At 45.4% G+C, this 113,392-nt stretch overlaps 1 protein-coding gene across 3 annotated transcripts; it reads right to left on the bottom strand.

Moving 5' to 3' along the window:
* Positions 1 to 2,320: 2,320 nt before the first annotated feature.
* Positions 2,321 to 68,197, bottom strand: CA12 (carbonic anhydrase 12). 3 transcript variants are annotated; one of them, XM_070378048.1, is made up of 11 exons: positions 67,460 to 68,196; positions 59,133 to 59,153; positions 23,874 to 24,053; positions 22,836 to 22,978; positions 18,275 to 18,370; positions 17,370 to 17,433; positions 16,979 to 17,136; positions 15,353 to 15,479; positions 6,908 to 6,940; positions 5,963 to 6,050; positions 2,321 to 5,235 (listed from the first exon to the last, which is right to left on the bottom strand). In XM_070378048.1, exons 1-11 carry the CDS (start codon positions 67,542 to 67,544, stop codon positions 5,163 to 5,165), a joined length of 1,068 nt encoding a protein of 355 aa, XP_070234149.1. In that variant the 5' UTR covers positions 67,545 to 68,196; the 3' UTR covers positions 2,321 to 5,162. The 3 variants fall into 3 exon arrangements, with proteins under 3 accessions (XP_070234149.1, XP_070234150.1, XP_070234151.1); XM_070378049.1 differs by lacking the exon at positions 6,908 to 6,940 and having other exon boundaries at positions 67,460 to 68,195; XM_070378050.1 differs by lacking the exons at positions 2,321 to 5,235; positions 5,963 to 6,050; positions 6,908 to 6,940 and adding an exon at positions 13,973 to 14,086 and having other exon boundaries at positions 67,460 to 68,197.
* Between the last annotated feature and the right edge of the window lie 45,195 nt (positions 68,198 to 113,392).

Below are 113,392 nucleotides of genomic sequence, written 5' to 3' on the forward strand. Positions count from 1 at the left end.
ACACCCTAGGCCATGTCACTGTTGAGCACCTGGACCCCAGGGTGTGGCTGAGGGGTGTGCCAGGGCAGGGAGGACTGGGGACCCCCAGAAGCGGAAGAGGTGCAAAAAGGAGGAGAGCCATGCCTAATGTCTGCTGGCCTGCTTGCCCCAGCCTGATTTCCTGCCTGTCCTCTTTTCTCCTGTCCTCCCAGTCCACTTCCCTGGATTTCCCCATCCTCTGTCTCCTGTCCCCCATCTTCACCTTCCAGGGCTTTCTTCCAGGTTTATTTTATGTGACAGTCATCTAGGTCTAACCCTTCCAAAGCGTCTGTCAGAGGCACCAGGGTTCCATATCTGCACAGTGGCTGAACCGGCCACTGGCCGGGTGTAGCTGCTGAGTGCTTGGAACACGGCCATTGAAACTGAGAAACTCCATTTATTTTAATAAATTTAAATTTAAGAGCTGATAATTGATTCAGTTATTTGGAAAATTTTATGCTGGAGCAACTTGAGTATGTGTATATGCTTTTTTTTTGAGTTTTTAATGTGGACCATTTTTAAGATCTTTGTTGAATTTTGTTTCCATATTGTTTCTGTTTCATGTTTTTGGTATTTTGGCCACGAGGCGTGTGGGATCTTAGTTCCTAGACCAGGGATTGAACCCACACTCCCTGCGTTGAAAGGCAAAGTCTCAACCAGTGAACCACCAGGGAAGTCCCTAAACACACTTTTTCAACTGTAAACTTTTATGAAATCTAAATATAGATCAGAAATTTTCAGTGGCAATTTAGCATTTGAATGGAGATGAGCTGTAAGTATAAAATACCAAATTTCAAATACTTTAGGGAAAAATGAATGAAAATCACTCACATCAAAATACATGTTGAAATGATAGTGTTTTGAATCCACTGGTTTACATAAAATATATTATGAAAGTGTCACTGGTTTTTGTGGGAGGTTTGTTTTTTTTTGGCATGGCTACTAGAACTTTAAAATCTCACATATCACACTATGTTTTATTGTATTTCTGTTGGACCCTGGGCCCTGGATTGTCCATTTAGCTGAATTTAGATGAGGAGGTAATGGGCAGGCCAAAGGAGGACTGAATCTCCTCGCCATCCATGGCTCTCATCAACACACCTCTTTGAGCATCAGCCCAGATGCACCTTGCATTCAGGGAACGGAGAGAAAGGCAGTGGAGAGACGGGAGATAATTTCTGTTGCTCGTTTCTTGCTCCAGGAAGTGCTTCCTCCAACCTCCCCCATCCCTACCCCCATCCCAGTGGGATGGGAGCAAGTCTAAGGAATGGGTGTGCCTGGCTCCCCTCTGACCTCATCCCTGCAAATGGCTGTGACACCAGGAAGGATACCAAAGGGGAGGAACCAAAGAATCCTTGTATTCCAACTGAAGAGACCATCAGGGCCTGAAGAGGTTAGTAATGTTTCTGTTCCAAAGCTGGACTCACTGCTTTATCTCCTGCTGGAGCAGAGTTATCTTTGAACAGTTTACCTGTCTCGGTCCTAGGGCAACTGAAGTGAAAATCCAAAGTTTTTTTAATAACTCAACAGGGATGGTGCCCACTTGTAACCTTTATAGAACTGCTTCCTTTAGCAAACCAGAATGTGAAATCTGGATTTAGATAAAAGATTATATGGAGGGGGACAGCAAAAAGAGTCCAAAATAAGGTAACAGTCAGGCAACCAAGAGATGCTACCAACCTGCTCCCTGTATTCAGGTCACTTTGGTTAGAAATGACTCCTTCTCTCTTTTTTATTTTTTCAGAACTTTTAAAAATGCATCTGTTTGGCTGTGCCGGGTCTTAGTTGTGGCACGCAGGATCTTCAATCTTCATTGCGGCACATGGGATCTTTAGTGGTGGCATGTGAACTCTTAATTGCAGCATGTGGGATCTAGATCCCTGACTAGGCATCGAACCCAGGCCCCCTGCATCAGGAGTGTGGAATCTTAGCCACTGGACCAGCAGGGAAGTCCCATGGCTCCTTCTTTTATATTCATCTGTTCAAATATGACTTATTTTTCAAGGCTTGGCTCAGATACCGCCTTCTCCCTGAGCCAGTCAGTCCCTGATTACTCTAGACATACAAGATCCTCTAAGTGTGACTGTGTGACCAGGGCTGCACACATCGGAGGCTTGCATCCTTGGTAAAATGCTTTAGGGCATCCGTGTGTTTTCCTTTGGAGCTGGGTTCTATGACCTGGCTGCAAATGACATCATTATTCATTCTGACTTGTTCCCTATCACCATAGACAGGGAACCCCAAAGTACTATTGTTTTGCCAATAGTAATACTTTTAGCTTCACTTCCAAAAACTAGTCTGATCTGAAAAAAACATTTTATTTACAATTTCTCATATTTGTATGTCTTCATTACAGTCATTCTTACAATAAATACAGAAGTCCTAAACAGACCATCATCACAGCCAGTGGTCCACAGGGACAGAAGGTGGTGCCCATCCCTGGGGTTTTCCAAGGGCCAGTAGGAGGCCTTCAGGGAGCTGAGTGAAGGGGAGGAGACTTTAAGGTGGAACCAATAATGGGATCAATAGTCAATGCAGCAGAACCCTAGGATGTCTGTTAAGGAAACAGGCACAGGTTTTTACTGTTATCATCATCATTTGACACTAACGAAACAGAGCAAAGGAGCTGAAGATCTCCCACTGCAGAGAGGCAGAGAAGCCAGAGCCTTGCCTGCGTCTCTGCCCCAGCCGGGGCCTGGCTTTTTCACCTCCACCCGTGCTGGGCACAGCGCCAGGCCCTCCCAGGGTGAGTGGGAGGCAGAGTATCATCAGCACCGCCACACCACTCTCCTGTAGAGGCAGGTGGCGTCAGGGAGGGAGTGAGAACCTGAGGAAAGGTTTCCCCGTTGCAGGGCTGGGTCCTCCGGAGTCCCATGCGGATTAGCAAGGAGGGCGGTGGTGTTGATTCTTGGCGCCCTCTCCCTGGCTTTGTTTTATCTGAGCCAAGAGGTCCCAGAACCTGGGCTGTGCCAAGCAGGGAGAAGCAGGAGACGTGGCTGTTTTCACCACCCCCGTAACTTTCCATTTTTATCAACAGCCACTGTGCTAGGTACAATGACTTCTCTGTTCTCTCACAGAATGTGTCAAAAAAAAAGCTGTAGAAAGCTCTTTGAAATACAGCCCCACAGCTCTGGAGTGGTTTATGTCGGCTTCTGATTGGCGGTTATGGGCTGAGGCCAAGAAAGCATCATCTAATTCCCATTGCTCAGTCCTGAGGGTTGTCCCTGCTGTCATTTGATCAGCATCAGGCCGGCATGCTAATGGCAAGGCAGGATGCCGTGCCAGCCTCCAGGGTAGTCAGGCGTCTCATGTAGACAAGAACTGTCTGAGTCTCCGAGTCCCCTGTAACTCTGCCTAGCATCACTACAAGTTACGACAGCAGACAAGAGAGATTTCTCAGAGTCAGAGGGAGGAGGGGGAAAAAGACATGCTAAAGAAACCTGTCACCTAGACAGGGAACTGCAAACTACCATTGCTTTGCTAATAGTAATGCTTTTAACCTCACTTCCAAAACCTCACTTTAGATGTGCTAAAGAGAACACCCCATGCTGTCACAATGAGAGTGAGAACCATAAGGTTGTCTGTGAACTGCAAGGTTCCAGCCAGGAGAGTTTGGTGGGGGTCTCCTTCTCAGTCATGGAACAGACTGATATCCACAGGGCTCTTAGGTCAATGGGAGGAGAATGAAGGAGTTGTCTCAGAAACTGTCTTCGTCACTTGGCAGGGAAGACCATGAAGGATCTTTGTTAACATTCCATTATTTCTGGTCCATGAATACCATGATGCCAGCCCCTGCACAAGTAACTTCCCGTTTTCATAGTTTGAAAATATATTGTAATTCAGCCACGACTTGACATCCTTCAAGTCAGAGAAGTAGGTAGGTCCCAATTCAAGGTTGACAGTAGGCTCACCACAAAGGCAGCAGAAATGAAATTTGGGCAAAAGAGACAAAGGTCTTCAACCATTTTGCTTCTGTCTGTTTCCTCTACATACAAAAGCAGCTGAGGTCATCTCAGAAGTCACGTCTCCTCTAGGAGAGAGAAGGCAGTAACACATTTTCAAGGAACAGCCTAATTATTTATAAAATCTGTAGAGTACAAAACAGAATGATGCCCCTGACAGGAGGTTGCGTTGGGCTTAATATTCTGTCCTCCTCACACTTCACAGCTTGACGTGCAACTTCTGATTCCAATATGATTTCTTTTCTTCTTTTTAAAATATTTATTTTTTAATTTATTTGGCTGTGTCAGGTCCTAGTTGTAGCACGTGGGATCTTCATCGCATCATGCAGGATCTTTCCTTGTGTGGCAAGAAGACTCAGTAGTTGCAGCATGAAGGCTTCGCTGGCCTGAGGCATGTGGGATCCTAGTTCCCTGAGCAGGGCTCGAACCCGTGTCTCCTGCATTTCATGGAGGACCCTAACCACTGAACCACCAAGGAAAGCCCTCCAGTCTGATTTCAAAGTGAGACTTTTCCAGATCTTATGTGTCTTCTCTCTCGCTAAGGTCTGTTTAGTTAGTGCATCTCATCTGAAGGACAGGACTTGGAAAGTGGCTTACTGTACTGCAAAGAATATTTCTTGTTTTCTTTTTGTCTCTGACACCTTGACCCTTCCTGTTCCCCGGCCACCACCGCCCCCCTACCCCCAACCCTCAATTGTAAGGTCAGACTAAAGGTTTTGTCATAGCAGAAGGAAATTGAACAAGCCCTTCTCCGAGGAAGGAAATGGAGCCTCAAAAACAAAGCTTCAGCAGAGACCGCACGTTCTCACCTGTACGCGTGGACAAGAAGCAGATTCCCAGACGCTTGAAACCACACTCACGTGAACCCCTGGATGAAAGTGTTTTCCAGCCAGTAACAGCCCCAGCAGGCAATACAGTTTGTGCCCCGAGAATCCAAACCACTGAAAGGCCACACACATGAAGCAGACAACTTAGAGTTCCGCCTCCTTGGCGAGTTCTTTCCATCCACACTCCCACTGCGGGTGGTGGCATGACAGCAGAATGGTAGGGTCCCCCCAAGCGTCTAAGGTGTTTGTGGGCTGAACTCAGAAAACCCTCAGGTATGTCACGTGTCCAGGGAGCCACAGCGGTTTGCGTCCAAAGCCAAGTCCTCCCTTGGACGTGCCTGGGCCTTCCAGGGCCTCAGGCATGGGCCTCAGTCTCCTGCTTGATGGCTGGTTTGTAGATGACTCCTTTGTTGGCACCTTTTTTGCTACTGGAGCAACAAGAACATACGAATTTTGTTAGTCAAAGAGGAAAGACAGGCAAGAACAGCCTGACTCAGCTATGGAATGAGGCAAGTCAAACCCTTCTCTTGGAAACCTCTCTCAAGTTCCATTGGTCTTGGGAGGAAATGCCCCCCAATAACCACTAACCAAAATGGAAACTGTTCATTTTTCAACTGTTCTCTTTCAACACCTGATGATACTAGACCTGCATTTTGATGAAGGTCTCATTACCATGCTGCTCAGATCTTTGATTCCCATAGGGTTTCTGGCAACCTTTTATGTTTTTTCATACCAGGAAAAATAAGTTAGGTTATTTTAGGCAATAAGAACATGAGCAAAGGGCATTAGTGTGAATGAGAAATCAAAATTTTCCTCAATTTTCTTTTTGGGTTTAGAGAAGAAAAACCAGATGAAAAGATCTTAGAAAGAAGCAGCCTTGGTGCTTGTGTTTAGGCACGTGGGATCGCCCCTCCAAAATCAAGAAGCTTGTCCAAGGTCCAAGCTGGCAGACACACCTCCAGCCCTGAGCACCGCGATCTGCCAGCATCAGCCTCTCACGCCAAGGCCTCGATCAGTGGTGTTTTGGAGATGGCACTCCAAGGATAAGCTGGTACAGGTGGCACAGCTCCTCATTATGCACCCTGCCTTCCCAGACAGATCAATTCTCATGGACACAGAGCCACCCACTCCCATTTCAAACCCAAACCAGCTCACCTCTTTCTCCTTCTTAAAAGCCAAATGGATACCGCCAGGACAATACAGATGCCGAGACCACAGGCCAGGGCCACGGAAAGGACGATGCCTGGAGAGGGGTAATGCACACACGTTACAAGCCTCCCTTCCCTTCATCTCATCCCCATGTGTGCCGTCAGGTGACAGCTGCAGGGTCATCCACAGAAAGGTGTAACTTCCCCGCCTCTGTTTTCAAGTTCTGGTCTCTGGCTGAGCAGGACTGGCTGGAGTACTCACAGGGGCCATTTGCAAATTGTAGCGATTATCCAGCAGGGGTTCTCAAACTTGCACCAGCATCATCTGAAGAGCTTGTTTCAAATGTATACTCTTTTTGAGCCCAAGCTTCAGAGTCTGATTCAGTCTGGAATTTGGCCCAGGAATCTGCATTTTTACCAAACTCCTCTAGCTTATGCTGATGTATTGATATGTGGTCCATGAACCACACTTTGAGAAACCCTGGGTTACATAATAAAAAGTTACTCTATTTTGCTGGATTCAAGGCCCATTGAGATGCCTCTTCATCAGCTTTGACCTCAAGTTCTATTGCACAGTCCTAAGCAGTCCCAAACAGCCAGGGCCCATTGCCAAGGTCAACTGGCTGGTCACCCGACCTCCATATCTTGGCTTTGGCCTAGTCTTTAGGCACTGCTTTCCCACCCTGGCCAACAGAAGGTCTTGGATAGGCTCTTTGAATGTACACATGCTATAAAGTGATTAGGTCTTTCATTAGAGGAGCATTTGATTGGGAGCTCATCTTTGAATCAGAGAGTGACTTGAGGGTAAGACACATAGTGAGGAGGGGGCCAGGAGTCAGAGTGACAGCACAGAGAAGCAGAGAGGATGAGCTGGAGGTCTCAGAGGCCCAGATCACACCGAGAATCACAGCGATCACCCAGCTGCAGCATGCACGGCCGGCCGGCCACATACCCGGACTCAGTCCTGTGCAGGGAGGGTCTGGCACTTCGGAGGGGAGAGGAAAAGATTGGAAGTTAACCGAGGCAAACCATGGCAGATTTGACCCGTGTGTTGACTGACACACTCCCTTTGGTTGGTTGGAGGTACGGGGCTAATGCAGCCCTTCTGGGGATGCTCCCTCTTGGCTCAGGTGAAGGGAATTGCCCACCCAGGGAACTCACACCATGAACCCTCCCCCCATGCTCCTTTATCATCGCAGTCTCTGTACTTTGGTAAGACTTCAGCTTTTCATCCAATGTGGCCAGCTTGAAAGGTGAGGAAGGGTAAGAATCAGAGTCTATCTGGGTAGGCTCTTATCTGCTTCCCTGGCACCCGCCTCTCATCCTCAGCAAAGAACTTTCTAGGTGCTGGCTGGCTCGGCCTGGCAGAGCTTGGTTAGAACCTGTTACCAGACTTCCACATCTATCCCCATCCAGTGTTATTGTGGTTTTGTTCTGTTTTCACTTTGGTTCCACTGGACAAACTGGAGAAATCCATCCACCATACCAGTCTCCCTTCCCTGGTATGTGGAACCAGAGGACTGTGTCCACTTCCATGAGTTATTGTTGGGGATGAATGGGGTGAGTTAGAGGTCTTCAGTGGGGCTGAAATAGTGCCTAGCAATCTAAGGAGAAAGCTTATAGTCAGCCTGCTAAGGACCTCTCAGGGAGGGCCATGGGTGAATCCATTCTCGCAGGTAATACAGAGGAGCCTGGTCACGAAGCCTCCGGGTTACCCCAGCTGCTTGCAGGCTCTCAGAACTGCTCCTCCTCCCAGTCATACCCTCCATCTACAGAAAGTCTGCTTACACAGACCTGCTTATCCACTGGTTTTCTGATCTCAGTAGAAACTTCTAGCTTATGTGTGTGTTTGGTGTCGGGGGTGGGTATTCCAAGCTGGAGTTGTGCAGATGGTAGCCACCCAGCCAGACACTCCAGAGAGCCTGTGCCCACAGAGCCTACTGAGGTGACAGAGACTCAACCAAGTATGAGATGCCAGCAGAGGGCCAGGGTCCACCTCCCCCTGGGGCACTTGATACCCCGAGGAACCAGACCTAAGACTGGAGAGCGAGGTTTTACTCACCCCTTCTCCTGCCATCTGGCCCCTTCAAGTCTGGCTGATTCTCCTGGAGCTATCAGCCCCATCTTCTTTCCCTACTCTCTTCTTTGCCTACTATCTTCTTCCACAATCTCATACTGAGTCTGTAACCTCATTGGTCCAAGCCTGGGCTCTAGAAGCCCTTGGTCTGGCTTCCTGGGTGGCCCCAGGCTGTTGTAAGGATGACTGGAACAGGTATGGTTAGGAGCCATCCACAAAGAACAGGGTGGCCTGTTCTCTTGGCTCTTGCCAGCCACCACTGGCAGCCCACAGCCTCTTGGGTGGCAAAGAACGTGGCTCCCCTGGCCTGATTCCCTGCCCTGAACACGAGGACCAGTCTGTGGCTTGGGGAGACCCTCAGGACATGAGTCTCCCCCTGGGGAGGGCGTCAAGTGTTTGTACAGCATATGCTCTGTTCTCTGCATGGCCTGTGGCCTCTGCACACTGTAATTTGGTGTTTTGTTTTGTTTAAGGTACCTAAAGGTAACCAAGGCCTCCAGGATCTTAAAAACAACCACCACCGAAAAGAACCCCAACTGGTCGTGGGTTTTTTTTTTTCCCCCCTCCAGATGCTTGTGGTACCAAACTAGTTCTTGCCATGTAAGATGGTCACTAGTAAGCCTGACCACTTGGTTAAGCTGTCCAAGAAACTGGATGTTTCTAAAATTGTCGCTTTCACAGCCACCTTGAAGATCCTGAGAGCCAGGCAGCTCCCCAGACAGCTGACAGCCCATCTCCGGGGCTGGAGGAGTTGCCCCCCAGGCCATGGTCTTAGGGAGCAGAGCAAAGGCTCCAGAAGCAAGGCTCCAGGCTTGAGGCTTTTCTCAAGAGCACATGACCCAGCTGGGTGGCTGTTCTGGAAGGAGAGTCTGATTTTCCTGCGTCACTGAGCAGTGTCCTTGGCTGTTTTAGGCCTATAAACAATAGCTTAGTTTAATTCAGGGCTCTAACGTGGGTTCCTTGCTTCTGGATGACAACTGGTTAGGGCCTAATTTGCCGCTCCTCGGAAACAGTGAAACAAGACCAAGCAGGTGGAAGATAAGGAAATCCCCAGATTATGGGATAGAGACTTCACAGCTAAGTGTTTGATGCAGCAAAAACAGAGCAGTTTGACTGAGCAGGTGAAGCATTTGAGGCACTTGGGAAGAGAAACGGTGGCGAGGGCAGCACCCGGTGAGAATTCTGCCTGCCAGGAAGTCCAGGACAGGACGGTGATGTTGGATGCTCTCCCCTGCAGGTGAGACGGCACCAAGCCTCAGGGAGCCGGGCTCCTCTGTGGAACTGGGTACAGCATAAGGCTTAGGTCTCAGTGGAGGCAGAAGTCAGAGCATCTGATAACTGCAGGGCAAGCATGCATGCATGCCAAGTCGCTTCAGTCGTGTCTGATTCTTTGCCACCCTATAGACTGTAGCCCGCCACAAGGGGAAGTCACAAAAGGCACCAGGAGAACTGATCGGGGGACTGAAGAACTAGCACCCAGTGACAGAAGCCAAAACCTGCATCCCTGCAGAGCCCCTGGAATGGTGCCAAGAATGGGCATCAAAGATGCTGCAGGGAGGGGCAGAAATTCATTTGCAGATTGATTAAACAAAGAAATGGTTTCTGAAGTCGAATGAGACAGGGAGTTCCCACAGAAGGTCGGACAGGAAGAACAAGACAGGCTGGTTGATGGCAGTGGGCCACGAGAGCCACAGGATGAGAATGCAGTAAGGGCTCCTGAGCTGGTAGGAGGGTTGCACGCGGTACAGACATGGCAGAGCCGCCTGCTCTCCAGGCAGGGCTCTGGTGTGAGTCAGGGCAAGCAGAGGTGGGGCAGTACTGCACACAGAAGGGATCACACAGATATGGAAGAACCCCAGTGCCACATGCCTCACTGGGGAAGGTTCAGAACCCCGAGATCCAACATGCTGCTCGCCACAGGGTACAACTACCTGTTCTGGCTGGCTCAGGAGCTGCGCCTTCCACTGGTATCTTGCTGGACCGAGAGAGGCTGGTTAACTGCATGTGAGGTCTTCTGGAGCCTCAAGCGCACACACAGAAAAGTCCAGCAGGAGGAACAAACACCTCCTGTATACAGCTCAAAGTTCCTAGAACAAGTCTAGCAATTTCTAGGTGTATTTGCAATTCTGCTTATTCAAACAGAGTTTTGAATAAAAAGGATACAATCCTTTTCAAAGTATTAAAGTATGGGCTGTTGTGGTAGGTGACATGTTCTATAGTAATTACATATGTACACATTACATATGTCTTTAGCAGGCTCCAGTCTTATAAAAGAGGCAGGGAGCATTTGGGTTTAGCAGGGATTTGAGAGTTTATAAAATCCAGTTTCAGCTAGTAAAATCCTTATTATCATGCTTAATATAAGTCATAGACTCAAGCAACTGAAATGCTGGTCCTCTCTTTGGAGGATGTTTTGTTAAGAAAAATAAAAGAAGATGCCCTCTATAACCACAGAGCATAACATCTTAAAAGGCTATATTTTACTGGAGTTTTTTCTTAACACAATGGAACCTATTAAATAACTTCTACAAATAAATCTGCCCAAAAGAGACCACCAGATTACACAAGGGAACTGGCTTTCTATGACCCACGTTAGGGTCTGAAGGCTTTGCCTTCCAGATTGCAGGAATGCTGGCCCAGAAGAGAGAGCCATGTTGCTCTGAGGGGCCTAAACCCTGGCACAATGGGCATGGGTTGTGACGCAGCACCAGGCGCTTCGTGCTCTCTGCCTCCTGTGGTGGGTCAGGCTGTCTGGGCCGCAGGTTTGACTAGTGCTGGGACCTCTCATGCCCATCAGGTCAGAGGAGGACAGAAGGCCAGACAGCATCTGTCAGCAACTCCCCCCAGGCCTCTGACACTTGACAACTACATTCTGATCTTTACGTGTTCCTCAACAAGCAGATTGATTTCAATGCTGTTGACAAATTGACAGCAAAGCAAAATAAGACTTCCTAAAACTAAAACTTGACAGCCAATCAGGCTTCTGTTCAGATGGTTCTTCGGAGAAGATACTGGTGGGGGAGGGGAAGGGAGGTGAGTCAGCTCTATCCTTTCAAACTTGCCATGAGCACCAGGCACAGAAAGCATGCAAGACACCCATCGTCCCTGCTCTAGGGGCTTGTAGTCTATGGATAATACAGATTTTTTTTTTTTTGTACATGATAATCATTACTCTGTGTTATGCTAAGAACTGTAACAGAGGTATAGAGAGCTATAACTGTGTTCTGGCCACGCAGGAGCAGGAGACTGTAGGTCACCCTCAGGGGAGTGGGGAAGGATGGCAGGATATGATTGGAGTTGGGTCCTGACAGAATTTTCCAGGTGGGAGAGGTGCAGGGCATCCCAGACTGAGGGCCCCGTGTGTGACAGTCTGTAGCATGCACACGCGAAGCACCAGCCGTGTTGCAGAAAACCCCCCAGGGCAGTATCGGGGAGGCAGGGGAGACACCCTGGAAGGCTCAGCTGGTGCTGGACCATGAATGGTGGTCCCAGGCTTCTGCCTGACCCCTTTTCCTCCTGTCTGGTCCAGAGGCTTGTTGGAAGTGAAGAGAACATCGCTGGCAAGGTGTTCTCTTCTCCACCGTGGAAGAGAAACATGGGGCTAATGTGGGGCGTACTCAGTAACACGTGGCGTGATGAACTGCATTAGGTGTGACTAGGACTCCATTTCTCAGCACATTTGATGATTATTCCTGACTATTCAGATGCTGTATGTGTGGAGGGGGATTCGTAGGTAGGAACTCTTCTGGTCTTTCATTTGGTTACTGGGAAGAATTGATAGTTTTTCATCTAATAGAGTTTATTTATAAAGAAGAACTTTTAGAGACACAAGGTCAATAACCACAAAGCATACATTCTGGTCTCAAAAAATTAGATAATTAGCCATCTTAGCTTTGTAAGATTTTTTTTTTCACTCTCTCTCTTTAAAACATTTTGTGAAACTACCCAGGTCCCTGAGGATAAAGCAGATTCTAACCAGGCTACTCCACAGCTTGGCTGAGCCCTATCCCTCGACCGCCCGGCTGTGCTGGCTAAGGGTCACCTCAGCTGGCTCCGGGCTGCGAGGTATGGGACATGCACTAGCTCAGCTCAAACCCACTAAAGACATGATTATAGAAACTTTTTGGCTCCCTCTTGTCCTTCGAGTTTCCCTTGCCCTGACATGTTGAGAACAGAGCCTGATGACATCAGTATTTGGGTTTAGTCGGTCTGGCTTTACTACCTTATGGGCCCAGTGTTGATGTCTTCAGCTGGGAAGTTTCTCAGAACTGAGACTTGGGCCCCTGGGCTGTATAACTCTGCCTCTGCCATCTTTCTCCTCCCTCACATCGGGCATCTGACTCCTGCGAGATCTGGATGCTCTCAGGATGGGTTTTCTCCAAGACCCCACGTTGAGGACTTGAGTCTTGTCGCCCCGCCTCAGCTCAAGACTTCACTTGTGCCACTTGAAAGAGGCAATTTTTTTTAAGAGCTGAAAAAAAATGCCCTGGCACAACTTTCACTTCTCTCCAAAAAAGTGGGCATTTTAACCAAAGACAGGAAGAAACAACATACGTGAGAGAAAAAAATACAAAAAGAAGGGATGGAGCAGAATGATGAGGGGATTCAGGCTGCTGCCTCAGAGGCATCTGGACCCCTGCTTGAGAGATTTGTTTGCTTCCTTGAAGGTGAATAGTTCTATCTTATCTACATCTCTTAGCCTTGGACCTACCCAATTACACTCAAATTTTAAAGGAAGATGGGAAACAGGGTTAGAATAGAATGAAGACCAGGGCATGTCATATAAAACCCTAGAATTCTGTGATCCGAGTGGGGGAAAGTCTTGGGCCTGGGAAAGTCATTGTACAAATGCCTGGGGCAGTGGTTCTCAATCAGGGGCAACTTTGCCCCTCCTCCCCAGAGACACTTGACAATGTCTAGAGACCTTTTGGCTGTCACAGGTGGATATGCTGCTGGTATCTAATGGGTAGAGGTCAAGGATGCTGCGCAACATCATACAGTGCATAGGACAGCCGCCACAACAAGATTATCCAGCTCCGAAAGTCAGTATTGACATACCAAGACCAAGAAACCCTACCTGAGGGCTGTCAGAGACTCTGTACCTCTTAAGGACAGAAACCAAGTTCTGTGTTCCTTTTCCAGCATGGTTAAGGAAAAAGCAGGGCCCAGTTACGTGATTCAGTCCCAGTCGTTCCAGTTTGGTTAAACCCTAGATCCCCCCTCTCAAAGTTCATGTACTTTGTTTATTAAAGGATTTTCTTCACATTACTTTTCTCCTGGCAGAAAACTCCAGAGTTTTCATTGTCCAACTGCATAGTTTCTGTTAACTTTCAGAGAAGACCCTGAATTAAACCAGCCCCTAATTATAGACATGTCCCAGTGAAAGAGCGTGCAGACAATTTGAGTCCAAATTACTCAAGGTTCCTGCTGACAGACAAGCTCACCCCATCAACCCAAAGGGCACGTTACAGTCTTTGACCTGCTCCACATTGGTGTGAGGAGGCTCTTGTGAATGGCAGGTGCCCCTGGGAGGATGAGGTTTGGTTCTTCATTCTTTGGGGCTGACTCAGCCTTGCTTCTTGGGAAAACAGCCCCATTAGCTGCCCGAGTCTTTGGGACTTGAGAGGGAGGGGAGAATTCTAGCCAAGTTTCTATAATCAGCCTCCAAATGAACAGGTTTGCCTTGGACAGCCATGGATTCTCACTCCAAGGAATGAGCCCAGCCCCACTCCTGGGAGCAATAGCTCCAGGTGAGCTCTGCAGGACAGGTGGTGGCAAAGCTGCATTTGGGCTGTGATCTCCAATGTCCTAAGCTGGAGCCCGTCTGCTTCAAGGCCCCTCAAGCTCCCCCAGCCTGCCTGGGAAGGTCTACTGAAGCGCTCTGCCACCAGCCTGATTGCACTTCCTGCTCTACAGGCGCCAGCTTAGACCTGAGCCGGTCTAAGAAGATGGCTAATTATCCCCATGTTCATTGTACACGTGGGGGTTACTTCTGGATGTCAAGTTCCTGCACGGTTTCTTCTGATCCTCTGTAACTGCCCTCACACACTGTCCCTGAAACGTAAAGTCAGGATGGGCAGTTGTTAGTATCCACTTAGAACATGTTAGCACGGAAAGGATGTTAGCTCACCTAGTCCAGCCTGTCACTTTATAGCTGAGGGAACCAAGGCCAAAGAAGGGACATTATTTTCCCACATCATACAGCCAGGAGGAAACAAGGTATGACCTTGAACCTGAGTCTCCTAACTGGGAGGTGGGGGTGGGGAGAATGTTCCTGTCACCCTGTCCTCTGTGACTTGTAGAGACTTAGTGCAAAAGAACAGAACTGACTGTTATCCTTGAATCACAAGCAAAATTCTACCTGATCTATGTTGGCAGAGTCCCTTATCTCTAGGAAGAGTTTTATTTTATTTAAGAATTGAAGCATTTCCGTGTAACCCTTGACTACTACCCACTTTATTTAGAATAGGAAAAGAGGATGTTATAAAGTGGAACTTCTATGGAGCGACCCCTCTCCTGACCACTCAAGAGTCCCAGGTTGGGGGTAGCTCAAGAGTCTACAGTGAGAAAGTGAAGTTGGAGATTTGAAGAGTGTGGGCCTCTTGCCCCCTTCCCGGGGCCCCCAGCCATCTTCATGTAGATACAGAACAAGTCAAGATGTTAAATGTCCATATGGGGAGTTATGGTTACAGATTTAGAGGGAATAACTGAGCTTCTGCAGCTCAGGAAGAAACCAAACTATTATGTCTCGTTCAGTATAGATTCTCGGTGCCTGTGCAAGCTTCAGGGAGATGAGACAAAAGGCAGTTCTGAAGATGCTTTCTTGTCTAACGGGCCCTGCGACGTTAGACCATGAGCTGCTTGTGCTCAGACATGGGTTATGTCCATTTTCTAAAAGGAGAAACTCTGGACCTTGGTGGTGCTAGTGCCACGAATCACCTGGCAAGGCTAAAGATGGGCCTTGATGCCAAGAATGCCTGTAAGAAGTTCAGTGTTTGATCTCAGAAAAGGGTCCTACTCGCGTATCTCTCTCTCCTCCATGTGTGGGAGACACCTAGTCTTAATGAGGATTCTGCTCCATGTGCCTGGAGTCCCTGGCTTGTGCTTCTCTTCAAAGGCTCAAGGGAGTCAAGGTCAGTGAAGGGAGATCTCAGTAAACCCACACTCAGTAGCTCCTCACATACCTGGCTCCTTTGGCAGCCAGAGTGCTCTTAACCCACCTCCTAAGGGCATGAGTGACAGTGCCCAAGGCCAGGGCACCTGACTTCATACGGAACAGACATCGTGGCACCACACTGCCCACATGCCACACCTCCTTACCTTGTTGGAAGGAGACATACACCAGCCTCTCGTCAAACTTCTGGACCCGCCGAAAGTTGTTGACCATCTCTCTGGGGGACGGGTCATCCATGTGCGTGCAGTACAGGTCTGTCTCCAACTTCATCAGCTGTAGGCAAAGAGCAGAAACACCCCCTGAAGGCAGAGTGATGCCCCCTTGCCTGACCTCAAGGCAAGGACTGCCAGATCTCACCTCTGAGGCCTGGCGGGAGACCCCTGAGAAGGTGGTGGGAGAAAGCTGCCCCTCCCCTGCAGGTGTCTGAGTGCTGGCCCATGTGTCTTCCCACTTCCCGGGGCCAGTGGGAGGGTATGTACTGTTAGCTCCTGATTGCACGTGCAATCTGCCCTGCAGGGAGCGAAACCTGGGATGTCAAGGGGCTCCCCCACCTCCCAAAGAGACTGCATTCCTCTCCTTAGCCTCATTCAGAGCCCAGTCTAATTAGAGGGGCCTGGGGCTTAGTCTGATGGTCCCATCAAAAGGAACAGAAACAGGCAGGCAAGAACCTCACAGGTCATCCACTAGTTTCATGGTATTTTCATGCACACACATAGATTACATAACTGTTTCCAAGGCAGTTTCTGGGTTAGAACATTACTACCTCCCCAATCATTTCATCTCTTGATTCATCATGTCTTTATTCCTGTTTGCCTATTTGCTGTCATTTATCGAGGTTACTCAGGTACTCCATAGTAAAAAGGGAGGAGCAGCAATGAGAGCTGTGCTGGGCTCATGGGTGGGGCTGTGAGCCAGCAGGCAGATCCGCCTCCTGGGCAACGATGCTTCTTCCTGATGAATTTGAGCTGTGGAGCAGAGACACAAGCAGTGACTTGGAACTCAGCTCCACCTTGGGCCTTTGCTGGTGACCCCAAAGTCTCCTTGACTCTCTAACCCTCACTTTCATCACCTAAGAAATGAGAGAGTTAGAGATGATTGCTATGGATTCCATTCCCCAGTTTTGCACTACCTAAGCTTCTTGAGGGTTTCCCAGGTGGTGCCGGTGGTAAAGAACCCGCCTGCCAGTGAAGGAGACATAAGCGACGTGGGTTTGAGCCCTGTGTCAGGGAGATCCCCTGGAGGAGGAAATGGCAGCCCACTCCAGTATTCTTGTCTGGCGAATTCCGTGGACAGAGGAGCCTGGTTGGGCTACAGTCCACGAGGTCACAAAGAGTCAGAGTGACTCACCAGGCACACACTCCCATGAGCTTCTTGAAGGCAGAGACCCTCACTTCCTTATCGCTGCACTCCCCACCCCCTGGGTTTGTTAAATCATCTAACCTGATCCTGTCTATTCCACCCCAGGTAAGGAGCCATGCGCTTTCCTGCCTGGGAGGTGAAACTCTCCACTGGGGTTAGGAAACACAGCCTAACAACTCATATTTAAAAAACTGCGGAGATAGACTCATTCTCCCCTCTTGACTTGACAGCTCCACTTTTGAAGCCCAGCTTGTGATTTCCAAAGTACTTCCAGGCCCCTGTGGTATCTGGAGAGGTTTTGAATAGCTGCCAATGAAACTCTGAGTGAGGTAGTCAGGTCGTCGATTATGATACAGGCGGTGCAGGGTCCGAGGTACCACGTGGTCTACGACAAGGAAGAGCACGACAGTTACCTGCTCCTGGGAAATTTGCACAGGGTTCCGGAACACCGTCCAGAGCACAGTGGGGTAGCAGGGAGGTGTAGTTAGGGACCCCCTATAGCGGTAGTACTCTTCAGGCCTCTCTGGCAGCAGCTCTTCTATGCTGAAACCCGGAATGAACACTTCTTGGCCTGGAGAGACATGTTGGGGTATGAGGTCACCTTCCTCCCCAAGGCAGAGGTACAGCTGAGCCTATAACAGCCTAGGAACATGAACTAGCCCCATTCTGAGCTACCTGGTTCCAGGACCTGGTCACAGACAGTACCTGTCCCCTGCCTGCATTCTTTTTCAGGTCACCCAAGAGCAAATACGCTGTTCTCCAGCAGAGGGTGAGTAAGCAATAAGGTGAGTAAACAATCCTCACCTTTGTACTTTACATCTTTAAGGTGATCGAAGATCTTGTCATATGCTGGATTGGAGGAGCCCACCTGCAACAGAGATGGGGCAAGTTGAACAGAGACAGAATTCAGTAGGCTGAGCCTGGCTTGACAGTTGTGAATGGAAGAGCTCTGCTAGGGGTGTATGATCACCACTGCTGAGATCCTCCCTGAAGGATACACTTTACCAGGACGGCCATGATGCTTCACTAGGCCATTAGGGGGTTGGTGTGATGGTCCTGCCCTCTTACATCTCAGGACATCCTGTTTCCAGCTCAAGATACTAAGGGTCGATTATCCCAGGGCAAGAGTTATAGCTTGTGCTCCTGATTCTCTGTCTGTGACCTTGAAGGCCACAAATCACATTTTCTCTAATCAGGACTTAAGGGAGCTTGAGTGAATACCAACCAAAGTTAGGCAAGTAAGCACGTGGAGAAACGACCTATGTGCTGTCACATTGGGGGAAATGATGCAAGTGAATCAGGAGGTAGTCCCATTTTCTGGGATTCAGAAAAGAACTTATTCCAGGGCCCAGATAAAAGATGGAGCTTGGATACTGGGAACTGTGTCAGGGGTTCAGGCATCTGGATGCGGCAGCAGTAAATGAGTCCCCTACCCCGACAGGTCTGTGTAGCCAGGCAATTCTATGTTGTACAGGAGGGCTGGGGATTAGGACTGAGTTTTCCAGCATCACCTACGACATGCCCCCTTCCGCTGTCCAGCCACAGAAAGTGCTGCCTCTAGGCCAAGAGAGAAAACCCTATGGGAGAATACCCCCTGCTCTAGAGTCAAGACACAGCCGAAATGGGGCAGGTGTGCGTGGAACCAAATGCTGAGTCTGACATCCTCCTGACTTCACATCTCACATAAAGTCCTTCTCAACATCTCTTACCTCTATGAGAACAGCTACAACCGCGAGGCCTTCTGGCTTGTCCTTGGCGAAGCTGTCATTGGGGTACCGGTCTGAGTTGTAATAGACAATATGCAGCTGCAGTGGGAGAGATGAGATGAGCTGCTGTCCATCAGGGAGAGCGACTCGTGGGAACCTTTCACTTTTACAGGAGACTGGGATCCAATAGGAGGGACCTCCACCTCCAGCTAGATCAGGCCTCTCAGACCCTCACCTCATGGCCACTCCAGCTTTCTCTTTTCTCTCAGTTCTCTAGACTACACACTCCACCAGGGCACTCTGTCCATCCTGTTCACTCACTGTATGCCAGTGTCTAATTTAGTGCCTGAAACATACTAGGTGCACAACAGCTACTGAATGAATGAACAAATGGGCTTTTATACCAGCTGCCTGGTATACTTGAAAACACCTGGATACTTTGGAGCACTTCTCCCTTGTCATTTTTCCTACTTTTTCTGGAACCTGGGGCAAAATGGTCCCACGTGATTTGCCCGACCTCAGCCTGGCCACTCTGTACTTGGAACTGAAGGCTGAGACAGTAAACCTCCAACTGTAAGTTCATCGTATCTAGCTAGAGCAGGACATGCGTTGACCTCTCAGGTGGAGACAGTCACAACATGGCTTTTATAAAGGTTTTATCAGTCATATTTGAAGAGACCAAGCAACAGAAATGTTACTCCATGAATGTAGACTCCGAAATACCACTTTAAACTCATTTTTTCCCCCCAAAGTAGAGATTACTTGTCATGATGAAAGTGAAGAAAAGAGATGTTTTTGAGAAATTTGGGGGTTAAAAAATCTAGGTAAACTGTGATGAGTGATGCTGATAATGGGGGAGGTTATGCATGTTGCTGGGAGCAAAGAGTATATGGGAAATCTCTGTACTTCCTCTCCATTTTTCTAAATGCTCTAGAACCTAAAATGCTCTAAAAAAAAGTTTAAAAAAAAAAACAGTCTAGGAATCATCAAGACATTATTATGACAAGCTCTGAAAAGGTTTGGTTTTTGTTTTTCTTTGATGTGGACCGTTTTTTAAGTCTTGAATTTCTTCCAGTTTTGCTTCTGTTGTTTTATGTTCTCATTTTCTGGTCATGAGGCATGTGGGATTTTAGCTTCCCATCCAGGATGGAACCAACACTCCCAGCCCTGGAAAGTGAAATCTTAACCCCTGGACTGCCAGGGAAGTCTCTCTGACAACGCTTTAACCTGATTTTAATCCTCAAGGTGGCCTCACCTGTCCTCCAAAAAAACTATATTAGTCCATGATCTCTCTATATATGATCACATGTATTTTTGTTGATTCTTTGCCTCTTGAGACTATAACACATGGAGGTTTTATCTCTTTTCTTTTTCTTCATTAATCTCTTTTTCCATCTTCAGTTCAGTTCAGTCGCTCAGTCGTGTCCGACTCTGTGACCCCATGAACCGCAGCACACCAGGCCTCTCTGTCCATCACCAACTCCTGGAGTCTACCCAAACCCATGTCCATCGAGTTGATGATGCCATCCAACCATCTCATTCTCTGTTGTTCCCTTCTCCTCGCGCCCTCAGTCTTTCCCAGCATCAGGGCCCTTTCCAATGAGTCAGCTCTTCGCATCAGGTGGCCAAAGTATTGGAGCTTCAGCTTCAACATCAGTCCTTCCAATGAACACCCAGGACTGATCTCCTTTAGGATGGACTGGTTGGATCTCCTTGCAGTCCAAGGGACTCTCTCAAGAGTCTTCTCCAACACCACAGTTCAAAAGCATTAATTCTTCTGTGCTCAGCTTTCTTTATAGTCCAACTGTCACATCCATACATGACTACTGGAAAAACCATAGCCTTGACTAGACTGACCTTTGTTGACAAAGTAATGTCTCTGCTTTTTAGTATGCTGTCTAGGTTGGTCATAACTTTCCTTCCAAGGAGTAAGCGTCTTTTCATTTCATGGCTGCAGTCACCATCTGCAGTGATTTTGGAGCCCAGAAAAATAAAGTCTGACACTGTTTCCCCTGTTTCCCCATCTATTTTCCATGAAGTGATGGGACCAGATGCCATGATCTTCGTTTTCTGAATGTTGAGCTTTAAGCCAGCTTTTTCACTCTCCTCTTTCACTTTCATCAAGAGCCTCTTTAGTTCTTCTTCACTTTATGCCATAAGGGTGGTGTCATCTGCATATCTGAAGTTACTGATATTTCTCCCGGCAATCTTGATTCCAGCTTGTGCTTCCTCCAGCCCAGCGTTTCTCATGATGTACTCTGCATATAAGTTAAATAATCAGGGTGACAATATACAGCCTTGACGTACTCCTTTTCCTATTTGGAACCAGTCTGTAGATCATGTCCAGTTCTAACTGCTGCTTCCTGACCTGCATACAGATTTCTCAAGAGGCAGGTCAGGTGGGCCCATCTCTTTCAGAATTTTCCACAGTTTATTGTGATCCACAAAAAGGCTTTGGCATAGTCAATAAAGCAGAAATAGATGTTTTTCTGGAACTTTCTTGCTTTTTCAGTGATATGTGATTATAAATAGAATTCAAGCATATTTTAATAAATACAGCTCAATGTTCCCCACTTTTCAAGTGGCCTTTTAATCCCATTAGTTCTTCTTTTCATTGGTCCCCTATGAAGGATTTCTTAGGGACTCCTGGTTCCTCATGTTTATCCCCAAAAGATGTAGCCTCTGCACTGCCCCACACCATCCTGTCCTGGCTCTGCTTTACGAAATGGTGCAGAACTCTATGTGGCTAAAACCCCAAAGGTCCTATATCCGTATTTCTTTTTACTGCTGACTGCTGAGCTTGTGTTCAGTTTTAGCACTTTTCTCACTTGTTCAGATGAAATCAAGAGGAGGTGAAGACTAATACAAACAGAAAGCAGTTCCCTGAGGAGAGGATAAGAGAGGCTTATCTTTTATAGTGGTATTTTTATTTTATGTATTTATTTAGCCACACTGCACAGCATGAGGGATCATATTTCCCCGACCAGGGATTGAACCCACAACCCCTGCATTAGAAGCTCAGAGTCTTAAATCACCAGGGAAGTTCCCACGAGAGTCTTCATATAAAAACTCAATCCAGAAAAACTGTTACACTTTCAAGGGCTCTCCATAAAGAATCTGCTGTTTTAGGGTCACCTTCCCTGGTGGCTCGGGTGGTGAAGAATCTGCCTGCAGTGTAGCAGACCTGGCTTCAATCCCTGGGTCAGAAAGATCCCCTAGAGAAGGGAATAGCAATCCACTCCAGTATTCATGCTTGGAGAATCTCATGGATAGAGGAAGGAGCCTGGTGAGTCGCAAAGAGTGGGACACGACTGAGTGACTAACACTTTCACTTATTTTTTTTTTTCTGTATTATTGACATTAATGGTCCATCTTCACCAAGCTCTTGGTCTCATGATGTGGCTTAATAGCAGAAAATACAGTGACTATTTTTAAATGGGTAAATCTTCTCACCCTACACCCTAACTCCTTTACTCCCCTTGGGAAAATAGAGGCTTCCTCATTGCAGTTAGGCTGAAAGAAACGAAGTCCTGGAGGTTCAGAGAGGGACCTGGTCTGAAATACATGCAGCTCCAGCAGGGCCATCCTATTGGGCCAGAGTTACAGCCCCCCCACTTCCTATAACTCTAATTAGACTAAAATCTTAAGCAGTTGAACATTTAAGAACAGAGGAGAATGCTGGTGTCATTATTTATCATGGGCTCCATTGGCTGATCAGTAGCATTTATCTCCTTGTACTTCTTGCCCTGTAAACATTCAGAACCACACCCCCACGTGCAATCCTAGTTGAGCTCTGAAATGGAGCCACTCAACCACCCCCACCCCCACCCCCACCCCCACTGCACACTTGCAGTGCAGGAGCAAAGCTCTCGCTCCTCTTCCTGTTTTCTTTGGTATTTGGGGTTATCACCTCCAGGCAACATAGCACAGCACTGTGGTGATGGCCCAAGCTATCCTCAGTGAGTCTCTGCTTGCCACGATGCCCTGTGTGTTATAATGCCAGTCATCGCTTGATTTGTGGCTAGGTAGAAAAGAGTGACCCTGAACCCAGGTCCCCAAGCTCCAAGCACAACCCACGCCAAGGGAAAGGAAAGATAGGGTGGGAAAGACTCATGTAAACAGCATGATGTGTGAAGAAAGCTGAGAAGTTGGGGGAGCGTTTAGCCCAGTATGACTCGGCAGTGGGATGGGTCAGCCAGACAAGCTGGTGGGATCTTAATCTGTGTGCACAGAAGGGTGATGTCTAGAAAAGGGGCATGTGTGTCCGCCTGTGGCACCCTGGGAGCCCTGCCCCTGGAGTAGCATCACCCAGTAAAAGACTTGGAGACAAAGTCAGCAAGTTCAGGAAAGGAAGGGAAGCGGGCCACCACAGATGAGCTGCAGCGTGGCTGGAGTGGCTCTGCCTCCCTGTGCTGTCAGCAGAGCTGCGGTGGGTGTGCAGAGCATGAAGGCCACCCCCCACCCCACCCGCCATGCTCTGGTCTTGTCTGCACACCAGCCAAGTGGAAGAATGCCAGACCACCCACCGCCAGGAGTCCTCTGCCAGGTGGGCCACCCCACTCACCTCGGCGGCGAAGTGCTCCCCGCCGACAGTGTGCTCCGAGCCGTGGGGGTCGTTCTTGTCCCCCCAGTGCAGGTGCAGCTGCGAGGCATTGTAGCGGGCCCCAAGGCCCCGGACCTGCATGTCCTTGGGCAGTTTCACCTTCACTGCAGGGAGAGGAGGGGCAGTCTTCAGAGCCCTGGCCAGCTGGGTACTGCCTGAGAGCAGGTTGGCAGCAACTGCTAAGGGCCCAGACAGGGGCAGGGGGATGCAGCGATGGGGGAACCAGAGAGGTGCGTCTCGGAAACCTGGGCTCTTTCTCTGAGAACGTCCCCTCTTCCACTAAAGCAATTCCAGTGGCGGCAGCACCTTCTTGGTTCCCCTTGGAAAATGATGGCAGGAACTAATCTAGCCAACAGATGGATGTTTGTTTACATATCCATGTATTACACACTTGGCCATGAAGATGGAACCTACAGTAAAATATCTGCCAAGCTGAGAATTATATAACAACAACAACAATAATAATTGCTATTTATGAAGCTTCTCTCTATTCTGGATCTTAACATACAGAATCTCTAGTCTTTACAGTAGCTATCAGTATGCCCATTTTCCAGATGAAACCTCAAGAGTTTAAAATTCTTATCCAGAGTCTTGTGACTTATACGTAGTCAAGCCAGGATTCAAACTCAGATTGGTCTGACTCCTGAGTGAGCCCCCCAGTGAACTATGTGGCCCTTTGAGTCATTCATGATGACCCATAATTCACTCTCATACCATATCAACAGGTCAAGGGGCTCAAGCCCTTCCCTACCCCCCCATCCCACCCCCAAGAGATGTGCTGCTTCTAAGAGGTATTTTCCCAGCAGAACCACCTGAGCCCAGGGCCTGCAGCATCTCTTTTAGAAAGTGGCCCAAGGATCCCTCAAGAGCTCCCCTCTGCTCTCCTTCCTGGGTGCCTCATCCGAACGCCCCCTCCAACCCCCACCCAGCAGACTCAAGAGGCCAGGGAGCCAAGGTAAGCTCAGCCACCACTGCAGGTCTCCGGCGTCGCTCCCTCACCTGAGTGGCCGTTGTTGGTGAGGACAAATTGCGGACTGGCAGACTGGTTGTAGCCTTGGAAGGCCAGGGGCCTGAGGCTGGCATTGTACCGCAGGATGTCATCATGCAGGTCTATTGGGGACTGCAGCAGGCCGCCACAGGAAGGGTAGGTCTTGGACCAGCTCTTCTCCCCATCGGGACCTGGAAGGGGAGGTTCAAGCCCATGACTTAATCAGTTTTCCACTAGAGCTTTTTCCTCACCTTCTAATTCTATGTGCAGTACAGTTATTCCTTTTCTATTCTTAATCCCCAGAGATATGCTCTTCAGGGTCCAGGGACCCCAGCCTACAGAATCATGGCATGCAAACGTCTCCAGACGGTTTGCCTTTTTTTTTTTTTTTTTAAACTTTACAATATTGTATTAGTTTTGCCAAATATCGAAATGAATCCGCCACTGGTATACATGTATTCCCCATCCTGAACCCTCCTCCCTCCTCCCTCCCCATACGATCCCTCTGGGTCATCCCAGTGCACCAGCCCCAGGCATCCAGTATCGTGCATTGAACCTGGACTGGCAACTCGTTTCATACATGATATTATACATGTTTCAATGCCAATCTCTTTAACAAGTGGTGCTGGGAAAACTGGTCAACCACTTGTAAAAGAATGAAACTAGAACACTTTCTAACACCATACACAAAAATAAACTCAAAATGGATTAAAGATGGTTTGCTTTTGAAGTAATGTGGGGAGAGGGGGGCCAGAGCAGTCCCATGGCAGGGACTCCACTTTATTCAGTACATTGTTCGTATCTCAACCCGGTGCACATCCATTCTGCAAGAAGACTTCGTGACTCTCCACAATTTAGCATCTTTATATTGAACACCTACTGTGAGCAGGAGATACTCTGGGTCTTGGGGCCACCCATGCTTGCATTCTAGTAGGGAATTTTTTTGTGTGTGTGTGTTTTAGAAGCAAAGGAAATTAGTTTTTTTTTTCTTATTTTTTTTAAAGTTCAGTTTAAAATCTCGGGCTCTCTTCCCTTTGGTACTTTTAAAAATTGATGTGTTTGTTATTGTTTAGTCACAGTCGTGTCCAACTCTTTGTGACCCCATGGACTGTAGCCCTGCTTCCCTGTCCTTCACTATCTCCCAGAGTTTGCTAAAACTCATGTCCACTGAGTTGATGATGCCATCCAACTATCTTATCCTCTGTCACCCCCTTCTCCTCCTGCCTTCAGTCTTTCCCAGAATCAGGGTCTTTTCCATTGAGTTGTCTCTTTGTCAACTCAGGTGGCCAAAGTATTGGAGCTTCAGCCTCAGTCCTTCCAGTGAATATTCAGGGTTGATTTCCTTTAGGATTGACTGGTTTGATGTATAGTTATTGTACAATATTATATGTTACAGGTATACAATATAGTGATTCACAATTTTTAAAGGTTATACTCCATTTAAAATTATTATAAAATATAGGCTATAGTCCCCTTGTTGTACAATATCTTTGTAACTTGTCTTATACCTAATAATTTGTACCCCTTACTCCCCTACCCCTCTTGCCCTGGTCCCCTCCCCTCTTCTAGCAGGGAAGAATTTATTTAATCCACTGGAATGTCCCACGTTGGAAAAATTGGTGTCTGACTATAACTCCAGGTAGGTCTTTGAGGCTGGTAATCTAGACTATGATCTTCCTGATAGGAAACCCTTGAGGACATTGACTCTGAATACCCACGTCTAGAGTAAGTAAAAACCCTGCAACCTGATAGGGAAACTTGAAAGATAGCAAGTAATTATCGCCCGAATTACAGAACTAAATGCAGTGTTTACACTGGGGAAAAGAATGACACTATTAAAAACTAATTATTACAATCTAATTGACAAACTAGCAGTGAGGAGGAACAGACTTAACAAAGAAACCCTCCAGGGCTCAGGCTTCTGGTAGTTAGCAACCAGGTAATAGTCCTTCCCCTGGAAATGAAAATAAACAATCCAGTCCCACTGCAGATAAAATTTCTGACTCCCACAGGGAAAAGTCTTTCAAGAATGTCAGGCTGTGTTTAAAAGATTATCTCCCATGGTAATTAAATGGATTTTCAAGCTGAGGTTTCTCCAGAAAAGCGAATAACTGGCAGGTCATGGCTCGTTGGCGTGGAACAGTTGTGCCCTGTGGGCTCTCTAGAAGTTGGGAATCAAGGTTTGCCACCTGGAGTTCATTCATCAGTATTTCAGCACAAGGAAAGATGTACTGAGGTGGAGTGGGCGGAAGGCACACCACATCTTCTGGGCACTCTTCCATAGACCACAGCGTTGTTTCAAGAGAGAGAGAGAGAGAGAGTGAGAGAGAGAGAGAGAGAGAGAGAGAGAGTGTGTGTGTGTGTGTGTGTGCGCGCGCATGCGTGCCCACTTCACAGAATCCCCATCCCCGACTACCTTGTTCTCTGAGAGTAGGGAGGGTCAGAAGCAAAACTTGATGCCCTCATTCATTTAAAATGCTATGAGGAGGGACTTCCCTTGTGGTCCAGTGGCTAAGACTCCGCACTTCCAAGGCGGGAGCCCCAGGTTCAGTCCCTGGTCAGGGCACTAGATCCCACATGCTGCAACTAAGAGTTGTCCACATGCCCCAACTAAAACAATCCTCCATGCTGCAGCTGAGAATTCCAGTGCTGCAAGTGAAGACCCTGCATTCCACAAGCAAGACCAGGTGCAGCCAAATAAATAAACAAACAAATTTTAAAATGTTGAAAGAAAACTGTCAACCCCAGAACTCTATAACCAGTGAAAATAAGTATTATCAGATAAAACTAGAGAATTTGTGACCAGCAGAAATACTCTGTAAGAAATGTGAATGAAAGTTCTTCAGGCTTTAAGGGAAATTATCCCAGAAGAAACTTGGAGCTTCAGGAGGCACAAGAGAGCACTGGAAATAGTAAATAAATAGAGAAAAAAAATTTTTTTAGATGCTATGAGGAGTTGGCCCTATGTCTGGACACACACAGGAGAATCCTCTAATTTTTCAGGCTGTCAGCCTTCAGGTATACTGTTTCAGAAATGTTGGAACTTGAAGAGATTTCAGAAATGGTGGAACTTGAAAGGATTCCAGACTCTCTAGTTCAGCCTCTCACTGGACACCAGTTTTCTCAGTTCTCACATATCATAGTTTCTCCTGGACTGTGTTGTTTTTATTTCCACAGCCTCAAAGCCCTGGACTCAAGGCAACTAAACTACACCAAGATGGCGACTAGGGGAGAGGGAGGCTGGAGGCAGTCACTCCAGGGAGCAGACCGGAGCAGGGCAGTTACTCAGCTGAGGGCAAAACCAAATTCCTTAGAGACCGCAGGGAACAGAGGGGAAGCTGTCAAGAGGTATCATGCAAACCCTGAGGGTCAGGAGGAGGTGCAGCTACCAGGTGGCAAGCCTTCCAGAACACGGCCGCCAGCCTTTGCTCTGCTCACAGCAGCATCTGGGCCCGCGGCCAGGGTGGCAGAAGCTGCCAGCCAGGCCCGAAGGGAAGAAACTCAGGAAGTGAAGATGTGGCAAAGCTGTGCATCCTGTAGCTAAAGGGAACTGAGTAAGAACTCTCTTCCCAGAGCAGGGATTCACCTGAAGCCTTCCTGAAAGACAAGCCCAGACCCTCCCATTTCATGTCTGTGAACCCACATCGTGACTGGGGGCACGTGTGTGACAGACACTGAGGAAACATAATCCCCAAAGAATGAAAGCCCCCAGGGACCACAGAGCTCAGGAAGTGTTATCAGGAGGAATTTTTCTTTTGTCCTAAGTCATTTTCCTTGCAAGTTGGCTAAATTAGGTGTTTGGGAGCAGAAAAGAGTAAGGATATAAAAGGAAACAGAAGAGACTTCCCTGGTTGGTCCCTCGTGGTCCAGTGGTTAAGACTCTGCCCTCCCAATGCAGGGGATCCGGGTTCGATCCTTAGTCAGAGAATTAGATCCCACATGTCACAACTAAGACCCAGCACAGCCAAAGGAATACATATTAAAAAAAGAAAAAGCAACAGAGTTCATGGTTGAGAAAGAGAAATTCCTAGGAAAGAGAAGCAACTGTACTGGACCCAGAGAGTTCAAAGAACCAGATCCAGCTGCTCCCCCCACTCGCCCCCCAACCGCCGCCCCTCCATGAGTGATCCCAAGCAGGTCACATTCCCTGCCTGAGCCTCCTTCGCCCTTTGTACCAATGGGAGGGGTGGACACTACGTTCTGGAAGTTCCCTTCTGGCTCCCAAGCTCTGAGATTTACTAAGATTACTGGGGCTAAGCACCTTCACCTCTGTATCAGGCCAGTTGGAACGGGTTGGAAAAAACTGCTCACGCCAAGGCAGCTCCTGGGCATGTGATGGGGTGCCTAGTGGGAACCAGCTGTGGAAATGAGGGCACAGGGCACTGCCATTCCCCAGGCTGGTCCAGTGCTGCTGGTCTCAGCTGCCAACCATGGGGTGGGGTTGGGGTCGCTCATCCTGAGCGCCCATCACAGGCCCTTAGGGCAGCAGAGTCTAGAAAGCCTTTCCTTCTCCTTCTCCTCATTATGGTTGATGGTGATAGTGATGATGATATTAGTAGTTTGGGTCCTTACACCTCTACAACTCTGTGGGGTCCACAAGGCAAGAACTGCCCCATTTTGTAGATGAAAAATTGAGAGTAAGTGATTTGCCCAAAGTCAGACTTTGGCTTAGTAACAGAGTTACCTTGCCTGGATCACAGAACTGTGAACTTCTGTTTCAGGGTTTATCTGGGAGATTTTGTCCAGGCCCGTTTCTTCCCCGTCCCGTGATCTCCTTGAAGGCAAGGACCGTGTCTCATTCATCCCTGCCTTGGCTGCAGTGCCTGGCACAAAGCAGGCCCTCACATGTTTACTGAGCTGGATTCTCCTGCTAATTTTATGCTTGTTCCTCTAAGGGAAGTAAGTGCCTATATTAATCCCCCTAGCTTCTCTCTATTCCCCCACATAATTTTTTTTTTTTTCTATCAAAAAAGAAATGCAAAATGATGTCACTTGCTCAGGTTCAGAATTTACGTTCCTAGCTTTCTCGTGTACGTGCATGAGGTTTTGCTCTGTTTGGAGCCACTCACTGAAAAATAAATCCGATTGCTGGCCCCTGGCTTGGGAGGTGATCTGCCAAGTATGGGATTTTATTGGAGTTCATAGGACCCTCTGCCAGCATATGATGGCTCTGTCCCCTTCTTACATGGCTAGGGACATTGTCAGAGCGGCCTCCCATCTCTTTGGCTTGTAGGTGAGAGAGGTGCCAGGGTGGGGTGCACCAAGGCACCCAGTGTCGGGCATGTCAGCAGCGGCTCCTTTCTGCCCCCAGCTGCTGTGTGGGCAACGTGTGACTTGTTGCTGCTCTAACACTGCCTTTTCATCGGCAGCTACAGCCCTGGCTGTCATCTTTCAGCCTGTTCTCAGCTGTCACACTCATGCCAATGGCTGTAACCTCTCCCAGGACTGGCTCTTCCAAAAGAAGCATTTCTAGCTACCATCAAAATGTGACTTTTCTCTTGAGATGTGACTTTCCCTCTTGCATGGATTAGATTCCTCCCAAGATCATGATAAAAAGGAGATCATACGGATCTCCCTGTTTGTTTTCGCAACTGAAATCAAGGCATTATTTCTTTGCAGTTCATGAATTTTTCTGTTTGAGGCAAAACAGAAGCGGCCCAAATTTCTGTTTTGAATTGTAACAGGAGATTAACGTGGCACAGCTCAAAGCGCCTCTCATGCTTCTCAGCAAGGTGTTATTGAGGCCCAGAGTAAAGACGTGCATTACCCCAAGGACCAGCGTGGTTTCAGGGAAAACACCGAATACGTGGAACCAGAGAGAGAGGAGCAAAGTGAGCCCCCCATGCCCTGGCTTTGACAGTCCTTGGCGAATCTGCCTCCATCTCTACCGCACCCATGCTCCCCAACCCTGGATGATTTTTGAAACAAATCCGAATATACTTCATCTGTGCATATTTCAGTATGTCTTTAAAATACAAGGGCTCTTAGAACACAAGCATAATACCATTACCACACTCAAAAAGTTAACCGTTCCTTAATCTTACTAAAACCAGTCAGAATTTTAAAAATTTCCAAGTATCTTGTATCTTTTAATTTGAAATCAATGATCTTTATTTTTAATAACTGTAATTAAAACTCCTCATTCCTCTTCTCCTAAATTAAAAAAATTTTATTTTATGGAAGTGTAGTTGATTGACACGGTTGTGTTAACAGCAAAGTGATTCATTATACATACACCCATTCTTGTTTATGTCCTTTTCCATGATGGTTTATCCCAGAATATTGACTGTAGTTCCCTGTGCTATGCAGCAGGACCTTGTTGTTTTCATATCTTTTTTAACAGTTGTTTGTAAAATTCAGGATTCAGATAACGTCCAGAGAGTACAGTTGGTTGATGTGTTACGGCCTAGATCTCAATTTGATGGTGCTAATAAGCTTTGTCAGAGGACAAATGACCCCACTCTTCCAAAGCTCAAATGCTCAAAATCTCAGAGCCAGACCAGTCTGGTCCATCCTTTGCCCTCAGGGTGGGTCATGGAGTCCCAAGTTTCCATCACCACCACCATCCCCACCATCCCAGGTTAGGCCCTCTCCCTCAACATATCACGCTGCAAAGGACCCCTGCAAGGTCCCCGCCCAAGCCTTTCCTGTTGGCTGCCAGGCTCCTTTCTTGTTGCAACTGGGTTTAACCAGGTGTAGCCCTGCGCCCATCCGTCCACTCTGTTTCTCCACAGCATGCCCTGCCTTGCTCCTGTCCCCCAAAAAACAAAGCAGAACCATAGCCATCTTTCACAGTTTTAGCCTGTCAAGGCCTTCATTAATTTTTTTCTTTTTCTGTTTTTTTTTTTTTGGCTGTGCCACAGGGCATGTGGGATCTTAGTTCTAGGACCAGGGATTGAACCCACATCCCCTACATTAGAAGGCAAAATCTTAACCATTGGATCACCAGGGAAGTCCCTGTCAAGGCCTTCAAAAGCCCTCATACCTTCCCAAGGTCGACTGCCATAGTCAGGCCAGCTGCCCCATCCTCAGAACAACCTTCACAAATGTTCTTATGCTAAAAATCTGCTTAAAATGCCTCCTTTCCTCTCCACCTTTGCAAATCTTGTCCATCTTCAAAAACAAACTCAAGTCCTGGACAAGCTACTCCAGCACTTTCTTGAATTGTCATTTAACCATCTCCTCTGTGACTGTTATCATAAACCTGTTCCAGACTAGAATTCTGCCTTCAAGTTCCAAAGACATTTGGAAGCCTAGAAGCCAATGTCATATCCCTCCCCTGTGTCTGAGCACACAGTGGCATTTAGTAGACACTTAATGAATAGTTTCTTAAGCTCATTTCAGAAATCTAGCCGTAAAGGAATGGGAGAGGGGCATGTGTGTGTGTGTGGTTATAGGAAGATGAGAGTGACGAGAAGCATTTTTGTTTTTTAATGGAGAGACTTCAGCACTTTCCTTCTATGCAGAAGGAAAAGTAAGCAGATAAGGAAGGATGGTTCCAGAAGAAAGTCATGGAGTGTGACCCTGAAAAGAGAGCAAGGGAGGGGAGGGCCTGGAGGCAGAGGTAGAAATTACCTCTGGGCTGGAGGAGGCATGCAGTAAGCATTTGCTAAATAGATTAGACCAGTGCACTGAAACCTTCCTGGAAAGGGAGCCCATAGACGGACAAACAGAGCCAGAAATCCTAGAACTCACAGATCTGCAGAGCTGATCAGAGAGAAGACTGACTGTGGGATGACAGGCAGTCTCAGGGTCTCACACTCTGAGATGCACGCAGCCCAAGTACATCCATGAGCCTAGAAGAGTCAGTGTGGTTTTTTAAAGTGAACTTGTCTTGTTTTAAAATTTAAACAACAACATTTTAAAGCAGGTACAAAAGTAAAGAGCACAGTAGAATGGCCCCATGTGCCCATCCGTTCGTGACGGATTTAGTGTTATCCATACCCCCCACCCCATCCATTTCCCTCAACCGGATTACTTTGAAGAAAATCTGTGGATGCTTATATACAACTAAAGGTAAGAACTCTCTAAAACTAACCTCATATCATCTTCACATCTAAGAACTGTTAACAGGGATTTCTTAATGTCATCAAATACCCAGTGCGTGTTCAGTTGCCCCAGTTATGTCATAATTTGTTTTCCTATTTTTAAGGATAGTTGATATACAGTGCTTCAGGTGTACAGCAAAGTGATTCAGTTATACATATATTTATATAAGAATAGATATATATTTATATAAGATTATATATATATTCTTTTTCAGATTATATTCCATGATAGGTTATTATAAGATACTGAATGTGCTCAAGTCGTATGTATTTATGAAAGAGTTTGTTTGAATCACAGTCCAGATAAGGTCTGTGTATTATGACTGGTTAATATGTCCCATAGGTTTCTTTTTATCTACAGGTCCTCCTTTTATTTCTCTCCAACATGGGTGTATTTACTCATACTTATGTGCATACAGACTCACTACTGCCTTGGGCAAATAACAATCTACACAAGTAAATGAAGGATAATTTTACTATTTTATAATGTTTGCAGACATGGTATCGGGGTAAGTAAAACACTTAATGGGGTTGAGTAATTTCTACATTTACTAAATATACTACATATGTGACAGCATATATTATAATAAAAAAGCATATATAGCTCCGTAGAAGACCAGAACCATGTAATTACGGGTACAGTTTGATTGCTGTTTCTTACTGATTATTCTTTCTCACTGACTGCATCCTGTGTGCTTAAGAATAACATAAAATTTAATGAAGATAAATATTGCCTGTAATTTGGACTATATCTGACAAGTCTGGACCAAAAATAAAATGCATTCACTATTATTTCATTTTGATGTTTGTCCTTTGGGGCCTTTCTAAGTCTGTCCCTCAGACCTACGTGGCGCCCCTGGCATTGGTATGGTAACAAGGGTGTGGTGGTAGCCACACCCTTGGGATAGACCCTTCAGTGTCTGTGTGAATGCCTGGGCAGCTGGTCCTGACCACTGTCTCCGGGGCCTGTCTCTTTGGACTGACCACCAAAACATAGCCAGATCAAAACTTGCCCCCACAGATTAAACTATAGTGACAAGGTCTTACACATTCTAGATGTTGACACACCTTTTTTGTTTTTTAAACCAACAGTCAAAATTTTAGTACAATAAAAGCTTTTGATCAGTCCACAAGGTTTGTTTTTTAAGATCTGACTGGTAAAAATGCCCCTAGTCTGGGCATGTATATTTATTGAAAATGGTCATAGATTATGTATCAAATTTGAATATATACTTAACTAGATACTTTCAGTTTAAGAATGAGTATTCCAATGTTGAATAAAGGAGAAAATCACTAAATACCCTCCTTGGAGTGCTATTTAATTCTGAAGTTAATTCATTCATTTCTTCAACAAACATTCCTACTATGGGCCAGGCATTGTATTTAGTATGGTAGATACAATGGAGAACACGGCAGATCTGGTCTCTGTCCTCATGGAACTTACATAATAGGGACTTCCCTGGTGGTCCAGTGGTTAAGCATCTGCCTTCCAATACAGGGTGTGCAGGTTCAATCCCTGGTCGGGCAACCAAGATCACATATGCCATTCAGCAACCATGCCCATGCGCCTCAACTACTGAGCCCATGCTCTGGAGACTGTGATCCACAACCGAGACCCAACCCATCCAAAAATAAATAAATGTTAAAGAAGAAAAGACTGATAATAAATTACAAATAAGCAAACCAATGTACATGAGTAAGATAATTCCAGTCTGCAATCAGTGCTATGAAGGAAATAAGCAAGGGCTGATGGAGAAAAATGGAGGGACTACAATGGACCAAGTGGTTCAGGCAGGCTTCTCAGAAGAGGTGCCATTAAAGCCGAGACTTAAAGGATGGGACTGAATCCACGGTGAGTGAGACCTGGGAAATGGCATTCCAGAGGGCAGGCAGAGAGCATTCAGAGGCCCTGCTCCAGCAGAGAGCCTGTATATTTTTTGTGTATGTGATATAAAGACTCAGAAAGAACCTAGGGTTCATCTGGCTTCCTCTTGGCTAGGCTGGGTGTTACCCTGTGACAAGGCTGAGTGGGTGTCATTTGGCACCTGCTCAGGTACACTCCTTTCAGGGAGCTGGGACCCACCTTTCTCCAGGGGTCACGCATCCTCTGTGGTCCTGTGGCTACAGCCACAGAGAACACAGCTAAGCCACAGGACCCCATTCAGAAGAGAAGGCAGCCTCTGTATCCTCTCTATACCCATCTTAATGTCACAAATTTTGGGATTTCCCTGGTGGTCCAGTGGCTAAGACTCCATGCTCCCAGTGCAGAGGACCCGGGTTCGATCCCTGGTCAGGGAACTAGATCCCGCATGCCACAACTAAAGAGTGTGCATGCCGCAAGTAAAGACCTGGTGCAAACAAACAAATATTTTTTAAAATACTACACATTCTCAGGATGTTAGGATGTAGAAATCACATTAAAAAAATTTTTTTTAATTTTTTATTATTTATTTTGGCTGCATTGGGTCTTTGTTGCTGTGTGCAGACTTTCTCTAGTTGCAGCGAGCGGGGCCTACTGTCTAGTTAGGGTGCTCAGGCTTCTCACTGCAGTGCCTTCTCTCGTGGAGCACAGGCTTCAGTAGCTGTGGCACACGGACTTAGTTGCTCCAAGGCATGTGGGATCTTCCTGGACCAGGGATCAAATCCATGTCCCCTGCATTGACACATGGATTCTTAACCACTGGACCATCAGGGAAATCCTAAAAATATGTTTAATATATATTTTATAGCTCCTGCAGTTCCCTTCTGGAGTTGATTAAAAGATATATGGCTTCTCATAAAAGTCCAGGGAGCTGAACTGTTCAGTATTACGGGGTTCCCACAGTATCTGCCCTGGCTGGATTCTTATCCCCGCTGAGCAGAAAGCCACACTGTGCTGGCTCTCTCTGTTTTCCTGCCAGTCAAGTGGAGAGGCATGGCCGTAAAGCCCCATAACCTGCCCCAAAGGAAAGAAGTCTACTAGAGGGGTGGGTTAACGATTAACCGGTGATGTCTTATGATTTTATTATAAACAGAGGTCAAGGAGCCAAACTGGTGTTGAAGCTTTTTCTTTGTTAATGTTAGAAATGAAGCAGAGCAAGGGCTGGAGGATCAGGGTTACTTATTATTTACAAAGCTTAAAGCTGGACAGCCATAGCAGGCCCATTCTGCTTCCTTGGTTTTTATTGTTGTAGATCAATATGAAAGATTATTCTTATTTTAATAGAAATAAAGTTTTCTAAGGATGCTCGAATCCGTACTTTATATCAAACTTTTCCTTTTATTATTTCAATTTTTTTGGGCGGGTCACTTTGAGAGGGAAGGGACTGGGACGGGGTAAAGTCCTCCCAAGCCACTCTTTGGCAGCCTCTCTGGTTTAGCCGTGGCAGTGGGGCCATTGCAGGCTGGAGGGTGAACAAAGGTGAGCTGCAAGACTGGGCCATCAACTCAGCTCTCTGCTAGCCGTGGGGAAGTCCTTCCCCCACACCTTGCCATATTAGAAGGCCCCTACCTCTCCAGTAATCCCTTTCCAGTATTGCTGGGGGAGAGGGGAGGTACGGGTATAGCTAGGAGGAGACTTTGCAGTCATTTACCCTTTGGCTTCCAGGCATTTGTCAGGTTCTCTCTGGAGGGAAGGCTTTTATAGGGAGGAGGGTGGGGTTTCCTAGGTGTCAAAGATAGATGGTGCCAGCTACTCGCTTTTGCTCCTGTCTCCGGCACCCTTTTAGGTTCTGTTGCCTTAGAGAGTGTTCAATGTGGTGGAGCTCTGCCCACTTCTCGGGACTCCTCTGAACCTACTCTCCACCCCCTCTTTATTGCAGCAATGCTGAGACACACCCAGCTGCATCTCATCTCCCTGAAACACCCTCTCCCTGCCCCTCTCACTCCCCAAAGGCAGGACCAAGTGTCTCCCTGTCCTGGTGCTCCCATGGAGCCTTTACATTTATCTTTCCTAGAGGTACCTACCAGAGAAGGCGATGGCACCCCACTCCAGTACTCTTGCCTGGAAAATCCCATGGATGGAGGAGCCTGGTAGGCTGCAGTCCATGGGGTCTCGAACAGTTGGACACGACTGAGCGACTTCACTTTCACTTTTCACTTTCATGCACTGGAGAAGGAAATGGCAACCCACTCCAGTGTTCTTGCCTGGAGAATCCCAGGGACAGAGGAGCCTGGTGGGCTGCCGTCTATGGGGTCACACAGAGTCGGACACGACTGAAGCGACTTAGAAGCAGCAGCAGCAGCAGAGGCACCTACACTTACCAACCCCAGTAGACCAGTGGTTCTCAAAGTGCAGTCCCTGGACAAGCATCACCACCATCATCACCTAGGAATCTGTTAGAAATCTTGGGCCCCACCCCAGATACCCTGACCCAGACACTCTGGGGGTGGCGCCCGGCATCTGTCACTGAATGAGCCCAGTGGGTGATTCTGGTTCTCAACTGACAGTTGGGAACCACCATACTGGGTTCTCAGCTCATCCTATTCATTACTGTATCTCTGACTCTTCCCTCTGAGCCCGCACATCAAAGTGGTTCTTGAATAAAAACCGCTAAGAAGTTAGCCAAGTTGCTGAGGTGGTAACAGCTTAACCCCAGCAGGGAAACCTCTCCATGCTCAGTACTTGTTATTCTCTTTGATCTTCTTTGACCGGTTCACAAAGGAATTTTGGTCACTGTAAACGTGCTAAGTCCCCAGTAGAGCCAGACATCCTGCCCTACCCTCCTGAAAAAGCATCTTAAAAATATTCTTTCTCCATGCTCAGGCAGGGACCATCTCTGACTAGTAAGAACTGCACACACCATCTTTTTAATACACTGTTATATGTGTCATTATAGAAACTTAATTATGGTGTTTAAAGTCATTTTTATTCAATGTTGAGCCATTTGGAACATAACTTCCTTTTCTTTGTTTTCATGGCTCATTTCATGTCTTTAATCTTGCATGTGTGTGTGTGGTAAAATATACATAAAATTTACCATTTTTAACCATTTTAAAGTGAATCCAGTGGTATTAATTGCATTTACACTGTTGTGAAGTCATCATCACTAGCCCTTTCCAGAACTTTTTCCATCATCCCAAATGTATATTCCTGGTGGTACATGGCTGTGGAAAATAGTTTGGTGATTCCTTAAAAAGTTAAATACAATTACTATAATACCTAACAATTCTGTTGTTATTTAGTCACTAAGTTATGTCCAATTCATTTGTGACTCCATGGATGGTAGCCTGCCAGGCTCCTCTGTCCATAGAATTTTATAAGCAATACTGGAGTAGATTGCTATTTCCTTCTCCAGGGGATCTTCCCAACCCAGGGATGGAACCCCTGTCTCCTGCATTGCAAGTGGATTCTTTACTGTTGAACCACTTGGGAAGCCAAGGTATGTAATGAAAGGAATTGAAAGCAGGAACTCAAATAGATACTTATACACTACTGTTCATAGCAGAATTATTTGTAATAGCCAAAAGGTGGAAATAATCCAAGTGCCCATCAAAAAATGAAGGGGTAAATAAAATGTGGTATATACATACAATGGAATACTGTTCAATCATAAAAAGGCTCATCTTGTCTTAATGCACAACTTCTTTTCCAAGAATCTAACTCACAAGATGGGTTAGATGTTTGAGGAGAGCTGAGGTAGGTCTCTATACTTCCAAAGCATCTGTCACAAAGCAAGCTTATGATAGATGCTCAGTAAACAGTCAGTGGTGGAGGAAAACTCTTTATCTTCCTTGGTCTAGATGCAGAAGAATTGGTGTCAGATGTTGGTGTGTATCAGACTCCCTGGAGGGTTTTGTTAAAATACAGATTTCTTACTAAAACACAGATGGCTAAAACACTCTCATAGTTTCTGATTCAGAAGGGTTTGGGTGCAGTCCCCAAATCTGTGTTTCTTCCCAATTCCCAGATGATGCTGATGCTGCTGGTCTGGGGACCACACTTTGAGAAGCACTGGTCTAGTCTAACTCAGTATTCCTGACCTCTAACTGTGCACTGGAATCTCCAAGACCTTCTCGGTTTACTCCCAGCCCCAGCCTCTAAGACCTGGCTTAATTGGTCTTGAGTGGAGTCTAGGTACAGGAGGCTTTAAAAAGCTTCTCAGGTGATTCTGCTCAGGTGTGCAGCCAGAGTTAAGACGCACTGGTGGAAAGCCCTCATTACTTCGATGGTGTTGGGGTTGGAGCCAGAGCTTTTTATTCTCCAGTGTCAAGGTAAGATTTTTTTTTTTAATTAATTTTTTATTGTGGTAAAATGTATATAACATAGCCAGGCTTCCCAGGGGGCGCTAGTGGTAAAGAACTCGCCTGCCAACGCAGGAGACCCAGGACACGCGGGTTCAATCCCTGGATTGGGAAGATCCCCTAGAGTAGGAAATGGCAACCCACTCTAGTATTCTTGCCTGGAAAAATTCTATGGACAGAGGAGCCTGGTGGGCTACAGTCCATGGGGTTGAAAAGAGTTGGACACGACTGAGCACACAGGCACTCGCACATGTAACATGTATTTAACGTGAGGACATTTAGTATATTCAGTGCTGCACAGACATCACTGCTGTTCAGTTCCAGGACATTTTCATCTCCCCGAAGGAAACCCCATATTCTCTAAGCAGTCATTTCTCATTTTCTCTCCGCCCCGCCCCCAGCCCTCGGCAACAACTCATCTACTTCTGTCTCTATGGATTTGCCTCTTCTGGTTGTCTGGCTTCTTCCACATACTATAATGTTTTCAAGGTTCATTCATAATGTACTTCGTTCCTTTTCATGGCTGAAGAATATCCCATTGTATGAATACATCAAGCTTGTTTCTCCTTTCATAGTGCTGCTCTTCATTGTAGTTTAAATATCTGACTCTGGTTAACTTGCTCTTGTCTACTATAAAATAATCATTGGCTGAAATAAAGCATTAGTGTTTCTCCTGTGTGGGTTTTAGAACATAAACTGTGAACAGAGCCTGCATGAAACAAAGGTGGAGGTATTACAGCCTGGTTTCCTGGAAGCAAGGGTCTGGGGGCCAGGGAGGCTGTTACTTGTAACTAGCTTCTGAATGAAGAGGGAACACTTTGAACATTCATGATAATAAAGGTGAGTTCTATATAAGGTGATGAAGCAGTGTTTCCTGACACCAAAAGGAAGCTGATGGGAGAACAAATAATGTGAGCTGGGGCTGCCTTAATGACAGGCTCCTTCCCTGGCAGAGATGGTGGAAAATGTCACAGGTGCCTCTTCTGGCTGCCAAAAAACTGCTCTCCTCTCCCCCCCTCTCCCCATCCCATCACTTTTAACCTTTGTTAAAAGTGTGACGCTGTGGGTGAGGAGCCAAGACTGGATTGGCGGTCAGACAGCAGGTCAAGGACCACCCTGGATATCTAAGTTGAAGGCGGCCCTGAACAAGCTATTTAGTTGTGGGCTTCTGGTATCTGTTTCCCAGGACGAGGACCTCCCCTTGCCTCCTGCTCTGCTCCCTCGCTGCGTCTCTTGTTCATTTACGGCTGCACTGGATCTTGGTTGCTGCACACGGCCATTTCTCTAGTCTTGGGCTTTTCTCTAGTTGCGGCGAGTGGGGGCTGCTCTCTAGTTGCAGTGTGTGGCTTCTCATTGCGGTGGGTTTTCTTGTGGAGCACAGGCTCTAGGCGTGTGGGTTTCAGTAGCGGTGCATGGCTTAGTTGCTTCGTAGCATCTTTGGATTAGGGATTGAACACACGTCCCCTGCCTTGGCAGCTGGATTCTCTACCACTGAGCCACCGGGAAGTGCCCCCCCGCCACCTCCTTTTTTAAATATTTATTTATTTATTTGGCTGCACCGGTAGTTAGTTGCAGCACTCAGGATCCTTGATCTTCCTGGTAGCATGTAGCATTTTTAGTTGCAGTATGTGGGATCTGGTTCCCCGACCAGGGATTGAACCCAGGCCCCCTGCATTGGGAGCAGAGTCTTAGCCACTGGCCCGTCAGGGAAGTCCCCCTCACCACCTCTTTGCAGCCAAGCACCATATGAGAATTGTCTACACTGCTCACTTCTGTGCCTCCACTCCCCACTGAGATCTCAGGGCCCCAGGACTCTGACTTCCACCTCCCACTGGATTCAAGTAGACTCTTCAGCCCTCATTTTTCTTGTAGCCCTTGTCCCTGGTGATCCCACTCATTTCTGAACCTCTCCTCTCTGGATTTAGGGGATACTGTTTGTCTGAGCTGTCTTCCCATTCCTCCTGCCCCTTTGCAGCTCTCAGTAGCACCTGCCCTTCAAGGCAGCTGTCCCATGGTTATTGTCTTTGGCTCTTTCTCTCTCATTCACACTCCCCTGGGGTAATCCTGTCCCCTCCCACGGATTCAGCACAACCTTTGCCCTGTCGGGGTTTCCTCCTGAGCTCCAGAGCCTTAACGGACACCTCCTTAAGATGTTCCATGGCCTCCTGAAATCAGACATGCCTGGAAGGGGAGGCAGACAGGCAGACAAACAATTTGAGAAATAACCAAACCTGCCATCTTTCCCTCTCTCACCTTCCTCGCCCCAAAACCACCTCTACCTCCTTCAAGGTTCTCTCTCTCAGCTAATATTGCCACCCACCCACCAAAACCCAGGAGTCACAGTCTCCTTCCTCTGGCCACCATTGTCAGGCACAGGGAGGTGACAGTTTTCCTCTCTTAGCAGTCTTTTCTTTTTAGGACAATATTTTGTCTTTATTTTTAAACTTTTTTAAAAAATTGAAATACAGTTGATTTACAATGTTGTGTTAGATTCGGGTGCACAGCAAAGTGATTCAGTTATATTTATATGTGTGTATACACTATACACACACACACACACACATATGTATATATATTCTTTTTCAGATTCTTTTCCATTATAGGTTATTACAAGATATTGAATAGAGTTCCCCATGCTATATAGTAGGTCCTTGTTATTTTATATATAGTAGTGTGTATCTGGAGAAGGCAATGGCAACCCACTCCACTATTCTTGTCTGGGAAATCCCACGGACGGAGGAGCCTGGTAGGCTGCAGTCCATGGGGTGGCAAAGAGTCGGACACGACTGAGCGACGTCACTTTCACTTTTCACTTTCATGCATTGGAGAAGGAAATGGCAACCCATTCCAGTGTTCTTGCCTGGAGAATCCCAGGGACAGAGGAGCCTAGTGGGCTGCCGTCTATGGGGTCGCACAGAGTTGGACACAACTGACGCGATTTAGCAGCAGCAGCAGCAGCAGTATGTATCTGTTAATCCCAAACTCCTCTAATTTATACCTTCCCCCTTTCCCCTTTGGTAACCATAGGTTTGTTTTCTATGTCTCTGAGTCTATTTCTGTTTTGTAATTTCATTTGTGTCATCTTTTTAGATTCCATATACGTATATAAGTGATATAATATGTCTTTCTCTAACTAATTCACTTAGTATGATAATCTCTAGGTCCATTCATGTTGCTGCAAATGACCTTATTTCATTCTTTTTATGGCTAATATTCCATTGTCTATATATGTATACATATGTGTGTGTGTGGGCATATATATGTATATTATATATACGTGTACATATATGTGTATATATATACACACACACCAAGCACATCACTTCTGTACTCTTTGTGCCAAAATGGACAACCTGAATCTCATAAGAAACCTTCAGACAAACCCAAATGGAAGGGCATTCTCCATAATAATATGCTTCAGAAATGTCAAGGGCATGAAAGTTCTAAAGAGACCACAAATAAATGCAGTGGATTATCCCAATTGATTCCCAATTCAGAAAAAATGCTGTCAAGGCCCCGTATTGAGTTTCCTTTAAACTTGGCCTTCATCTGCCCCCACTGGATATCCTATTCAGATGCATAGCTCCATATCTATAGGCCTCACTGGCCTTGTTTCTCCAGTCCTCCACTCCCCAAGCTAGATCCAGATCCAGACATCTCTTTGCTGAAAGTTCTTCAGTGGCTCCTCAAGCCTTCAGGCTTAATCCCAAGGTCTGGAGTGCAGCCCCAAATCCCCTGGTGATCTCCACCCCGCCACTGCAGCCTTTGCTTCTCCCACGCTGCCATGTGTCAAAAAAGTGGGGGTGGGGGGTCTAAGACTTCACCCAGACTAACAAGTTAGCTTGCCACAGTTCACAGATGCCGCTGAAGACATGAGACTCCTGAGTCGAAGCACAGTTTAATACTTACAGGGACGGCAGAGTGACATTTGCACCTGTTTCCTAAGCTCAGATCCACAGAGTGATATAATGACGGCCTTGTGACATTTGCGCTTGCAAACTGCTCAGCATGATGAGTGTCCCTCCCAGCTTAAGAAACCCCTGTGTTTAGAGGCAGTTATCAAGCTTGCTCAACATTCGCCTCCAAGAGAGACAATATTTCCTGGGCAGCAAACCAATCTGCTTTCTGCCCTGGGAGGAGACACTGTCTCGAACTTACAAGATGATTTTCTACATAAACATCTTTGAAAAGATAGTCTGGAGCAAAAGGTGTCAGAGCCTCTGCTCCCAGGGAGAATATTCTCCCCACACCACCACTCCAGCATGCTGCTATCCTGCGTCTCTGACTGCACCCCACACTCTTGTCTGGTTTGGGAGCTCTGTTGCCTGAAGTGGAATGCCATCCGCATCCCATGTGTGTAAACTCACAGGCATGCTCTTGTCCTGCTCCTCCCTTTGTCTTTCAAGAATCAGCTCCTCAGGCGAGCCTGACAGCCACGTCACCACCCCCCAAATCCGGGAATTCTGCCCCACCGTTGTGTCCCCAGGGCCAGTGTACACTATCATAGGACTTAATCTGCTCTGTTGTTGTGACCTGTTTGTGTGTCTGCTCTCCCAACTCTCAGTGCATGAAAGGTATGGCTGTGTCCTGCCTGTCTCTGATCCCCAGTGACCAGCCCGCAAAGGGAATCATTCAGTTCAGTTCAGTTCAGTCACTCAGTCGTGTCCTACTCTTTGCGACCCCGTGAATCGCAGCACGCCAGGCCTCCCTGTCTATCACCAACTCCTGGAGTTCACTCAGACTCACGTCCATCATTAAGGATCAGTAAAAGAATAAGCGAATCAGTGAAGAGCCTATTATTTTATAGCCTCTGGCAGCTTCTTATTACTTGGAGGAGCAGGATATAAAATGGATGAAGCTGGAAAATCTGCATGTGGTAAAGAGCAGGTCCAGCAGGGAGTACATACGCATTTTCTATGATCTGGGAGAGGGATCAGAAATCTGTCTTTGGGGAGACCCTCCCCGTGTAATGGGACAGGGCGCTTCGCCAAGCCCCCTCTTAGGGACCCAGGCTTGAGGCAGGTAACTACCCAGTGTTGCTGTGAAAGTGCAGCCCCAGCTGTAACAGGCCCATTGCTGGTGCTTCAGGCCAAAATGCTAAGCCTTCTGTCTAGCCATCCAGTGATATAAATTGGATGCGTCTTTAACAGTTCTGTGCCCCTGCAAAGAGCACTGTTTTTCTAGGGATTTAGCTATCCTGGACTGGAATGTCTGGTGCCTGACCTGTGATGTTATTACAGACTAAGCCAGTGGTTCTCAGCAGAAGAGATTTTGTCCCCTCGGGATGTTTGGTGACATCTGGAGACATTTTTGGTGTCATCACAGGGGGAAATGCTGCTGGCATCCAGTGGGTACATGGGCAGGCCGGAGATGCTACTAAACACTGTACAGTGAAGGGACAGCCCCCTGCAAAGAAACCCGCTGCCCCCAGTGCCGGCAGTGCAGAGGCTGAGAAGCCCTGGACTATTGTGATGGCCCTGCCTGGACCACGCAGATCACATATTGCAGAGGAGGTTTTTCTAAACAGAATGAAGCACTCTCGCTGTCAGTCATCCTGGGGCCTGGCCTCTGGAAAGAGGAAACACAGGCCAGGCCAGAAGGGCAGGACTGGTGGTAGGTGATCCCAGGGTCAGGGATCGTGGTTGACCTCGGGGAGCACCGATGACAGACACACCTGTTTTAGGTTTTTCTTTGAGGCTCTTTGTGTTGCCCCAGGACCTCAGTCAAATTCTGTTAAACCCCAAGGCCTAGTGAGGTTTTTTCCTTTTTAAGTGACCATTTAATGAGTACTTTCTACATGCCAGACACCATTCTGCATCAGAGGTGGGCTAACATTTCCTACAAAAGGCCAGATAGCAGATATTTTAGGCTTTGTGAGCTATATGGTCTCTGCTGCTACTCCACAACTCTGTTGTTTAAAAAAAAAAAAAAAGCAGCCATGGAGAATATGCAAACAGGTGAATGGTGAGTATAGCTGTGTTCCAAGAAAATTTTATTTACAAAACAAGTGGTGGACTGGATTTAGCCCATGGGCCACAGTCCACCAACCACTGTTCTACAACCTTAGCAAGTGTTAATTAAAGTGCATAACAAGCCTAGGACAGAGGCAGTATGTTATTTAGCAGATGTGGTGACTGAGACCCAAATCAGTGCCAGTAACCAGCCAGGCTGCCACTGACCCTGACCCTCACATTCTCTCCCACTATAGCCTTTGGAGGGTCCAGAGCCTGGGCAGTGGTTATCAGGTGGTGAGAGATGACCAGCAGATAAGCCCTGGTGATAGTCCAGAGCTAAAGGGGGGAAACAGCAGTGCGCAGGGATTTGTGACCTGGTCAACATTCCTGGGGGCATCTAGAAATAACAAAAAGAGGGAATCTGATAAAAGATGTGAGTTTTCTGCAGCTCCCCAGGGTGGAACCTGACCTAACTGAAGGCTCACTGGCCCCTCAGTGTTGACCTTTTATGAGCCCATTCTTCACCTACCAGCTTTCACATTCTGATATCTAACCTACAGCACTCTTGCTGTTATTTAAAGCTGCTCCCTCAGTTTTCAAACTTGCCATTTGATGGTGCTTCTCAAACCTGAAGATCTTCATCCAGGCTACTTCTGTCTCCCTTCCAGTTCAGTTCAGTCATTTGGTCGTGTCTGACTCTTTGTGACCCCATGGACTGCAGCACACCAGGCCTCCCTGTCCATCACCAACTCCTAGAGTTTATTCAGACTTATGTCCATTGAGTAGGTGATGCCATCCAACCATCTCATCCTCTGTCGTCCCCTTCTCCTCCTGCCTTCAATCTTTCCCAGCATCAGGGTCTTTTCCAATGAGTCAGTTCTTTGTATCAGGTGGCCAAAGTATGGGAGTTTCAGCTTTAGCATCTGTCCTTCCAATGAATATTCAGGACTGATCTCCTTTAGGATTGACTGCTTGGATCTCCTTGCTGTCCAAGGGACTCTCAAGAGCCTTCTCCAACACTACAGTTCAAAAGCATCAATTCTTCGCTGCTCAGCTTTCTTTATAGTCCAACTCTCACATCCATACATGACTACTGGAAAAACCATAGCTTTGACTAGACGGATCTTTGTTGGCAAAGTAATGTCTCTGCATTTTAATATGCTGTCTAGGTTGGTCATAACTTTTCTTCCAAGGAGCAAGTGTCTTTTAATTTCATGGCTGCAGTCACCATCTGCAGTGATTTTGGAGCCCCAAAAAAGTGTCAAAATCTCCCTTCCAGAGGGGTGTGAAATTCAGTAGGAAGGTCAAGGGCTTTGGAGCCATTGACCAAGCTGCCAGTCACAGCTCCACCACCTACTGATTGTGTGGCCTTGAATACAACTCTTAGATTCCCTGAGCTTGCTTACAAAAGGAATGCAGTAACACCCACCAGGCAGGACCCCAGAGCTGTTGGGAGGAATAAATGTGGTAGCTTAAGATCAATGTCTATTTGTGATGGACTCCCAAGACATGCTGTTTCCCAGGCCCTTCTGAATGGAATAGTCTCAAGTCTTTTTTTTTTTTTTTTTTTACCTTAAGGGCTGTTTTCAACCTTTTAAAGCAAGTTCACCCTTTCACCTCACCGGAAAACAAATCTAGGGCTCCCTGCATGTCTCCTTTTACTTCTAATGAGATATGTATGGAGATGTGGCATTTCATTTCAGACCAGTTTCACCTCTGAAATCCTACCATCCCAGATCAAGTGCCACCTTCTCCCTGGTGCCTTCCCTGACACCCAGAGCCAAAAGCAAAGAGAGAAACAAACCATTCTTTCCTCATTCACTCAACAAGTATATCTCCAGCTCCTCTCCTGGACTGGGCTTTGTGCCTCTGCCCAAGCAGCCTGCTGGGGGGTGTCACTCCCCACACTGCTGATGTCCTTCTAGATAACTCTCCTTGAGACAAGAAAGGGCTCCTTCTCACCCCATACCCCTCGAACACTGCCTTGCTTGCAGCAGGTTTGTGCTCAAACACTACCTTGGAGGAAAACATTTTCCAGTGATAACCTGGCACATTAGCCTTAGCTGGAGAGTGGGCACTTGGTTGTTAACCCAAGAGGTACCTATGCTTACAACACAATTAAGTGAAGGGACAACATTAAATTCCTGCAGTTCTCAATTTTTTCCCCATAATGAGTTTTCTGACCAGGCATCTTTGCACACACAGTCTTCCCTACAGACCTTCTGTGTTAGGTTTTACTCAGTAATGGGGCCTTTCCTACTCCAGCCTTGCCGATGGCAATACACCAAGAGACTCATTAAGAGCTGGTTTGGGAGAGAATGGATACATGCAGGACTGGGTGGTCCCTGAGTCCCTCCGCTGTTCACCTGAAACTGTCACACATTGTTAATTGGTTATACCCCAATATGAAATAAAAGGTTAAAAAAAAGCCTAGAGGCTTGGGATGGGGCAATAGGAGAGGCTCAACAGGGAGGGGATATATGTGTACATATAGCTGATTCACTTTGCTGTGCAGCAGAAACTAACACAACATTGTAAAGCAGCTATACTCCAATTTAAAAAGAGAGAGAGCTGGGAGGCTCTTGGGCAATTGCCAGAAAGAAGCACCCAGGGGTGAGGGGCAGGCTGTAAGATCTCACTCCACCACCGCTGTGAGCAATGAGATGTCAACACACGTTCCGGTAGCTCAGAAACCAGTGGAGAGCCTCACTCCAGGTTCAGGGTGCAGGAGATGGAGGTTGAGTGTGGGCTAAGGACACATCTAAGAATGTATGATAGATGCACACGAATGTGGGTGTGTGCGTGCATGCGGAAATGCATGTTTACACCTCTTTCCTGAGTCACCAGGACTAAGCTCGGGGCGGGGTGGGGAGCGAGCAGCTCTCCTCATTCGGTCCCTGCCACCTTGCAGTGCGGCTGCGCTCACTCGATGTTCCTCACTGGGTGCACTTTCTGCCCCACTCCACCCGCCCTCTTTGACCTGCTTTTCTCCTCCTGGCATCTATTCCCTGTTCTTCTTTCCAATACTCATCTTTCTGACTCCTTCAGCTGTCCATTCTACTCTGAAGAATCTGAAAACGGTCATTAGGGCCCCCTGGAGGACCCCTGACATCTCTCCCAGCTGTGTGCTGCCGACAGTAACAATGACTTGAGGATATTGATTTTTTTTTTTTTCCTAGCAACCACGTTGGTCTTTGATCTACATTTCCCATGAGTGTGTTACAAGGAACTGTATCAAATGTTTATTTATGTCAACGGGTCTTAAGTCTATTGTGTTTTCTTTAACCGCTAAGCCTTTTACTGATAACAGAGAAGAAAAGCAAGTTATTTTGGCACAATTTGTTTCTGGCAAGTCTGTATTATTTACTTGGTTGAAAAATCACCGCATTTCCTCAGTGCCTTTTGCTCAGTGTTGTGATGTGTCATGTAGAGTACACAATGCCTGGCATAAAATGAGCATCCACTAAATGTCTGGGGAAATACGCGAGACCGAAATCAGGACACAGATTCCGGTCTCTGCTCAGTTGCTCATGCTTGGGCCAGTTGTCAGCTCTGAGTTTTTGTCGCCTCATCTGCAAATGATTGTGGGGCTTGGCTGCATCAGTGGTCCCCACTGGGGTCCCACTTGGGCAGCAATGACAGTGGACGCTGATTTGAATACTTCACGCAGCCCGACAGAGGCCAGCCCTCATCCACAATCAGGCTGCTCCAACCAAGGACAACATTAGGTGTCTACCTTTCGGGCTGAGTTATATCAATAGGTCAGGACCCCCATTGTCCCTCCCTTGGTTCAGACTCCGGTGTCCCTCTGGCCCCACTTCCTCCAGTGTCTCACACTCAATTTACTCTCCATGCTCTAGCCAGGATGGCCCTTCTAAAATGCTTTTCTCAGTTTTCTACTCAAAATACTCAATCTGTCTCCTGCTATCTCCAGAGTGAGGTCCCAATTCCGGCCGGCTCATAAGCCCCTCACTCTGTGGTCCATCTCCCCAGCTCCTTTCCTGCTCTCTGAGATCCTTGTTGGTTCCCTGGACCTACCAGCCTAGTTGATCCCTTACACCCCAAAGCTTTTTTAACCTCTTCCCTTTGCCTGGCTAGCTCTTACATATCTTCCAGGCCTCAGCTTGGACATCACCTCCTCCAGGAAGCCTTCTCTGATTCTTTCCCAAGACACTAGGCAAAGTCACTCTCTTCTGTGCTTCATCTCTCTGCATTGTAAGGCCCGATCATGGAAAAAGCAAGAGAGTTCCAGAAAAACATCTATTTCTGCTTTATTGACTATGCCAAAGCCTTTGACTGTGTGGATCACAATAAACTGTGGAATATTCTGAAAGAGATGGGAATATCAGACCACCTGATCTGCCTCTTGAGAAATTTGTATGCAGGTCAGGAAGCAACAGTTAGAACTGGACATGGAACAACAGACTGGTTCCAAATAGGAAAAGGAGTACGTCAAGGCTGTATATTGTCACCCTGCTTATTTAACTTATATGCAGAGTACATCATGAGAAACGCTGGACTGGAAGAAACACAAGCTGGAATCAAGATTGCTGAAAGAAATATCAATAACCTCAGATATGCAGATGACACCACCCTTATGGCAGAAAGTGAAGAAGAACTAAAAAGCCTCTTGATGAAAGTGAAAGAGGAGAGTGAAAAAGTTGGCTTAAAGCTCAACATTCAGAAAACAAAGATCATGGTATCCGGTCCCATCACTTCATGGGAAATAGATGGGGAAACAGTGGAAACAGTGTCAGACTTTATTTTTGGGGGCTCCAAAATCACTGCAGATAGTGACTGCAGCCATGAAATTAAAAGACGCTTACTCCTTGGGAGGAAAGTTATGACCAACCTAGATAGCATATTCAAAAGCAGAGACATTACTTTGCCGACAAAGGTCCGTCTAGTCAAGGCTTTGGTTTTTCCTGTGGTCATGTATGGATGTGAGAATTGGACTGTGAAGAAGGCTGAGCGCTGAAGAATTGATGCTTTTGAAGTGTGGTGTTGGAGAAGCCTCTTGAGAGTCCCTTGGACTGCAAGGAGATCCAGCCAGTCCGTTCTGAAGGAGATCAGCCCTGGGATTTCTTTGGAAGGAATGATGCTAAAGCTGAAACTCCAGTACTTTGGCCACTTCATGCGAAGAGTTGACTCATTGGAAAAGACTCTGATGCTGGGAGGGATTGGGGGCAGGAGGAGAAGGGGACGACAGAGGATGAGATGGCTGGATGGCATCACTGACTCCATGGACGTGAGTCTGAGTGAACTCCAGGAGTTGGTGATGGACAGGGAGGCCTGGCATGCTGTGATTCATGGGGTCACAAAGAGTCGGACACGATTGAGCAACTGAACTGAACTGAACTGATCTAATTTACTGTCTCCTTCCAGACTTTCAGTCTTATTCATACCTTATTCATCATTTCCTCAGCATCTAGTCTAATACTTGGCATTTAATATTTATAAATGTTTGTGGAATAAATATAAATCAGTTTTCTTGGGCTAACTTAAAACTTTGCTTGTTTTCAGATCTGTCTTTGATTAATAAAACAGTGGGAGGGGCTTCCCTGGTGGTTCAGTGGCTATGACTCCACACTCCCGTTGTAGGGGGTGTAGGTTCAATCCCTGGTCAGGGAACTATTAATATATCCCACATGCTTCACCTAATTAAGAGGTCACATTCCACAGCTAAAGACCTGTTGCAGCCAAATAAATATATGAACAAAAATTTTAGAAAACAATTGGGGAAAATTAATTATTTCATTTGTTAAGCCTTCTAAATAATGGTGTCCATGGAGGAGCGCAGAATAAGAGTGATGAATGTGTAGGGTACCATTACTCTCTGGTCCTTTCTAGATAATGATTCCAGAAATTTATTTGCATAACACTTTGGTTCAGGATCAGAAAAAATATCCAAACTAGAAGGGCATCATCCATGAAGAATCTTTAGATTTGTGGATCATAGGAGAATGGGCAGTTACCCAAGTTGGAATCACCAATTTGCCTCTGGGCTTCCTGGTGGCAAAAGCCAAAAGAGGAAACAGCCATTTGCACAAGTGCCTCAGACATGCTACAAAACTTCTTTGTTCCACAACCTTCAGAGTCACCTTTCCTCCTTTCTCAACTTCTCATGCAGTTCCCAGAAGATGGGGTGCCAAGCAGGGGCCTCACTACAAAAGCCCAGGCCCCACTCACCAGTGTCACCACTCCCTGCTGTAAGCAAGTCTCACTCTGGTCGTAACCAGGGAGCCCTTTCTGAGCCAACTGTCCCAGAGGTGGGGGCATCATGACTGCCCTGAAACTAACCACAGGCGTCCTTATGAGGTCTGAATAGGTCTCCTCCCATTCACTCAGAAGTCATGCAGCTGATGTATGTATCAAGTTAATGATTGCAAAATCATTTAAAAAGCTAAAATGAGCTAAATGAACTATTTTATTTAGAGTTATACCAGTTGTGAGGCAACCTTTATGGACAAAAGGAGGTGGCAGCCCGTACTTGTTCCTTCCTGGTTGGCAAAAATCAAATACTTGCCAGGTCATTGGAAAACTTGTACCTTAAAGGGATACTTTTGTTAACTAAAAAAAAGAAAACCCACATAGCTATAAGAATTCCCTGGACTCTGTACACTCACCACCTTGTGAGTGGTTCAATCCCTGGTCAAGGAATTAAGATCCCACAAGCCATGTGGTATGACCAAAAAAAAAAAAAAAAGATAAGCACCTAACTTATTTTCCTTAAAAATATTTGTCATACTGATCTAATACCACTTAGGCATATAAGTAAACTGTGGCTTGACTGAAAATGGGAAGAAGTTCGAGTTCAAAATCTAACATGATTTTGCATTATTCCTCTGTGCTATGCATACTACCGTTAGTTTTACATTTTCTTGCCTCCACTGTTTCACTATTGAATTGTGGAAATTAAATCATTTCAGCTCCTTTCTCTGTGCTCTTAGCATCTAACAGGGAACTTCTCTGGTGAGTATTTGTGGAACAGCTACCATATTTCATTGCTTCTAGATGCCATGGATTATAAAATATATCCCACTTACAGAGATGCTATAATGTAAAAAAAAAGTTGCATCTGAGAATCACTACAATACAGTCTTTGTCCAGAGCAGGTGCTGGCTCTCATTCCTGGCCATGTGGCGTGGCTGGCTGTGTTCTTGGGCGCCTCAGTAGTGCCTGTGCCCTTCACCCGCTCTGCCCTTGCAGAGGAAGACAGTAACAGAGCAGGAGAGAGGGCCCTTGCTCCCTCTGAGGAGACTGTGGGAGCCTGCTGAAACAATCTTGGATCCATTCTCCATGAAAAACCAGACCTTCTCTGCCCAGGGCACCTTCACGCATCTGCTCTGAATTCAGCCCTTTTGCTTTCAATCTTTTCTTCTGATCTGGTTTACCCCAGGCGCTTGTTCCCCTCTCTCTTCATGCTGGGGATGGACTGCCAAGGGCTTTAACTGGCTGCTGGAGGGATGTGCCCTGCCCTCACCTGACTGCCTGGGGCTTGAGACCAGCATGCAGCAGAAAGGGCAAGTTTGAGCACAGCAAGAGGCCCCACAGAGCCCGTGGCAGGACCCCCTCCCAGGCAGCCCTCACCCCACAGTTCCAAGGCCTGTCTCTGCCCCAGGTGTGGGGGGGCACCTGCATGGGGCTGGGCTTATGGAGCTCAGAATTCCCTGTAGCCCAGCCCCAGATTTCTTCCCAGCTCCACTCCACTCCACTCCTAAACCGAAATCAGGGCTCAGCCCAGAGGCTCAAAGGGGAGGAGTGCATTCTCTGGGCGGGGCAGCAAGGGATGCTCCAGTGATTTAAGCTGCATGACTGAGGTGGCCACGGCTATGGAACTGGATATCTGTCCCACAGGTGCCAGGAAAGTGCCAGGGTAACTCGTCTGAAGGACAAGCCTGGGAAGAACTTTCTGGCATGCGAAGCCCATGGGACAAGAGCTTGGAACCTTTGGGGGTTTTTTGCTCAATGCCTTTTTTTCTCACAAGGGAAACTCCTTTTGTTTTTCAGAATATGGATGAACCTAGAATATTCTTCAGAGGAGGCAATGGCACCCCACTCCAGTGTTCTTGCCTGGAGAATCCCATGGACGGGGAGCCTGGTAGGCTGCAGTCCATGGGGTCGCTAAGAGTCCGGCATGACTAAGCGACTTCACTTTCACTTTTTGCTTTCATGCATTGGAGAAGGAAATGGTAACCCACTCCAGTATTCTTGCCTGGAGAATCCCAGGGACGGGGGAGCCTGGTGGGCTGACGTCTATGGGGTCGCACAGAGTCGGACACAACTGAAGCGACTTAGCAGCAGCAGCAGCAGCAGAGTATTCTTGCCTGGAGAATTCCATAGACAGAGGAACTTGGCGAGCTATAGTCCATGGGTCACAAACAGTCAGACATGACTAAGTGGCACTTCTTTTTTTTAAGAAGGTAGTATGCTGAGACAGATAACAAGTCAGACAGGGAAGGACAAATGTGGTATGTTTTTACTCATATGTAGAGTCTAAAAAATAACTAGTCATAGATACAGAGGACAAACAGGTGGTTGCCACGGGGGAGGAAGGTACGGAATGAAAAAAAAAAAAAGTAATTATGTGAGGTAGGGCTTCCCCGGTGGTGCAGTGGTAAAGAATCTGCCTGCAATGCAATGACCACGGAGACGCGTGTTCGACCCCCAAGTCGGGAAGATGCTCTGGAGAAAGAAATGGCAACCCACTCCAGTATTCTTGCCTGAGAAATCCCATGGACAGAGGAGCTTGGCGACCTACAGTCTTTGGAGTCACAGAGAGGTGGACACGACTGAGCTGAAACAATGCTTATGCTTATGTAAGCTGATGAGTGCTAATTAGGTTTATTGTGGTGACCATTTCACAACATATATGAAACTCACATTGGACACCTTTAATATATACACAGTTTTTGCCAATTACACCTCAGTAAAGCTGAAGAATGAGCTAAGAAAATAATAATAAAAATTTAAAAGGGATCCTCCTCACCCATAGAAACTTAGGCAATTCAGAAAAGCATGAAGAGGTAGATCCTTTCTAAGATCTACCTCTCACGTTTGTTTGGTCTTGTAGACTTGACAAGGCAGTTACCCACCGATTAGCTAGTAGAATTCCACCATAACCCCATGACACGAAGGGGAAGAAGGTGACTGGCCCCACTGCGTGCACACTGAGCACCACACACTGCAAGCCCATTTCCGTGCATTATCTTACTGCATCCTCACCACAGCTTGGGAGGAACAGATTCTCAAACTCGAGGGTGCATCAGCATCACCTGGTGGACTTATTAAAGCAGAGGGCTGGGCCCAGCCCCAGAGTTTCTGATTTGGAAGTAAATCTGGTATGGGCCGGAGAACTTGAGTTTCTAACAGTCATACATGGTACTTTCCTTGCTGCTAAAGGACCGGAGGTGAAGTGTTTGCGTTTTTTCTCCCAGACTCCTCCTGTGAGTTTCACTTGCAGTTCGGAGTGTCTGGGAAGAGCATCCAGAGCCCCAGGGGATGCTGATGCTGCCCCATGCCGGTGCCACTGAGGTAGATGGTGTTATGACTCCCATCTTGTAGTTGAGAAAACCACGGTCCAGGGAGGTCAAGTTACTTTCCTAAGGCCACTCACCCAGAAAGTGGCCAAGCTGCGATCTCCAGAAGGTCTGCCTGGTTCTGCGCGTTGTACACTTTCTTCTTCTTCCTCCTGGTTTTCTGCCTCCCCTGCCCCTCACCACCACCCCCCTACCCCCACGACACCACCCCCACCTTTAGGAACAAATGCTAGCTTCCTTGTCTTTTCACCCAGTTGGTGAGGCCAGCTGTGGACACGAAAATGCAGGCACCCAGAACACACAGACCTCAATTCTGTAACTCAGGAAAGATGAGAAATGACGAACGGGTGGACCACAGCACATCCAGGCAAACCCTGGATGTCACAACTTCTAGAAGTAACTGGAACTATAGCACAGATTTAATGAATAAATCATAGTGGGTTGGATTGCTAAGCCTCAAGGGAAACCCCCAAGATGCAGGCATAGCGATTCAGTTTCCTGGTATGAAAAACATGTTGTGGCCCTTCTGGTTCTCTCTCCCTTAAGAGTGCTTTGTGCCTCTTGTCATTCATCCTCAGGTTGGCAGTGGGAATGGGGGAGAAGGCATTGGGATTCTGTGAGTTGGCCAGGCTCTACCTTTGGTATAGATAAGAATTCTCCTTAATGAAATCAGCCTTTTAATTGCATGTGTTCCATAACTTCTGTTTTAAGTTCTCCCTTTAGCTCTAAGTGATAGTCTTTTTTTTTTTTCATTTATTTTTAATTGGATTACAATCGCTTTACAATGTTGTGTTGTTTTCTGCTGTACAACAACAAGAATCACCTCCATGTATATGTTTATCCCCTCCCTCTTGAGACTCCCAAACCCCCACCCCTCTAGGTCATCACAGAGCATGGGCTGAGCTCCCTGTGTAGCAGCTTCCTGCTAGCTAGCTCTTAGTCTGTTTTTCATATTGCCTTTGATCATGAAGTCACATGGTATCTTTGCTGCTGCTGCTGCTGCTGCTGCTAAGTCGCTTCAGTCGTGTCCGACTCTGTGCGACCCCAGAGACGGAAGCACACCAGGCTTCCCCGTCCCTGGGATTCTCCAGGCAAGAACACTGGAGTGGGTTGCCATTTCCTTCTCCAATGCAGGAAAGTGAAAAGTGAAAGTGAAGTCGCTCAGTCGTGTCCGACTCAGCGACCCCATGGACTGCAGCCTACCAGGTTCCTCTGTCCATGGGATTTTCCAGGCAAGAGTACTGGAGTGGGGTGCCATTGCCTTCTCCAATGGTATCTTTAACCACTACTAAAGAAGAGAAAGGAAAGAGTTCTTCCTCTAGCTTCCTTGCATGTGTCCCATGTCTAGTTCTAGCTCAGGAAAAATGTCCTAAATCCCAGGGATAGTTTGACTGTAGCAACCAAATATTCCAGCGGATTTAGGACAGAAGAGGCATGGAGGTGGGAGCCTGAAGAACCAATGAGGTTCACCCTGATGGAGGAGCCATTCCAAATTCCCAAAGGAAATCCTTTAAGATAAAGCATCTGTTGTCTGCGAGAGAGGAGAGCAGCTTGAGGAATGTGGTGGCAGTGCCTGGTCATGGGAGTCCTGCCTTGGGCCAAGAAGCTGGGCAGGAGTGCCTAAGAGCCCGGTGCCTGGCACCCCCAGGCTAAGCTGCCATCTTTCCAGAGTCCCCACTCCGGAATGGAGGGGCTGGCCTGGTGAATATGCCCCTCAGGGCCCTAACTTGGGGTGAAATGGGGCTTGCTCACTTGCCAGGATGGGGGCTTGACCTCCTCTTCCCCTTACATCCCATCTCCCATGATGTGCATACATGCTAAGTCACTCAGTTGTGTCTGACTCTTTGCAACCCCATGGACTGTAGCCCGCCAGGCTCCTCTGTCCATGGGATTCTCCAGGCAAGAATACTGGAGTGGGTTGCCATTTCCTTTACCAGGGGATCTTCCCGACCCAGGGACTGAACCCACGTCTCTTACATCTCCTGCATTGGCAGGTGGGTTCTTTACCATGAGCGCCACCTGGGAAGCTGTGAAGGTTTGTCTTATTTCTCCCAAGTAGGAACAGTGGCGTTCGTCTGTTTCTGAACTACTCATATTGGAGGACCATCAGAGCAGTGTCTGGCATCCTCAGGGATGGAGCCCAGGTCTGTTCTCTGTTCACATGATGTGTTCTTGGCTCGTTAGTTTCTTACAGTCATTCCTTTCAGTTGCTCTGTTGTTTTGAACACACTGAGGGTTTTTTGGTTGTTTCTTGTGGGAGGGCTGAAAACTCTATCCGGGTAAGGATGACTCTCCCACCCAGCTGGAATTTAACTCTTTTATTGAATATAATGTACATACAGAAAAGTGCATGTATCATAAGTAAGCTTGATGGCTTTTCACACACTGAAAACAGCACCCACACCAAGGAACTGAAGGTGACCAGTACCCCCTTCTTTCAATCACCTCCACAGCCAAGGGCACCCCTATTCTGCTTTCTAACAGCCCTTGAACAGGCTGGAGTCCAGCCTCCCCTCATGAGTCAGCCTGACTTGCAGTTGCCCTCCATTTCAGAGTTGGTGGCTCAGCAGGATCAAGTTGGGACTGACTGCAGGGGGCAGGGCACTGACTCAGCACATGCCAACACATACCCGGTGCCGCTCCAATCCCCCCAGGAGGGACACCTGGGGCAGGGTTGGCCCCACCATGGCTGTCAGATGGTCCTCCTGTCTCCAGGAGGCCATCGAGGAGGTCAGTCCAGTGACTCAGTGTGGAGGGGGAAGGGGCTCAAATTCCCTTTCCATGTGCTTCTAGAAGTCCTACCATGTGTTCCTGGCAGCCGGAGGCCCGCAGAGCAGGATGACTCAGCGGCATCTACGTGCAAAGTAGCTGAGGTCTGCACCCTGGGAAAACCAGCACGCGGCCTCGGGTTGGACTTGCCCCATTCGGTGCAGCCCGTGTTGTTTGGAAACGATTTCCCCCGGGCATCTATGCCAGGCTCTCTGTTTACCTGTGTGACTGTGAACACTGATGCCAGCTGCCAGCCTGGACCTGTTTGCCTCCTTACCTATCCTCCATCCGGCCTCTTTCATGGGCCCCCACTGACTTGACTCCACATCACGTGTGTGCTCACTTCACTAATAAAAAGCCAGGTTTGCCTCTGTGCTCACCCCCATGCATGTCTTGCATCCTTAGACTCTGCCCTCTGCTCCCTCAGCAAAGAGCCACCCTAACTGTCTGGGGTAGGAGGGACAGAGGGCTGGCCAGCACAAGGGGCCAGGAAGAAATGCTTCTGGATTAGTCGATGTGGGTGTACAGAGGCCCTCCCCAGGGAGCCCCATGTCATGCCTAAACGGCAGTAAGATTTTCCTCCTCTGCCTCTTGACATGGTGTCTCTCTGCTCTCCATGACTTCCTCGCTCCACTCTGTAGGCTGTCCTACAGAGGCAGGGAGCCCCGGAGAGATGTGAGTGGTGTCTCCACTCTACCTGGGAAGCCAGGAGAAGAGGTGGGGCAGGTTTCCTCTGACTCAGGCTAGAGAGGTCTTGGGAATCATCCGGTCAGAGGTTCTCTAACAGATTGCCTAAGGATCACCTGAAATAGACACGTTTTTCAGGTTCCCTCCCTCCCCCAGGTCCAGGCTGAGGCCCAGAAATCTGCATATCTGGAAGGCATTCCAGGTGATTCTGATGCAGGTGACCCCAAGCCATAGCTTGAGGAACACTGGTCAAACAATCCCTTCCCCAAGTCACAGGTGGGAAGAAAGCGAGACCCCGAGGGTTCACACCAGACCATATGGAATGAGGTGCAGACCTCAGGTCCCTGCTTCTTTCCGCGCCTGCCCTGCTCCTGTCTCCTCCCACACGCCACCTCCGCCCGGAGGGGTGAGGTGGGCGGGCTGATACCCAGACTCTGTGGATTCCTCCTTCGACAGGGCTCTTGCCCCGCCCTGCCCTGCCCTGTTACTGCCATCACTTTAAACTGGACATTAAGACACAGAATGGTGTTTCTTCAAGGGCCAAATGTCTTCCTGCCTCTCTCCTATTTTTTCTCTTGCACCCCTTATCACCCCCGACTCTCCTTAAAACACAGATTACCCCCAACCCCACCCCTCCATCCATGAGACAAAGTGGGAAAGACTGGCCTCCTCCTCCATGCTCCCCTGTTGGACCCACCTTATCTTTCTGACAGTCTATCCCTCCCCCCGTAACAACATCTCTGTATGTCTTCCCTCAAATGCCATCTTGCTCTTTCTTGCCTCCACTCATGTGACACCATCATCAACTTGGCCAGTAGCACTTCCTTCTGGCCATACTGAATCCTCCCCATCCCCCAAGGTCCACGTGAAAGCCCTCTTCCTTCAGGAAGTTTTTCTTAACCATCCGGTCCTAGCATTCTTCTTCTCTGAACCATCAGAGCACTCAACCGTTTACTTGTTATCTGCTTTTATTACCTATTATATTCTGCTTTGAATTGTGAGCTTTAAGTAATTCCAGCTACAGACCACAGCCTACCAGCCTACGCTTCTAATTATCCACCCACTTAGCAATGTGCTTTGCACATAATAAGTAAGTAAGGGATGTTAGCAGTGATGGAGCCTTGCAGTGCTAGAGGCCAGGAGACCTTGGCCTGGAGGCAACTAACTGATTAGCTCAGGGAATTTTCTAAGCCTCTTGGGCTAGCAAACATCTAAAGGCTAACTAGAAAATCCAAGTCAGATCTTTCTCTGGATTCTGCTTCCTCTGTTGTAATGGACTTCCCTGCCTGTCACCACCCCTCCTGTGCCAATGTGGCCAGTTCCACCCTCCTGCTCCGCACAGCAGTCTCTCTTGCATATCCCTTGTCACTCAGTCCCAAACAAGACATTATTAATATCCCTGTACTTGCCCGTGGACCCTGGGGCTTGGCCCTCATCCCCTATTCCAGCTGATGACCAGTTCCCATTCACTGCACACACATGAGCTGAGCCTATTTCAAGCTGCTTATCTCAAAACCCTTTTGCACACCCTTGACATCCCTGTCTCTCCATTTAAGATAACCATTCCTCTTTTACTGAGATCGACCATCACTGCTTGGTCCCTTGCTTGCCTACAAACATGACAATAAAAAGTTAATGCTAAACACACTGGCAGCTTCAGTTCTGGGACCTGGGCCTAACTTTCAGAAAGGAGCCCTTTATTCTTTGTTTATTGTAGGACGAACGTCCTACAGAGGAGAAGGGCACTCTCCTGCTTAGGGCCCCTGCAGGCTGAAGGGAACCTGAGCATCCTCACCTGGGTGGTTTGCAGGAATCTGAAAACCTTAACACTGTGACTCGCAATTCACAATTCGAATGCACGAAGCAGGCTCAGCTCCTCGGAGAAAGAGCTGTCGGTGACACATGTGGGGCAAGTCTTTAGGGAGGACTTTGTGTCCTCCTTTAACAAGACCAGAACTGCTCCCCCTAACCCCCTAGATAATCTCCACAAAACAAGAAGTTTCTCTTTAAATATAGCCATCTCTTCAAAAAAAATAAAGATTGCTACTTACCTATATAGGTCCACTTGGATCCTGCAAAGAAGAAAACAAAGGAAGTAAGTACAATTGAGCTTGAACAAGTTAGAGAAAATACGACAGATTTTACTATTATTATCTGGGGGATGGGGGCATGCCACACAGCTTGTGGGATTTTAGTTCCCCAACCAGAGATTGAACCCAGGCTCTCAGCAGTAAAAGCTCTGAATCCTAACCACTGGACCACCAGGGAATTCCCCAGATTTTTGTTTTAAATGGGCGAAATTGAAAAGGAGGTAGATGCTGAGAACTTCAAAATTTTCATTGTGGAGAAAAGGGAATAAACCCTTTTGCACTGTTAGTGGGTATGTAAATTGGTACAGCCACTATGGAAATTCAGGTTTCTCACAAAAATTAAAAACAGAACTACATATGATCCAGAAATTCCACTCCTGGGTATTTATCCAGAGAAAACAAAAACTAATTAGGAAAGCTATATGCACCCCCTTGTTCATTGCAGCATTATTTACAACAGTCAAGATATGGAAAGAACCCAAGTGCTGCCCATCAATAGAGGAATGGATGAAAAAGATGTATGATATATATATATACATACACACATATATACACATACACATGTACACACACACATACACACCATGGAATATTACTCAGCCATTAAAAGAATAAAATATTGCCATTTATGACAACATGGATGAACCTAGGGGGTATTATATTAAGTGAAATAAGAGAAAGATAAATACTGTATGATTTCACTTATATGTGGAATCTAAAAAGAATGAACAAACAAGACAAACAGTTATAGATACAGAAAAAAATGGTTGTCACAGGAGAGGTGCATAAAGGAGAGGAAATAAATAGGTAAGAGAGATTAAGAGGTATAAACTTCCAGTTACAAAATAAATGAGTCACCAATATGAAACGTACAGTGTGAGGAATACAGTCAGTAACTGTAGTATCTGTGGATGGTGACATATTTTAAATGTATAGGAAAAAACCACTAATCTATATATCAGGAAATAACATACTGTTGTAGGTCAATATACTTCAAACTCACTCATAGAAAAGGAGATCAGATTAGTGGTTCCCAGAGGGAAGGGGTTGGGGCAGGGGGAACTGGATAAAGGTGACCAAAAGGTTCTAACTTCCAGTAATAAGTCCTAGGAATGTGATGTATTAATACAACATGATAAATATAATCAACATTTGCTGTATGTTACATATGAAAATTGTTAACAGAATAAATCCCAAAGAGTTCTCATCACACGGAAAAATTCTTTCTATAAATTTTGTACATGTATGAGATAATTAGATGTTTGCTAAACTTATTGTGATAATCACTTCACGAAATATATGTCACATCATTATACCACACACCTTAAATTTATACAGTGCTTTATGTCAAGTGTATCTCAATAAAACTGGGAGAAAAAAATTAAACACACCATCTTTCTCAGAGTCTGTGTCGGAACAACTGCCTCTCAGAGCACCTGGCTTCCAGGGAAGGGGCACAAGGCAGTGATTCTCTGCAGGGGTCCAGGGGTCAGGGAGGGGGCTTCTTCATCAGAAGCCTCCCGTATATCTTAGAAAAGCCACATTTCACTATCCAAATAGTTAATAAATTCACAAGGCTCAAAACTCAAGAGCCGCCAAGAGGAACACAGTGAGAGCACTTCCTGCCACCCAACCTCCCTGCTTCATCAGACTCAACCAGTTTCACAGCGGATGGGAACCCCTGCACAGTGTGACTGCATACAGGTGTCTGTATTCTCTTCCCTTCTTTTTTTCACACAAATGCTGGCCTCTGGGAAATGCTGTTTTGCGTCTTGCTTTTCCCCCACTTAACAACGCAGCCTAGAGAAGAGTTCAAGCTCATTCCAAAAGGAAGGTTTTTATTTAAGGAAGCTGCCACCATCATCACCGGAGTTAGAATTCCATGGGTGGCGGCAATGTGGATGAGAGGCCCTGCCAGGACTGTCATGAAAGTCACCTGTCGCCTCCCACTCACACCCTTCACTCATAAAAGTCCTTCACGCTAACAACTAAATATAGTTTTAAAAAGTCATTGCACAGATAACCAGCAGGGACCAATGGTATAGCATAGGGAGCTATAGTCAGTATTTTGTAATAACATATAAGGATAAAGAATCTGAAAAAGAATATATATGTATATATGTATCTGAATCACTTTGTTGTACACCTGAAACTAACACAACGTTGGAAATTAACTACACTTCAATTTTTTAAAAAGAAAGTCGTTGTGGAGCTATGCTCTTGACACACTTCCCTCTTCATCTCCAGGAAGAGCCTGAGACCCTGAATGGAGACTCGGGGTGTCTGTCTTAGGACACATTACAGGGAGGAGACTGTTCAACGCCTATGTTCCTGTCTCTCAGCTTCACCAGGTGCTTCCAGGATTCTGGGCCCATCAGGGTTGAGCTGCAGGAGGAAGACTCACATCTCCTTTCTCTCGGGAATTGATTTGCAGTAAAACTTACCTGACCAGTCACCTGGTGCTCACTTCTCACAACTGGGCATTTCCTACTCAGGCCAATAGGGCTTTTGAAAAACTTAAGAGAATTTTGCTTGTTTTTCTTCGTAAACTGGTTAATCACCTATTTTTTAAAATTGCTTTTCTGTTTCATTTCTTTGTCTCAGTGTTTTTAATTTTCAAATTCAATTCTTTTGGTAATTTTTTCAAATTACACTTGTATGTGGTTTAAAGAGTCAGATGGTTCTATCCATATCAGGCTTTCAACGAAATATCAGTCCCCTAACACTCCTGAGTCACTTTCCTGTTCCCTATGGCAACCACTTTGAATTCTTTTAACATAATTCTTTTGGCATTATCTCCACAATTCTATAAAAATGTACCTATATTGAGTCTTCATGATTTGCTTAGGTTTAGGCATTATTTGTTGACAGCCCGCTTTGGAAGAGAAGGACTAAGGGCTCTTTCGCACACCCATCTCCTTGATTTCTAGATAAAGCAGAGGAAGACCATAACGCAAAGTGGATCAGTGCCTGTTAAGAAGCATTTCTCCACATTTCCCATCCCTTCCCATGAACTTAGAGAATCTTTGAGCTAGAGGCCGTAGTACAGACCCCTTAGAGTATTTGCTGCCTTTCCTCATTAAAAATGCCCATAAGCTTGAACACAAGAAATTTCACATACAGTTAATTTCATAGGAGGTCCATAGAACCGTGCTGGTTTTTTGTTCTCTGTGTTTTTTCCTTTTTCTTTATTTTACTGTAAACTTCTTTGCCACAAGCATTTTTGCCACAAATTTTTGTTGCATAATTAACTGGCGGTAAGACATTTCTGCCATGAAAGATCAAATAACTGGTTGACAATTTTTGGTTTGGCAGTTGGATTTCTACTACATTAGCATTCCAATGCATTAGCATTTCTTCCAGTTAGTGATGTTATTGATGGCTTTATCCAGCTGACCAATGATGATCATTAGTACCAAGAATTGGTTTCTTACTTTGAAACAAACTACACTGGCGGAAAAAGAGGCCGAGGGCCTCAAGGGTTGAGCCAATGTTTCCCACAACTTTGAAACATCTACCAACAGATAGGTGGCAAGATGCCAAGAATCCACCACAGGGTAGAGGCTTTCACACTGCAACACAAAGCTCAGGTATAAACATGCACCCCCATACTTGGAAACTGGTACCTCTCTTAAGGAAGGAAAAGTGTGATGCTGATTGAGGAGATGAATCAACAACAAACAAACAAAAAGTATAAAATACTATGAACGAAAGACTTGGAAGGCAAATGCTTAGGTACAGCCCACAAGATAAAATCAGTTATTTGCACAGTATTACTATGAATCTACATACATTTTAAAATATATCCAAATATTTTATATTTGTAAGAAAGTCTTTTAAATTTTTATTTATTTCTTATGTTTCATTATGTCCTTTAAAAATTTTATTGGAGTAGATTTACAGTGATGTGCTAGTTCCAGGTGTATGCAAGCTGAGTCAGTTATATATACACACACATATATATATCTCCACTGCTTTTAAGATTCTTTTCCCATGCAGGTCCATTACAGAGTACTGAGTAGAGTTCCCTGTGCTTTACAAGAGTCCTTATTAGTCATCAGTTTATGTATAGTAGTGTGTATATGTCAATCCCAATCTCCCAATTTATCCCTCCTCACCTTTTCCTCTCCAGTAACCATAAGTTTTTGTACACTTGACTCTATTTCTGTTCATTATGTCTTTTTTGATGTCCTGCTTTTACTTTTTATTATTTTATTTTCTACAGCAAAGTTGCCTAATGGGCCAATTAGTTACGCCTTGAAAATGCTTGTGGCAAAGATGTGTACCATGAAAGTATCCAGGACCCCACTGCCTGCTGCCTGCCAAGTCACTTCAGTCGTGTCCAACTCTGTGCGACCCCATGGACTGCAGCCTACCAGGCTTCTCTGTCCATGGGATTCTCCAGGCAAGAACACTGGAGTGGGTTGCCATTTCCTTCTCCAATGCATGAAAGTGGAAAGTGAAAGTGAAGTCACTCAGTCGTGTCTGACTCTTAGCAACCCCATGGACTGCAGCCCACCAGGCTCCTCCATCCATGGGATTTTCCGGGCAACAGTACTGGAGTGGGGTGCCATTGCCTTCTCCCCCAGGACCCCACAGACCCCCTGAAACCTACTATGGACTGGACAGGGCTTAATAGTCCCTAAATTCACGTCCTCTGAATCAGCAGTTAGATGAAGACATTCAGAACCATGGTGAGCCCAAACTTCTATGTGACCCCCAAGTTTACTGCTAGCCTCTTATTGAAACAATAGTGAAAAGGGGGAAAAAAAAAAAAAACATGGCTTGGGAACCAAGCTACAGAAAACTTCAAACCACTTTTCTGAACATTTTCCTTTGGTGTTCTGTTTGAGGAGTTTTATTAAAATACAGCCATGGATTTCAGAGGCAGAGGAAGCCAGAGGATTGTCACTTAGCTGGCCAGAGCACTTGGAGGCCCAGGATGTAAAATCTCACAAGGAACAGGGAATTTCATCTCAGTGCTTCCCTGGAGAGACACAGGCCACTCAGTGATCCTGGAGGCCACCAGGAAAAAACATCTGCGACTGCTGAGTGGTCCTGCATTGGCCAGAAATTTTAATTGCACCTGCACCAAAATCAAACCATGGCCTTAACAGCCTATATCTTCTGCTCCCTTCCCTGAAGCTTGCTAAGCTGAGGTTTCCATACTATTGCAGCGCTCATCCTCAGATGCGGCATCAGCACAACGCTCTGGTAAGCTCAGTGAGATCGCGTGCCTCTGGGACTGTAAGGCCTCAAGGACGCAGGCCTGGGGACATGTACTTAAAAAGCAGCAGAGCAATCTTTCCTGCCCTCGTTTCGCTGAGCGACCCTACTTGGACCTCAAGACTCAGTGCTTTGGGTATAAATGGCCATGTCTGGAGGGACTTGAAAGCTGGAGTCTGGAAAAGAGAGGCACCGTAAAATGAAGGGGAGGGTGATCTGGGTCGGGGGTCTCACTGGATGAAGGTCAGTGCCCAGTTTGGTTCATTGTCTGCTAGAACTGAGGTCAAGAAAACTTTATAAAGGAAGGGTGCACCTTTGCTTTATTTGGAAATGGCCCCTCCTGGTTTCCCACCTCTCACTTTAGGGGCAAGGGTCTTCACAGAATTAAATTGCGCTCCCCTCCTCAGGCAGGCCAGGCAAAGGCCCCTCCCTGTGGCTGCACCTCAGTGGCTTCCTGGGGGCATCTGTTCTGAGAAGGTTATCACTTCTTTCCAGGTGGATGCCTGTTAGAACCTGCAGCCCCAGCTTATCCTGGGCAGGGAAAATGTCCTGGCTGCTTTCGGAGGAAATGATATTTACAAAGATTCAGGTCAGGGGTTCTGGGCCCTGCTTGCTCCCTGTCCTGGATGCTAGAACCTTCCCTGACTAACTGACGTCCAGGGACCCCAAAGTCGCCCAGCTCTCCACACCAGGCTCAGGCAGAGCAGGTTCTAAAGAATTCATAGAAATGTTACCCCCACCCCCTCCCCCAGCAACTGAGAGTCCCCAGGTTATCTCTGGAAGATGCTTGACTTTTATTATGCCCTCTCCCTCCCTGACCCCGAAGTTTGCCAGTGCCAGTCTGGCAAATTCAGGTGTTCCAGGAAGATCCCCTGGAGGAGGGCATAGCAACCCACTCCAGTATTCTTGCCTGGAGAATTCTATGGACAGAGGAGTCTGGCGGGCTACAGTCCATCAAGTTGCAAAGAGCTGGACACAACTGAGTGACTTAGCATGCACGCAGGCAGAGGACAGACCACTTTCTCACCCACTGCCCCCGTTAACCCCCTTAACACCACACTTGGGTTAATACTGACACTTTACATCTCAGTGAGTTTTGCTTTGACTAAAAAGCCAAGAAACCTGCCTGAGGAAGAACAGAATAAAAGCTGTGTTCTTAGAATCAAGGGGGTAAGCAGGCTGGCTGCTCAGTGTAGAGTGAAAGTATATTTTTTTTTTTTTTAACTGAAAACTTTCCCCAGCCCAAGTGGGAGAAGGGAAAAGAGAGAAGGGCAAGGAGGAAGGGGAGAGGAGGGTCCAGAGGGTCAGAGAAGCACAGCGGGGAGGAGGAGCTGCCCCCAGAGTGAGGGGAGAAACAGGCTTTCAGAAGAGGGTCGGTAAAGGGCTTCTCTCTCATCTTGGAGCTAAAAGGGAGATTTCAAGTCAGACTCTGGGTTTCAGTGCAGCTTTCTTCAGAGGGGAATATATATTAAAGTCTGCAGTTTTATAAACTAATTTCCACTTTTATAATTCCTTTCTCCCATCTACTTTCTCTGGAAGATAACTACCAAGCATATCAAGCCAGCTAGTGGACTCGAACTGAATTAAGAGGAGTTACAAAGCTGCTGACAGCCAGGCTCCCTCTGCCTCTCCTACCATGCCCCATGGGCACCATGCCCTCTGATGGGAGGGGCTCCAGCTTTCATGCCTCTGAGCATGAACCAACTTCTCACCATCACCACCCAGCCAGGGACTATGGACTGGCAGCCATTCTAGTCACTCTGGGCTCTTCTAGGAATGTTTCAACCTAGCTTGGGTCTAGGAATGGTCGCCGGAGAAGGCAATGGCAACCCACTCCAGTACTCTTGCCTGGAGAATCCCAGGGACGGGGGAGCCTGGTAGGCTGCCGTCTATGGGGTCGCACAGAGTCGGACACGACTGAAGCGACTTAGCAGCAGCAGCAGGAACGGTGGCACCTACAAATAAATGTCCATACAAACATTTGGGGCAAACTCTGTCAAGGGCACTAGCCACCATCTGTTACTCAGGAAGTTTCTGTAAGTCACCATCTACTCCTCCAGAAAAGGGCTCACCCAGCTGTGGAGACCCAGGCAGAAGCCCTCACTTAGCTGCTGGCTGTCTACCGGCTTCCCTGATGGCTCAGAGGGTAAGGATCCGCCTACAATGCGGGACACACAGGAGAGCCAGGTTCGATCCCTGGATCGGGAAGATCCCCTCAAGGAGGGCATGGCAACCCACTCCAGTATTCTTGCCTGGGGAATTCCATGGACAGAGATGCCTCGGGGGTTACAGTCCATGGGGTCCAAAAAAGTGGGACACAACTGAGCAACTAACACCACAGCTGCTGGCTGCAACTCACCTCCCAGACACAAGCCCTTCTACCATCTCCTGCTACTGGCTGGGCAGCACCAGCCTCCATCTGTTCAGGGTTCAAAGCCCTAACTACACTCAGAAATAAGTTTATGCACGCTCGTCTGAGGGCACGTCGCGCACACACGTACAACTTCAGAGTAGTAGAGCCCTTCTGGAGAAAAACGGTGATTAGGATGAGGTGCATCATCTCTTTGACTTGGAGGTAAAACTTAATGGTAAAGAGTCTCTCCTCCAAAGGAAAGCACCCACCGCTGTGCGAACCCTCCCTGGTATAAAGGCTGCTCAGGAACACCCCAGACACTCCTCTGCCGCCTGCATGTGGATCGGGGCACAATATTTTACCTCCTAGTTCTGTTTCTCCTACCCGGGTTAGCAAATTCCCAAGCCACTTCTCCAGCGCTGCGGGTGGGTGTTGGGGGATGTACTCCCAGAAACCTACTTTAATGCGAGGACAATGTGCGGCAAACCGCTCCCCCACTACCCCGCCCACCCTGCGAAACCAGAAAGGATCCTGCATTCCAAAGGAAAATGAAGCATCCTTTGTAAAAACGTGCTGTTGGAGACCCTGCAGGTCCTTCTCGGCTCCCCGCAAATGATTTTACTTTAACGAGCCGCGTGAGGACTCCTCCTGCCCAGGTGTGGCTGAGCGCTCGGGATTGTTCGAAAAGAAGAGGCAAAAGAAACTTTACCGTTGAGCGGGGCTGGGCTGGAAGGCTGTTCCTTTAAGGCCACGAGCAGGAGCACGGCCGCCGCGTGTAGGCTGCGGAGAGGCATCTTCGGGCGGCTCCCGGCGCGGGCGGAGAGCGCGGGTTGCGGGCGGCTGAGCTCCTTCTCGCCCTCTGGCTCGGGCGCTGGGACCGGCACGGCTCTCACCGGGGTCTTGTGAGCGCAGCCAGGGCGTCGCGGCCAGCACCTCTGTTCTTTGGGCTCCTGGCCTCCCGCGGGCTGCTTTTATGGAGCGACTCAGCCCCAAACAGATGATGTCACCGGGGGTGGGGGGTGGGGTGGGGGGAGAACGCCCTGCCTACAGGAGGTCTGGCGCCCCAGGTCCAAGGTGAGTTGTAACCCTGACTTCAGCCGCTCTCCGCGGGGCAGTGGTCCGGCCGCTCCTCGAGCCGGGGCTGGCGCGGAACCCAGTTCTCCGTGGAAGCCGCGGGCGGGCGGGGGAGAGATACGCCTGCCTGGACCCAGTGGGGAGGGGTGCGTCCAGAGACGCGCTTCAGTGGCCACGACCTTGGACTGTCATTGCCTCTACTTGAGAAGCCTCCTAAGTACAATACCAGTCTGGGCCAGAGACTCTTTCTGTGCCTCCATCGTGTGCTTGCCTGGACTGGGCACACCTTACGGACTGGACGAGACACCTATGGATTAGGAGGGTGGGCTGCATTCAAATTCAGAATTTCTGTGGACTGTACAGTCAATTCACAGAAAAGTCCTGAAAAGGTCTTACCTTTGAAATATAGACGCAAAGAAATTAACAGGTAAATAGCTCGGGGTTGAGGGTGCACTGTGAAATAGAAATAGATACGTAGGTAAAAAGAAGAAATGAACAGCTTTGCTAAGCAATCAGACTTTCACCTCAGAGCAGATATAACTAGTTCATAATATCAGTCTTTCTCTAGGAAGCTGGGGAGGAAGGAGGGGGTCCCTTTTCTGGGCACTTGGATGAAAGAAAGGGACTTGCATGATTTCTTGAGCTCCTACTTGATTTCCCAGGTGGCACTAGTGGTAAAGAGCCTGCCTACCAATCTGGGAGACATTAGAGATGCTGGTTCGATCCCTGGGTTGGAAAGATCCCCTGGAGGAGGGAATGGCAACCCACTCCAGTATTCTTGCCTGGAGAATCCCATGGACAGAGGAACCTGGTGGGCTCTCAAAGGGTCTCAAAGAGTTGGACCTGACTGAAGCGACTTAGCATGCAGGTCACTCAGTGTAAGACTGTGTACCAGGCATTTTGCCTCTTGGCTCAGATTCATGTTGGTGTTGTTATCAGCACCTGTTGCTCATTTTTGCCCACTTGCCTCGCATGTCTATATTCTTTTAAATATATATACAGTGTGTTAAAGTTAGTTGCTCACTTGTGTCTGACTCTTTGGGACCCCATGGACTGTAGCCTGCCAGACTCCTCTGTTCATGGGATTCTCAGGCAGGAATACTAGCATGGGTTGCCATTTCCTTCTCCAGAAAATCTTCCCTACCCAGGGATCAAATCCAGGTCTCCATCTAGTCACATGCTGATACTTGTTGTCTGATCCCCCTTGTATTTAGTCCACGTTCAGTCGTGAAGTCAAAGGTCTTACTAAAGTGCTGCCTCTGGCGTTCATTGAATTTTCCTGCTGCTGCTACTGACACTTGCTGTTCCCACCACCAGTCTTGTTATTGGTGCTTCTGACTTCTGTGGGTCCTCTGACTGTGTCTGGTCCCGGTGGTTTGGCTCTGTTTCCTTCCTGCTCAGTGACTCTGCCTATTCTCTTGGCTCCCTGCCGCCCACAGGCATTGTTCAGATCACATGGTCTGCTGAAGCGTGCCCACCCCCAGCCCTGGTACAGGACCCCTGGTTTTGTGACCTGAATCATTCTACCCTCTTCTCTTGGCCACAGTTGGTGACCAGCCCTCACCTCTCTGGTCTGTGCTGACCTCGGTCCAAGTGGGCTCTCAGGCTGGCCTCAATGACTGATGAAGCTGCTTGTCCGTGGTAGTTTTGGAAGGACAGACCAGCTTTTCTGCTGAAGACACAGGAAGCACATGCCACCCACAATTCAAGGGGTGCTACTGTTCTGTTCATATCTGCTCAGCCATTGTTTGGGTTAATAAAGGGCTATGAAATCTTGTTGAGGAAGTTGTTACAAAGGCAGTCTTGTTACAAGCACTTTCAAACCACGGTAGGCTTAGGGATGAACTTTTCTGCTTATAACTCTTGATCAAGAGCCACACCTCTAGGGTGGTGAGTGAGCGTTTCACTATCATTCTTAAGACATTCATGTCTCTGATTCGTCATCAAGGTCTTTACAAGATGAAGTGCACTAGAGGAATACAAGAGGTTGGGGAGGAGCTGCTGCAGGTTCAGAAATGCACACCATGGAAGTGAAATCATTCACCCCACATTTCACCACTAGTTCAAAGGAAGCTGGGTCGGGCACACACATTTTATTACTCCCATTCCATTCTGTCTGGCTAAACAGTAAGTCCAGTTTCTTCTTGAGCATGCATCTCTAAGTGTTCCCCAAGGATCCCCAGAGATGGAGAAGTTTAAAAAGGGGATGGATTTAACAGGATGTTGTGAACTGAGTTTCACTGAGTTAGACAAGGCTGTGGTCCTATGTGATTAGATTGACTAGTTTTCTGTGAGTATGGTTTCAGTGTGTCTGCCCTCTGATGCCCTCTTGCAACACCTACCGTCTTACTTGGGTTTCTCTTACCTTGGGCGTTGGGTATCTCTTCACGGCTGCTCCAGCAAAGCGCAGCCGCTGCTCCTTCTCTTGGACAGGTGTATCTCCTCACCGCTGCCCTTCCTGACCTTCAACGTGGGATAGCTCCTCTAGGCCCTCCTGCTCCTGCACAGCCACGGCTCCCTGGACGTGGGGTTGGACCTCCCAGCCGCCGCCCCTGGCCTCAGGCCTGGGGTAACTCCTCTCGTCACCGCCTCTGACCTTGGACCCTGGGTAGCTCCTCTTGGCTGCCGCCCCTGATCTCGGACGCAGGGTAGCTCCTTTTGGCCGTTCCTGCGCCGTCGCAGTCTGGCACTCGGCCACTGCCCCTGACCACGGACGTGGGGTAACTCCTCTTGGCCGCCGCCCTTCGGGCATGGGGTCCTCCCGGCTTCTGTCCCTGACCTCGGACGTGGGGTGGCTCCTCTCGGCCGCGCTTAGTGCGCTGGTCGCTGCCGCCTGCCCTTAGTGCGGCTCAAAATTCTCCAAGACAGGCTTCAGCAATATGTGAACCGTGAACTTCCTGATGTTCAAGCTCCTTTTAGAAAAGGCAGAGGAACCAGAGATCAAATTGCCAACATCCGCTGGATCATGAAAAAAGCAAGAGAGTTCCAGAAAAACATCTGTTTCTGCTTTATTGACTATGCCAAAGCCTTTGACTGTGTGGATCACAATAAACTATGGAAAATTGTGAAAGAGATGGGAATACCAGACCACCTGACCTACCTCTTGAGAAATTTGTATGCAGGTCAGGAAGCAACAGTTAGAACTGGACATGGAACAACAGACTGGTTCCAAATAGGAAAAGGAGTATGTCAAGGCTGTATATCATCACCCTGCTTATTTAACTTATATGCAGAGTACATCATGAGAAACGCTGGACTGGAAGAAACACAAGCTGGAATCAAGATTGGTGGGAGAAATATCAGTAACCTCAAATATCCAGATGACACCACCCTTATGGCAGAAAGTAAAGAGGAACTAAAAAGCCTCTTGATGAAAGTGAAAGTGGAGAGTGAAAAAGTTGGCTTAAAGCTCAACATTCAGAAAACAAAGATTATGGCATCCGGTCCCATCACTTCATGGGAAATAGATGGGGAAACAGTGGAAGCAGTGTCAGACTTTATTTTTTTGGGCTCCAAAATCACTGCAGATAGTGACTGCAGCCATGAAATTAAAAGACGCTTACTCCTTGGGAGGAAAGTTATGACCAACCTAGATAGCATATTCAAAAGCAGAGACATTACTTTGCCGACAAAGGTCCGTCTAGTCAAGGCTTTGGTTTTTCCTGTGGTCATGTATGGATGTGAGAATTGGACTGTGAAGAAGGCTGAGCGCTGAAGAATTGATGCTTTTGAAGTGTGGTGTTGGAGAAGCTTCTTGAGAGTCCCTTGGACTGCAAGGAGATCCAACCAGTCCATTCTGAAGGAGATCAGCCCTGGGATTTCTTTGGAGGGAATGATGCTGAAGCTGAAACTCCAGTACTTTGGCCACCTCATGTGAAGAGTTGACTCCTTGGAAAAGACTCTGATGCTGGGAGGGATTGGGGGCAGGAGGAGAAGGGGACGACAGAGGATGAGATGGCTGGATGGCATCACTGACTCGATGGACGTGAGTCTGAGTGAACTCCGGGAGTTGGTGATGGACAGGGAGGCCTGGCGTGCTGCAATTCATGGGGTCGCAAAGAGTCGGACACGACTGAGCAACTGAACTGAACTGTGAACTGAGTTTGATGGAGAGAAAGGAGAGGGTTGGGATGTTTATTGCATAGCTAGATCAAAGATCTGGTTAATTGGTAAAGAATGGATAGCAATTAAAAGAGGATTGAGAATATAAACAGAGACCCAATTGTTCTAAGTGCTTTGTTTTTTTCTTTCTAGTTTTATTGAGATATAATTGATACATAGCTCTGTATAATTTTAAGGTATACAGCCTAATGATTTCATTTACATACATCATGAAATGATTTCCACAATAAGTTTAGTGAACATCCATTGTCTGGTATATGTACAAAACAAAAGAAAAAAGGAAATATTTTTTTTCCTTCTGATGAGACCTCTTAAGATTTACCCTAAAAACTTTCATATATAACATACAGCAGTGTTAGATTTGTCATTTTGTACCTTACATCCCTATTATTAATCTTTTTTTATTATAAAAGTATAACAGTAGACTTGGAAAATACAGAACAAGGTTACATATAGTTCCACTATATATTACAATTATTTTTTAGGTAGATAAGATTTTTAGTTGGAGTTTCAACGTCAAACTCTCAAAAATTAATTGAACATACAGAGAAGTAGAAGGATATAGTAGACGTAAAAAGCACTATGAATCAATTCAGCATAATTTAGATTTGCATGCATGCATGCTAAGTCGCTTCAGTTGTGTCCGACTCTTTGCGACCCTCTGGTCTGTAGCCCACCAGCCTCCTCTGTCCATGGGATTCTCCAGGCAAGAATCCTGAAGTGGGTTGCCATGCCCTCCTCCAGGGGATCTTCCCAACCCAAGAATCAAACTGCCATCTCTCATATCTCCTGCATCAGCAGGCAGGTTCATTACCACAAGTGCCACCTGGGAAGCCCTAATTAACCTTTTAACTGGAAATTTATGCCTTTTGACTGCCTTCATCCAATTCCCCTGCCCCTCTACCTCTAATAACCAGAAATCTGATCTCTTTTTCTATGGGTTTGTTTGTTTGAAGTGTAATTGACCTACAATAGTGGGTTTGTTTCTTTTTTTAAATTTTAATCTGATATCAGCGGGAGGGAAAGTAAACAGAAATGAATGATATGATCAAACTTATGAAACATTGAAGCTGAATATCAAGCCTCTCCCTTCCGTACCTCAGCAAACAGCACAAACCTAACCAGCTTTAGACCCCAACTCTGGAAACCCTCCCTGCCGGAGGCTTACTGGGCCCTGTGCAACTGAATATGTATGGATTGCCTTGCCAGCAGCAGATGAGGTTGTTGTCAGTCGATAAACAGCCCATTACTCAATGGATTAAGGCAGAAAGTGGACTGTCAGTTCTCAAGAGATAGTACCAGGCCAACGAACGGCACACCCAGATGGAAGGTTCCAGGGAGCAGAGCTTCTCTCAAATGTTACTATGTGTATATCAATAGGAGGGTGAGGCTGATGAGTCAAAGGGCAGAGGAGTGGAAGAAAAGTATACCGGATTTTGTGTCAAGAGGTCTGGACTGAAGTGTCTGCCCCACCACTTACTGGATGGCCTTGACAGTGGTGCAACTTCTCTGAACTTCAGTATCCTCATCTCTAAAGTACAGATTGTCATCTTGGCTCCAGGGTCATCAACAGTACTGATATATGGCTGAAATGAGATAAAGTGGGTGGAAACTTCATTCATTCATTCACCCTTTATGTGCCAGGCACTGTGCCAGGCATAGTCCTTGCTCAGAGAATGTGTAAACATAAAACAAACCATGTCATAAATATTAATGTAATTATTGGGTTGGCTGAGACGTTCTTTTGCCAACCCCAAACAAACGTTTCGGCCAACCCAAAAGGATTGTAATAAGCTTGATGTATAATCAGAAGAGTCCCACTCTGTCCTGGGGCTGTGAGGGACCACATCATCTGTGTAAGGGTGAGACTCTGTGACTTCCTAAAGCCTCTGAAATGCACAGCTAATGCCAGGCTCTTCTTTTTCAAAGCTGGTGCCGTCTGGCAGGATTTGCCCCTTACACAAGCTAACCATTGGCTTTTCAGGCATAAAGATTAGAGTACAGAGATTTTTATTTCTTAAGGTGAGAATTCATTCTTCAAATAGTGTCAGTCAATGAGGAAAGCCCCTTTGGATGGGGCAAAAGAAAAGGCTCGTGGGAGGAGATCTAACATTTCTTGAGTGCCTACTGTTTGCCAGACAGTTTATTCTTACAACAACCCATGGGGATTAGTGTTATGCTTGCTGTATCATGGAAGAGACACATGAGGCTTGGAAAACTAAAATCCCTTCCTTGCACAGGTTCACAAGGCTTGAGTAACAGAGACTGAATTTTCAACCAGATAATTTTCTAGAAAGATTTAAGGCAAGAGGGCAGCAGAAGATAAGATGGTTGGGTAGCATCACCAACTCAATGGACTTGAGTTTGAGCAAACTCTAGGAGATAGTGAAGGACAGGGAAGCCTGGCATGCTGTAGTCCATGGGGTCGCAGAGTCGGGTATGACTTAGCAACTGAATAGCAACAACAATTGTCTGTCTCCAAGGCCCAGGCAAGCATTTTCCATGGCTGCGGTAACAAATGCCTCAAATGAGGTGCTGTATTTCTGGGTCCCTCTGAGATGTGGATTCTAGATGCTGTGATTGTGTTTTGTTGATCTGGGGTACAGCGAGCCACTTCTAGCAATCACATGATGCTCTGCCCAGGACCCGACTGTATGCTTCTCCCCAAGTGCCATGGGGAGGGATGCTGAGAGACCCTGAACTCTGATCACTGCATAGAGCATCTGCCCAAATGGGATATGAGGAACCTGAGACCACAGAGCTTTGATTCAATAAGTTCTCTAGCAAAGGAGACTATGAGCCCAACCATGTAATTCTTTGTTATATTAATGAGCTCTGCTTTGACCAGGTAAAGGGAGTGTGAAGGGAAGGTGAGGTAGAGGAAAGGAAGAAAGTAAGGAAAAGGCTAAGAGAATGCTTGGCCTGGGCGTTGGCTGAGGGAACAAAAAGCCAAGGTGTGCATGGACCTGTTGATCCCAGTACAAGTGTCAAGGTCTTTGAAAATGCAATCACTTTTGCTACTTTCTTCACATCTTTTTTTTTCACTTTTGCAGTTGTGGCTTAGAGTCATAACCTCTGTATGAACCCTAGCTACCGTGCTCAGTTTCAGGCAGGATCAGGTGGAGGGCAATGTGACCCACAGAAAAGAAAGCCAGACTCTTGACTCTGCCAGGAACCAGCTCTGGGCCCTTAGCAAGTCTCTAGCCCAGTATGTGCCTTAGTTTTCTGACCTGTAAGTTGAAATAAGAGTGTCTAAGCCCAGCCAAGGTGATGGATGTAGAATGAGACCACATATGGGAAAGTACGTTGGAAAACAAAAGCATCTGACATATATAAGATACTCCTGAGTGTGGGCTTGAAACAAAAGGAAGTTGTCTTGATCTCAGCCTTGGTTTACTAACTTAAACTGAAATCTGGATTCCAACAAGGGGCCATAAGTTCTTACCCAGCCCCTGCCACCAGTTACCATGGTAACTAGTGACTCTGGTCCAATTATTTGTCCATGGACTCCCAATTGCTGCTTCTGTCGAATAGGGAATAATGGCTTCTCACCAGAACTTTTTTTTTTTAATTTTTTTCTGCTGGGACTTTTATAAAGCACTCTGTGTGACTGATAAAAATGATGATAAATCAAAAGCCTATATAACAGGGAAGTTTGCATTTCAAGTGAAAATAAACCTTGGTGCAATATGTGTTATCTCTTTCCAGGTGAATTATTCTGAAATCCATGGTTAGTTGACGCCAAGACTGCTTAGGAGATATCATTAGACTATAATAGCTTAAGGTTTCTCATGCCCATCTCTCCTTTCACATTGTCTGGTTAGACCCACTCTCCTCTAAGCTCAGAGGTTTGGTCCAGATCCTGTTCTCGCTCTCAGTCTGCAGCACTGTCCTCTCTCACCACTGTGTTTTAAACCAAAATGCAGTCACAGACCACATTCCAGCAAGCTCACAGATACCTCCATAAAGCAAAGAGTCCTCATATCAACTCTAACAACTTCACTGATGGTTAGGGAGACCAAATGGTGGAGGAGAAAGAACTTTGGCATCTCAAGAACCTGGGCTTTGAGACTCAGCTCCACCACTCACTTCCTTTGTGATTTTGAGCAAGTCACTTAACCTCTCTGAGTCTCAGTTTTCTACTTTTTTAAAGATGAAGGCCATATAATACATCCCAAAGAGCAGGAGGAAGGAATAAATATTATGAGCGAGGCATGAGGAGAACTTAGCACAGTGGCTCATAATACGTGCTGTGTAGATATGTCAGTGGTTCTCTGCTGTAGAAAGGTCTTGACTGGCTGAAGGGGGAGACTATTTCATCCCATAGTTTCTAGTTTGGGCAACCCTATTAGCTTCTCTGGTTTGAGCAATCACACCAAATTCATGAACCCTAAGAAAGAATGAGTGATTTCCAAGTGTCATTCCCTGCAGTTCTATACATTGGCCTCTCAAAGAATGTAGCTTTTGTCATAACAAGCCAGTCTTCCTGCTGAAGCAATGATGCCTTCTAACTCAGTAGACCTGAACCGCGTGTCCCCAGTAAATGCCCTATCACCAGACTCATGGGGCTGGGAGGTATTCTTGAGTTCAGAGATGCCACATTCTATCAGCGTAAACTGGCAATTTCCTCTTGTTTGGATGCTCTAGTTCTGTGCAATGGCAGGAATGTATGATCTGATCCCTCATTTCAGTTCCTTTCAAAGAAGACTGGCCAGCACCCCCCAGATGCTTGCATTTCAGTTTGCACTCGTCTCCCCTAGTTATCGGGTGCTGGAACATGTGGGGCGATTCTTCTGCCCCTCGGCCATCTTATTTCAGTTGCAGTGCCTGATGAAGTCCTCAGGAGGCTGGAAGCCCAGTGCCGCTGGCACAGTCAGCTGCATAGCCTGCACAGACGAAGGCCAGTGAGCATCCTGACAGACCTCTCCGGTCGGGTCGCCTCTGTGGCCAGAGGTCAGCTCTGTCAAGGATCCAGCTTTCTGTCTAGCTCTGAGAAAGGGCGCAGGTGTATCTGATGAGCAGCAGGGCAGGCAGGCAGCCAAAAGCTCATAGTTCTCTCACCCAAGGCAACACAGCCAGCGAACAAGAGATACTTCCTTGGGGAGCGGCTGCATAGCAAACCCACTGAGATAAGAAGTCTTACTTATGGAGCTGTTAATAGCTTCTTTTTAAAAAATTTTTATTTCATATTGGACTATTCTTGATTTATTGTGTTAGTCTCAGGCGTACAGTAAAGTGGTTCAGTTATACATACACATACCCAGAGCTTGCTTCTTCATGCCCGTCTCCCTCCCCATCCTTGAAATACGAGTTTGGAGCTCACTTTGTAGTGGAATAAAATATAACTAGATTAGTTATATCTACATCCTAGTTTTTTTTTTTTTTTAACACAGATATGCAAAACTTGTCTTTGACGTTGCCTATCTATTTTCTCGACTTGACACGGTTTCGTGGGTAGTAGAAATGAGGACAGGATGCAGAGAGTCCTTAAAGGGTATTCAAAGAATCAGAAAATGAAAACTCAGAAACTTAGGCGCACTCTTCAACTTCTGTTTTCCCTGGGGGGATGGGAAGGGGAAATAGCTCCAATACCTCAGTCATTCCATTTTTATCATAGAGATTGTAGCACTTAATTCCAATGAGGATTTGTAAAATTCTTTTTGTGAGGTTTAGGAAGGATACTATACTCCAGAATTATAAAGTGTATTGATACCTGTAACCATTGAGTTGGTTGGTGGTTTTTAGTGGAGGCATCAGACATGTCTGTGATAAGAAGGAACCCAGGGCTTATTCCTCCTCTGACAGAACAAACAAGTTGACGCAGGCCCAGTTCACAGGAAAGAAATCAGTTCAGAGATCTTGGGTAGGAGAAATCCCATCATAATAGGTCTCATATAACTAGCTGTCAGCAGGAGAGAAATGCTAAGAAGTGGGGAAGAGGGCAGAGAAAAGTTCTGGAAGGAAGAGTTCGAACTCGTAGCCATTATCTGGACAAAGGGGGAGATGCAGGGAAGTGAAAGATGGTACCGAGGGCTTCCACCTGGGGGCTGAGCAACAGGGTTTGCTTGTGTAGCCTCTACACAGAGAATCTGATGCTGTACAAAGCATGCCAGCCAAGACTGGAAACAGAACTTTTTTTTTTTTAACTGAAGTACAATTTAGTTACAATATTAGTTTCAGGTGTATAACATGCTAATTCAGTGCTCCATTTAAAGTTGCTATAAAATACCGACTGTATTCCCTGTGCTGTACAATATATCCTTGTAGCTTATTTACTTTATACATTGCTATGTTTGTGCCTCTTAATCCCCTACCCCTATCTTGTCCCACTCCCTTCCCTTTAAAGTTCCCTGGAAACAGAACTTTTTAAAAAAATTTAAACATCTTATTTTCTATCGGGGTGTAGCTGATTAACAATGTTGTGGTAGTTTCAGGTGAACAACAAAGGGACTCAGCCACACATATACACGTATCCACTCTCCCCCGAACTCCTCTCCACACATATACACGTATCCACTGTCCCCCGAACTCCTCTCCACACATATACACGTATCCACTCTCCCCCGAACTCCTCTCCACACATATACACGTATCCACTCTCCCCCGAACTCCTCTCCACACATATACACGTATCCACTCTCCCCCGAACTCCTCTCCACACATATACACGTATCCATTCTCCCCCAAACTCCTCTCCACACATATACACGTATCCACTCTCCCCCGAACTCCTCTCCACACATATACACGTATCCACTGTCCCCCGAACTCCTCTCCACACATATACACGTATCCACTCTCCCCCGAACTCCTCTCCACACATATACACGTATCCACTGTCCCCCGAACTCCTCTCCACACATATACACGTATCCACTCTCCCCCGAACTCCTCTCCACACATATACACGTATCCACTCTCCCCCAAACTCCTCTCCCATCCAGGCTGCCACATAACACTGAGCAGAACCCTGGAAACAGAACTTTCAACATTGAACTAGCGCAGGGAAACATCCCAGCTGAGTGATTTTTATATACAAAGCTATATAGAGGGAGTTCATAGAGGAGAATTCCCACCACTCAGTCCCACCCGACAATAATGTCATTCTCGTGTCTTCCATTTTTATTCCTGTCCATGTCAACAAAAAATATTTACCAAGTTACTACCAAGTTAATACACTGTATTTTGTGTGCTACTTTTTTGGGAAACTAACAGTGGGTCGTAAGGATTTTTCCACATTTCTGCATAGCCTTAAAAATGTGTAACATCACAAATATCTTAAGTAGAGTTTCACTAAGTCATGAAGCCTGGCAAGGCAAGCAATTTAAAACAGGGAGTCAAGTTTCTGGAATGACTTTCAGGAAACTCCTCGGAGAGCAATAAGAACACAATTTGAGCAGATTCAGATAAATATGACCGGGGGTAGATTGTCAGTAAGTTAGCAGCTTGATGTCTCTGGGGACAAGTTTGTGACTGCACACACAGTGCTGGCCGGGTGGGGGGCAGTGAGCCCTTAGGATGGATCCAGGTTCACAGCTGAGGGCAGAGGTGGCCACGTGCGTGATGGGGAGTCTTCATTCTAACTTTACATGCTGAGCAGTGTCTTATCACTAGTTCCTCTGAAGAAGCTAAGCTTCTGGGCCTCAGAGCTCCTCAAAGAGCCCAAGTGTGTGCACTAAGTCATTTCAGTTGTGTCCGACTCTTTGCAACCCTGTGGACTATAGTTGGCCAGTCTCCTCTGTCCATGGGATTCTCCAGGCAAGAATACTGGAGTGGGTTGCCGTGTCCTCCTCCAAGGGATCTTCCCAAACCAAGAATCAAACCTGCCTCTCTTGTATCTCCTGCATTGGCAGGGGTTCCTGTGCCACCTGAGAATCCCCAAAGAGCCCAAGCTGCTGCTGCTGCTGAGTTGCTTCAGTCGTGTCCGACTCTGTGCGACCCCATAGATGCCAGCCCACCAGGCTCCCCCATCCCTGGGATTTTCCAGGCAAGAACACTGGAGTGGGTTGCCATTTCCTTCTCCAATGCAGGAAAGTGAAAAGTGAAAGTGAAATCACTCAGTTGTGTCCAACTCTTCGCGACCCCATGGACTGCAGCCTACCAGGCTCCTCCGCCCATGGGATTTTCCAGGCAAGAGTACTGGAGTGGGGTGCCATCGCCTTCTCCGAAAGAGCCCAAGAGCCATGACTGAAAACAAAGATGTTCAATAAAAAATGGATTGGGGAGTCTCAGAGCTGGACGTCTGTGAGGAACATTTCATTTCTCTTCTTACTTCCAGGTGGCTGCCAGCCATCCTCCTCATATTTACTGTGGCTCTGTCTTGCTCTCTTCTCTATTTCATCTCCTTTCCCTTAGTCTTTCTCTATCCTTCAGCCTCAAGAGTCAATGGGCAGCAGTCTTCCAGCTCCATAGAGTGAGTGCTTTCCCAGGGAAGCTGAGGCAGAGACCAAGGAGGAATGAACTCAGACCCCACAGAGGGATCCCCTAGGGTAGTAGGAAATAAATTATAGTGCCCCAGGGAACAAGATAACAGTGGTGCTTGTTACACTACTGTATTATTTGGATTTTTTTAAATCAGCAATTCTGTTACACATTAAAACAGTCAAGTTAAAATTTTTTTTTAAATTTAAAGGGGCAAGCATCTTGTTTTTTCTAAGAGAAAGAAAAGAAGCAACAGACTATCACAGGAAAAGAGGACATCAATGATGCCAATGAAAGCAGCAAAAAGATCACACGTGGCAAGTGCAGAGAAAAGGTCTTGGGCAAGACAGTCCTCAGTGCTTCTGAGAAATCTGGTTCTGCACCCAGAGAGAGTGGACAGAAACTGGAGTGTGCAAAAGAACTTTGAGAGAAGTGGTGACTGATGATAAGGAATGGGTCGCTTCAAAACATTAGCTGGGAGGACAGGGAGAGAGGGCAAGAGCAGAAGGAGCCTTGAGGGTTGGGAAAACTTGAGGCACCTGAGAAGAACAAGGAGAGTGCCAATTTCTGAGGTCAAGAGGGGATGTTCCAGAGACAGGAGAGCTGGAAAGAAGGGACCAAGGGGAGTGAGGCAGAGCAGGAAAGGGGCCCTGGGGAAAAACACGTTAGATTTTTAAAAACTGTTATTATGGGAAACTACCAGATGTATATAACAGTAGAGGATGGTTGTAATGAGCCCCCAGGTAGCCATCACCCCAGCTCCAACAATGATCAACTCATGATCCAGTTTGTTTCATACATATCGGCACCAGCTATCACCCCTCCTCGGGTTATTCTGAAAGAAATTCAAGACGAACCTGCGCCAGTATTCTTGCCTGGAAGATTCCATGGACAGAGGAACCTGGTGGGCTCTAGTCTATGGGCTTGCAGAGAGTCAGACATGGCTGAGACCCTGAGCATACACGCACGTTATTTAAGTGGTTGTCAAACTGGAGTGAGCAGTGGAATCCCCTGGGGGGCTTGTTAAAACAGATTGCTGAGCCCCACCCCTAGAGTTTCTGACTCAGCGGGTCTGGGGTGAGGCTGAAAATTTGTATTTCTAGAAGTTTCCAGGTGATACGGATGTTGCAAATCCAGGGGCTACACTCTGAGAACCATTGTACTATTTTATTTACATATCTCTCTTTTAAAAAGGACTTCCTTTGTAAAAATAATTTTTGCATTTTGACAACTTTATTGAGGTACACTTGATATACAGTAAACTGTACATATTTAAAGTGTCTTAATTTGAAAAGCTTTGACATATGTTTATATCCTTGAAATCATCATAATTAAGATGAAGAACACTTCTAGTGCCCCCAAAGACTTCTTGTGCCCCTTTTTAATTCCTCAGCCTGTAGTACCTATCCCCCCACCGCCCAAGAGCCAGTGAGCTGTGTAATGTCATTATAGGTTATTCAGACTTTATAAGAATTTTATCTATAGGGTCATAAAATATATATCTTTTATGTGTGGTGGCTTTTACTTAGCATAATCTTCTTGAGATATATCCAATTGTATGTGCATACATAGTTCCCCCGACCCCAGGACTCCCTTATTTAAAACATAATCATGGTGTTGCTATCACTCACAAAAATCATTAATAATTTCTCAATATTACATTTTCCTCATTGTGTTCCTCTTTTTCACCCATCAGTTGATATTGATACCCGTCATTATCATTTAATCTTAAAATAGATCCCTCAATTTTTTCCTTGGCCTATAGTTGTATTTTTTAGGCAGCTCCCCCCCGCCTTTTTTTTTTAAAGAATCCTTGCCCACTTTTGAGATCATAGATATATTCTCCTGTAAATATTTCTGCTTGTTTGTTTTGCAGGGTTGCCTTTCACATTCATATCTTTAGTGTCTCTGAAGTCTACCTTTGTTTATGGTGTTAGGAATTCAAGTTAATTTTTCCCCATCAAATGAACCAGTTTTCCCTGCACTATCTACTAAGCAACCTATTCTGTCCCCAGTGATTTGTGGTGTGTTCTTTTCCATACATCAGGTACACTCACATCCCAATGCACACATACGTTTCTGAACACTCTCTGGCCCTTGGTCTGTTTGCATGGTTTTGCAGCAGTATTCTAGCGTCTTGGGCTCAGTTGTAAAGAATTCGCCCGCAGTGCAGGAGATGCAGGATACTTGAGTTTGATCCCTGGGTCAGGAACATCCCCTGGAGGAGGAAACAGCAACCCACTCCAGTATTCTTGCCTGGGAAATCCCATAGACAGAGGAGCCTGAAGGGCTAGAGTTCATGGCATCACGAAGAGTTGGACACAACTGAGTACAAGCACAGAGACTACAGTGTTTTATTACACGTTTTATTACACAGTTGGAGCAGAGTGGGGCAAGTCCTTTCTCTTCTTTTCTCAAAATCAACTCAATTGCAGACTTTGGTTTTATTTTTCCACATATGTTTTTGAATATGCTTTTTTTATTCCCTCAGAATATTCGCTGGAAGTATATTGAAGTTGCCTTGAATTTCTAGATTAACTTTGGAAGCATTGGTATCTTTACATGTTAAGGAGTCTTGCTCACCACCATGGCATACCTCTTTGTCTATTCAAGTCTTATATTATGAACTTTAATAATTTTACATTTCTCTCCAAAAATTTATTTTGAGCCTTTATGTTAATTTTAAGTGCTTTATATTTAAAAAATGTTTATTTTATATTGGAGTATAGTTGATTTACAATGTTGTGTTAATTTCAGGTGTACAGCACAGTGATTTAGTCATTCATATACACATCTATTCTTTTTCAGATTCTTTCCCCATATAGCTTATTAAAGAGTATTGAGTAGAGTTCCTTGAGCTACAGAGTAGGTCCTTGATAATTATTTTATATATGGTAGTGTGTATATGTTAAGCCCAACCTTCTAATTTATCCTTCCCCCCACCTTTCCCCTTTTGTAATCATGATTTTGTTTTCTAAATTTATGAGTCTGTTTTTGTTTATAAATAAGTTTATTTGTATCATTTAAAAAATTGTGCATATAAGTGATATCATATGATATTTGTCGCTCTCTGACTTACTTCACTTAGTATAGTAATCTGTAGATCCATCCATGTTGCTACAAATGGCACTATTGCATTCTTTTTATGGCTGAGTAATATTCCACTGTGGGCTTCCTAGGTGGTTCAGTGATAAAGAATCTGCCTGCCAATGCAGGAGACATAGGTTCAATTCCTGGGTCAGGAAGATCCCTGGAGAAGGAAATGGCAACCCACGCCAGTATTCTTATCTGGGAAATCCCATGGATAGAGGAGCCTGGTGAGCTACAGTACATGGGGTTGCAAAAGAGTTGGACACTACTTAGAGACTAAACAAGAACAAGAACAAAGTTCATTGTCTATGATGAACATTTAGGTTGCTTGCATGTCTTGGCTGTTGTAAATAGTGCTGCAATGAACTCTGTGTACCTTTTCAAAGTATGGTTTTCTCTGGATATATGGTTTTCTCCAGATATATTAATTTTGGGGTACTTAATAGCTTCGTTGCTGTTGCGAAAAGTATTTTATTTTCTATTATATATTCTGGTTGAATAGTACTGACATAGAGGAATGCTACTGATCTTTGTAAGGAGATCTTGTTCCTGATATTCTCACAGACAATAAGTAGTATTTCTAAAAGGTTTTCTATTAATTCTGTGAGGTTTTCCATGTAGGTAATCCATGTAAAATAAGGATACCTTTGTCACTTCCTTTTAAACCTTTACACCTATTACTTTGTCTTTATGTCATATCACACTGGTCAAGACTTTTAGTACTCTATTATGTTCTGGCAGCTCCAGTTCTTAAAGGGAACTTGAGCCTGTCTGCACCTGTTATCTCCTTCCTGACCCTATGGGTTCAGTTCAGTTGCACAGTCATGTCCGACTCTTTGTGACCCCATGGACTGCAGCAAGCCAGGCTTCCCTGTCCTTCACCATCTCCTGGAGCTTGCTCAAACTCATGTCCATTGAGTTAGTGATGCCATCCACCCATCTCACCCTCTGTCGTCCCCTTCTCCTCCTGCCTTCAATCTTTCCCAGCATCAGAGTCTTTTCAAATGAGTCAGTTCTTTGCATCAGGTGGCCGAAATTTTGGAATTTCAGCTTCAGCATCAGTCCTTCCAATGAATATTCAGGACTGATCTCCTTTAGGATGGATTGGTTGGATCTCCTTGAAGTCCAAGGGACTTTCAAGAGTCTTCTTGAACACCACAGTTCAAAAGCATCTATTCTTTGGTGCTTAGCATTAAGGTCTAACTCTCACATCCATACCCAACTACTGGAAAAACCATAGCTTTGACTAGACTGACCTTTGTTGGCAAAGTGATGTCTCTGCTTTTTAATATGCTGTCTAGGTTGGTCATAGCTTTTCTTCCAAGGAGAAAGCATCTTTTAATTTCATGGCAGCAGTCACCATCTGCAGTGATTTTGGAGCCCCCCCAAAATAAAGTCTGTCACTCTTTCCATTGTTCCCCCATCTATTTGCAATGAAGTGATGGGACCGGATGCCATGATTTTCTTTTTTTGAATGTTGAGTTTTAAGCCAGCTTTTTAGCCACAAACTTCATCTTCTGTTGGTACAGGACTGATTCTGTTTTGTTTTGTCTTATAGTAGAGTTGGGGTAGACATGTAGTGGAGTTGGAGTAGACAACAATCTGTCCACGAAAATATTGAGGGAAAAAAAGATCCCAAGATGAAAACTTTCCCACCTGTGGCATCTTTCCTCTTCTTCTGTAAATTGCAGTCACAGATACACATAGCTTGGAACCCAACTATTTCTGTCCTTCTAGAGGCTTCTCACAATTATTACATTAGATGCTCAGATCCAACAACCGCCCCATTTCTGAGGCACTCCCAAAGCTGAGTTGAGGGAAATAGCCAGTAGCCTAAAGTGGGTTGCCATTTTGTCAGAATCCAGAAGCCAGAGTAATATTTCTCAAATAACTATGATCGTGAGAATGCTTTAATCATAGGCTATTGAAGACCCTCATTGTAAGGTCTTTAACAAGAGCATTCAGAGGTCCTGACATGCTGGTCTTGCCTCCTTTTCCACTTACCACAACTTATCCCACACTCAAACCACTCTGGGTGATTTCCTTTCCCTGAACATGTGTACTTTAAACCTAATCTGTTTACCATATGGTGACCATACATAGAGTACTCTTATCCTTTCTCCATGTTGAGAAATCCTACTCATTCATCAAGGCTCAGAACAACTCGTCGTTCTTATGAAGTCTTCTCAAGTTCATCACATGGGGGTGTATCATTTCTGCCCCAGTGCCCTCCATGGCACTTGTCCCTCAGATGTGTCTTATAGGTTTTGTTCATTATCTAACGTCCCATTAGCTGTGACCTCCAGAAGGACAAGGACTCTGTTTTATTCTTCTCAATCTCTGTAGCAGTTCTTAATATGCAGTAGACGTTCCATAAATTTTTATTCATCAAATTAGATTCTAGAGGTTACAAGTTACATGAAAAAGGAATCATTTGTCAGGGTGAAGAAATGCTCTTGCCCAATCTTGGCGCCAGTAGGAGTGAATGTGAATTTGCAGAGGTATCGTTCCCTTGAGTAACACTTAGCAACATGCAAATAGGAAGAAGAGACGCTGTAAACTCCTAGTCATTCTCTAGACTATCTGATAAATTGTCTGAGTGCTGTATTAACAAGTGTTCAACCTGTGCAGTGCTGAGCAGCTATTCAGAATGAAATGTACCTGTGAAGTCTAAAACACATGGGGGCAGTTGTGGAAGTTAGCATGCAGACTGACATTCCTGGGTTTCTGCTCCTGCATACTACTCCTACTTAACACCACGAGGTAGGTATCTTTACACACAGCCCTTGAAACGTACCTATTTCTTTTCAGGTAAAGATTATGAGATAATTGGAAATTTACTTTGAAAATAGTATCTTTCCTTTCAATAGGAATTTCCAATAAATGGGAAAGATAAGTCGTTTTATGGAGGAGACATGAAAAAGGTAAATGAAGAGACTGAAGTAAAATTAATGTTTATATTGTTCCTCTTTTGAATAATATATAGCAGCTTCTTCTGTGTGTTTATCCCTTTTGCATTCCTGGAAAACGGGTAAAGAAAGTATTATTATCATTTTAGTGAAAACTGAGATAAACAGAAATTAAGTTTATTTTCTTCAGTAGATCGTTGGAGCAATGGCTGTTAGTTTGTTCATACCTCCTTGGATCCACCCCATTGAATCACACCTTTCCCATTGACTCAGGCTTGGCCATGTAACTTGCTTTGGCCAATAAAACAAGAGCACGTATGTCACAAGCAGAAAATTTTAAGTGCTCGAAGAATTTCTCTGGTGGTCCAGTGGTTAAGAATCCACCTGCCAATTCAGGGGACACAGGTTCAATCTCTGGTCAAAGAACTAAGATACCGCATGCTGTGGAGCAAGTAAGCCTGTGCGCCAGTGCTGAATGAGCCCAGTGCTGCAACCACTGAAGCCCGTGTGCCCTAGAGCCTCTGTTCCGTAATAAGAGAAGCCACTGCAATAAGTCTGCACACCACAATGAACAGTATGCCCCACTAGCCACAACTAGAGAAAGCCTGAGCACAGCAACAAAGACCCAGCACAGCCAGAAATAATTAATTAAAAAAATTAAGTGCTTACATATTGAAGCTTGCCTTCTCTTCCTGCTCTTTGGTACTCTGAGACCTTCATGGTGAGAACACCATGTGAAGCTGGAGGAGGAGAGATCACATAGGGCAGAGATGTCATCCCAGCTGAGTCCCGCTTGGCCAACCAGCCTATCAATCTCCAGGTATGTGAGTAGACCAGCTAGCTCCAGATGAGCCACCTTCAGACCTCAGAGATCCACCACACCAACCTAGATCAGATTACTGTTCAGATGGCTTATGGAATCATGAGAAATAATATGTTTGCTATTTTAAGCCACTTAGGTTCCAGGTGGTTTGTGACACAGCAAAACTAAATGGTACATTTCCCAAGAAAGCCTAATCAGATTAGATCTCGAAGTCTTGGTGCTTAGGTTCACATTCAATTGCTGCTACTCTTCTAGTCAAAGGTCAAGTTGAGATATGCAGATCTTAAGAATATTATTTTGTATCTTAGGTATGATCAAGCCTCTTCTTGAATTTCTCAAGGTCAAAGGCCATGCTTTGATTTTCTCAGCACATTGCTTTAGTTGTAAAATATGCTCAGCGAGGGGTATAACTTTTCTGAAAAGGAATGAAAGTTTAGTGTTTATGAGGCTGGATAAACCTCTATGTGGTGTGTTTAACTCTCAAAATGTATATGGGGCACAGATATTTCTACTTATAAAGATTTTAGACTAAGATTCTTTCCTAAGAGAGAAAACAGGAAGGGACCAAAGAGCAGGGACCATTGTTTTGTTCTCAAGCCTAAACCAAAATCTTGCAGAGCCTCCTGTCTGAACAACTTCAGGCGTTCCCACTGAGGTCTGTGTGCACAGAACCCCTCAGCACCGCCCCCGCCCACCTATCATGCAGGTGCTGTACACGAGACCGCTTCTTGGCACACAGTAAGTGTTGAGTGAATGAACGGGCAAGCAAGTGACTGAGTGTGTGTATATGCAGACATACCATGTTTGTGGCATTTAGGAGAGCTTTCACTGGAAAGAAAAACAAACCAAATTAGAATGAGTATCCCTCTTCAGTGGACTCCCAGAGCACAAACCGTTTTGCTTTTTGTGTGACAGAATTCGGAAAGAGACAAATACATTGTATAGGTCAGATATAGATTCAAATATAAAACCTTTACCACATTTTGCAGGTCAAAAAAATTAAAACTCATTTTGGTTAATGGTGACACCTAGTGGTGTATCAAAACTGTGGGTTTTCCTTGGAGTAAAGTATTTTGTTTTGCAAGTGAAGGTGAACGAGTCCTTAGGGTATTGGACCCCTGCTCCCTTCGTAGACTAGGGAGTTGAGGCCCCTAGGCCTCCCAGGGTCAGCGCAGGTAGGATGTCGTCCCGGAATTTAACCCCCCAGAGCCTGTTCCAGTGGTGCTATTGCCGAGACCTCAGAATAAAAGCCAGCAGTGTGGGCACGTCCGGTAGCACAAAGTTACTCACTGTCATTTGAGACTGTTCTCAACGGTCTACCTTTCCGTCGCATCTTACTCTTTTTCTGTCTTCTTCTTCCGCTTCTACTTGTCCTTTTATTCTCTTCCCTTCTGGCAAGACCCAACGGCTTCTCTCTTGTCCCTCGCCTTCCTTCTTTCCTCATCTACTTTGACTTTCCCCTCCTTTATTTTCTCACCTCTTTTCATTCCCTTCTCTGTGTGTTCACTGATGCCTCCTAAGGATGGTGCACTGTCTGTGCTGGGGACCACTAACCCATGTGGCTATATAAACTCTAATGAACTAAAATGAACAATCCAATCCCTCGGTCACACTAGTCACCCTTCAAGTGCTCAGTAGCACCAGTGGCTGCCCTCTCGGACGTTGCAGAACGTGATCACGTCCACTGTTGCAGAAGATCCTCCAGGAAGGTCCTGGCCCGGTGTTTGGCTGACCTATATCTCCAGTCTCTCATCTATTTCCCTTCTCAGCCCCTCTTATGTAAGTGGTTCTTGAATAGTCTGTATTCTGTTCCTCTCTCTCCCTCCCTGCTCACTCCACTTTATTTGGTGATTTTGTTTTCTGTATGTTGTTATATAAACTTGTCAAGGTGACCTTGCCAAGTTAAAAAATATGTAATCATATTGGACAGTTCACCAGGGCAGTGAATGATTCATAGCATCATGTTTTCCATGTGTTGGGACACATCAAAATATTTTTAAACTCAACACATCAACACAGCATTTAAAACAATTATACCTCAGATCTCTTTTTCTTCTTTTTTTAATCCACAGGTTTCTACCTTTCTGTCTTGAGTTTAAGTATTTTTAAAAGTGAAAAAAAGACAACTTTCAATGCCTAAAAAAAATACACATTTTGTGTATAGAATGGCTTTGAAATAATACACAGGAAACTAGTTACAGATTGGCATTGGTTGGGATGGAATGAAATTTACTTCTTGTTATATACCCTTTTATAGTATTTGAGTTTTTACCAGATTTTTATGTGTGTTCAAGACTTATTGAATTCTACATTACCTTTGAAGTTAAAAATACTATCTGAAAATGTCACATCAAGAGGATCAAACCAAAATGGCCCATGAAAATGAGCTCTCAGAAAAGGTAGCTTTTGAATGAGCCTTCAGAGCTTTGGGTGGTGATAGTCTCTTTAAACAGATAATGTAGGGGGCATAAGACTGCATTAAATTTAGATTTATATCCAGTGATAATTTGCCAGGAATCAGAATGCCCTGAAAAATTCCCCTCCTGATTGCTGATAGAGATTGATATTAAAAAGAAAGCCTTCCTGGGACTTCCTGGACGGTCCATTGGTCAAGAATTCACCTTCCAATGCAGTGGGTGCGGGTTAGATACCTGGCTGGGGAGCTAAGATCCCAATGCCTCATGCATGCATGCTACGTCGCTTCAGTTGTGTCCAACTCTCTACGACCCTATGGATTGTAGCCTGCTTAGGCTTCTCTGTCCAGGGGATTCTCCAGGCAAGAATACTGGAGTGGGTTGTCATTTCCTCCTCCGGGGGATCTTCCCCACCCAGGGATCGAAACCCAGTCTCCTGCATTGGCAGGTGGATTCTTTACCACTAGTGCCATCTGAGAAGCCCCAGATGCCTCGGGGCCAAACCGAAAACATAGAAGCAATGTTGTAACAAAATTCAATAAAGACTAAAAGTGGTCCACATTTTAAAAAATCTTAAAAAAAAAAAAGCCTTCCTTTTTCTTCCCACCCATCATTGGGAGCCTAGCCCTTTGGTGCCCAGCTCCAAAGGGATGGAAAACACTAACAGCCAACAAGCTTCCTTTCTGGCGTCTACTCATCCACTTCTCTTTCAGTAAGACCTTGATGAATAAAATGAAAGTTACCCTTTCTCTTCCTTTTCCTTGGCCCTCCCGGGCTAATAATCATGGTTACTTGACCTTCTTCGTATCACTGGATCTTCAAGGAAGAAAAGAAGGTGAAACCTGAGATCTTGCATGACTTCAAAACTGGTTTCAGCCCAAATGTACTTCGAAACTTGGATTTCTATGGCAGTTATGGTAGAGACTTGGGTTTCTTTAAAAAGAGGTTTGAGAATCTGCATAGAACTGTCATACCCATAAGATATGTGACAGCTGTACTGCCAATTTGAGAAAAAGGGAAAGTGAGGCAGGGCACGGTAAATTTCGTGCGAGCTGTTGACTTGCCCTAAGACCACATGGCATCCAGACCATGTAATCATATGCCCAGACTGAACTGTAGCGTCTCTGTGTGCATTCATCTAAATAAAGCTCCACCCAGACCATGCCACCCAGGGGAATTGGTCTGTGGTTCTCTCTGACTGTGGACTGCTATGGTGCCAGCCTGGCCTCGGGAGGAATCTTGGTTCCCCTAAAAGAGCAAAGGTTTAAGCTCTGACTCTGTGGGACATGCAGGAGTCAGTTTCTAATGAAAGGCTCTCTGGTACTTTATGTTGGGAATACAGATAGCAGCCCATCCCTTCAGCAGAGGACCGACACTATCCTTACTCCAAGGAACACTGGCCATGGGAAATGGAAAGCTCAGGATCCTCAGTGCTACAAGGGCCCTTAAAGTGTTTCTAGTCTACTTTTGCATTTTAGAGAGAGGAAAACTGATGCCTCGAACGGTTAGGAAGTAAAGTGAGCTTCCTAAGGTTACGTCGGGTTTATAGGGCTGGAGCTTCCCACCAGGCTCCCCAGCCAAGTTGGGGCTGCCTCCGCTCTGCCATTCCAGCAGCCCTGCAAACTCTTCCTCTAGTCTCATGGAAAGATACAAACTTACCTTCACAGCGAGCACTCACTGATAGGAAGACTGACACATCAAGGGTTACTCAGTGTGTATTCCATCATTTTGAAGGTACACTGGTGCTAATACAATAGCTCCCAGCCATAGGTGGCTACTGAACCCTTGAAATGTGGGTAGCGCAGATTAGCATGTGCTCTAACTGTGAAATGCACATCAGATTTTCAATGCTTGGTGTGAAGAATTATGAACTGTTTCATTGATCATTTTTAAACTAAGTACATATTGAAATGATAATATTTTAGATGTATGAGGTTTGTTTTAGACATATGAGGTTAAATATGTTATCGAAAGTACCTTTTTCTTTTTACTTTTTACAATGTGGCTACCGGAACATTTATTTATTTTTGGCTGTGCTGGGTCTTCTTTGCTGCCCGGGCTTTTCTCTAGTTGCAGTGAGCAGGGGCTACTCTGTAGATGAGGTGTGCAGTCTTCTCAGTGCAGTGGCTTCTCTTGTTGCAGAGCAGGGCTCTAGGGTGTGTCGGGTTTCAATGGTTGCTGCTCCCAGGCTCGAGAGAACAGGTTCAATAGTTGAGGCACACAGGCTTAGTTGCTTCAGGGCATATGGGATCTTGCTGATCAGGGATCAAACCCGTGTCTCCTGCATTGGCAGGTGGATTCTTTAAAACTGAGCCACCGGGGAAGCCCCTGCCAGAACATTTAAAACGACATTTGGGCTCACATTACATTTCTGTTGGAGAACTCAGAGATATAGGACATAGAGCCTGCCTTTGCTTTGAATCTTAGACATTGTATTACAGCAGAATCATCTCATGTACACTCACTTGCCATACGTACACTGGAAGGATGGAAAGAGGGAGAGAGACAGAGACAGATAGAGGGAAAGAGGTGAACGGAACAGTGACTGTGTGGGTGCCTTGAGTGGGCGTGAAATGGACAGAATGTTCCATTGTCCCCTCAGAGGTCCCAATCCCTGTTCTCTCATAGAGTGAGTACAGTTGGCCCACCATATCCCCAGGTTCCCCATCCAGGGATTCAACCAACCTTGGATTGAAAATATTTGGAAAAAATTTCCAAAAAGCAAAACATGAATTGGCTGTGTGCCACAACTGTTTACATAGCATTTACATTGTATCAGGTATTGTAAGTAATCTAGAGATGATTTAAAGTATACGGGAGGACACGAGTAGGTTATGCAAATACTTCGACATTTTATATAAGGGACCTGAGCCTCTGTGGATTCTGGTGTCCACAAAAGGTCCTGGAACAAATGCCCCATGAATCCCGAGGGACAGCTGTATTTCCCCCCTCTATTATTATTTTTATTGTCTTACAAATACACATCTCTGTTTTGATATCCAGGTAGAGATACCTAACCTCAGGATCCGAAAACAAGTCTGGAGTTTTTAGTATATTGAACATATTTAACAGAAGTGAAGCTTAAAAATATGTCATCGAGCTCAGTTTTGTGACTCTTTAGAACACAGTTCAGCAAACTTTGGCTTGTGGGCCAAATTTGTCCAGCTGCCTTTAATTTTTACAGTCAGCCAGCCAAGAATGGTTTTTACATTTCTATTTATTTTACTAATTCTTGATTTGGAGTATTGTTAATTTACAGTGTTGTGTTTGTTAGTTTCTGCTGTACAGCAAAATGAGTCTGTTATAATGACTTGTATCTTACTTTTCTAAGAATAGAATCCAGTGGGTTACCACCTGAGCCAACATGGATAAACCTCAAAAACCTGACCCTGAAGATAAAAAGCAAGTTGAGTTGCATATGGATGATTCACTTTACATAAAATTATAAAACTGCAGAGCTGTATATTAAATGTGGACATACATGGAACTGATAAACACCAATTAGCAACAATGACTCCATCTGGAGGCAGAGGGAGGAGAATGCTATTGAGGAGGGGCTTTCATTTTATCTGTAATAATCTTGATATTTATTTTTTTATCCTTTGTGTAGACTGGAAATATTTCATAACAAAAATGCTTTAACAACAAAAGATGGTGTTTTAAAACGCATGCTTTTCACACAATGTTTAAGTAGTTGAAAGAAAGAAAGAAAAGAAAAGTGAAGTCACTCAGTCATGTCTGACTCTTTGCCCACCAGGCTCTTCAATCTATGGAATTTTCTAGGCAAGAGTACTGGAGTGGGTTGCCATTTCCTTCTCCAGGGGTCTTCCTGACCCAGGGATCTAACCCTGGTCTCCCACATTGCAGGGAGACACTTTACTGTCTGAGCCAGGGAGTCCCAGATAGTTGAAGAGACAGAATATATTTTTTATGTATATTTGTTTCACTTGCCTAATAAAAATTTTGCAAATTCCTAGACTGTCCACTATTTACCCCTTTAAAAAGCCCATTTCTGGGACCTAATTAAACTTAAAAGCTTCTGCACAACAAAGGAAACTCTAAGCAAGGTGAAAAGACAGCCTTCAGAATGGGAGAAAATAATAGCAAATGAAGCAACTGACAAACAACTAATCTCAAAAATATACAAGCAACTCCTGCAGCTCAATTCCAGAAAAATAAACGACCCAATCAAAAAATGGGCCAAAGAACTAAATAGACATTTCTCCAGAGAAGACATACAGATGGCTAACAAACACATGAAAAAATGCTCAACATCACTCATTATCAGAGAAATGCAAATCAAAACCACAATGAGGTACCATTTCACGCCGGTCAGAATGGCTGTGATCCAAAAGTCTACAAGCAATAAATGCTGGGGAGGGTGTGGAGAAAAGGGAACCCTCTTACACTGTTGGTGGGAATGCAAACTAGTACAGCCACTATGGAGAATAGAGTGGAGATTCCTAAAGAAACTGGAAATAGAACTGCCTTATGACCCAGCAATCCCACTGCTGGGCATACACACCGAGGAAACCAGAATTGAAAGAGACACATGTACCCCAATGTTCATCGCAGCACTGTTTATAATAGCCAGGACATGGAAGCAACCTAGATGTCCATCAGCAGATGAATGGATAAGAAAGCTGTGGTACATATACACAATGGAGTATTACTCAGCCATTAAAAAGAATACATTTGAATCAGTTCTAATGAGGTGGATGAAACTGGAGCCTATTATACAGAGTGAAGTAAGCCAGAAAGAAAAACACCAATACAGTATACTAACGCATATATATGGAATTTAGAAAGATGGTAACAATAACCCTGTATACGAGACAGCAAAAGAGATACTGATGTATAGAACAGTCTTTTGGACTCTGTGGGAGAGGGAGAGGGTGGGATGATTTGGGAGAATGGCATTGAAACATGTATAATATCATACATGAAACAAATCACCAGTCCAAGTTCGATGCATAATACTGGTTGCTTGGGGCTGGTGCACTGCGACTACCCAGAGGGATGGTACAGGGAGGGTGGAGGGAGGGGGGTTCGGGATGGGGAACATGTGTATACCTATGGCGAGCTCTTGTTGATGTATGGCAAAACCAATACAATATTGTAAAGTAATTAACCTCCAATTAAAATAAATAAGCTTATATTTAAAAAAATAAATAAAAAGCCCATTTCTTTTTTCCCCCTATGGACTAGAGATAACATTTTTATTATTTAACTTTTTTTACATTTTAATTGAAAAATAGCTGACATACAATATTATGATCATTTCAGGTATATAATATAGTGATTTGATATTTACATACATTATGAAATGATCACCACCACAATCTAGTAACCATCCCTATGCAAAGTTACTACAGTATTATTGACCATATTCCTTATGCCATATATTACATCCCCATGGCTTATTTATCTTATAACTGGATATATATACCTCTTAATTCCTTCACCTGTTTCACCCACCCCTCACCATCCCTCCCCTCTGGCAGCCACCTGTTTATTTTCTGTGTCTATGAGTCTATTTTTGCTTCATTTTATTTGTTTTTTAGATTCTACATAAGTGATATCATAGTGTTTGTCTTTGTCTGACATTTTGCTTATAATACACTCTAAATCCATCCACTGTTGTTTCAGATGGCAAGAGTCCTTTTTTTTTTTCAATAGCTGATAATTATACTGGAATAATTAATATTCCATTGTGTGTGATATACACACACACACCCGATATCTTGATCCATTCACCTATGGATTTACACTTAAGTTGCTTCCATATCTTGGCTTTTTAAATAATATTGCAATGAATGTTGAGACTTCCCTGCAGCTCAGGTGGTAAAGAATCTGCCTGAAATGCAGGAGACCTGGGTTCAATCTCTGATCAGAAAGATCTTGTGGAGTAGGAAATGGAAACCCACTCCAGTATTCTTGCCCCAAGAATTCCAGGAGCCTGGTGTGCTACAGTCCATAGGGTCCCAAAGAGTTGGACATGACTAAGCGACGCGCACACACACACACACACACACACACACACACACACACACACACCTTTTCAAATTAGTGTTGTCTTCTTTTCCAGAAGTGAAATTTCTGGGTCATATAGCAGTTTAGTTTTAATTATTTGAGGAATCTTCATACTGTTTTCCATATTGGATGCACAAATTTACAATTCTACCAACAGTGTACAAGGGTTCCCTTGTCTCTGGACCCTCATCAGCATTTGTTATTTGTTGTTGTGTTGATGATAGCCATTCTGACCAGCGTGAGATGCTATCTCATTGTAGTTTTGATTTCCATTTGCCTGATGATTGATAAGTATAAATACCTGGAGTAACAGGCAAATGTGGCATTGGAATACAGAATGAAGCAGGGCAAAGGCTAATAGAGTTTTGCCAAGAGAATGCACTGGTCATAGCAAACACCCTCTTCCAACAACACAAGAGAAGACTCTACACATGGACATCACCAGATGGTCAACACTGAAATCAGATTGATTATATTCTTTGCAGCCAAAGATGGAAAAGCTCTATACAGTCATCAAAAACAAGACCGGGAGCTGACTGTGGCTCAGATCATGAACTTCTTATTGCCAAATTCAGACTTAAATTGAAGAAAGTGGGGGAAACCACTAGACCATTCAAGTTTGACCTAATCAAATCCCTTATGATTATACAGTGGAAGTGAGAAATAGATTTAAGGGACTAGATCTGATAGAGTACCTGAAGAACTATGGACGGAGGTTCATGATATTGTACAGGAGGCAGTGATCAAGACCATCCTCAAGAAAAAGAAATGCAAAAAGGCAAAATGGTTGTCTGAGGAGGCCTTACAAACAGCTGTGAAAAGAAGAGAAGCTAAAGGCAAAGGAGAAAAGGAAAGATATACCCATTTGAATGCAGAGTTCCAAAGAATAGCAAGGAGAGATAAGAAAGCCTTCCTCAGTGATCAATACAAAGAAATAGAGGAAAACAATAGAATGGGAAAGACTAGAGATCTCGTCAAGAAAATTAGAGATACTAAGGGAACATTTCATGCAAAGATGGGCTCAATAAAGGACAGAAATGGTATGGACCTAACAGAAGCAGAAGATATTAAGAGGTGACAACAATATGCAGAAGAATGATATAAAAAAGATCTTCATAACCCAGATAACCACAATGGTGTGATCACTCACCTAGAGCCAGACATCCTGGAATTCGAAATCAAGTGGGCCTTAGGAAGCATCACTATGAACAAAGAGAGTGGAGCTGATGGAATTCCAGTTGAGCTATTTCAAATCCTGAAAGATGATGCTGTGAAAGTGCTGTACTCAATATATCAGCAAATTTGGAAAACTCAGCAGTGGCCACAGGACTGGAAAAGGTCAGTTTTCATTCCAATCCCAAAGAAAGGCAATGCCAAAGAATGTTCAAACTACCGCACAATTGCACTCATCTCACACACTAGCAAAGTAATGCTCAAAATTCCCCAAGACAGGCTTCAACAGTACATGAACTATGAACATCCAGATGTTCAAGCTGGTTTTCGAAAAGGCAGAGGAACCAGAGATCAAATTGCCAACATCTGTTGGATCATCAAAAAAGCAAGAGAGTTCCAGAAAAATATCTGCTTTATTGACTGTGCCAAAGCCTTTGACATTTGGATCACCACAAACTGTGGAAAATTCTTCAAGAAATGGTAATACCAGACCACCTGACCTGCCTCCTGAGAAATCTGTATGCAGGTCAAGAAGCAACAGTTAGAACTGGACTAGTTCCAAATTGGGAAAGGAGTACATCAAGGCTGTACATTGTCATCCTGCTTATTTAACTTATATGCAGAGTACATCATGAGAAATGCTGGAATGGCTGAAGCACAATCTGGAATCAAGATTGCTGGGAGAAATATCAATTACCTCAGATACGCAGATGACACCACTGTTATGGCAGAAAGCAAAGAACTAAAAAGCCTCTTGATGAAAGTGAAAGAGGAGAGTGCAAAAGTTGGCTTAAAGCTCAACATTCAGAAAGCTAAGATCATGGCATCTGATCCCATCATTTCATGGCAAATAGATGGGGAAACAGTGGGAACAGTGACAGACTTTATTTTGGGGGGGCTCCAAAGTCACTCAGATGGTGACTGCAGCTATGAAATTAAAAGATACTTGCTCCTTGGAAGAAAAGTTCTGACCAACTTAGCATATTAAAAAGCAGAGACATTACTTTGTCAACAAAGGTCCATCAAAGCTCTGGTATTTCCAGTAGTCGTGTATGGATGTGAGAGTTGGACAATAAAGAAAGCTGAGCGCCGAAGAATTGACGCTTTTGAACTGTGGTGTTGGAGAAGACTCTTGAAAGTCCCTTGGACTGCAAGAAAATCCAACCAGTCCATCCTAAAGGAAATCAGTCCTGAATATTCATTGGAAGGACTGATGCTGAAGCTGAAACTCCAATACTTTGGCCACCTGATGTGAAGAGCTGACTCATTTGAAAAGACCCTGATCCTGGAAATATTGAAGGTGGTAGGAGAAGGGGACAACAGAGGATGAGATGGTTGGATGGCATCACTGACTCAATAGACTTGAGTTTGAGTAGAGTCTGGGAGTTGCTGATGGACAGGGAAGCCTGGCATGCTATAGGCCATGGGGTCGCAAAGAGTTGGACACGACTGAGTGACTGATCTGAACTGAACTGATGATGTATAACTTTGAGCATCTTTACATATGCCAGTTGGCAATCTGTATGTCTTCTTTGGACTGTCTATTCAGGTCCTCTGCCCATTTTTTAAATTGCATTGTTTGTTTTTTGGATGTTGAGTTTTACGTGTTCTTAGTATAATTTGGATATTAACCCCTTATTGGAAATATTATTTGTAAATATCTTCTTCCATTCAGTAGGCTGCCTTTTTGTGTGTTGATAGTTTCCTTTGCTGTGCAAAAGTTTTTTAGTTTGATGAAATCCTATTTGTTTATTTTTGCTTTAGTTTCCCTTGCCTAAGGAGACAGATCCAAAAAATATTACTAAGACCAATGTCAAAGAGCTTACTGCTTATGTTTTCTTCTAGTTTTATGGTTTCAGGTCTTACAAATGTCTTTCATCCATGTTGAATTTATTTTTGTGAATGCTATGGGAGAGTAGTCCAGTTTGATTCTTTTGTATGTAGCTGTCCAGTTTTCTTAACACCATTTATTAAAGAGCCTATATATTCCTCCTTGTATATTCTTGCCTCCTTTGTCATAGATGAATTGGCCATGTAAGTGTAGTTTCATTTCTGGGCATGCTATTCTGTTCCATGGATCTGTGTTTGTGCTAGTACCATACTGTCTTGATGACTGTAGCTTTGTAATATAGTCTGAGATCAGGGAGCATAATATCTTCAGCTTTGCTCTTATTTTTCTAAAGGTCTATTTGGCTATTCAGGGTCTTTTGTGTTTCCACACAAATTTTAGAATTATTTGTTTTAGTTCTATGAAAAATGCCCTTTGGTATTTTTATAGGGATTGCACTGAATCTGTAGATTTTAATTTGTTTTTCTGATAATTTGTTATTAGTGTATAGAAATGTAACAGATTTCTATATATTTTGTATCCTATAATTTTACTGCATTTGTTTATTCCACTAGTTCTTTGTGCGTCTTTAGGATTTTCCATATATAATATAACAACATCTGCACACAGTGAAAGTTTTGCTTCTTCCTTTCCAATTGGATTCCTCTTATTTCTTTTTCTTTTCTGACTGCTGTGCCTAGGACTTCTAAGACTATGCTGATTGAAAGTGGCAAGAGTGGTCACCCTTGTTCCTGACCGTAGAGAGAAATTTTTCAGCTTTTCACCATTTAGTATGATGTTGGCTGTGAATTTGTCATAATGGACTTTATTATGTTGAAATATGTTCCCTCCATATGCACTTTGTTGAAAGGTTTTTTTTTTTAATACCACAAATGCATGTTGAATGAACAGCCCATTTCTAATCTGTACCCTGAATATGGGGAACATCCAAAGGGAGTAATTTGCCTCTAAGGTCTAAGGAACTAGTTTTCTTTAAAACGCACATACCTGGATTTATATACACACATACACACATACTCTCTCTCTCACAGTGACTTGAGCATGCCATGTTGTTCACTTATATATTGTTATTTAACAAACCATCCCAAAAGCCGAGTGGCTTAAAACAAAATGATTTCTTATTTCTTGCACTATTGTGGACCTGCTGGGGGATGGTTCTGCTGGTATCACCTGGGCTCATGCAAGCGAAAGGTCTCACCTGAGTTCATGAGCAGAAATGTCCAAGATGCCCCGACTCATGTCTGGCAGGTGGTCCTTGGTTCTCCTTCAGGTGGCCTTTCACCCTCCTGCAGGATGGACTGGCTTATTAAAAGATAGTCTCAGTGCAGCATTCCAAGTGATAGAGGCAGAAGCTGCTGCTCTTAGGCTCTGTGCCCCTAAACTCACAGGATGCCAGTTCTGCCACCTGTTACTGGTCAAAACAAGTCACAAGTTCAGCCTAGATTCAAAGGGTAGAAAAATGGACTCCACTTCTTGATGAGAGGACCTGCAGAGAATCTGTAGCCAGATTTCATCCATCACACACATATATTAAAATGTTCATTTAATAGTGAAATATACATAATATACAGCAAACCTAGAAAACATAGCCTAAATTTCCTTAACTGGTCAAAAGAAAAAACATCTATCACTAAACTATTCTTCCAAATGCAGAAGTTTTCACTCTGTTTAAACCTAGAGAATGTTCTTTCGTTGTCATTCCATTTCTAAGTCATGTCCAACTCTTTTCAACCCCATGGACTGCAGCATGCCAGGTTTCCCTGTCCTTCACTGTCTCCCAGAATTTGCTCAGATTCATGTCCATTGAGTAAGTGATGCCATCTAACCATCTCATCCTCTGTCACTGCCTTCTCTTCCTGCCTTCAATCTTTCCCAGAATCAGTGTCTTTACCAGTGAGTCAGCTCTTTACATCAGGTGGTCAAAGTACTGGCACTTTAGCATCAGTCCTTCCAATGAATATTCAGAGTTAATTTCCTTTAGGATTGACTGATTTGATCTCCTTGCTGTCCAAGGGACTCTCAGGAATATTCTCTAGCACCACAATTCAAAAGCATCAATTCTTCAGCCCTCAGCCTTCTTTATGGTCCAACTCTCACATCCATACATGACTACTGGAAAACCATAGCTTTGACTATATGAACTTTTGTTGGCAAAGTGATGTCTCTGCTTCTTAATATGCTGCATAGGTTTGTCATAATTTTCCTTCCAAGGAGCATCTTTTAATTTCACAGTTGCAGTCACCATCCACAGTGACTTTGGAGACCAAGAAAATAAAATCTGTCACTGCTTCCACTTTTCCCCCCTTCTATTTGTTCTTTTTCTAATGCAAGAATGAAAGAGGTGAAATTGACTATCTTTGGAGGGAATGATGAAACACAGACCTGAAAACTGTCTCCAGCAGGGAAGATCTGTTATCACTTAATGTATAACTGTGTAAGCCCCAGACAATTAAGAATGGGTGGGATTTTTGTAGTTTGGGACTTCTATGAAGTACCATCTATTTCTAAATCAATTTTTAGTTGATGTGGAATATTGTGTTTTAGGAAGATAATTTGAAGGGCACAAAATAAAACTAAGAGGAATAGAAATGAGTACTACTTGAGGCAGCTGCAACAGGAGAGCAAGTAGAGGGGATTCTGCCTCTGCCTAAGTGAAGCTGGGTATTAACCAGATGTTGTTATTTGCATTAAGAGAGACTGAAAATGTCAGTTTTGTACCACAAATGCATGGAAGAGAAAGAGGAAGGGGAACACAGAGTAGGAGAATATTAAATGCTAAAAAAGTGCAATTTGTATAAAAGCTTTACTTCCAAGAAAAAATTCATATAATTTTGGAAGAAGCTGTTCTGGAACAACTGCTGTTTTACTCCCTAAAACCTAGCCTCAATATGAGAGACTGTAGTCAGATAAAGAAACGTGTCCTAAAAATGATTTATACACACACTCAGGCATCAGGAAAGTCACTGATAAGAGAGAATATGTGATTTTCTTGAGCAGAAAATGACGGATGGACCCCAGCGATTCAAAGAGCATGCAGTTGGGACTTCCTTGGTGGTCCAGTGGTTACGACTTCGCCTTCCAAGGAGGTACGGCTTCACACCTCCATTCCTTGGTCAGGGAGCTGAGATCCCACATGCCTCAGGGTGAAAAAACCAAAACATAAAACAGAAGCAATATTGTAACAAATTCAATAAAGACTTTAAGAGTCTTTTTAAAAAACAAAGCAAAAAACAAAGAATAAAATCAAGGGCTCGTTGAGCCAGGCTGAAAACAAGAGAAAAACATAAGCCAGGTGAAAATAGTCTGATTTGAAGGCAGTGGGAGTTATCTGTACATGCAAGAACCTACCCACTCCCTCTTCACCACAGTCCTGGGAAAATGTTAACTGGCCTTCTAAAAAATGAGAAACGGGGGAAAGAAAAACCCTGTGACTTAACCAACCTGGACAAACAGCCAAAATGGGGTGGTTCGTAATGCGTTGCAAGGCATTCTGGGTAGGGAAGATTAAGAGCCTGTGGCTGCTTTGGGGTCTTGGCCTTACTAGCTCTTTGACCTTGGGTGAGTCATATATTATCTCTGAACTTCAAGTTTTTATCTGTAAAATGGGAGCCTAAGGAAGTGTACACAGCATGCCTAGCAATCAGTAAAGCCTGGGTACTTAAAAATAACTCCTCAGTAAATTCCTGTTATCCCCTTTGGAAGGGTTAAGCTATTGCAAGTTAGTCCCATTTCCTGTCTCCTGCCCGGTCCTAACATTGAAGCTCATATGAGACAGGCCTTGATTCAAACATAGCAGCGTCGGGACTCCCAGGGGGACTGGTGAATAGCTCTCCTTCTGGCGGGGATCCACCTGTTCCCACGTGGCAAACCTCAGTATGGCTTCAGGTTTTAGACATCTTGTTGCCTTAAGAGGCTCAGTAGATTTCCAAGTGCTGCCTGTGTTGCTGCATCTGTGTTTCCTTCCAGATATAAAATGCTAACTTTTCAGATGTGCATTTTCCTTCCCAAGAAGCCTTTAAAAGGAATATAGATATTCATTCATTTGAGTGCTTTTTGCCAGGAGACAAGAGAGTGAAGGGAATAATCTGCTGAGTTTTATTCTGAAGCAAAGATAGTCTTTAGCAGTGGTTGAATTCACTTAATATTTATTGAACATTTATTATGTGCTAGGCAGATACAAGTGCTCAGTTGAGACAAAAAAGTAAAACACAGTCCCTGTCCTTGAAGAGTTTATGGTCCAAAACTAGTATATTGTAATAATTACATTCAGGCCATAATGTAATAAGGATCACAAACCAAGTAGGGACAAGGTGAATCAGGGATTGTGAAGGGAGGGTAGCATTTTTTGGTAGATTTTTATTATGTCAACAACATTCTAATAAAAATAGTACCCTAAGAAGTATTTTCCTTTCTCTATGTTCCTTTGCACATCTTTATTCATACATATATGTGATTTTTATAGTACCTTCACAGTACAGTTTTATGCTCTCATAAGCATTATGTGATAAGCACTTCCTCTTGCTAATAGTTTTCATCGTATTTTCCATCTGGTGGTGAAAGTAATTTCCTTTATAGGCCCCTGATGTGGGATAGTTGGGCTGTTTCTCCTGTTTCTTTGCAGTTAGCAATTATGATATAAGTATGAAAGTCAAAGTTGCTTAGTCCTGTCCGACTGTTTGCAACCCCATGGACCAAACAGTCCATGGAATTCTCCAGGCCAGAATGCTGGAGTGGGTAGTCTTTCCCTTCTCCAGGGATTGAACTCAGGTCTCCCGTATTGCAGGTGGATTCTTTACCAGCTGAGCCACAAGTAAGGGGTACCTTTATTATGCATGTAGCTTTTTTATTCTTTAGTATTGTTTTCTTTTTTAATATTAATAATTAGTTGGCTATACCAGGTCTTTGTGGCTGCGCAGGGTTGTCTCTAGTTGCGGCAATCTGAGGCTACTCCTCAGCTGTGGTGTGCGGGCTTCTCCTGGTGCTGACTTCTCTTGTTGCCCAGCACAGGCTCTAGGGCCTGTGGGCTTCAGAAGTTGCAGCACGTGGGCTCAGTGTTTACGGCTCCTGGGCCCTAGAGCGTGGACTCAGTAGTTGTGGTGCAGGGGCTTAGTTGCTCTGTAGCATGTGGGGTCTTCCCAGACCAGGGGCCAGACCTGTGTCTCCTGAATTGACAGGCAGATTCTTTACCACTGAGGCCCCAAGGAAGCCCAGTGTCATTTTCTTTCGCTTAGCTCTGCACAGTAGGATTGATGGGGGTCAACAGGCATTGAATATTTCTATTCCCCTTGAAATATATTCCTCCACTGTTACCCCCAAAAAAGGTTGGACCCATTTATACCATCACCAGCAATAGACTTACCCATTACATCAGAAGTGCATCAGCACTGGGTGATTTTTGTTTTTTGAGGGTTTTTTTTTTTTTTCATTGTAATCTGCTAACGTCATAGCCATGCCATGATGTCTTGTAATAAATTTTAATTTCCATTTCTCTGGTAACTATGTTTCCCTATCCTTCCTGACTGTAACTCTTACATGACTTACCTGTTCAGGTGAGATGAGCAGAGTTTCCACAGGCAGAGAGCCAGTGAGTGGGCACTTGGAGGAGAGCAAGCAACTTACTCAGGCAAAGATGTAGGAGAGAGCCACATATGAAGGGATACAGACTTTTTGTTTGTTTTTCAGACTTTAAACTTTTTATTTTGTGCTGGAGTATAGCTGATTAACAATGTTGCGGTAGTTTCCAGTGAACAGGGAAGGGACTTAGCCATACATACACGTGTATCCATTCTCCCCAAACCCCCTCCCACCCAGGCTGCCACATAACACTGAGCAGAGTTCCATGTGCTATACGTTAGGTCCTTGTTGCTTATCCATTTTGAATATAGCTGTGTGTACATGACCATCCCAAACTCCCTAACTGTCCCTTCCCTCCAGCAACTGTAAGTTCATTTTCCAAGTCTGTGAGTCTCTTGAAACACAGACTTTCTGACCAGGGCTAGGGTGGACAAAAAAGAGAAATGGCTAGGGATGAAGCCAGAAAGGAAAGTAGAGGCTAGCGTATATAAAAGTTGGTTTTGAATCCTAGAGGATTTTAGTTTAACTTGGACAATATTTCTCATAGGAGTAAACAGCTGGGACAGCCTGTCTGTCTCCTTTAACTCTGATGAGTCCATGGGCCCAGCAACCAGAACAGCCAGCTCCACGAGCCCCTGTTGCCAAACTCCTGCCCGCTTTACTACTTCTCCAGCTGGGGCCTGCAGGCTCCCACGGTTCTGTACACCTGCCTCCCTCCCTCCACCGTCAGTTTCACGCTCCTGGAGCCAGGGCGCCTCATCCTTAGGTGCCATCTGACCCTTAGTGTGTGGTGCGGTTCAGTCCACTTCTGACTGGTCCTCTATCCTGGTTCAGCTCAGGATCCCATGCTGGACCCCCAGTTTGGCACACACCCCCTGCTCCTCCGCCCCACCTTGGCCCCCTCAGGGATGTTTTCTGTCTGTCTTCCAAGAGGGTTAAAACCCCCAGGACTGGGAGGGAGGTACTCACAGTCACAGTGTCTTTCCTCCTCTCCCAGGAAAAAGCAAGGCAGCCTGCAATAGAACTATAGAGGAGACAGATGTTGTCCTTTGAGAAAACAGCTCGGCCTTGGGACCTGAGAACTGCAAAGTCCCAGGGGTGTGTTTCTGCCCACACCGAGCTGATAGACAGGCCTTCTCAACAACCATATTTCTTCTGTCATATCCCTAGCCAGAATCCCATGTGCTGCTGAAAGAGGCAAAAGCTGACAAATAGCACTGGCCACTTTCCCAGGCTCAATCTTGGTAACCACAGGAAAGCTTCCAGAAGGCGTGGAGAAGGCCCCTGGATCAGGAACCCCAGACTGTAGGAGTGAGCCCTGCCAGGCTAGGCTGGGCCTCTGGGGACCTGGAGGTGACGCATGACGGCTACTGCACAGAGAGTTTTGTGGAACCTCAGGTGACTGAGCTTCTGAGTATGAAAACCTCAGATGGCAAAATAAGGCTCCCTAAACAATGTCCTGGGAGCACCTTCAACCCAAGTGTTACACTCCTGACTTTTTATAAGCTGGTTTTTTGATAGAAAGTTCTTGGTACAGCTGTGTACTTTGAGAAATTTCTTTTTCCCACTAAACCTCACTTTCCTTATCTGTGAAATGGGAATAATGAAACTAATGCAAGGTGTTCTGAGGATTAAATAAGATAATGTATGTGAAATAATTAGTGCTTGAAGATGCTCCATAAATGGTGAAGTGAAGTCGCTCAGTCGTGTCCAACTCTTTGTGACCCCATGGACTGTAGCCTACTGGGCTCCTCTGTCCATGGGATTTTTCAGGCAAGAGTACTGGAGTGGGTTGCCATTTCCTTCTCCAGAGGATCTTCCCCACTCAGGGCTCGAACCCGGGTCTCCTGCAGTGTAGGCAGACGCTTTACCGTCTGAGCCACAAGGGAAGCCCTGTAAATGGTAGTGTAATCATTTGGGTTACTTTGGCCTGCTGCCTGCCTTTGCACCTCTTCTGAGTGTATCAGCCTGAACACCCATGAGGTTGTTGAGAATCTGGCCCCAATCCCTGAGAGCCACCATGTGTCCAGGACCATGTCCTCCGGCCAGATCTGCAGCCCAGAGCTCCCTTTCAGAAATCTGGGGCTCAAAACACGTGTCTCCAGATGCCTACCTGTGTTACAAGCATCTGTTCCTCCAGGGCAGACAGAGGAGAGACAAAACCCTGTATCCAGGGCATGAGCCTCCCCATTAGCCAGGCCTTCGTGGGGAAGACTGCACTCGGTGGTCCAGGGGTGGGGGTTCCTCTGAAGGCATTGTGGCTTCCTCACTTGTTAGAGGTCTTGCAGAGGTGAATCCCAGCAGCATCTGACAGGCACTTAATGAGCACTGTCCTCTGTCCAGCCCCCAGAGCCAGCACGATTGTCTCCAAACGTTCTCCCAAAGGGAATTTGGGGAATGCAAGGGTTCCATCCCTGGGTTCTCTGTGTAGTGAGCACCACTCTGTCTCTAAATGAAGATGATGGGAAATCCTGCCTACCACACCCCTATGGAAATAGCAGAGTGCTACACAAGTGTAAGGGATGACAGCTGTGATTTCTGGCATGAGCCACATGCCCTGCAACCTCACCAGCCTTTGAAGACTATCCTCATGTAGAGTGGTTTGATATTTTAGCAGATTTCATGGTCATCGGCATGGGTTTTCAGTTCTTCCTTTCTTTCCAGACCAGACAGATTAAATCTCACCCTCATTAAGCTGGATAGATGCCCCCAGCAAGGGTCTGGTGTAAGCCATGATGATAAGATCATTCGATTCTAAGCTTGTCCCCACACTCACCTGGTGCACAACCATCAGGAATTCTGCCTGCTCTGAAAAGTAGAAAAACAATTGCTTTTGATCCCAAACTACAATTTGCTCTCATATTGCTCTCATTAACTTGGCTAAGTTGACATTTAAAAATGTCTTAGTGTCTATTTTTTATTAACTAGATCTGACCAGACATAGTGAGGGAAAAGGTAATGCTTTGAACATTATCTTAGGGACCAGCTGAAGGAAAATAGAAACAGAACAATCATCAGCATGTGCTAAATGCTTACCTCCATGAAATATTGCCTGCATTCTCAGTTTATCCTCATGCTGATGTAGGGAACTATTGCCATTTTTTTTAAACAAATGAATCTTAGTGATTAGAATAATTCATTTTCCCCCCTGACTTTTAACATGAAAAATAAATTAAGCTTTAGGTCCAGGTTTATTAACGCAGCGACTTTGGGAGCACTTTTCACCCTACACCGAGTTAGGAGTTCTACTAAATGTGTTGGTTTCATGATTCTTGTGCTTTCTGTGGATGTCTCCCGTTCGTTCTTCTTGGGGCAGGCCCACTACTAACATTCGCAGAGACCAAGGCAAGAACTTACATGAGGGCTCCCTGGCCCATATTCATTCTGCTTCTCCCCACACCTTTGTCTCTATTCCTCATGACAGAGGGCCTTGCAGGCATGGGTACAGACAACCCTGTCCAGACTTCATTGGCATGCTCCCACCACAGCCGCCTTGGCCCCTGTAGGGCCCTCCTTTGGTAGGATGGATCTGTATAAGAGTTCATTAATGGCCCTAGAAATGGGGTCAGGTCATTTCAGCAGAGAGTTCCAGGGCCTTTGGGACTGAGACCCTGGATGTGGAAGGTCCTCCTTGTCCTTGGCTCCCCCTGGCTCTTTGATCTCACTCCAGGGAGAGGCCTCAGCCACAGGAAGGCCTAAGCAGATGGTCCTGAAAGCAGAAGGTGTGGGACAGGCACCTTGACCACCCTGATCTAGTTTAGTGCTGGATGACAGTGCCAGCCCATGTCAGCTGAGAAGCTGAGAAGCTCTGGCTACCCTGGACCCAGAGGACCAATAAGCACATCTCTGGACCCAGTGATAGACCCCAAAGTGGAACTCAGAGGGACTGAACCCCCTCTTTACCTAAAAATTCTTTCTCTGTTGCCGAAACTTTGTTCTGTGTTTTGTTTTCAAAATTATTTCTTTTGCCAAACTAATTTATATATAATTTTATTTATTAATTTTTGGCTGTGCTGGGTGATTATTGCTGCTTGGGCTTTTCTCTAGTGGTGGCAAGCAGGGGTTATTCTCTAGTTGCCGTGCACAGACTTCTCACTACAGTGGCTTCTCTTGTTGAGGAGCGCGGGCTCTAGGGCACTCGGGCTTCAGTAGTTGAGGCACATGGGTTCAGTGGTTGTGGCTCCCAGGCTCTAGAGCACAGGCTCAATAGTTGTGACATGCAAGCTCAGTTGCTCCGCAGCATATGGGATCTTCCTGGATCAGGGATCCAACTCGTGTTTCCTGGAATGGCAGGCGGATTCTTTACCACTAAGCCACCAGGGAAACCTGCGTCTTGCTTTTATATACAATATGACTATCTCTATTTTAATTTGGGATGTTTAGCCTATTTTAATGTGTTGTGATTTTGGATATGGTTAGCTTTAATATCCCTTTCACTTTTCACTTTCATGCATTGGAGAAGGAAATGGCAACCCACTCCAGTGTTCTTGCCTGGAGAATCCCAGGGACGGGGGAGCCTGGTGGCCTGCTGTCTATGGGGTCGCACAGAGTTGGATACGACTGAAGCGACTTAGCAGCAGCAGCAGCAGCAGCTTTAATTCCACTACCTTGCTATTTTCTATTTTTACCATCTATTTTTTTGGTTCATTTTCCCATCTTATTCTGACTCTTTTTGGATTAATTGGATATATTTCATATTTCATTTTATCTCCACTGTTGACTTATTAGCTGTAACTCTTTATTGTGCTACTTTAGTGGTTGCTTTAATGTATCATGGTTTACCTTCAAGAGAGATTATGCCACTTCATGTAAAATATGAGAACCTTTTAATAGCTATTTCTATTTCTCCTCTCCCAGCCTTTGTTATTGTTGTTGTACATTTACTTCTACATAAGCAAATTGTTTTTATTTTGTTTTGCATAGTCAATTACCTTTTAAAGAGATTTAGATAAGAAAAGATCTTTAAATTACCTATCTAGGGAACTCCTTGGAGGTTCAGTGGTTAGCCCTGGGATTTCTTTGGAAGGAATGATGCTAAAGCTGAAACTCCAGTACTTTGGCCACCTCATGCGAAGAGTTGACTCATTGGAAAAGACTCAGATGCTGGGAGGGATTGGGGGCAGGAGGAGAAGGGGACGACAGAGGATGAGATGGCTGGATGGCATCACTGACTCCATGGACGTGAGTCTGGGTGAACTCCGGGAGTTGGTGATGGACAGGGAGGCCTGGTGTGCTGTGATTCATGGGGTCTCAAAGAGTCGGACATGACTGAGCCTCTGATCTGATCTGATCAGTGGTTAGGACTCGGCACTTCCACTGCAGGGGGCACAGATTTGATCCCTGGTCAGAGAACTATGATCCCACATGACTCGACCAAAAAAACATGACCCATGCAGTGTAATTTCTGATGCTATTCCTTTATGTAGATCTAGATTCACTCTGCTATCATTTTCCCTCTGCTTGTCAGACTTCCAATAACATTCCTGATAGAGTAAGTGGTGCTGGTGGTGTAGTCGCTGTCGTGTCCAACTCTTGCGACCTCATGGATGGTAGCTTGCCAGGCTCCTGTCCATGGGGATTCTCCAGGCAAGAACACTGGAGTGGGTTGCCATTTCCTTCTCCAGGGGATCTTCCTGACGCAGGGATTGAACCTGGGTCTCCTGCATTGCAGGCAGACTCTTTAATGACTAAGCTAGAGGGGAAGCCCTGATAGAATAAGTACTGGTGGTGAATTCTTTAGTTTTTATATATCAGAAAAAGTATTTCCCATAACTCCCTTTTTTTCCTCTTGTAATTCCTTTTAAAAGAATATTTTGGTTTTTAGAGCAGTTTTAGGTTCACATCAAAACTGAGAGAAAGGTACAGAGATTTCCCATGTACTCCTTGCCTCCACACATACATAGTGTCCCCCATTATCAACACCCCCAAAGAAATGGTACGTTTGTTGCAGTTGATAAACCTACACTGACACGTGTAATCACCCAAAGCCCACATTTTACCTTAGGGTTCATTCAGGGTGATGCACATTGTATGAGGAAGTGAAGTGAAGTCGCTCAGTCGTGTCCGACTCTTTGCGACCCCATGGACTGTAGCCTACCAGGCTCCTCTGTCCATGGAATTTTCCAGGCAAAAGTACTGGAGTGGATTGCCATTTCCTCCTCCAGGGGATCTTCCCGACCCAGGGATCAAACCCAGATCTCCCACATTGTAGGCAGACGCTTTACCATTTGAGCTACCCGGGAAGCCCGTTGTATAGTTTTAGACAAATGCATGATGATATGTATCCACGATTATGGTGGTTTAGTCTCTAGGTCATGTCCAGCTTTTGAGACCCCATGGACTGTAGCCCGCTAGGCTTCTCTGTTCATTTCCCAGGTACGAATACTGAAGTGGGTTGCCATTTCCTTCTCCAGGGGATCTTCCTGACCCAAGGATCAAACACAGGTCTCCTACATTGCAGGCAGATTCTTTACTAACTGAGCCACTAGGGAAGGCCGGTCCACCATTATAGTATCATACAAAGTATTTTCACTGTTCTCAAAACCCTCTGTACTCTGCTTATTGTTTCTTTACCCCTTCCCCAACCTCTGACAATCACTGATCTCTTTATCATCTCTGTAGTTTTTCCTTTTCCGGAATGTCATGGTTGGAATCATATAGTACATAGCCTATTCACACTGGCTTCATTCACTTAGTAATATTTTAAATTTTTCTTGTGGCTCAATAGCTTGTTTCTTTTTAGCACTGAATAATAGAACATTGTCTACATGTACCATAGTTTATCCATTCATCTTTTGAAGGACATCTTGATTGCTTCCAAGTTTTGACAGTTATGAATAAAGCTACTAAAACATCCATGTGGAAGGTTGTGAGGAGATAAGTTTTCAATTCCTTTGGGTAAATACCAAAGTGTATGACTGCTAGATCATGTGGTAAGAGTATGTTTGGTTTTGTGAGAAATTGTCAAACTGTCTTCCAAAGTGGCTGTACTATTTTACATTCCCACTTGAATGAGAGTTCCTGCTCCCCACATTCCCACCAACACTTGGTGTCGTCAGCCTGCCAGATTTTGGCCATTCTAATAAGTGCATAGAGGTATCTCATTGTTTTAATTTACATTTTGCTGTTGACATGTAACGTGGAACAGTTTTTCACATGCTTATTTGCCATCTGTATAACTTCTTTGGTGAGGTACATGTTAAGGTCTTTGGCCCACTTTTTAATTGAATTGTTTATTTTCATATTATTGAGTTTTCAGTGTTTTTCTGTATATTTTGGATAGTAGCCCTTAACAAATTGTGTCTTTTGGAAATATTTTATCCCTGTTTGTGGCTTATCTTCTTATTTTCTTGACCATCTTCATTTTTTAAAGATATTTTCACTGGGTACAGAAGTCTAGTTTGACTTTTTTTTCTTTCTTTTGAGTACTTTAAAGATGTCATTCTACTGTCTTCTGGCTTACTTTGTTTCTGACAAGAAATCTGTCATTTTTATTTCTGTTTCTCTGTAATAATATATCTTTTTTCTCAGCTTCTTTTGATTTTCTCCTTATCACTGGCTTTAAGCAATTTGACTATGGTATGTCTTAGGGATATTTTCTTCATGTTTTTGTGCTTGAGATTTATTGAGCTTCTTTCAATCTGTGGGTTTATAATTTTCACCAAATTTAGAACATTTTTGGCCATTACTTCCTCAAATGTTATTTTTGGCCCCCTGCCCCCTCCCCATTTCAGGGACTCCAATCTCTACATTATATGAGTGTTAAATTATCTCACAGTTCACTGATATCCCCATTTTTTAGTCTTTTTCTATGTTTAATTTTGGATTGTTCTGTTGCTATTATCTTCATGTTCACTGTTCTTTTTTTCTGCAATATAAAATCTATTAATGTTAGCAAGTGCATTTTTCATCTTGGACGTCACCATTTTTGTCTCTAAAAGTTCAGTTTGGGTTTATTTTATATCTTTCATGTGTCTACATATTATATTGAGTCTTTCCTCCATCTTCTTGAGATACGGAATATAGTCATAATAACTTAAAAATATTATTGTATGTGAATTCTATCATCTGCATTCTTCAAGTCAGCTTTGATGATTTTTGATTGATTTTTCTCCTCCTTCTGAATTGTATTTTTCTGCATTTTTGCATGCCTGGTACTTTTTGTTGGGATGCCAAACATTGCGAGTTTTACTTTGTTGGATGTTGAATACTTTTGTATCCATGTAAATATTCTTGAGCTTTGTTCTGGAATGCAGTTAAATTACTTGGAAACAGTATTGTAGAGGAGCAAAACTCTCCACCCAAAATGTCTCTTTGGCATGTGAACTGTTTTGAAGAAAAACAATCAAGGCCCAAAAGACTCAGGAAGAAATTTTGACCCCTCCCTAAGCTCCCTAAAAACTTTTAGATAAAGGGTCTGTTTCTGGATTACAGCTATCACCAGAGATCTCTGCAAAGATATGGGCTAGGATGGTGGGGAAAACTCTAGGCAGGGCCTAAAGATCAGTGTTGCATTGTTTCTGCATGGCTTTTCCAAACAGTTACTTTTTCATCTTCATGTCAGTTGCCTACTTCCCCTCTGCAGTCTCAAACCACTGCTCCCAACATCCTCTTTTGTCTTTAGCTGAAGATGGTATTTAAGGAGAGGGCTTAGGCTATTTTTGTGAATTACTCAGTTTTCCTGGGTCTCTCCCATATATCAATGTTACTAAACTTTCATTTAATTTTTCTCCTCTTAATCTGTCTCATGTGAATTTAATTCTTAGACAAGCCAGAAGAACCTAGAAGAGTGGAGGAAAATTTCTTCCTCTCCAACAGCTTGTTAATTTCAGGTCTTATATTTCAATTTTATTAGGCCAGGTCAGAGTTGATTTAATTTAGAGTTCATTTTTCCCCCAAGGCAAGACCATCCTTGGTGCTCTAATCAGTGCCTCCTGAATTGTGAGATTTTCTACTCTGGCTGTGGGGAGCAGGCATTGTTCTTGGCACTATGAGTGCCGAACCCTGTTCCCTCAAATCCTGTTGGGTGGTTCTTTCCTTGGTTTCAGCAGAAGTCTTCCCATGCCTGGGCTGGTCAATGCTCAGATGAATACTCAGGAAGGACCCTCTGCAGATCTTCAGAATCCTCCCTGTGTGCAGCTCTCTCCTCTGCTACTCTGCC

This window comes from Bos mutus, chromosome 10, assembly GCF_027580195.1.
Source record: "Bos mutus isolate GX-2022 chromosome 10, NWIPB_WYAK_1.1, whole genome shotgun sequence".
NCBI lineage: Eukaryota > Metazoa > Chordata > Mammalia > Artiodactyla > Bovidae > Bos > Bos mutus.

What these genes read in the sequence shown, in the direction of transcription:
- CA12 (XM_070378048.1), bottom strand. Translation starts at nt 67,544, where the DNA reads ATGCCTCTCCGCAGCCTACACGCGGCGGCCGTGCTCCTGCTCGTGGCC. An exon ending in ATCCAAGTGGACCTATATAG is followed by an intron (nt 24,054 to 59,132) that starts GTAAGTAGCAAT and finishes CTCCCCTTCCAG; the next exon opens with GTCCCGATGGGGAGAAGAGC. An exon ending in GTATGTCTCCTTCCAACAAG is followed by an intron (nt 6,941 to 15,352) that starts GTAAGGAGGTGT and finishes TCCCCTCCGAAG; the next exon opens with TGCCAGACCCTCCCTGCACA.